The following is a 121,896-nucleotide window of genomic DNA, read 5'->3' on the forward strand; positions in this document are numbered from 1 at the left end:
ATAATACATATGCATATTACGTTATTATCATAATTAACATTAATCAGAATGGCATTATGAAATATTTACAAAGTGTACACAATACTAGTAATGAAGTCCCTTTAATATTAACTTTTGAGTTTAATTACTAAAATGATTAATTTGCCTCTAGTGACAACACAATGGACTCCAAAATGACTTTGTTAGATAATGAAATGCCGTTGCAGAGAAAAGCTGCCATGAACACAATTTTCTAAGCATTCGGCAGTAGAAAGGCCAAGCTCAAATATTTTTTTAACTAAAACTGATCCAATAGTAGCAAAATTGAGTCATTAGAATTATTTGGTGAGCTTGGCATCATTGTAAATAGGATGTACTTAGGAATAAAAAATAAAAACAAGTATTTAACTTACAATTTTAATTATACACGGTAGGTAAGTTAAAACACCTAAGTACTCCAGTAACTTGAAAAGCATGAAAATCTTCGAAAGCGAAAGCGTTCAACTGCCAACACTAGAAATATACATCATTTAGGGTGGGTTGCACCATCTTACTTTAACTTAGACAAACGTAAAAATCTGTCAAACTCCATACAAAATGCACTGGTTTAACTTTACAGGGTGTTAGGCAAATGGGTATATGAGCCGACACTAGCACATGTTAACATTATGCATATAAATGGTATGGTAAAGTCAGAAAATTAATTTATCATCATTTTAATCATTTTAATTTTCATACAAATCTGATTTTATTTATTTGGTATGAATATTTAAAAAATTAAAATGATGATATCAACTGACTCCACCATACCATTTATATGCATATGTTAACATGGGCTATTGTCGGCTCATATACCCATTTACCTAACACCCTGTATAGTTACGGTCAAAGTAAGGTGGTGCAACTCAGCCTTAAAGTCGTACAATGTTAGGCAAACTTTAAGAACTTGGCCCACATTTATCCCCGTGTTTTCGGTGGGTTATATTGTCCTGAGGCCCAAAAAAGGACCCCGAAACTTGGCAACTGCTAACAAACCAATTAAAGGAAAAATGACTGTACGTCAGAATTTTTCTCGTAAACGAAGTGCGGACAAAGGCCAAGATGGGCGTAATCTTTGGAAGCTCTTGCTCTTCCAAAAGAAGTCCCACAATTAAGAAAACGAACAATATGATTTTACGCTTTTTAGCAATACTAGGAAGTGCTCCAAAAATATGGGTAGGTAAATATGTCTGTCAAAACGATATTTTATGAGAAAACTCAATGAGATTTTGTTTAACATCCTATAACGTCACTTCAAGAAGTTCAGGTACTTATCAGGTACGTACTGATTTTCAATCAAAACAACAAAAATTCTAATGTTACGGTTTATTCCAGGGCTTAATTGGTTTTTCCGGCAAATACAGTTTCTTGGAATTTCTGTTAGGTACTTAACACTGATTCAGTTTTATTTTTTTGAAATTTAATGATTGATGGTATTTTGATATTGATGCCATAAAAAGTGATTTTGTGCTTGAAAATTAAAATGATAATACTCGCATATTTCCCTTGCAACTTTATTACTTACAAAACAAATAGTGTTCAGTTCACTTACCGCCTTGTTTATAGATTGGAAATAGTTTGAAAGAAAAATGTAAGGACTTTCAAACTTCAAAACTGTGTGAGGTGAAAAGATGTTCGAGCCAATGCAAAATTGTAACACAAAAAATGTTCCTAAGGCTGCCCTACAAATGAAGAAACAATAACATTGTGTTTTGTATTTTCAATCTACGTCGCATTTATTCGAAATAAAAACCAACTACGGACAAAGTATGGCTATGAATAATCCCAGTGCTCACAACAAACTGGGGGGACTCTGGGCGAAAATGAAGTAATTTCTTAGAAGTTCAATCCATTAATATTCAGAGCACAGTGTTACGACATCGCCCAAATAGAAGAGCCAGTACCTACGCTTAGCATGCACAACGGGCCTAATCCCACTTCTCGTTCCCAAATCCCATCGCTGCAACTCCTGTGTAGCCAGGATCTATAGCTTGACCGCCGATAAAAACCCAACCAGTGAAGGTCAAGTTTGTCTCGGGGGAAAGTTCAACAACGAAATGAATCAGAAGAACGTAGGAGTTCGAAGTTAAGGTTCAACTTCCCTCCATTGCAAACTGGATGACAGGTGACAAACAAAGGTTTAGTAACCTTTAAGAAAAGATATGCACCACCTTTACGATGTCGTCGGTCCACCTTGAGGGTGGACGTCCCACGCTGCGTTTTCCGGTACGCGGCCTCCACTCCAGAACCTTGCTGCCCCATCGGCCGTCAGTTCTGCGTACTACTGCTGGACGCAGGCCGCTACCAACCGGGCAACAAAAGCATTGGGGAAGGCCTATGTTCAGCATTGGACGTCCTATGGCTTAGATGATGATGATGATGATGCACCACGGACAATAAACATCATTTAAGAGGACCTATCCGAGAACAGCCAGTACGCTTAGCATGCACAGCGAGAATCGCTAATTACAAAGGGTGGGATTTGATTTGACACATCAAGCGGATTACAAAGACAATGGGATTAGATTAAACGTCACCCGCTCCCGTTGCCGAACCTTGCATTTCTGAATTTGGCATTGAATAGACTATTTAATTAATCACGTTACAAAGCATGTCTCCACTCGCAATTAAGGGTGAAATGATACATTTTACCATTGTGTAATTACATTGCGAATTACACTCATCGTAATAGAAGAAGAAAAGAACTTACGTTTTAATAACTCATTTAAATGTGATAAAAGAATAGCGCATTCGTTTTTAATTAACTGTTATAAAATATTTGGTGATTTATTAGCAAGCTTATGTAGGTATTCTATCTCGATCTATTAAGCACTTGTAAAAAGTCATAATTATTAATTCCTACCGTTAAAACCGTTTCTCTCGACGCCATTAATCAACACTTAGGAATATCCAAAAATCTTGGATATAAATGTGGCGGCCTGCATCCAGCGCCTTCCCGCTACCTACATATTATATGAGGCCGTCGGTCCGCCTTGTGGGTGGACGTCCTATGCTGCGCTTTCCGGTACGAGGGAGCCTATGTTCAGCAGTGGACGTCCTATGGCTGAAAATGATGATGATGATGATGTTAAGCAAGTCATCAAAAATACTGCTCGTCCGTGCTTTCTATACATTTTTGCCATAAAACTGTCTGTTTTTCATAGCTTGTGGAAACGTCAAACAACACAAGGTCAGCAGAAGTGATGGTTTCTTTCTATTGTTGCAGATGCTGTCTCAGACAATACTCTTGAAGAGCGGAAAGATATTGGTGATATTTTTATTACAAAATGTAAGTATTTTCCGCTTCGTAAATATTTCAACGCACGCATACTTGAAAACCCTAGAACGTGACTTTTATTGCACACTAGGATTTTATGGAATACCGAAGATATTAGAAAATTCAATACATTTAACTTTATAAAGCTAACACAGAATTGTGAGACCGTCGAGCTAACTTAACGAATAGCCCAACAGCATTTTGCAAATGCTAATAAGAATAGCTTTACAGACTGGTTTATAGCTATACATTTAGATTACACAAACACACCTAAACAGATTTTCTTAGAATTTAGAGTAAGTACGCTATAAGCATTATTCTTGTGACACCCAACCCATAGCAATGAGAATAAATACAGTTGCTTGGTTTCTCCCACCCGTGCGGCAGTCATTAGGCGGAATAAATTTACATAAAACTCAATTAGAGAGGTACTTAGCGGGCCGCTTAAGGAAGTTTCCACTGGGATCTTTAGTGTGTTAGGCTGTGGCCACACTGTGGAGGAGAGCGACGCAACACAAAATAATGTAGTCTTATTTCGTGTATCAAACAGACTAATAAAATGAAACAGAAAAAAGATCGATTGCAAAAGCTATAAGAATCATACGGGGAACAAAATTTTTCCTGAAAGTTTTTAAAAACTTAAATGTAAAAATAGGTACATTTTGATAGATGAAATAATTTCAATATAATGGTATAGTAGCACCCTTGAGATGCGTTTTTAGAAGCCAAGCTGAGTGATACGGATTAAAAAGTCACAACGGGGAAGCTTTCGGCCTGTATTTGACCTGATGGAAAGTGATGATCAGCCCGAAGGTGGAAATGAGTTCCACCCGGAATACTCAATCAATGCGAACAGCATAAACTGTATGATGACACTGCTCTGTCTACTCTGCCGTCGATGGAAACTCACCCTTAGAGATACAAAAACAAAACACCCTACATATTAATCAAGGTGGTGGCTTAAGAGTGTAAGTTTTTCTTAATTAAAACCTGCTTTCCTAGATAACTTAACAGGTATTTTATAATTAAAATCTGAAGTCTAAAACAGTCAAGATTTCAAGAATAAGTCAAAAAGCAATATAAATCCCAATTTGAGGCACTCTCTCTAAGTAAGTAGTAATAAGTAAACATAAGGATTCAAATCAAAGGTAAACAGAAAAATATTTTATGATTTGACGTCATATTATCGTGCCGTCTTAAGGCTTGGTATTTCTGCTAAAGTAGGTATTTCGCGCTGTCAAAATCTGCGCGCGCAATACTTCGCCGAAGACAGCGCGCCAAAGAGCTCTCGCGGCTACACAGTATAGAAATACCAGTTGGTTAGGTTAGGTCACGGTAATACTATCTATACAGTATTCCAACTCGGCCATATTTTTGAAATAAATGTCAACAGCCCCGCGGTACGTCACGGTATGACAACATGCGATAGGGCTGCCCACCTACAGTACCCATTCTAATTACATCTGTCTACTTAGAATTTCTATCTAGTTTTGTGATTGTAATTTTTTTTTATTTAGACAAACAAAATACTTTGTGAATGGAATAGGATAAAAATGCGTGTTGTTTTGTGTTAGTAGATTTAATTTAAAAAAATATACCTAAATAATTTTGAATCTACTAATCATAATGAGTACTTAATGACCTGTTACTTTAATTTCAGGCGGATGAAGTCGTGGGCAAAAGCTGGTTTAATACAATATAATTTTTATTTCAAATCAAACTGACTGAAAATGACCATTTTTGACTGTTAATAACTTGTTTTTGACAAATTTGACCGTAAATGACGGTAGTCAAATTCAATCACCTTAGTCATTTTCAACAATAGCTAGGCCATCGACGTCCGTTCGGCACATTCGCGACACCCCTAACCCTAACTTTTGGATTTCGACCGCGTCCCGAGATTTGAAATTCGAAGGAAAGCTCGCGTTTCGTCGGTTTATATGAAGTTATAATACTGTATGATATTATTACCGTGGTTAGGTTGACTTCCTTCCGTTCAAGCGTCACACTCACAGCACTTTCTAATACAAATCATATCCAAGTGATACAAATTAAAACAACTTTCAGAATTTTTGGGAATATATCAAATAAATATAAAATATAACTGCCAAAGTAAACACGGTTCAAAGAGGCGTGGCGTCACCCGACCTTCCGGAATTTTCAAGATTACGTCACCCGACCTATCGTTAGGTCCTCGGGAGCTTGAGCGATTGGAAAAACATTTTATGATCAGTTACTCTTAGTAGCGATTATTTAGAGCTTGGATAATAAATTATAGTCGTTGCAATTCACGAAACTTTGCATGTGGTTAATTACATTAATCAGTACACGCATCAATTTTGTTCAGTCTTTTTGTTTATTAATAAATAAAAATATCATACTAAAATTGCATTCATATTTTTTTGTATTGGTCTGGGTGTTTTCTTTCCATAATTTATGTATAACGTATGTACGGGGCTCTGTATTGAAAATCACTATGAGCATCACACGCGGTTACCTGCCGCAGGCACCCGCTCTGAGCACTCATGGAAGTTTATGCAGAGGTCGCTAGAGTTTGACTTTGAGCTTTGTTTATAGTCATTACGAAGCAGATTTTGATGGGAAACTGCACTGTCTTGAATTCGAAAGGGTAATTTGACGGTGTTAGGGGAATTCTAGGAATAAATGCAGAGCCTCCTCATTGAAATTGAGACATTTCAATTTGAGATTTCACTTGACATTGATTGCAATCTGACATGGAGTTTTCAAACACTTGTAAGAATAAAAAGTAATTAAATCAAAAGCAGTAAGACTCCCAAAATAACTTTCTACCCCTTTTACACGTTTGTCATAAATTATAATATTAAGGAATTGTTAAGCAAAATTTCAAGTAGATTGAACCAAATAATCACTGTCCCATACAAACTTTGCCCCCTTATTTCACCCCCTTCATTTCTTGACTCCATTTCGGAAAATCGGATGCCTACGTCATACAAAGAACACACCTTCCAACTTTCAGGTCTCTACGATATCCGTCAGTCATTTAGGACTAAGCATTTTTATTAGTTGTCCAATACTCTATCGTTCCAGGTATGTCATTGACAGGAGGGCGCTACTATCTTAATGGGTTATTTATTAGTCCCAACTTTATACCACTTGACATTTCAGAATCGTTTGACTTTAGATACCTAAGCGATTTGATATTCAGAGTCCCTTAATGAAATCAAGTTCTAAAATAACTTGAGGTGTTGTACCCGATCAAGCTTTTCATTGCAGGACAGTTAAATAGTTTTATTATTAGTTTCTTCTTTAAGTCTTGATTTGTCAGAGTAGGTAAAGGCTCCATGAGAGCAAAATTTAGCTTTATAATAGTTTTTAATTTTTTTCTTGAAATATTTGACGCCTTGTAATCTCTCGTTAATATAGGTCCACACAAATAAAGAATGTTTGACTTCGACTTTAATAATTATGCTCTTACATAATTAGAATAATATAAGAATAAGAATTTTTCGGTTTTTATATAAGGTGTTATTTTTTTAACTGATCATATTTTACCAACACATCCTATTACCCCCTATTGGGTTAGTAGTAGTTTCGCACGATTTTCCTTCGCACGAATATAAATAAATAATATAAATAATAAATAGTATTTATTTTCTCATCACAAACATTACAATGACACAAGTTTTTAAGCACATTAATTACAATTCAAAAACAAAGTTGTTTGTGTGAGACTGACGCCTGTGATAGGTATTTGCATACCTGTAGTACAGGTCATCAGGCTCCCACCACCCCAGATATTGGCACAATTTATAATTAATTAGAGAACCGATATTATATTATTAACTCAGACATGGTAGTGATGTATGGCAAGGATTACAAGGGCAGCGTATTAACTATTAATTAGACTAATTAACCTAATTATAAGAATATGCGAAACGTCCCCCCCTTTCAATAATAATTTTTTTTAGTAGGCGTTTCGCCCGGATATATTAGAAGTATTAAAATCGCGTGCGAATCGACTCTTTTTTGAACTAGTAGTATGCGATTACTAGTTCTCAAAGGGGTCGATTCGCACCCGTTCGATTGTGAAAACCAAACTAATATATTTACTGTAAGTAAATGCTAAATAGTAAATATTAGTTTGGATTGTGAATATCCTATCCTACTATAATATTATAAAGGCGAAAGTTCGGATGTCTGGATGTTTGTTACTCTTTTACGCAAAAACTACTGTACGGATTTTGTTGAAACTTTATAGTATTATTGTTTATAACCCAGATTAACATATAGGCTAACTTATGACGATATGTGACAAATAAATTTCAATAAATAAATAAGACGTGTCTAAAAAGTGAACTCTACCTATCGTCATTGGTTAAAATCTACAGCGCTGGACAAACTACTGTATGACGTTCGTAAACATTCATTCGGGGGAAGCCGTGAAACGCCATCTATCAACATGATATCTAACGGGGGTAAAACGAGGTCCACGCGAACGAAGTCGCGGGCGGCCGCTAGTTTATAATAGGTAGCTTTCCCTCCGCAACCTTATTGGTATTCCATGTATGTGTCTTTTAAGTACTGATTTCTGTTAAACATTTCATGTAAAATTTGTCCAGTTATAACTCCATTTACATCTGTATCTGTAAACAAGGGTTCATGTTCTCCAGCCCAGATGCCGAGTAAACAGAATCGTCTTTCAGTGACGTGCAGCTGCCCCTATATTTGACCCTCTGACCTAATTTTTTATTATTTATTTGTATCAGTGTGCTCTTCTAATAAGTGTAAGACGATTGTATGTAGGTACTATTAATATGTAATTTTAACTCATTGGTTTTGTCTCATATTTAAGGAATTTACTATGTATCATGAGTAGAGTATTCGTTTAAAAGGATGCGAACGATTTAAATTTCAATAGGTAGACAAAATTGATAATTCTTAGTTATCAAATATTTTAGCTTTCTCCAGTAACACTGATATTATTATACTGTGACTCATCAAAGTCATAATTGTCAAAAATATTGACAAATCGCGAACTGTCACGTCCAAAAAACTGACACGCGTCCGTCCTCCGTAAGCGCCACCGCGCGACTGATTGAGATTGTCCAAGCCGTCATGGACGATTTTTTCCACATTTTTTAACATAGTAACTAAATAAGACGCAATATAAAAATTCCATCCGTTAAAAGCCCTCAAGTTATTTCTGAACTTTAGTTTAGTAAAAGATTTAGAATCTCAAATCGCTTATTTTAAAAATAAAACCATAATTAGAAAACGAATAGAGGTAACTTTGGGAATTTATTCTATCGAGTCAACTTCATCAAATCGTGTTTCCATCCGTTAATAGCCCTAGAAAATATCCTCAACTATGCCCAATAAAAATCTTAGCCTTTAATTTTACTGTTTAGTACCTCAAAAATGAAAAATGAAAACCTCATTTTCGCCATTTTCTCTGCTACCCGGCCTATGGTAAGATTATTTCAAACCTGCAGTTGTGGCCCCATCTGTGAATCAAACCTAGGCTTCCAGACACAAAAGTCTCAGTATCTAACCACAAAACTACGGAATTGTCAAAGATGCATTTAAACGCTTGAAACATTCACGTGCCAGATATTCCGATATACATACAAATCATATTTGAAAACGGAGGTTTAGAGTACGGAAAAATACAGCGTTTTGATATAATTCCCGATAAGCTGCTTTATTTAAGTATATCGAGCCACTCTCCCCACTTTGTAATCCCTGAGTGCTCATTTGTACGGGAAAGCTTACCGTGAAGCTTCGGCAATAATTTGTTAGGACATCGAAAATTAACTAACAAAGAATATTTATTTTTCGTCTTTTAATTACTTAATTCGATGAGTTTGTAAGATCCACTTCTATTGAGCCAAATTATTAAACTGGCTGAGAGAAGCACTGACAGAAAATGCTATCGGTGAGCTATATCTGACTTACAAGTTCTGCTACTCTAAAATAATGCAAGTCTATCTATTAAATAATATTAGGTAGGTACAACCGTTTAAATGTAACCGATTTGTCGGAATACCTAGATAGGTAATAAAAATATGGAAAAGATCTTGCAAGACAGTTACAAAAGCGGTGTTATACGTCAAAAGAATTCCGAATTTAAAATATGACTCCAGAGGTTCTAAGGACACGTACTCGGGAGAGTTACGATGCAATCCGAAAAGCGCAACTGTGACAGCACGATCGGATCCGGAACGTGATGCTGAGCGTCCCCAAAGACATGCTGAGTCACGCTCAGTGACGCCAAAAGTGAAATCATTGTGATTCCTCTTCAAAGAGATGCTGCAGAGTAACTCTAAGTGACGCGATCGGTGAAATCACAGTGATTACTTTACTTATTCAGCAAATTCAAAAGTATAAATACCTACTAGCTCTTATAGTCAGCGTTCGATTTGATTATTCATCCTACGCTCGGATAATTAAATCGTTGGATCTTGGACGTTTGTCTCGAATTCGTGACTCTGTATCAAATTCAAAGCTCGTAGTTAGGTCGTACTAAACATTGCCACACTAACTATTATTTGAAACTTTTGTCATTCCGCTTCAGTTTTTTCGACAGTTTTCGTTTTGTATAAAGTTAGGTTTCATTGCAAATTGCGTTTATCTTACTATTCAGTTTTTTTTTTTTTCAGATTGTTGATAATAGAATGTATTTGTTTTTTATCTCGAGTGGTCACGAAATAAACACAGACATTCAATTTCGTAATCTGATGCTGGAAATAAAAAAGCTAACGTGTACACCAAAAAATAATAATCTTTTTGTAGCAAACTTTTAAGACAACTGTCCTTTAGAAAACAACGGATTTACCCTAAAGGAAAATTACTAATATAATAGGCTCTTATTCTGCGGTCATTTTACCAAAGTCAAGGGGATCTAATAGTTCTAGTAGCATATAATTGGCAACCAAGTTGGGAGTTACCGACGACTTAATTGAACATATCGCAGACCAAAGGATGGGGGGCTAGTTGAAATTGGAAATTCGAGCGTAGTTGATAAAGAGGAAGTTTTAACAAGCATGGCCGGGAAGGGTCGACCACCGTACTTTTACCTATACCTATGTAGATTGTAGATGATTATTAGTGATGGGAACACGCGTTAAAGATATTGAAATCTACGAGTGCAATAATTACTAGCTTTATTCAGTTGTTTATTTTTACTAATTTAACAAGAAGGGTTCGACCTTACTACTTCCTATACGTAGACGACTGGTGAGAAAACCACGCGTTAAAGATATTTATTCACATCTATAATGGTTAACTAGCTTGATTCACTAATGAGATAGTTTTGTTAGGCATATAGGTTAAATGTTTTTCCTTGTTTCTAATTCCTCTCAAGAAGATAATGTAGACGAAAAAGAACAGGACATAAACTGAAAATTTTCCAATATATTGCTATTACTACATACGTTTAAGTAAAGTTCCCTTAATTGAATACGAATTTATGTTTTTTTCGTATTTTATTATTTATTTAAGTCCTCCTCGTTCAATTTCCAAATGACACACACAACCTCTTACGAACATTTGCGAGCCATCAAAAACATTTTCGCAAATCATATTCCGAGGTGTTCCAACTGAAAAAGGCTGGTGAGAAGGCTTCAGGCTCGTCATTATCACACCAGCCCGAATATTTAGAAATAATGACTTGCAATTCCGAACAAAGGGAATTTCTTTGGTCATTATTCATTTTGTTTCGTGCCCTACCCAAACTCGAGAGGTCAACAGTTACAATTAATTCTTGAGAGATTTTTCATCTAAGCTTATTTTTCAGGGATAATGGTTAAGTAAATAATAAGCTACTGTAATTCAGATTTATTGTTTTTCATCTTTCATGCTGACAGTGACATGGTTTTCGTAAAATTACCATTGAATTTTGGTGTCGGAGCGAATGTTTATATTACTGTTGAACGCAAAACAAAGATGAGAAATCAAAAACATGAGGTGGAATTGTGTAAAGCAATCGTAATCATTTGACAGTTCATATTAACGTACGATTATTCTGTGAAACGCTTTGTTGAACTGACTTTATCGTACGTTATGAACTGTCAAATGATTACGATTGCTTTACTTACACAATTCCACCTCTGATCGCATTATTTTAAAACGGCGTTAAGCACTAAAGATAAGCATCGTTTGCTTTGCTATTCGAAACGGAGGAACGATCCAAATAATGTCAATTTAAGTAGGGTTCGATACGGTCATTGTCTCGATAACATCGTATCTTTTCGTTAGTAGAGCTTATTGAGGCACAATTTAGTAGGTAAATATAGCAATATAGTAGCGTTCGTTTACGCCTGAGACCAGTAGTAAACAGTGAATATACATAAACAACGTAACGATACGATCCTTCTTCTTCTATTGAGTGAATACAAGAGGTCACAATCGGACTATTGATGATCCGTCATTGTCAGTCAACCGCTTCCGAAACCAGAATCTGATTAGGAATAGGAGTAACTTAAGTAAGCAGTAATGTCGTTATGATATTGAATCAAAAAGTAATGTTACGATGACAAAAGGTTTAGGTTTAATAAAGACCATTTATTTAAAACCTTACAGTCACTTACATGAGAAATTAACAAATTTTATGTATGTAAGTAATTCACAAGTCGTCCAATAGCCAGAACAAGCAGATGTATGTACTTCTGCGGGAACTGAAAAACCGATTATCAAAGAGCTCGCTTCACATACAGTAAAATTCGTTGAGTCCCTTTAATTTCGTGTTTATAATGAAAATGAAAACGAAAACTTGTTGTAGCCATCGTATTCTGTAAATTAAAGTTAGTACATTCAGTTTCCAATTAACGGTCGCCCGCGGGCGCGGCGTGCTAGTGACAGCTCCTGCACTGGCGTTCACTTTGGTTGCTTCGCTTTTGAGTTTTGTTGGCACGTGTAACAATAGATATACGGTTACGGACATATTCCTAAAGACATCACTGTGACAAGGATATTGAGAGAAATCGGTGTCAGAGCCTCGAAGAAGAGCCGCATTAAGAGTCGATTGTTGTCAATCAATCGATTTTAATCTTAAGCAACATCTAATCGTCTTTATTGAAATTAGAATTAAGTATTTGACTGTTAATCATAATAGATGGAGCTGCACAGCCAGATACGATGAAAATATTTTGTGAAAATGCCAGTCTAAAGACCTGCCAGTTCCACTGTAACCGACACATCCAATTATCCGAAAACCCCACCTCGTAGGACATGGTTGTCAAATGCCGAACAATAGCTTAACCATCAAATTAGCAACCCAAAACCAACAGCGATCCGGTTGCAAGTGTGCACTCCTCTCCAGCGATAATGAAAATTCACTTGCTAACAATATTTTCAGCGCAAACCGAGCGCGGGCGTAGGGTTGCCAATCTCGCTGCTCGATTTTTGGGCACACGAAATCCGAAATATCGAATGTCGATGGATTTTTTGTGTCTGCCACAATTTGGGCGAAGTTTTAACCACAGAAAGAGTTGGTTATCGGATGCGGTTATGAAAATGTTTTTCACTCACGTTGGTTTTATCATGCACAATTTTTGAGGTGCTCGGTTGTTTTTGATGTACTGAATTATCCAAAATTCTGCGCATAGCCTACGTAATATTTATGTGTTCTTCAAAGCAGAGACGTGGGTGGGTAACTATTACATTTCCAGGAAAAAAATGTTATTACGCTCGAAAAGAAAAAACAAGAGAAAATATTGTCAGAACATGTCATCAGCTTCAAATACTTCATCAATTATGAGAATTTATTATGATTCCCGTCAATATTTCTTGGTACTGTTGTTTGTGATGGTACAATAAACAATATCTCTTTAATCACAATAATTCCGCTAACCCTGCCCAAAAATATCTGGTTAAATTCAAATTAAGGGAATTCCGGGCTGAAACGAAACAGCGATGAATTCAGAAAGGCATGCAGACATCATCCCGTTTCATAAATCCCGTCTATTTCACTTGGCATTTATTTAAATTGCCGTTTTCGGTATTCCCGTACAGTTATTAACTTCGTGCGATGGAAATATTTTCCGCATTGATGAATTGTGTAATTATTTTCTTTGGGTAGTTTGTGATGCAGACAAACGATTTAATAAAACGGTCTAGTAATCAAATAACTATACTACTTTTGAATATATTATTGTTCAAAGCTATCGATTTAGATAGTTAGTTGATATTTCACATCGTTGTATTTTTAGATAAATGTTTACGCCGATGCTCTACAGCATCTCATTAAACTCATTACAAGGAGACCGTTATAATGAGGTTCATTCAATAAATTAGCTCATCAACGTAGGCATCCTTAAAGTTAAGTCCCAGATCGTCACCCAAAGTGCAGTCTATTAGAAACACAATGTAACTTGGACTTTGCCATCTTATTCAATCAAAGAGCGACCCAAATGTTGGCCGAGACCGAAATTCATTAAAAACTTTGCCGGTCCCCATCAATCAAAAACCAATCTAAATTGAACAACATTCCCGGTTTACACAATTTTCCGAAAAACCCAAAGGATTTAACGGGCGTCTCTTAATGGACGCATTTTTGTAAAAGAACAAACCCGATTTAAGCCTGGCAAATTTTTAAAACGATATTTTATTCGCACAAAAGATTATACCTATGGCTGATTATATTATTATTTGAAATGTTACCAATAAAATTAGCTAGCTTAGGAAAATAACCTTCTTCGGGTGATTTCAGGAAAACGGGTTGAATAACTCAAAACTTCAACTTTGATTAAAACAATCAAATGAGACCTGTTTAAATTAATAGGAAAACAACATCGCAACGGAGAAACTCAAGAATTTATTGTGTTGTTACCTTTACCTTAGTTGTGGGTACCTCCTACTTCGCCTCAGTCTACAGCTTGAGAGCCCTTCAAATTAATTTGATAAGCAGCACACGAAATTAATGCATAATTTAATTGTAATAATGCAGTACTCGAAAATTTTACGGGATCCTCGATTGCGGGAAGTCTGATTATGTGAAACGTAATGCTCCTACCGCTAATTTATTAGCGTCATTAACGTAGAATAAGTGTTATGTTTACATTAGCTGGTTCTTATTTAACTGAATATTTTGTACAAGTACCGAAGGTAACATTACTGTCCAAAGCATAAGCATCTAGACTACTTTACAGCTTCTCGGAATCTTTTTATAGTTATCAATCTTTTATTTCGTAACTTTGAAACAATAGGTGCTCACTTCACTAAAACAATCTAAAATGTTAGAAGTATATTCAAAAGAAATTGGGATTGCTAGAAAGAGTCGGTTCCCAGTACCTCTAGCATGAACAACTTCCGTCTTCGACGAAATTCGATACCTACTCAACCTTCGAATTAAACGATAACCTGACAATTTTGATTCTCATAATAAATTACGTGCAACCATTTCACACACTGAGTTCACTTTACGACACGTTCACAAGGGCGCTGTTGTAGTTTTCAACCGACTTCAAAAAAAGGAGGAGGTTCTCAATTCGACCCGTATGTTTTTTTTTTCGTACTAAATCTTTTGATGGCGATTCGAATACGCAAACGATTCGAACTCGAAAGTTTTTCGTGCTAGCGGTACAGAAAGAGTACCTACTATAAAAGCTGGTCCACCACTCACGATATACATTTAATACATTATCCTACGTAAATATATTTGCTTAGGATGTGAGTGAGGCCCGGAGGTTGCTACTGTACCATTTTTTTCTTAATTCAAATCTTTTGAGTACTTACCTAAAATGATTGAGTTAGACCAAGTTCAGAGAGCGTTGTGTGCGCGATTCCTCATGATCATAATATTTATCAAAGTTATATTTTTTGGACAAAAATGTTTATAAGAAACATTTTGAAATAATTGGCTTTGAATATCTAACTAACTAGGTACCCACATATTTCCTGAAATTGAGTATACAATTAGAAATAAGTAAATGAAAACAAACAAGTTGAAGGAACGCAAGTGAATTAATAGATGTTAAAATTATGAGTAAGAAACCTATCAACTAAAAATTGCTCTAACTTTTGCCATACTATTTGGCATACGAATATGATTTTTCTGGAGAGGTGCATTTAATTTACAGTTTCAACACTAAATAATATAGTTTTGTTATTTAAAATATAAATTTTCACAAATACTTTATTGAAAACCTAATGATTGCCCACAAGTAGAAACCAAGCAAAAACTTTTGACTGCAACGCCATCTGCTTAAATTTTTCCGAACAACTCACTGAAAAAAGTGGTTGCAATTTTCCACTCCCTCGGGAGGGCTCGCACCCTCCGTACAGCGCCCCCTAGCGTATTTCACGAGAACTACGCATATGCAGGATAACAAAGTTCTCGAGCAATTTCGCGATGATGGTGGCGCTAGTGTACTAAAATCCTTTTAATTTGTGTGATTTCTTTGATGCCTATAGCTATGTTATATCTCCAAATATATAAAATTACTTTATCTTATTGCTATTTATGCAAACGTTATTTGGGATGTCACTTTAGAAATTACGCTATGCTAGAAAGTACAGATTAATGAAATAACTACACTACCCTACACTTGCATAATACCTAGGTGTTTTATTTTCAGCTGTTTGTGTTTGCCCCCCGAAGTCCGGCTTTATTTATTTTAAAAAATAATGTCGCAACTAGTTACAACCAATAATTAATTATTATGATGTGCAATTTTCAATGTATTAATTTTGCCATGTGTTATTATATTTTACGTTCAAAATAAGTGTTAATCCCAGTTTTTCATAAAAATATTTCGATTGCTTTGAGTAAAAAGTTTACTGGATGAAAAACTGGCGATAAGGGTCAAAGCTCGTACACTGGTAAAATGATAAACAGGCTTTTAGAAAAAACATCACATAGGTACCTAATTAGCTGATAACGTTTTTCAGTAGCCAGATAACTTTAACTTGCAGATTTGCATATTTTGTGTAATGTTAAACTTTCAGTTTTATACCTCTGATAAGAACAGTTTGGATGTTTTTTCTTAGTCATCTGTTTATCTCACTGGTTTGGACTACGAGAAGTTTACCAAAGCTGTGAGTTTATAATCGAATACTCGTAGCATCTTAATACATATTTAGTTAATAAGCCCGGCAAAAATAAGGGGTTTTTATAGAATATTTTAGTATAATGACTCATTGCAGCTCTTTTTTCGAATGCTGCATAGCAAAAAAAATATTATTCTTGTAATATCTGAAGTCAATATTTTAGTTTGATAACTAAACAGATTATGTACTATACTATACCTAGAATGGGAATGGGAAGTGCACATTTATAATCTTACAGCAAAAAGTATACTTCTGTAGTCCTTAACACTCTCACCGCCGAATAACCGATATAAAAGAAAACCAATGCGGAAAATGTATCGTGACATAGTGTAAACACGCACTTCAGTTACTTTCGCCGTGTGTCGCCCATACTTCGGAGTGCGTGCTCGCGCTTCTGTTCGATCTATTTCCCGTACAAGTACCGACAGAGTTACCTGCGCCATGCGTTTGATCTCGGTTTTCCACGGCATTGAGAGTGTTAAATTGACACTGCATGCATAATTCCGCGCCAAATCCAAAAGCTGCAAGAAATTACTAATGTTTACTGTTGTTTCAGATTTACAAAGTGTTTGATGTGATATAAATGTGGGACTTAGCCTCAGTTAGCGCCCTCAACCCCAATGACTCGGCTTACGACATGCCGCAATCCCCCTCACCTCGTCTTCGCCATTACAGGTCCCTGACTGCCAGCATGATAGCATGGTCCTCATCATACCTGCACCAGCTTTATACTTAGTCACAAAATGCACTCAACTGTCATCATCATAAGGTCGCTTCTTTCTTTAACCTAGATTTCCATTCCACCCATTCCTATATTCAAAAACAATTTTTGATGATAAGAAGCAAACAGTACCATAGATTAAAGAAAGTTGCGCAACTTTTATTTGATGCACTCTGTACACTTTACAGTCAGCGTCGAATAGTTCGTGACACCCAAAGTGACCAAAAAGTTGATAACACCACCTTATTCGGTGGTAATAAAGACGTGTTGCGAATTTTTTGGCTACTTTGGGTATCACGAACTTATTGACGCTGACTGTACCTACACCCAGATTCGCTGTTAGGTATGTGGTTCTTTATAATAATGTCTCAAATTCAAAAACCGTAACGGGTGCCTGGGTTACCTATGTGTGCAAAGTGCTATTAAGGTGCTTACTATGAGTTTACGTTACGTGTGCTCGCTAGCGACTGCGTAAAAAATGACATTAAATGTATGACAGATTGTAATGCGCCCCTAGCGGCTACTTTCAAGAACTAAAATTTATTTTTTTGACGTACTCGCTAGAGAGCACACCTAACGTAAACTCATGGTAAGCACACTGAATTGACGTCTCTAACTGCATTACAAGTTGTATCATTATTTAAAAACTGCATGACCTCGTTATCCTATAAAACCATTTTGCGTATGCTTCGCTTGCAAATGTTAGTAAAATCCACAAAATACCCTTCGCTACAAATCGTGTGTGGCTTATTTTACAACTGTTTATTTATTTTTAGAAGGTTATACCACCCACGCTTCCGCTTACTGAACTTGCATGTTCAAGGTTACCTACCTAATACTTCGAAATGAGACCTAACTTGGTTTTATACAAAGAAATAATAATAAGTAGTTTTTTTATAATAAAACAGATATATTTACTACTATTTAAGTACTGGTTTGTGTTTTTATGATTATTATTGACAGAAATAAAAAAAACACAAAAAATCGGTTAAGGGCTTCGTTCATCTCTGAGTAAAGTATCAAGTATGCTTCACGAGTAGCAACAAAACCATAACACTGAACACTTTAACTCACTAGTGACAATTTAGTATGTGAAATTGAAAACAAATATTTATGTCCTAATTTTACTTACTTGTTAAATAGTGATAATCCGGAAGTAACTGCTCACTTAGAACTTTACTCGGAGATCGTGAAAGAGGCCCTAAGATTATAAATACTTATTAAGTTATTAATGAACTACGGAACCCTAAAAAGGGTGTTACCGTAAAATAAGCTTAACACACACTATGCTAATTTTAGTAGTTTAGATCCGTACATACATCTCAGCTAAAACACTACACAAATTCACATTACATTGTAAGACACCGCAAAAGTAAAAAAAAATATTGCACTGTAGTTATAAAATTACGGTTAGTAGGTAGCCTTTATAGACTGACATTGTATTTAGAAAATCAATTTCCCCAGAAAGACGGTACCATCATAGGTATTTTAGCTAAAGGTTTGTATATAATTTCAAAATACTTTAAGACCACTTCACATAACATTTTATGTAGATAGTTACACCACAATCAACAATACTATTGAATATAATCTAATCGTAGTACCTAACTTACGCATTTAACTAACAGTAATATAAAACTGTAAGTAAGTACAAGCACAAGAGTTGAGATAAACTTATAATATAAAAAATATTATACTTACAAATGAGACAATGTAATTACAAATAATAAATGTCTACTGACCATAACTCTTTTGCTGCTACATCTTCCATAGTCACAATCCCATCGTTTGCTGAATAACGAATCGCGCAAGATTATTATGTAAGTAAAACATTCACGCGTTTCCTAATATCTGACACTCGTATGTGAATGAACACATTAACGGTTTCCACCCCACGAAATTATTAGTAGATAGCTTTGATCATACACGCATCACGCACTCATCCATCCGAACTACCGGGGAGATATCGTGCTCTTCGAACGCACAATAACACCCGATAATACCCACGAGCTTAATGTAGGCTCTATTAGTCATCGCACTAACCAATCGACATAAATACGTAACAGCTAATAAAGCCGTTAAAACTCGTTTAACTCATTTTATAGCGATAGAAGAGTCGACGAAGCTTATAACTTGTTGAGTGGGCGTTATGTTCTCAAGAACTATTCAAATTGTTAAAGATTGATGTCGAATTCATGATGATAGCTTTATAATTATAAAAGCAATAAGGTAACTTTTAAATATGAAAACCCAGTTGGGAAGTTAGAGTACCTAAGTAAAGTTTACAACTAAAAGCCTGTAATCAAAACGTAAAGGTCTTAATAGTCTTTCAGAACCACCCAACTGTCGAATATCGATGTTCGTTGATAAATGCTCACTTATTGACGACACTCAGACAAAACAATTTCCGAGTGAATAGCTTATAGATAATGTATGTGACAAGCATGGGAGCGGTTATTACTTAATATCGCATCGGTAGTTCGGTTATCAGATCGGCGATGCGAGCTAGTGCCCTTGTGCGATACGGCTTCACGGTTATTCACTGAGCCTCCGGAACCGTGAACTGCCGACATGTATCTCGCGACGCATTTTCAAAACAACAAAGCGTGAGTTTTAAAAAAGTGACACATCCATCAGAGTAATAACAGCCGCCATCAAGTTTATTACAACCATAACCCATTAACTAGCCATTAAGAAACTATGAACTTAAATTATCATTGAATATTAACATGACATATTATTTCCACAGGACAATGACCGCAATATGTTTCGTTTGCAATCTACCGATACTGTCTCACCAAGTGGGACTGGTGTGGGCGGGAGGCAACGGCTGGGACGAGCTGACGCGCTCAACCCTCGAGGAGAACACCTTGCGGCAGAGGCTTGGCAGCAGGAGGGACTCGGCTGCGCAGGTCTCTTGCCTGTCGCCGCCAGAGCCCGACGTTTCAGACCAGCCGCGTGGTAAGTTTTCTTACAACTTTTCGAAAGAAAATTCGTGATAATTTTGTGATGTTACTAAGGCTGATTATAATCTTAGGTGGACCTCGTCGCCGCCGATCATCACTGGCTCAGCTGACAGATATTCTTCGCGAGTGGGGCGGAGGTGGCAGCGCGCCACGACGCCAGCGAGCCCCGCTCTCCCGACGAGAGACCTTAGCAGATCTCGCCCGATCCTTGCCCTGGGCGCGACACGAGCCGCCACCCCGACGCAGGCGCGACTCCTCTGCAGACTCTGGAATAAAATCCATGGCCTCAAAGCGCAGAGATTCCAAAGCTGCTCCCCAAGATTTCCGCGCAGAGTTCCCAAACTACTGGGACCGTAAAGACTCCACCACAATCATGCCTTCCCGAGAACGACGCATAAAGAGGCGTGGCTCCGGTGATGATAATAAAGAGCGACGCGACTCAGTTGATGGTGGTCATCGTCATCGACGTGATTCCGTAGCTCAGCCGCCGCGAATAGTAGCGACGCACAGAAAACGACGAGCTTCACCACCTACACCAGCTCCCCCTTCATTCGTAGATGCCTCGTCTGATCCTGGGCCGTCTACTCAGCCACCGTGTGTAACCGTAGTAGCTATTCACGAACCGAGTCGTTCGGATGGAGAGTGTCAACCTACCATGACTATGCCGACTATAATAACATCCGCAGTCACTCCATCTCCTACGTCACCCACAATACCTAGTGCGACACAGACTTCACAGTCTACTCAAGCTACACAAGCTACTACGACTACCACGCAAGTTCAAGTTACACCTAGTGGTCGGACACCGCCAAGTCTCGGAGGACGACGTGATTCCACAACTCAATGTGGACGCGCGAGACGAGATTCGCGAGCAGCCGCTAGTCCGGAACGGAGGCTGGGAAGGTTACAACGTCAAGCTACAGCATTTGATGATCCAAATGGGCCACCTGGCCCGCGTCGTCGTGATTCAGGGCCATCATTGGGGCCCGATGATGAAGGAAGAGCTAGAAGAGATTCTTTAAGCCCGGATTCTGCCGCTCGCCCGAGACGCGACCGCTCGCAATTGAGCCCTGATAGAGCTGGAGGTGGTGAATTGAGTCCTTCAGCAGCTCGTCGTCGCGGTCGCTTGAGACGCCAAGCATCATGTGCCAGGGTAGGTCGAGCACGTAGCCCGGAGTCTAGTTCATGTTCGAGCCGCGACCCTAGCCCGTGTGCGCGACCTCCAGAGAGGACAATAATCCGGCGACAATCTACTACAGAAGAAATATTAATAGCACGAGGTTTCCGCCGGCAGTCTACTACGGAGGAAATGATCCGCTGCCGCAATTTCAGACGACAGAGCTCGCAAAGCGACGACGCTTGCATGCGCGCTCGGGGAAGGCGCGATTCTTCAACGCAGATTTTGGACGGCACCATTGGTACAATGACAGTAGAGACAACAAGTACATTTTTCGACTCCAGCACTCAAACTGGTAAGTAAAACTTTTTCATTTTCTTTGAGAAAAAGTAGAGTTTGAGTTATTCGTTGTAAGCAATATTTTAGTCACGATATTTTTCTTAAATCTATCTAAAGTGTAAAAATCTATCTAAAGAATTCAAGCGAGTAATGTTCATTTATTCTGAACAAGTAGGTACATTACCTATATCAAATAAGATACGAGTTTCAGAACAGCTGAAACCAAACTTGTCCCTAACTCCAGCACCAAACATTATAAACTCAGTATACATTATGAACTTCATAACTCTTCCCAATAACATTTCGCTGTAACATACTAAAAAGTTTGCGAGTCAGAGCAGCGCGGGAATGGGGCAAATGCATTAAAGTGTCCTTTCCCTGCAATCGCTTGCGCCAATATCGATGCTATCTAAAGTTGACGGCGACTTGGAACTTTCCGCTAAATACACGGAGAGCTTTCGCGGTACGTGAAACGCATTAACAACAATAAACTCATCCACTACACGGCCACTACTCACGGTGACAACAGATACAGCCACGTGCTCGGCCCCCGCCCCTTTTGAGCAGCCAATCGATTTACGCCAAGGTTTGGCGTCTCGCTCTCGCCTGAGCTGCTTTACCGACTGGAGGGAGAGGGCTCGTGGGTCAGATGCTTCTTTACTGAGGCACAGGAGAGAGAATGTTCAGTGGCGCCGTCGTCGGCCGGGGCCAGAGCCAGCCACTTTTCGCCGAGCTTTCGTATTTCGTACAGACCGCGAGATGAGATGAACGGAGTCGTCCGGCGCAGGCTCGCCCGCCCGCGCCCTGTCATCTGTTGCGATCGCTGCCATGTTTACTAGAACGAAAGTGACGTGCCGTACACAACGAATAACCTAAACCATTTATAAAATCGCAAAATCCGCGGAAAATCGCGCAAATAGTCCAACGTACAGCCACAACGAATTCTAATTCCAAAGCAATGTATGCCGTGAAGTTTGATAGAGCCAGTATTTATTGTGTTGTCCAAATTATTTGTAGTTCTCGCATTGTATAACAGAACAATATATTTTTATGATAAACAATATTTAATGTGAAGTGTGTATTTATGAAGAATTTTATCAAAATCTTTTGAACGGACGAAAGTAAAGTGTGAAGGAACAATAAATATTTACGTGAACGTTGCACATAACCTATGTAGTTTTGTTGCCTAATAAATTAACAAAACAAAACACCAAGAGTTGAACATTAGTGTGATTATATTTAGACAATAGAATTAATTTTGAGAAACACCAATAACTTTTTACTAAAATTTTTGATATTATTGTAAAGTGTATAGTTTTAGAAGAACCCGCGTCGTTATGGTAAGTTTTAAAACGTGAAATCTAATAAATGTTGACTGAAAAGACTAAAACCTTAATTTCTAATTTAACGTACATATGCGTTAATATAATTAGAAGTAGTTAATTAATTGCCTATACAGCAAAATATCTAATAATGATTATGTTCTCTTCGCACGCTATTCCGCTCTAATTAATAAGCCTTTATTAACAAATGTGCCCGGGCCCATTTCTTTGAAGTCAATAAGATCGACTAGAATTTATTAAACCAAATTTTATACGAGAACGATGTTATAGAACAAGCTGACACGTCGGTTAAGATATACAAAGCACAGAATGAGACCTAAAAGTCTATTAATTAATTGGTAACAGAGAATTTTTGATTGGTTCTTGATTATCTAACTCGAAATAATGAATGACCCACTTTCAAGAACACTATCCAGCTAGTAGGTACGAACCAGTTAGTCAAATAAAAGTTCTCTATTTTCCAATCCGTATTACTGACGTTCGTTAGCGATCTGATCCTACCCTGCAACTGGAAAGAGTGTGGAAATGAAACGCGTTTTTCATATCTTGCATTCGTAGATCAAATAAGCTTTAAACTAAGCTTTTGATTAATGAAGGTTGTTTACAAACACTTTAATGTGGTCTCTACTACCTACTACTGAAACAGTTCAAATTCTTTATTTGTATGTATTGTCAAAAACAAGGAAGCTTTGTGGCAAAGAAAATTGTTATTAGCTAAGCGAGTGTAAACATCTTACACGCTAAAAACAGTTTTCAGGCAACTAAACAAGTATTTAGTACATGCCCTTCCATTGTTATTGTGTTATAGCAAGGAATAAAGAGTCAATAGAAGCTCTGCAAGCTAACCTATGTTAAAAAATATTACGTCCAAATTGCTGTCTAAGCAACACGTTAGCATTATAATATGTATTCTGACTGTATATAAATTAACTATCAAATATAGTCACGCGATAAAATTTACGGAACACTTTGCATACGAATAAGACTCGCGCTTGACCGTTTCAGTAGTTTTTACACGGCCGTTCCAACAGTCAATATAACACTATCATCTGATTAAATCTTTCCGCAAGGCTAAGACCTTCACCTATTTAAAGAAGAAAGAACTTAACTAAAATACCATTTAATGTACTAGTAATATATTTAACACGTAACTTACATAACAGCTAGTTACAATTGATAGTTTAAAACACAATAAACAAACATTTTTCAATACATCCACTTTTCAGTAAAATAATTTCCTGAATATTACGTAAAAAATATCTTCCATGGAATTTCAGTTAACTTCGGAAAATATTTAATATAATCATTCGGATAATTTCATTGATGTACGCTTAATAATATAAAATAAACCTACCTGAAGCTTAATGAATTATTGCATAAGATAACTATCAGCATGTTAATATAATAATGAAATGTATTCATGATTAAATAGAATCTGAATAGAACTTTTACATTAAGCAATGAGAAGTAAACGTCTTCATTCAAGTATGATTCAAGCCAATCAAAAGCTTCTTAATAAGATAAAATGTCCCCTGACGTTGTGGATCTTCCAACTGCTGCAATGGTAGCACCATCTCTGTTAAATGTAGTGAGGAGAATTAGGTAATTAGTACTGTAGATGGGCTCTTCACACGTGTATACATATAGTTTGTAAATCCTTAATTTAAGTCCAACAAGCAATCAAAAGATACGCGTGGAGATACATAAAGTGTCTCCCAGCACTTAAAAGTACAAAGTACGTTACAGCCAGAGCATTCTGGGGCCTCGTAAAACTGCTCTCGGGAGATACGCCATAACTATGCTGTGCAGTTCTCTCTTTTACGACTATCGTATCCTCTGAAGCATTAGTGTACCTCACTGGGGGAAAACCCGTGCTATAACAAACTGGTAGCCGTACGGCCTATAAAGCACTTCGTGGTCATGCATAGAGCTTTTTTATCATCTTCGTCAGCAGAACTGAATTATTCTTTCTTCTTATCAGAAAGGCAGATGATGAAGGAAGGGACGTTACCCTTTTACTACCCCCGTAAAACAATGTGTATGCATTAGATAATTTAATTTATGGCAATTGAATGGTTCATGATGATTTTTGGTATCATCAATTAATTCAGACAGATGTTTTCACAACAATTAGCAATGTCTCCTATTCAGAAAATTGCGAAGATTGATAATAATTGAAACGGGAAAATTAGAGAAGTCGTGACTTTCCAACAGGAAAAGTAAGAAGATTTTAATTGTGCTTTACAACTGTTATTGTTCTTTTAGTTGAGTACAAACATAAAAACTTATTAACTTTGTAACTGGAAATTTAAATTGCACAAAAGGAAAGAAAACTGCGCTATATACAACGAAACTGTGTAATAAAGAAGAATTAACACTGTAAACTTAAGGAAGACCCGGCAATAAAAAGAAATTGCGTTTTCATAATACTTAATGAAAAAAAATTTTGGGGTTTATCAAATGTTTCTAAGATTTCGTGTTTTACCAATAGAAACAGCTCTAAATGTCTGATTCCGTTCAAAAACAAAACCTTTTAAAACAAATGCAGTTAACAATGCCATAACAATCTGTACTCTATTAACTATAAAACAAAACACCTTATTACGCAACTAAACCTGTAAGTCACTTGTATGCCTCGGGCGTAACAGCCGTCGTTGCGTCATTCAATTATACCTCCCATATAGCTGACGATGACGATAAAAGCGAGGAAGATTGTACCAATATTGTTACCAAGGCCCTTACATTAATATTATCGCAGGAAGTATACTCCCCTGGCTATAAAAATGATGAAAATACGCATTTACTACCACTTTAGTGGGTCTCCTACGACTACATTAATTATTCGAGTTTTCTATTGCTTTCCTCCAATATTTCTGTGTTCAGAGCAATATTATGTTTTACTACTTACAATAAGTACCAAGACTTTGAATTGGTGATTTTATGGCATTTAAAGTTTAACTCCCTAACTGTTTTAAAGACTTTGATTTATAATGTCGCCCCATTATTATCATTATTATAAATACACGGCAAACTTTGAATATTGAAATTCGAAATGAGATAAGAAGACTTCGTCGGTTTTAAACAGTAGGTGGAAACAAGTCTCGAAATCGAGTCCAAGTAAATATTTAAGAAACTTGCGACATTTATCTCGAGCAGAAATTATTAACATTCCAAAGAAAAATAACGAACGAGTTTTATTCGTTTGGCATTTTGACGGAGATAAACTTTGACCGTTAATAAAATATGTATTGGAAACCTTTATTATAGCTGTCAATTTTCGTAAAATATTCAGTAGCATTCCGTACGTGATGGAGTTTATTTTACAGAAGAGATACTTAAAAAAATAATTTAGAAAACTATAACATTTATGATTATTTATGCGTGATAAATAACTTTTAGCGGAGTAAATTACAAATTAATAATACCACAAATGTTTTTACGAAATATGTATGTAGTTAGAGGTTATTAGAGCTACAAAATATAACAATACAATTAATTAATCGCTTAATAAGTAAGCGAAAAAGAATGAAGAATACGATGCATTGTACTTTCCGTAGCGTTTGTTCTTTGAAGGTTAGTAGTCTCGTAGCACGTGTAGCGATAACGTATTCGTAGCGCATTCACATGTACTACATAGTACGATCATAAAAGTTATGTAATCATCAGCCGTAGCAATTAAGTTCTTGTACTTATAATAGAACTTTCACGTAACAAAAATCAAATAAGGATAGTGAAACTGTTGTTGAAATAAATAAATATAAATAAGTTTTACAGGGTGTCCCAAAAAGTAGTGTCAAGTACTGAAGCAGAGGTAGAGCATCCACTAGAGCTACCCAAATCATCGTGACTTTTGATAGGTTTTCGAGTAATGTTTTTTTACAACATAGAGGATTTTAGTTAACATTCGTATTATGGATGTAAAAAGTTCTGAATCAGCTAGGCCTAGTATTCATCTAATGATAATAAAAAAAGCAGGCATGTAACTTGACTATTCGCGCCATAGTGACCAAAAAAGTGCCTAAGCACAGAAATTAAAAACAATCATAACTCGAAAACTATCAAAAACCGCGGAAAATTCATGGGGGTGACTTAGATGTTCTACCTCTACACTACTTTTTGGGACACTCTGTATAATAAGCCTGCAGTAGAAGACAGGCTTTAGTCAGCCACGAGTAAGAACGCCGACCCTCAATATTGAACTTGGGAGTTAAAATTTCAAAAGTACAGCCTTCTGGCAACTTTCCCAAGTAGAGTTATGCCCCTTGGCACTTCGCCAAAGAAAGCTCGCTTTCACTTTGCAAGCACACACGTTTTCGATGTACGCATAGTAAGTTTACTATTTGAAAATCGTTACGACAGTCTATTTGAACTTTAAAGGCAGCGTAATCATTGTTTTATGTTCGTTAATTACTAAAAAGCAATCTAGATAGTACTCGTAAATGAGTGATTACCAAAGCGTTTGACCTTTAGATTTTTTAGGAGTTCTTTCTAATTGTTATATAAATTATTGCTCCTTGAGACTAAAGGTGCTGGAGTTAGGAAAAACTATTGAGATAAACGTAGGTAATTTCTCGCTTTCTTAGTTACAATTTTGTTTTAATCTTCGATTTATAGTTTTTACAGTTAATTTATTTGCCAAGTAGTTTTTTTACCTCACCAAAACATATTGTACCTTCTTTCGTATCCGTAACGATCACTAGAAATACAACCAACGACTTTAATGTTACTGCTTCTCTTTCTTCTTCGTCTTCTCTAGATCTAATACAGGGTGTCCCAAAAACATTGGATAACCTTACAACTATCGATAGGCCTGCTCAAGATCTCTATAATATCAAAATTTTGACTTAAGTAAAAAAAAATATATTAATATTTTTAGGAAATTGCCACCTGTGATTAGTTTCTCATGAAATTCAACAAACTAAGTAGTTCCAAAGTATTAAAAAAGATGAAAAAGAAGAAAAGGAAAATATCGCGATCGAAATCGCAGGTGTTAATTTTCTAAAAATACAAAAAATCTCGAAAACCGTGATATTTTTACCTGGTCAAAATTGTATATTAGATAGACCATAGTGAGGCTTATCCATTGTTACAAGGTTATTCATTGTTTTTGGGACATCCTGTATACTTCGTTTAGTTGCTAATATTTGTTTGTGTATTGCAGAGCCATCCCCACTGTACGACAACAACCACTACCATGAGGAATGTCTTCGCTGCAACTCCTGCGGGCTGAACCTCACGGGGCCGAATCAGGTTAGTACCTTTTACACCTTCTATATTAAAAAACGTACCGGAAAACGCAGCGTGTGACTTCCACCCACAAGGTGGACCAACGACATCATAAAGCGCTGTACGCAGGCCGCTACCAATCGATCAACATGGAAAGCATTGGGGGAGGCCTATATTCAGCAGTGGACGTCCTATGGCTGAAATGATGATGATGATGATATTAAAAGTTGTAAAAATATGTAAAATCTAAGACTAAATGTAGCAATAATAATTAACATATCTTTAAGAACAAGAACTTTTGCACGTCGCATGCGACAGAATATGCTGGAATTAACTAAATTAACACCAATCTGTAACCATGTTCTTGCAAATAAATGATTTTATTATTATTATTATAAAAAAAACAATAAATTAACAATTTATTCATAGCAACAAACAATTTACTATCAAGACTTTAACTTTCGCGTTCCATTTCTACTAAATAGAGAAACATGGGTCTCAATACGTAGCTGTGAGCCGCCAGTCTGTTGTGACCACGGCTGCAGCATAACAGCCGAAACATCAAGTAGCGTAGTTACATAATATGTAAATCATATAAAAAATGTCGCGTTGAGACCCGTGTTTCTCTATTTTAATATGCCTACTATCAAATTCGCTAGTGTAATATCTTAATTGCACAGATATTAATTTCATTTCAATCTGATTGTTAATTGTCCATATTTTGTGAAAAATTAACATAAAAAATTTTTTAAAAAAAAATAAAACCGACTCCAAAAAACCTACACTAAAAAAAGTAGAAAAATAATTACTAATTACCTACTTATTTATTAGGACGAATTATTAATATTTATGTAGGTATACCATGATTGATACTTCTGGAGTCGGTGCCAAGATTATGAAACATGTAAAGTTTGCCTGCACCGACTCCAAAAGTATCAATCATGGTATACCTACATAAATATTAATAATTCGTCCTAATAAATAAGTAGGTAATTAGTAATTATTTTTCTACTTTTTTTAGTGTAGGTTTTTTGGAGTCGGTTTTATTTTTTTTTATAAAATTTTACTTATTTTTATTTATTGCTTTTTAGTTAACTAATTATTACCTTGATGTTACCACTGAAGGTAGGCAGTACATTGAGACCATAATATTCTTAATGTCTAGTGTAAAATAATATTCCCTACAAAATACAGGTTACCATATAGGAAACCTAAAAAGACCTTAAACCGTCAGCCCACCTTAAAAACATGAAAGAATACAACTGTTGGTCTATTTGTACTTATAATATTTAAAGAATTATCCTACAACTCCTAAGCATTAAGGAGTTGTACCTACCATGACCAGTTTTTCTTCAAATTCGCATGAAACCACCCTTTTGATAATACCTATTCAACAAAAAAATAATCGTTCAAATTGGTTCATAATCGGCGGAGATACTGCGTATAAAAAAGTTCATCCCCAATTTTCCACCCTTGGGGGTGAAATATTTTCTTCAAATTCGCATGAAACCACCCTTTTGATAATACCTATTCAACAAAAAAATAATCGTTCAAATTGGTTTATAATCGGCGGAGATATTGCGTATAAAAAAGTTCATCCCCAATTTTCCACCCTTGGGGGTTGTTTTTTTTATTATTAAATTTAAATGGGACCACCCTTGAGGTATTACCTATACGCTGAAAAAAGATTTGTTCAAATCGGTTCATAATTGGCGGAGTTATCGCGTAACAAACATAGAAAAAAAAAAAACATACGGGTCGAATTGAGAACCTCCTCCTTTTTTTGAAGTCGGTTGAAAAGGGTCTTCATATTACTATGATTAATTACAAAGGTTGAATTTCTTCAGATCTTAACTCACAGCCAATCTAATTATTCAAAGATAAACGTGTTTTCACCAATTAAACGCTCTAAAAAATATAAATTGGCAAAATTTTCAATAAATTAAAACCAGTTTAATATACCTATTACAGCATCAATTCAAGACTGACATTAACGCCCACCTTTGAAGGGCAAAATAATACTCGTAGTCGTAGAATGATTGAAAATATGTTTTAAAATATTTAGATATCTACAGAAAATCCAGCCCCTCGCTCGCGTGATTACGGCTCTGTCTGCGTAACACAAAGTTAATGATGTATTTGGGGGTTCTGCTATTTCTTTCACGATACACATTTTTCGCGTGACTTTCACTACAATGTAAGGATACTTGGATATAATATAAAAGCCTCCACGTAATTTTGTTTTCTCACATAGTTAGTTGAGCTTTTATTGATGCGAAAACAATAACAATAATGATATGAGTAACAATGGTCTAAATAAATAGACTAGCATTGATTTCGTCAATATTTTAGCCACTATTTTCCCTGTTATAATAATATGTATAACATAAACATCCAAGTGTTATTTTTATGAGGGACTGGAAATTAAAACGCGCGTATTATTGGAGCAATTTTGATAAAATATTTTTTCACTAAATTCTCTTATACGAGTAGTTACTGGTACATGAAACTAATTTGTTTTTACAAAAATATGAAAGCTTTTATACCCACTTTAACGTAATAGTACAGATAAGGACCTATGTCTTGTCTGTGCCAATTTCTAAGTATTTTTACCTTCGATCTAATATTGTCAACCCTCGTTTACCTACCCATCTATCCCTGAGGCACTATTCTGTAGGAAACCTTATACTGTATTTGAATTTTGTAAGCCTTATTCTAAGAACTAGCAAGTTTCATTTTTTTTTCGTTTATTTCATTTTAACGTAGTTACGCAGGTGACGCATAAACCTATACTAGTAAAAATAAGAATTTTAAACTATTATGTTGCATTTTTACTATAAAATTATCACTTCACGGGATTTTGAAATAGATATTGTTGCAATAAATCCCGTGAAGTGATAATTTTAAAAATAAGAAACCATAATGTAAGTCTTTTTCTCGTTCTCTAATTACTGAATTAACTTTAATGAGTTTTGGTAAAAAGATAAGTTACACACAATTATTGTTGTTAAATTAAAAAAATCACTGATACTTAAATCCTTTTCTTTTTTAAATCCGTAAATTCTACCTTGAGATGCGTTTAAATTTGAAAAATCTTATCATCTAATAATAAAAATTTCTTCAAGATAATATAAAATGTCTTTGTAAAGTGACACAAAGGCTTTCCTTTGCGCCACGTATCCTCTTTCGGGATTCTGAAAGCTCTTAAGTTATTCACGTTGAGGTGATGTCTATAGAAAAAGTAACAAAAAATTTGAATATTATCACAGTGAGAGATTACAATGCTAAGTAGGTGCAGTTGCAAAGATTCCCATGAGTGACTAAATATGTTAGTGTGATATGAAAAACGACCGGTCCTGCGCTGCCCGCATCCAGGTGTTTCCCGCGATCGTCGATCGACCTAGTTATAGAAAGCCTTGGGGGAGGCCTTTGTCCAGCAGTGGACGCCATTTGGCTGAAACGAACGAATACAAAAAACAGTCGGACTAATGAACGCTTAGTACCTACTTATAAAATGTGTAAACTCAAATAAAAGCCAAATTAATGTGTCTCTTTAAATGTGTTTTTCCGTGTTTGGCTAAGACCAGTGGCGCTATAACTTTAAAACATATTATTCTACTTCAACTTTTTCTAAATTAATTTTTATCAACAAATTAGTAAGTAGACCTGAATTTTCCAAAGTTTTATTTTAATTTCATTAGTATCGGGCGATGTAAAAGTGGGCAATAAACGGTTTATTGCTTATTTAACGCTTTGCGAGACGTTAACTTTTCGATCTACTTGCGTGGGGTAGGCATTTTACTGCCCCAAATAATTATTACAATTACTTACACAAAATACGTTATCTCGTACAGTTTTTATGACCGCGTTCTAAAAAGACAAATTTATTGCGCCATATTCAATATCTTTAGGCCAATATTAGAATTAATTTAGGCATATTTATTTGAAGAAAGATGATACTCAAGTAATGACTGCACTCGTTATATTCGATTTTTAATTCGATGTATCCACAACTAGAAAATAGAACGAAAACTTAACGGGACATGACGCATTCGAGCAATATAAATTACTGAAATACTTAACAAAAGAATTGCCAAAATATGTGATTTTAAGCAACTGGAGATAAACATTTTGCTCAGTTTTTGTCGCAATCAAACTTCAAAATGATAATGCAATAATGATCCATTAAGTAATGGATTACACGACTCAAGCAGTATTTACGGTAATTTTTCTCTCTGACAAATTCTCGCTCTCCCCATTATGCGATTGACTTTGTATAGAAACCCCACGGTTTCGTTTTCAACCTAATTTTGCTAAATCCGTCTTTTGATGGTAATAGAATACTTAGGCCGTTTAATTTATCTGAATTGCTTTTAAAACTGTTTCAATTCGAATCGTCCACTTTAGTGGTGAATTGCTACATTTACGTTTCATGAATTCTTTATTATTTTAATGCGCACTTTTATTTTAACCATCAAAGCCATGTAAAACTTTTGGACTAAAATAATTAATGTGACATCATTACACAGTTCTGTAAAGGATTTTAAAGAGCATTAAACAAAAGCTTTAGCTTTTAGATGTCTGCTTACACAATTAACTTTATGGTGTCCCTCTTATTATCGGATAAAAGACTAAGCAATTAAGTGAACAGTATTGATCATTAATTAAAACCTTAAGCTCGTTACAATACCATTAATAACGTGCATTCATTTTGCCTTGTTACTTAGGGTTAATTAAAATAAAACTTGCATCATAATGAAGTCTATATCTATACAGTTTATTACTTCTTCACGGAAAAAGTAAGATTTTGATGAAACTTTACAATACAATCACATCAATCTGAATCACAGAAAAATGTATCATAAGCATGCAGAAAATTGCGGGTAGAAGCCAGTACTTAACATGACCATTGACCATCTATACCTTAGAAAAAGTTAGTAATATACTGGCACGAAATAAACCTATGTATAAAAGATTACGCATCAATTAACGATCGCCTTCTCAAAATCTATTTCGTGATCCAAATGAATAAATAAATCAAGGGCTGACCCATCAAGGGTTCAATTATCGGCCTTTTATGGCCTATTTTCACCAGACCGACCCACGTTCGCAGGGAACGGTGTAACAGTTGATGGATTGTTATGTTTTGGGGTAGAAAATTAGTTCTTAATTAATTTTAAGTAGTTTGCAGTTGGCCCTTTTTGAAATATGGCCTTTGTTTCATGAAAGTACCTATGAGCTCTGTAATACTTTGCGAACTCGTCAATCAATAGCTTAGTAAGTCACAAATGAAAATTGTTATGGGCGAAAATCATGAAAACTGAATGAAACAAAATCTAAAGATCGACTACCCTTCACTACAAAGCGGATGACAGATAAGAAACAAGGGTATAATTATACCTGTTAGAGAGGAACACCCGTAGTAGGCTGTTAACTACAGTAATATTTTTCGCAGAATCGCTAAAAGATCGGAAGATTTTCCTTGTCGCTAAATAATAAATAAACACCAAATTGATCGACGTAAGTGAATCCCTTTATTTGAAGAGTCCCCACTTCTTTGTCATTCCATTACTACTCGTATTTCTTCTTAAACAGCAGCCAGTAGTAAGTATGCGTGAAATGTCATGTTTTCAGGAGTCATTTATTCATAGCCCGCCTGCCAATCAGTAAACCCCAGGTTAACTTTGGGTTCTATCCAGTCATAATTACATTTTCTCAATGCAGATGCAACCTATAATATTACTCGTAATAGTTTCTAATTCTCAAATTTTCTAATTCATACAATTATGTATAGTAAAACCAAGTTCTTATTTATTCTATGATAGAACAAACTCCAGAAAAAGTTGAAAATGGGTCTTCTAATTTAAAAAATAACTCATCTTAGACCAAGATATTTTTCTCAGTCCGACTTTAGTCGTAAACCTCAGATTTGTCCCATTTTCTAAGCCAATGTCACTCTGACCGAATTGTGTCAAACAAATGTTGAAGTTGATGAAAAACAAAAACAGGGGTACGACAGGCCAGCGGGGCACTGAATTAATCAGCGCCGAATTACGGAAGCCGTCTTGGGGTTATTGAGGCGAATCAATCAAGACCGCCAGCCTTTCCATGGGGCCGTAATGTCATTGAATGATTCTAATTTTCAACTCTTCTGCGGCTTCGCACTTTAGATGGCGCTGTTCATCTATTGACATTCAATCTTGCAAGCTCAAGACGTGACAGTGGGCAGGCCATTGGTAGAGTAGGAAACAGATTTACAAATGGAATCAGCTGATAGCCATTGAATGCAAAATCAAGGTATTCATATGCTTATATTACATTCGATATTATAGCTAGGTACAAGCTGACATAATGATGATACGATGAAAAAAGTATCGCTTTATTGTTCGTTTTTCACCATTAATTTACGCAGTGTACGCTAAACAAGACAAAACGTTCGTCACAATCATTATGAAACAAGCAAAACAATAAGTATCATATTTATCCTTAACAATATAGGTACCTATAGCATAATTAATTATACTCATATTTCAATAGACACAAATTCCTGTCGGAATAGTTTGTTGCTCGGGTGACTTTGAAACTATCACACCAGTTGTATTGTTGCTAAATACGAAACATTCACTAATGAGACTACAAGTTTCAGCACACGCTTAAACTTTGCTTAGCAGCGAACAGGATTCTTGAAAGAGAACCGCGAACTTTCAGATAATTGTATATTTGAAACATAATTTTTCATTAAGAGTGTTGCGGGAAAATCCAAGTTTATAATGATTTAACGAAAGTGATAACGAATTTTCAAACGTAGTATTTTTACATACGGTTTAGATGTTTGTTAGAGTGAGAAGAGATTTTATAAATGAACATTGTAAATACACGCGAATGCTCTACACGGGGAAAAGCAGCATTTTAATCAATCATAATACATACACTTTGAATACAACTTGAAGGCAAAATTGAAGTGCTAGCGACTCGCCAGCGCGCACATATTCAAAAGGACAAAATATGAAAGTGTTGAATCGAACTTGACTCTATATGCTCGACAAGCGCTCACTAAACTAGCTCCCTTAGTACAGTCAACTGCACATTTTTGTAGAAAAGTAGCACCTATTCCAAACTACAATAAAACGTGTGTAGCTTAGCTTACATAAACATTGTTTTCCGCACCCACGAAGGAATTTCCCTATTTTTACCTAGCTTGCGGGACGAAAACCATTAGGTAAGCGTTTCGTTTTTCTAATCATCACTATACTTAATTCCCTCTTCCTTAAACGCTTTTAAAATAATGAGAAAAAATGACATTCTTAAATATTTTTGTGATCTTTAGATCTTTAAGATCTATAGGACTGATTTCATAGAGAGCATAATATGCACTAAATAACTACTACGTTTCTTACAAAAGTAAACACTATCCCGAGGGATAAGCTCACGAATTATTTTTGTAACCGACCAAAGTTTTCGCGTGCTGATATGCGGGAAGGGTATGGTAGTTCCCGCTCTGCCAACTTTATTGTTATTGGTTCAGCAGCCGAGAGTTTTAGTTGGAAGCAAAGTTATTTGTTGAAGGGCCAATCAATCACGTTCCCGTTGAAACAAACAAAATATAGAAATCGCCAAGGATTCGTTCATTTTAAAATACAACGAGTTCCAAAGGCTAGGAACCTGAACGCGCAAAATGAAACATTTTTATTTATTTTTAGAAATTTATTGAAATAATAACAATAAAATAGAATGTAAACTTTTTCAAAACCTAGGTTCTTAGTGCCTTGCGGGAAAATTATGAGATTGACACAAACGTAAAATTATTTGGTAAGATACAGTTAGATATCGAATGGTCTGAATCACTGACGTTATCTCATAGATTTCCTTTCATATTAAATATTACCTCTTTTATGGCAACAAAATATTATTATGTGTCCTTATATTATATTAACTTGACTCGAAGGAAATGTAAAAGCAAAACCATCAAACCGTGCCACATCTCATAGACCTTATAATCGTAATGTTTCCGGAAACATAATTCTAAATATTTGCAGTGAATAGAACACCTAATATCCGGAAAACGTCGACTTTTTCGTCGCTGAAAATTTCCTCGAGTCACATGAAAAGGTTCGATATAGAAAGAGTCCTCGATTCGTTTTGAGCGACACTTTTTGGTCTCCATGCCCAAAGGGCGCCAATGGAGCGAGATTTTATTTTTCTGACAGTCTGTATGCGCCGGAACTTTTGTAAGGCTGAGTTGCACCACCTAACTTTGACCCTAACTATAACGATAACCGGTGTTTTTTGTGTGGAGTTTGACAGATTTTTGACGTTTGTCAAAGTTAAAGTAAGATGGTGCAACCCAGCCTAACTGCATGAATTGTCATGCTCACAGTGATAAAGAACTGACGCATGTTTGCGGCTTATTCATTTTATAATTTTATTATACATAAACAAACGGACGTGAGGTGGATGTATATTGGCATATAAGGTCTACCACGTAAAACTGCTTATAGATGAAAATTAATGGATTAAAATTTTAAGGAATAAGTCCCATAACTAACACATATCATTATATTTATATGACAATATAAATAATGTAATTTTATATTATTAGACAAAATATAGTAACTTCTACGAAACATCTTATATCATAAGTAAACACACGCATAAAAACTTGTATGAAGAATCTCAATATCTTTACAAAAGTTCTGGCTCCCAATCATTCCATTTATCATTTTATCACTCATAAAACTGTAATAGGTATCAAATTTTCCTGCAGTCCAGATTTTAATCTTGATAAAATTATTCCGACGCTCGCCTTGTTATCTTCGATCTAAATTGAGTCTTGTCCCCCTAAAATTACGGCTACTTCAGCATTTAATGAACTAACTACCTGGAGGAGTCTTCTTCGTGAAATGCTGGCGAGGTCTGGGATAAAATCTGATACAGTCATACTCCCGGTTGAGCCTTTGAAGATCTAGGTATCTTTTAAACGCACGCTATTAAGGATGTCGGTATTCGCGACTTTAGGGCACTTAAGTTATTGATCGTTTAATATACATCTACAGAGGAGTACGTATATTTCTGTTTGCTTTTTTACTCGGTTATGTTACGAGCATAACGGTTTGATGAAATTTGATATTTGCGTTATAAGATTCGTTTTCACTTATTATTGCTATTGTTGGACTGTACATATATTTTCTTTCCCATAATATACAATTTTAATTTGTAATAAATACTGGTAGGAATGAAGTAAAAAAGTTAAACTTCAAGAAAAAAACTTTACTAAATAGATGAAGTAACTTTTCCAGTTCATCATCACAAATCAAATCATTTTCTATACTTTAAAATTGCTTTTTACATCGTCGGGTTTTATAAGCAGGCATTCCGTTCGACCGCAGCTCCGAAAATTTCTAAATTATTTTGTCACAAGCACAAGAATCTTAACCGAATTGACTTGAAGTTTCGAACAAATTTTCCAAGACAGTACCTACATAAAATGTAAGACAGGTACCAGGTATACAGTACAGTATACAGGTAAATGTATAAAGAAATTGCACATACTCAACCCTACGAGCGTGCCAGAGCAAGACATGCAATAAATTCTTTGCATAGAAAGTTCAAAGGATGCATTAAATTCATGTCGCAAACACCTTTAAAAGTTCTCCGTTCATCTACATTATTCGCAAGATAACTAAGATAAAAGAAAAACACAAAATAACATAAAGAGTCTTTTGAACTTCTTTCAAAATTTTACTTTGATAACCGAATCGAAGTCTGTTTTGTAACTTATTATCGGTAAAAACTCGAAGATAAAAGTTATCGATAAAAACCTTAAAGTATGTTTATTATAACGATTAGTTGATTAAGTATACCTATTCTTCAAGAAACAACAAAAACAAATTCCCTTAATAAATTTTAACTAGGTAACCCATCTCATTTAGAAAGACCTGTGAGAAAGACCTTTGCTAAGGAAATTATTTTAGAAGATTTCCTCACTGAAGAAAATATACCTATAGATTTTCCTCAAGAAGCATTCTTCAACTTTAATTAGGACTCAGATAACTCCATCTAAAACGTTACCTACTAGACAATAACTGGGTACTTACAGTAGAAAAATACTACGCAAATACGCTATTCATGCTTGTATACGAGTATTTCATTCCGATAAGCATATCGGCTGTAATCTTCTATATAACTTAGAGTAATGTACAATTCGAGCAATAGGTAAGGTCACGTACATGCAAGATTCCTGAATTTGCCCTTAGCTATGGAAAAGTCGTGTTCGCGAGTGTGGTGGAAATCAGGAGACTGGGCGATTTTACATTAATTTGTTATTTATTTAGCAGACAACTGGCACTACAGACTTTATTTTTGTTATGAAATCCACCTACTTCAACTACTCTTATGTAATCTACTTTATTGCACATAAAAAGCCGCAGTTTTTAGTTAGGTTAGTTTTTTTAGCTTGATCCAAACCTAATTTTAAATTGCATTGACGTTCCAAATAATTTTATTGCCCTTGGTGCAATGAAATCGCATAATTAGGGACTTATCATGCAATGTCCATGAAATTGCCTCGGTAAAAGTGTATCTGCAGATGGTGTGTTTTTTTTTTAATTTGAATTAAAAAGTATAAATAGCCACAAATTTTCGCTTATTCCTTCACCGTGCACCGCATCTCTATGGAAAAACCAACGGGACTGCTTCGCGTCACGCAACGCAATCACACGGTGATGCGGCTGTATTACGCTCCCCTCCAGCCCGGGACAGATTTACACAATGTAACTGACTTTCCGACCTTTTAACTCTACTATTCTCATGACTTTGCCTTTTTATTCTCGTAAAAAAACCGTTTGATTTGAGATATTTGCAAGGGCGGGGAACTCCGACGCGGGAAATCGGATTTTGTACAAGTACAACCTTAAAGTAAAGAATTTTCTAGATGTAGCTATAACGAAAATAAAATCTTGAGAATGTTCATGTTAGCTGCGAAACGGAGAATTCAAATCTGCTGCATCCCATTTTACATTGTACATACTTACAACACATATCTATTGCAAAATTACACCTAATACAAGTCCTTACCTATTCGTACCTCTACCACAGTGCTTGTACCTTGACGTGCCGTCGTCCGTTCAAGCGTGTTGGTATCTTTATTTGCGGGATTTTCGTGGTTTTAACCAATTGTTTTCGAGAGAAAATCGTCAGTTGAACCAAATTCATTATACGGGCTTTACATGCAATTATTTTCAAACAATACCAATCGAAGCAAAAAACAAAAGACGATCTAATATATCCAGATCCAGATCAATGTTTTTTTGTAAAAAAACGGAATTTGCATTAACCAGTAAGTATTCTTAAAATGCACGCATTTAGCACATTATTTAAGTGTATTTTACTAACCCTTCTTATCCGTAGGATTCACGATAATCACGTACATGGCATATACTTACGTAGGCCCTAATAAATCGATGTACCTTTGTATGGGAACAATGAGTCTTTGTTCTTTGAACTCATCTCGGTATTAACCTACTTGCGTAGGTGTTAGATAAAGGATTTATCTTTCCTCCGCTAGTAAAACTTTCTACGTTAGAGATAATACTTGATAAGTAAGTATACTTAGCAGGAATCTTCATAATAACGTTGTGAGAGATAAAATTAACCCTCCAATAGTTTATTATCTACACAGTGTGCAATAAAATCATATTGTCTAATGTGCTGTCGACTCTACAAATGTTTGCAATACCCTTCTTTGCTGTCAATGGAGGGATTCCTGACTTGACTGAACTTTTTTTCACGTCACCGTAATTTTTGGCGCCACATTGCCTTGGTGGTCGAGTACAATAATCCTTTATCTGTACGATAAAAGTTTTAAATAATACTAGCGGCCGCCCGCGACTTAGTACGCGTGGATCCCGTTTTTCCCGCTAATTCCCGATCCCGTGGGAATTTCGGGAATTCCTTTCTTAGTGCACCTCTACAGTACCTAAGCTACGTCCCTTCCAAATTTCAAGTGCCTACGTTTAGCCGTTTAGGCTGTGCGTTGATATGTCAGTCAGTCAGTTTCTCCTTTTATATATTTAGATTACTTTTAAGACGGCTCACTTAACTAAATGATATTTTTAAACCCTATTGTATTTAATCCCCGTGTAATTTATACGGAAAAGTTTTCTCATTATGATAAGACCGTAATAGTCCAAGTCGATTTGACCCTTTGAAATAATTCATGGTTAAATCCGCCCTTAACTTATTATGTAACTTTAGGATACTAATTATTATTAATCATTTAGAGCTCGAGCCAAGTTCGAACCTTAGTTGTGACTTTTCCACAAGTAACTCTATTTATTGTAGGGACTGCAAAATGGTTTAGAAAATGATTTCAAATTTAACAACAATTTAACAATTTAAGGGTTGTAACAACTGACGTCATAGCATTGGTGGCTTTTGTTTTACATTTTGTACTTTCTTAATTATTTTAGGGCTGATTTTTCAACCGTCGGTTTTATTTATCTCAATAATAAAACTGACATTTTCACATACAGAAACTCTCAATAGGCCATTTTTAGATAAAACTTATTTGGTGATTGAAAAAATGAGCCCATAAAGGTTTTTACTATCTGTGCAGCTTTATGTTTGTGTTTTATGGTAAGCTTTTGCATTCAGTTCTCACTTTTGTGCAAGTAATGAGTTCGGTTTATTTTTTATTTAGTCATTTGAAACTTAATGGGCTATCCATATAATCTATAAGCCTACTATATCAATACAAGTTCGACAATGCGCTAATACCTAGGGTATTAAGGCTCACGACGATTTGAGATTTGCATGATGGCCGTTTTTCGGGCGCCTCAATCGGAATCCCATTACAGATGCAATCAGATTGTAATCGTTACAATTAAGTCTGGATCAGAAATATAGTAGGTATTTGATTAGACTTAGAGTATCAAACAATATAACCATAATAATACAACTCTTTCTACCAAAATAAAATTGAAGGGATTTTTTTAATACATAAAACTACGGTATTCGTGAACTTTTTACATATTATACGTACGGAGTACCTACTATCAGTTATTATTCTGTGAAGTAGGTATGAATATTTTATGTCACAAATTCCTAACTAAACATAAAACTTACATATTTTTTATTTTATTTTTATAAAAAGGAAAGGTCTACGTAGAAAAAAGATAAAGCTATTTTACTGAAATAGATACCTACGTTAAAGAAACTGCCCTAAATAATTATAGCCGAATAAATAAAATGCCCCAGAAATAGAACCATTTAATAATTACGGATTTAGCTAAATGGTTTACTATTTTTAGATTGTTTTAAGTACAACTTTTGTATTCTTAAAGAATTTGTTTTGGAAATAATTTAGAGCACGGTTTCATTTTACTTATTTTTGTATTGATTAGTATTTCATTAAAGGCTTTGAAGAAAATTTGTACGAGTATTTATGCATCTATTTATCTAAAGCATTTAAAGTTACAGAAGCCTCAGCCAAAACCTTCTAAGCTCCAAACTAAAAACCTTTTTGTCAACAGAAACGCGCACGCCGCTTCAAGAATCAGATCCTGTGCGACCTGCATTTCGCGGACGTCGCGCTCATGGAGTGCAGTGACTTCATGCAGCAGCTGCGCAGTTTCAAACCCCAGTCGCTGGGCTGCGCCGTGGCCCGGCGCAAGTCCTCCACCACTTTGATATTCCCGCTCCCGCCTCAGGCTTGCTCAGGTAATTGAAGTAGCAACCGTAAGGAAAAACGAGACGTAGGCCAGTTGGCAGAGCGTCGATTGTTCAGTGTTTATGGAGTGCAGTGACTTCATGCAGCAGCTGCGCAGTTTCAAACCCCAGTCGCTATGCTGTGCCGTATTCCGGCGCAAGTCCTCCACCACTTTGATATTCCCGCTGCCGCCTCAGGCTTGCTCAGGTAATTGAAGTAGCAACCGTAAAGAAAAACGAGACGTAGGCCAGTTGGCAGAGCGTCGATTGTTCAGTGTTTATGGAGTGCAGTGACTTCATGCAGCAGCTGCGCAGTTTCAAACCCCAGTTGCTGGGCTGCGCCGTGGCCCGGCGCAAGTCCTCCACCACTTTGATATTCCCACTGCCGCCTCAGGCTTGCTCAGGTAATTGAAGTAGCAACCGTAAGGAAAAACGAGACGTAGGACAGTTGGCAGAGCGTCGATTGTTCAGTGTTCAAGGAGTGAAGTGACTTTAAGCAGTAGTTGCGCAGTTTTAAACTCCAGTCACTGGGCTGCGCCGTAGCCCGGTGCAAGTCCTCCTCCACTTTGATATTCCCGCGCCGCCTCAGGCTTGCTCAGGTAACTGAAGTAGCAACCATTATATAAAAACGAGACGTAGGCCAGTTGGCAGAGCGTCGATTGTTCAGTGTTTATGGAGTGCAGTGACGTTAAGCAGCAGTTGCGCAGTTTCAAACTTCAGTCACTGGGCTGTAGCCCGGTGCAGGTCCTCCTCCACTTTAATATTCCCGCTGCCGCCTCAGGCTTGCTCAGGTAACTTCTAATTGAAGAAATAAGACGTACATACGCTTGTTGGTAGAACGTCTAGTGTGGATGGAGTGCAGTGACTTCATGCAGCAGCTGCGCAATTTCAAACCCCAGACGCTGTAATGGGCTGTACCGTTCCCTCGGCACAAATTCTCCAACTTCTATGCTACGCTACATAGAAAATAGGCGTAGGCTAGTCGTAGGAGGAAAGACTAAATTTCAAACTCCTTACCACTTAAAGTAACAATATAGAAAAAAATAAAGTTCTCCTCGTTTTAAACAATACTGGTAAGCTTCATATTTCGTTGTTAAACAGAGAGGCACCCTTAACAATGCTTACAACATTCCGCCAAGCCTTTCAGTATCATTAGCGTTTCACACTAATTAAAATATAGGTTACCCTTTATTAGAAACGTTGAGACAAAAGCTTTCCTTATTAACGCAAAACCTAATTACCAATAAGGTTTTATCACAAATTAGTGCGTGAAAGTGAAACGCTCCGAATCCGCCGGGTTTCGGCACGATTCCGCTAACCGGCGAACAAACACCCCTCTGGTAAAAACGTAGTAATGTCGTGTCAGGGATTTAAAGAGGGTCTCCTTCCAATTTTCTGGATAATTGACGAGATTAAACGACTCAAACATTCGCTACTCTCCTTTTAACTGTTGCTAAACTCAAGGAATAATTACGCTCAGTTTTGCTTCAATTTCTTGAGTTTTCGCTGGAATTAGTGTTCGCTTTGTAGGCTTAATATTGATAGTAGTAGTATATAGCTTATGATGTAATTTTATGATAACATAAACAGTGCCGTATTATCCATAAGGCACTTTAGGCCAGTGCCTAGGGGCCCACTATGACCAGGGGCCCAACACTCCCGATTAAAAAATGTTAAAAAATATTTTTATGCAACAAACTCAAACCACCTCAAAACTTCGCCTTATTTTGTTTGGTTTACACATTCAATCGTCACATTTCGATATTGTGGAACCTAGTTCATTTTCGTAATGTTGGCATTAGTGCTTTGGTTTCGACAGTCGATGCCCTTTAGAGACTAAAAAGCCTCACTGCGGAGGCTAGGGAGAGGGGTGAGGGTGTGTTTATAGCCAACGCTTTCAATACCATCCCTCATTACACCATACTTGAGGCACTTCAACATCACAGAGTGCCTCAGTACCTTCGAGCGCTACTGGCCGATTACTTACGGGACCGCGAAGTTCTGTATGTTAACAGAGACGGCCAGCTCAAACGGCGCGGCGTAGCCAGCGGTGTTCCGCAGGGTTCGGTGCTTGGTCCACTCTTGTGGAACCTAGGCTTCAACTGGCTCCTCCGGGGCGCCCTTCTCGCGGACATGAGTGTCATATGCTATGCGGATGACACTCTGGTCACTGCCCGGGGGAAGACATTTGGGGCCGCGGCACTGCTGGCGTCGGCGAGCAGCACTTAGTCGCTCGCAAGATACGACGCCTCGGCTTGAAAGTCGCGCTGGAGAAGACTGAGGCCCTCTTCTTTCCGGGGCCTCGCCAGCGCGCCCCTCCCGACGCCCACGTTGTGGTTGAGGACGTTAGGATTGACGTCAAAGGCCAGATGAAATATCTGGGCCTCACGCTTGACGGGAGGTGGCATTTTAGCCCGCACCTGAACCAGCTAGCGCCACGCCTTCTCAAGGCAGCCGGCGCACTGAGTTGGCTCCTCCCGAATTTGGGAGGGCCACAAACCACAAACGAGGTGTCGTCGACTTTATGCCAGCGTTCTGGGGAGCATGGCGCTGTATGGCGCCCCAATCTGGGCGGACGCACTCAACAAGAGGGAGAATGCAGGCCCCAGCGGGCCATTGCGCAGAAAGTCGCAAGGATCTACCGCACGTCAGAGCACGCTGCGGCGTGCGTCCTCGCTGGTACTCCTCATTGGGAGCTAGAAGCTGGGGTCTTGTCTGTCATCTATCACCGGATGGCAGATCAGAAGGCGCGTGGAAAGCGCCCGGCCCCAGAGGGGCGCGGCGCCGTCAGACAGGAAGAGCGCGAGATCATGATCGACCGCTGGAAGGAAGACATGACTCGCGCGCAGTTTGGCCGCCGCACTTTGGACGCCGTTCTGGACCAATGGTTGGAACGACTGCACGGGTTCCTTACGTTCCGTCTAGCGCAGGTGCTGACCGGGCATGGCTGCTACGGTTCGTTCCTGCATAGGATCGGGCGAGAGCAATCCCCGCTGTGCCACAAATGCGGCGCGGCGGATGACACGGTGCAGCAAACCCTCGCGGTCTGCACAGGCTGGGAGGAGCAGCGCCGTGTCCTCACTGCGGTCGTGGGCCGGGATCTTTCGCTTCCGACCCTGGTCAACGCCATGTTGGGAAGTGGAGGATGCTGTATGGCGTTGGCCTCCTTTTGCGAAGAGGAGGATAAGGCAGCGGAGCGCGAGCGGGAGAACGATCCTCTCGCCTCATCACTCCGCAGGCGGAGAAGGGGGTGGAGAAGGCGGTTGTACGACCGTTCTACTCTGCCCCCAGGTGGCAGCCAGCAGGCCGGGGGTGCGGGGGCACCCTTGTCACCTCCGTCTGACGGGAACGGCTTGGCGTTTCGGGCCATTCCCGTCGGACCCCCACAAGGGGGGCGTGTAGGGTCCGCCGTGTAGGCGAGCTGTCACCGGTGGTGTCGCGGAAGTCTAAGGCTACGGCCGGATACTCGCGACACCCCCACTTGGGCAATGACAGAACGCCGCGGAGGTTTTAGTGGGTATACCCCGTTCTTTTCAGGACGGAGAGCAGCACCCTTTTTAGGGCGTCGGGAGTCCCACACACCACCCTGTCCCCCGGCAGTGGTGACGGTGCGCAAAGCATTTCCTCCGCGACAAAAAAGGGGGGCCCGAAACGAGCTGTGCCTAGGGGCCCCGAGATGGTTAATCCGGCCCTGAACATAAACATTAATCATGTTTATATTTCATGTTACGAGTATAAGCTTGATATAACATACTACAAATATTATTATGTGGCTTGGTGTGAATCAAATAATTTCTAGCAGAAAAATAATTCTATAAATAAATAATGTTATACAGGGTGTCCCAGAATGGGTGAATCAAACTGCTAGGGGAGGTAGCTCTACTAATGTACTATCCCTAAAAAATATGAAAAAAAATAAAACGCAGGACACAAAAAAAATTTTTTTTGAAAAGTGAAAATAAATCAGCTTTTCCCAAGTATCTGGCTATAATTGCTGTGTTTGGAGTTTATTTGTACTTTTTTCTTACTAATATTAATTGTACATGATCGCTTCGTTTATCGTTGAAAATAATGACTAGATTTCGAGTTTAGAGCACTAGTTAAAAAAAATCCGAACTCAATTTTTTTTTTCTTATTTTTTAAGGATAGTACATTAGTAGAGCTACCTCCCCTAGCAGTTTGATTCACCTATTCTGGGACGCCCTGTATACGTCTTATTTATAAATCTAGAGAAGTATTTTTGTGTCTGTGGAAGCCAACGACTTCCAAAGGAGTGTTAGGAATAGCTGACATAAAAACTTTTTGCCTTTTACGCAGAAACAACAGAAAAGTAATTTCTAGGTTATAAAACTTTCGGATCTGCCTACGCTACAATTTTTAGACATACTGGCCATAAATTAGTGAATAAATTATAGTTTTATATTTCTTACATAGACATTCTTAATTTGTACTAAAGTACGATTCTTGAACCATTAGTTATCCGTAGTAGTCTACGGTAGTAGTAGAAATACTTTTAGTTCAAAGTGGTTTGTATTTCTTAGGTAGGTAACTTGTCCACGCCGCACAGTGGTCGGCTTTATATGGGAGAGCGGAAATAATTACATTTTTCAGTGTTGTCATGTTTCTTTTCATAATATTGCTTTAAAATGATAAAAAAAAGTTATATAGTGCAATGTCTATATTTTAATACATAACAGAAATGACTAACAAATAATGTCACTTTTTTATCAGGTCTAAAACTTCTTGGTTTAGAACTAAACATTTTTTGCTGATTTTACTTCTAAATTTATTGATCAATGGATCAGACGAAGCCAGAAGAATGTTCATAATATCCTCATTTGCACCGAGAGTACCTACTCTCTCATCCCCGTCTCGTCATATCCAATCACTTAACCTCATTAGATAAATGAATCGTATGTCAAGGGTAGCAGATATTAGCAGCTAATTTATAATAAGCTAGTTACTAGAAGGACTAAGGAATCTTTTGATACATACATCTCCACTAGGATCGACAAGGCAAAAAAGTTATGGTTCAAGAAAAGCAATAATTTCGAATATAAAAGAGTGTCTTTTATATAGGTCAAGTAGGAGATGACGACAGCAGTTATTTGCAAAATATAGTTTAAATATAAATACATAATGCTTCCTAAAAGACAATTAGAAAGAAATATTGTTGATATCATCAATGTCTTAAGAAATACATTCGTAGACATCCGAGCGTAGAAACTACGCTTAAATAAATATTTCGTGTTTGATCAACTTATGACGCATAATTTTCCTTTTAAAATGACGTTTAATTGATTTTTTTTTTGTGATTATGATCCCATAACTATTCTACAATAAGGCTACTATGCTAATTTTAATGAATTAGAACCTTCCAATTTTGGACTTTTTTCCGCTTGCCGACTACTGTGCGCCGGTGCAGCTGTGACACAATTTTTATTTTGAACAACGTGCCTTTGTCATAAACTACTTACTCTTGAGTAAGGTATACAACACCTACTGCTGACTAGGTACTTCACTTAAATAAGATACCATTCAATAATCAATATTGGCACTGAGAGTTGTTGGGAGTTGCACTGTACCCTAGATAATATTTTTATGCCGATAAATACGAGTAAGTATTTTGAAAGTATCCATGGGTTCACTGAAGCTGTCAATCAACGTCACCGTTGACGGTGGCTCCTGGGACAATAGCCGGTCGTTCAACCGTGAAATGAAATGCAAGAGTAACCAATATAATTCCATTCTCATCTTCTGTCCCACTTCGAGGTTACCTGTTTACTGGAGCCGTCTTTAGATAGCCTTTGAATAAATAAAATACATTTTCACATAAATGCGTTTTCTGTTATTTTATTTGTGTCGTTACGCAAATCCAATGATTAAATTAAAAACATATTTATTTACAATAAACAGAAAAAAATAATAACTAACGCAAACTTAACTCTAAACAAAAAAAAAGTTATGAAACATAATATGAAAAAATATTTTCCCGTGCAATCATTAGTCTCAATATTTTTACCGCCAAAACGACGCCATCTTGTTTATTTTTTTTTAATTAATGAGTGTAACATTTAACGTAACAAGTCCCATTGCCATTACGCTGCTTAATATAGGCTGCATAGTTTACGGCCTTTGCCTGCGGAAGAAGAAAAAATCTGAAAATATCCCTAGACATACAGTGTGAGTCACGTTAAAGTGTACATATGAAAATAGATGAAACTAGATCTATTTTTATCGACAAAAAAGAGGTCAAAAAATTTTTGAGATTTTTTTTTAATTTTTTATAGAATTTTATTTCTTCCAATTACTTATTGAAAAGAAAACGTAATAACTTTTAAACTAAGCGGTATATCCCGATAAAATAAAAACGGTAATAATGCTAAATAACAGGCGATACTAAAAAAATACATAAAATACACAAAAAAAGAACAAAAATTAATAAAAATGATACTTTTTGAAAAAAAATTGCTTTTAAATTCGTGTTTTTTTGGTTATTTCATAAATTTCTCCAAAAAATGCCCCTATAACCGGTGGTTTTTATTATTTTGTATTATTCTCTATCGTATTACCCTCGTAAAACCAAAAATCACATGTTTCTATCCCTATCACAACGTTTGCAATGATCGTTTGAACTAAGCCTCTCCGGGCGCGCCATTCAACGCTTCGTTAATAACGAAACTGAAAATGGCTCTAGATTTTTAATTTTGATAAAGACAAGTTAGATTTCAAATAAAAACAAAAGATTTCGAAGTAAAATAAGCATTTTAGTTAAAATTAAAATTGTCTCTACCTGTAGCGGAGTATAATGTTGTGGCAGGCCTTTGTTCAAACGATCATAGCAAATGTTGTGATAGGGATAGAGACATGCGATTTTTGGTTTTACAAAGATAATACGATAGAGAATAATACAAAGTAATAAAAACCACCTGTTATAGGGGCATTTTTTGGAGAAATTTATCAAATAACCAAAAAAACACGAATTTTTTAAGCAGATTTTTTTCAAAAAGTATCGTTTTTTATTATTTGTTGGCATTTTTTGTGTATTTTATGTATTTTTTTAGCATCGCCTGTTATTTAGCATTATTACTGTTTTCATTTTATCAGGATATACCGCTTAGTTTAAAAGTTATTACGTTTTCTTTACAATAAGTAATTGGAAGAAAAAAATTCTATAAAAAATTAAAAAAAAAACCCAAAAATTTTTTGACCTCTTTTTTGTCGATAAAAATAGATCTAGTTTCATCTATTTTCATATGTACACTTTAACGTGACTCACACTGTATTTACACTGCGCCATATTGTTACTTACATTAAAAAGTAACTTTTAGGTCCCTATAATATGTTTTCTTTTACGTCTAATATATTATATGAGTTTTCAAATTATCATATTAATTAAATTAATACAAATTTTGATATAGCAAATTGAATTTAAATAGAAATTCTTGTAATTCTAACTCATCCCGAAGATAAACAAGTAATAAACTCAATAACGAAGTATCGACGTTTGTTTGCCGAACATTTCTTGTGTCAACTCGTAAGAACACCCAACAATATACCGGGAAAGTTAAACTTTGGTAAACTAATTCTACTCATTTGAATATCTACACCTTATGATGTGAAACTCTTAAAACATAGCATAACTAACAATACAACATAAAACAACAAAATTTTATTACAATAAAAGTAATACATATGTATCTCATCCCTCTGATGCTATTTTAAAATTAAAACCAAACAATACAAAAATTTACAACAAAAAGCATGTTCTTACATCAGTAAATATTTGAAGAATAATAATGATGCTCCAATTTATTAAATCAACTTGCTGTATTTAAAATTACAATAATATATTAGACAACAGATAGCTTTTTAATTGGTTTAAAACTCAAGGAGACGTCCTTCCTTTACATTCTGCTCCTAAGGCCATCACTGTAATGAATTTGCCTTACTAACTTAAAGAAATTGTTTCTTTACAGTGAAAACTATCTATAACACCTACTTAGGTACTTTAAGATGAAACGCTTCTTGGGTTACAGCAAATTTATTGTCTCTACTGTAAAATTGTTCCCCAATATTTTAACAAATGCATGTTATACGTAGCTTTAGTAATTAATTCTTCTTATAACTATTTATAAGTCTGTAAAAACAAAAATAAATATTCTTTAATCAATCAATGCGAAAAAAAACCACCTTCACAAATCACTGTTCTACTATCACAGCTTTTCACTACACCAATCCCTATACTACTACCAACACAACGTACTGTAACACTGTTTGTGTCGAATCTGCGGCCTAATATATTCGCCGAAACTTCGGCCGTGCCGTCCCCAGTCCCTACCTGCCTTATGAATACCGGGTCGAAATGACCCATATAGTATGTGGGATATTGACGACGCGCCCGCGGGATGCCATGCGAATAACTCGAATTGCTGCTGAAATACCAAAAGCATGAAAAGCTAGTTTAACATTAATCATGTGAGTCTTAAACATTTTTAAGGACGATTTTATGATTGCATAATGTAGTCAGCATATGCCATCGACTTAGGATTTTATGTAAAACTCATAGACAGTACATACCTACAAGTCGTCGACATGTTTTGTTTCAAATAAAGCCGCCGATACCAAGCCGACGCCGAGTTTAGTGTGCACGTGTGTAGAGTACCTAAGTCTGATTTATTTAAACTTGTCCTTTTCAAAGACTGCTTGTCAATATCAGCGTAAGAAGGCCTAAATGTTGTTTAATTTATATGTTACCATTATCTAGTCTCTACCGTGCATACTTTTGTAATAGTGAATTCCATTGCATAAATAACTCAAATTCCTGCCAAAATAATAATTGAAACAACTCCAAAATTATAGGGCACAATGGTAAACGTCGATGTAAAAAAAAATCTTGTGCCTCTTGTACTAAAGGTCAAAGTACCTAACCAATATGTACATATTGTGGTTTCAGTAATCCACGCGTTAATTAGCTTGTGTCTGAATGAGGGATATTGGCGTTCGAATATTGGAATATTCGGAGTACCTAAATTCAACAGCATCGAGTAATCTGATGCAGGTATCAGAACATACCTTTGTTATTGCCGTCCAAAAGATACGCGAAATATTGGGAAATGCACATTCAAAATTTCAAATTATACACTCGAAGGTTCGCATTGGGCGTGAAGCTAGTTGCTACTGCCCGCGTAGACTTCACAAAATTCTATCTACTTATCAGTTTAAAGTTTCACCAACGTTCGCCTGGACTTTGGTCCAACACCGCGGTGGGCAACCCTCTAGTTGGGTTCGCCACTGATCGGGCGCTTATGCGCTCGATTCGGCCCGATCGCGAACTTCGGTCTGCGTCTAGAGTACCTTCTGTACTCGCCACTCTGCCCGGTGAAGCTGGAAAAGCTCCTCAAGCTACCAGCGCGCGTCTCTTCAAAAAAAAAAACCAACGTTCGTCCAGCAAGGAGTTTTTTACTGAATAAAAAATACTTTTGCGCTTATTATACACATTCATTGCGGGGGGTTGAGAGATCACGGTCCGTGTCTCATACAAATATCGTATGCCAATAGCAATGTCAACACCTATACCTACGGAGTTTTCCTCGGCGTTTTCTCGACAGTTTATCTTGCTGATGTTTTAGCTCTCAAACGTAATCTTGAAAATTGAAACACTTTTAAATGAAGACCAATATAAGAATAATATTTGCCTGCCGTCAATATAATAATGGAATGTTATTTCACTTGCGCGTTTCCAAATTAGTATAAAACCACACCGCAAAAGTTGCTCGCCTGGGATTTTGAAGTTTCGGAGCGGACTGGCCCGTCGTGGAAAGTTATTTATTGGAAAATATACTCAATCCCCGCGGTCCGGGAACACGGAGTGAGCTCATTCTGATAAAGATTGCTTTACTTAGTATGAATTGATAAAGAACTACGCCAACACGATGTGCTCCTTGAAGTACTGTACTTGAAGCAGTAAAAGTACTTCACACTAAATAGCTTCAAGTATAAAAACTAATTGGTATGTAATTAACAAGTGGTAGGTATGTCAAAAACAGTGGACGTCCTATGGCTGAGATAATGATGTCAAAATTTCATGATAATATTGATAATAATCTACAAAATACAAGACCGGCTATAAGGCATAAATTCCAAAGTATTTTTCTTACAAAGTCAAAAACTGTGTAACCATGCCACAACAAAGCTCGCTAGTCTAGAAATAAAGCTAAATCGTCCAAAGCCGTGAAGGGTGGAAATTATAGGCTCCTGATATGTAGCTTTCTTGGAATAATACAATAATATTACCTAGAAACTGGCAAAAATTCGCTTCAATCAAAGCATTGCTATTTGCCCTTAGGAAAAATACCTACGTCTAGACGGGAGTATGATTGCCCTTGAAATAAGATATCCTTTAGCCTGCGGAAAAACCGAAGTCGATTTCTAGAAACAAAGCTAGGTAGAAATCTAGGTATGTTTTGTTCACCTCGATAAGTTTTTACTGTCGCAGCAACGTCTGGGTAGTTATTGAGCTATAACATTTGATTGGCTGCAAAAAGCTTATATTTTCTGAGAAAATAATCGAAGTGAGCTGTTGACAAGATTTTTGTGGAGGATTTTGTTCGACCAATTCCAGGCTCTTTCTTTTTTTATTCGGCCAAATTTTGAGTGTTTAATAGAATTATGTTTATGTTAAGGCAACAACATAATCAGACTGTACACTTTTGTAGCAAAATAGAAGTTTAAAATACCTAAATGAACAACCACGTACGTACAGAAGTTACATCCATACATACTTTTGAAGTTTAAGGCTGAGTTGCACCACCTAAGTTTAACTGTGACTATCACGATAACCGGTATATTTTGTATGGAGTTTGACAGATTTTTGACGTTTGTTAAAGTCAAAGTAAGATGATGCAACCCAGCCCGGCCTAAAGGATAAAATTAAATATCAAAAAGTTTTAGGAATATGAAAATGATGTAAAACTGCGGTACTTAGCAGAAAAGGGCGTGACTAAACGTTTTGTTAGAATATGGTAATTAACCGGTATAAAACATGTAAGGTAAAGAATGCACATGTTTCCACACACGTGCAAAATGCAAATTTATTTATTTATTTATTTATTTGGAAACTCAACAGCTTGGTCGACAATTTACATGTTACAGAGTAGTACATTATATAACTCTAGCCAATTACAGAGTCTCACAGCTAATTTAAGTGTGTAGGAACAACAGAATAAATAATGTAATTTGTTATTTTAGGTTACAAAAATAACCAATAATGCAAATAAAAAAAAAGCAAAAATAAAACAAGATGTGCTGGCTGGCGCATGGCGAGGATAGAAAGCTCCTAGACAACAGGAAATACAAAGACGAAGGTGTGATGTTTGGATTTCAGAATAAAAGGATAAAAGAAAAAAAAAAAAAATCTGTTCAATTGTGTCATAATTATGTCATATCCAACTCATACAATGGTAATGATTAGGTTTCATCCATATCCATGTATGCCTGAACTATTTGCTGTTTTAATGAGCCCTTTGAGAGATTAAATAAATCTATTTCACTATGATTATTGTTATAGGTACTAAGCAAACGAGACATAACACAGTTCTTGGCATAGTTAGTGCGGTGCAAAGGCACATTGAACAAAGGGGTCTTGGCCGTGCGATACTTGGGGGTACGGAACTGAATTTGTTCAAGTAAAATAGGGTTATTAATATTACTATTTACAATATCATGTAGTAAAGACATGTCTAGTAACTCACGCCGAGATTTAAGAGGCATGAGTGAGTAGTGACGACAGTCGTCCTCGTAAGATACGCTATGCCTGTGGGTCTTGTAGTTAAGGTGCTTTACAAAAAGTTTTTGGATTCTCTCAATTCTGTCTATGTATTTATTGTATTGAGGAGACCATATGGCACTTGCGTATTCAAGGATACTTCGACAGTAAGCGTAGTAAACCACTTTCAAACTATGGACGTTTCTAAATGGCTTGCAAGATCTCATTAGAAAGCCTAAGTTGCGGTAAGCCTGCTTTGTGATGTGGTCAATATGTTCGGACAAGAGCATTTTAGAGTCCAACCAGACTCCCAGGTCTCTCACTATCTTGGTCCTCTCAATGATCGTGTTGTTAAAATTATACGGATAATTAATTATTGTGTTTTTACGACTAAAGCTTAAACATTGACATTTTTTTATGTTTACCTTAATATTATTCATCTTGTAATACGTATAAAGAGAGTTAAGATCATGTTGAATAAGTTCACAGTCTAGAGTAGAATTAATTTTCATATATATTTTCTTATCGTCAGCATATAACAAATGTTTAGAGTATTTAAAACATCTGTGGATGTCGTATATATAAGCACAATAAAAGAGAGGACCAAGGTGAGATCCCTGAGGAACCCCGGATGGAATATTTATGAAGTCTGATTTGTATCCCCCCACGACCACTGCTTGAGAACGGTTAGTTAGGTAGGACTCAACCCATCTCAACAGATTCCCTCGTATACCGAGTGTATATAGTTTGTTGATCAGGATGACGTGATCGACACGATCGAAAGCTTTTTCAAAATCGGTGTAGATCACGTCAACCTGCCCTCCCCCTTCCATTTCACATAGAACGTAATTTGTAAACTCAGTTAGGTTAGTGACAGTGGATTTTTTCTTTAAAAAGCCATGTTGATGAGTGGATATGGAGTTGCTGATGATGGGGTAAATACTTTCAAATACAGCTTTTTCAAGTAATTTACTAAGAGTGTTAAGGATAGAGATCGGCCTATAGTTTTGTATTTGTAATTTAGACCCCTTCTTATGCACTGGAATTACGAAGGCTTTTTTCCAGATAGTGGGACAAATACACTCCCTTATTGATCGGTTAAATAACAGGGTTATAGGAAAAGCCAATGATTCAGCACAGTTTCTTAAGAAGATAGGTGGTACATCATCACAACCTGGCCCCTTGGAAGCGTCTAGACTTTCCAACAGCCCCACCACTCTTTCATGCTGAATGTCGATATTAGTTATAATATCTCCTGTAATCTCATCGCCATTATCTAAATTATTAAGGATGACATTATCTTGGGGATTAGAGAACATGTTATGAAAGTAGTTATTAAAGGCATCACAAATAACATTGCCATCGGTCAAGGTCTCCCCGTCATGAATAAAATGGTTAGGGTGTTGCGAGCCTCCTCTCTTTGATTTTATATAAGACCAAAACGCTTTAGGACCTTTACACATTCCATTCTCTATAGTAGCAATGTACTTCCTGAAGCAGGCATCTTGCAACAATCGTACACGTTGTCTGAGTATCGCAAATTCATTATAATCGCGAGGGTTATTAAACCGTTTCCATTTCTTGTGAATTTTGCTTTTTTCTTTGATAATTTTCTTCAATGGATTACTATACCAAATTGGATATCTATTGCTATTAGTACTCACTTCAGAAACAGGAATATACTTGTCAAAACACTCGCCCAAAACTGAGTAGAACCTGTCAATAGCTTCATCCACGGACCCATGCGAGAGGGTATCATGCCAATCTATTTTGCTTAAATAATCATTTATCAGCCTGTAATCAGAGCAATGAAATTTTCGACGTTTGATAATAGTTTTGGAGAGCGGCCTATTAAACAAATCCATAATACTGATAGTCAGAGCTGGATGATGAGAGCTTACGTTTAACAGAGGAAGAATACATTGATCGCAGGTGCTGTGTATATTGCAGAATACCAAATCAAGACAGCGGTCATTGTTATTACGGATATAATTATATTGAGTCATGCCCAAGTAAGTTAAATCCTCAACAAAAGAGAATGCTGCTGCCTGTTGTTATAATTATGTGCCTATTTAAGCGTTTTAACCTACATTTTCACTCTTTGGCTTTAAAACGTGACGCAAACCAGCTTTGGAAGACAATCAAAGGAGCTTGAATCAAGCGCTGATTGCTTTCAACATGTGTGAATTGCTTATTAATTTCATTTTAGCGGCAAATATTAATTCAGTAAAAAACCTCGTAGCTTGGAACTGGCTATTTAGCCTTTATTACACTGAGCTAGTCAATGTTGTCTATTCACTTTATAATTATTTTGATGAACTAGATAAAGTTGAAGTTTATAAGTAATTTGGTTTAAGTACATTATTTGTGACATTTGAACCCAAATTAAATCTTACTACATTCTAATAATAAAAAGAGCTAAAAAAATTATTCCCACCGACATTGAAAATAGGCTATTAATTTAATTAAAACCACGATAAAAAGATAGTGGCCCATTTTTCAGCTTTCTCTGTCAGAAGGCTGCAAAGGAAATATTCATTTCCTCTTCATGGAAGGGTTCTTCTGAGGACAAAAGAAAGCAAAGCCTTATTACGAGTACTCGACTCGTTTTTTAAGAGTAAAATCTTATGAGTTTCTTAGACAGTGTTTATTAGAAACTGCTAGTACGCAACGTAGTGTTTATTTGCTGTGTTTGTTGAAAATGTCATCTTAGGCTGGACTTAACTTTAACCGTAACTATAACGATAACCGGTGTTTTTTGTATGGAGTTTGATAGATTTTTGACGTTTGTCAAAGTTAAAGTAAGATGGTGCAACTTAGCCTTGTTGTATTCTTCTTTAATTTAATGTAAGACTATAGATATAGTAAGTAAATGATAGTACTTAGTAAGTTCCTGTATCCCATTTCATCTATACTTATAATAAATCTGTAGAGAGGTCAATTCTGTACATGAAATATATTTCCAAAATAACTATCAGGGGGTGATTAGTGATCGATACTGATGCCAAAAATGCAATCAGTAAAATTTTTGTCTGTCTGTCTGTCTGTCTGTCTGTCTGTCTGTCTGTCTGTCTGTCTGTATGTTCCTTATAGAAACAAAAACTACTCGACGGATTTTAACGAAACTTGGTACAATTATTCTTCATACTCCTGGGCAGGTTATAGGATACTTAGGAACTCCCACGGGAACGGGAATTAGCGGGAAAATCCTTTTGTATGAAAAATCTAAACCGCTTAAGTTAGACGCTTGAAATTTGGCATGCAGGTACCTTAGTAAACTTAAAGCTTAGTTACAACAGGATATTTCAAAATTCCCACGGGAACGGGAGTTAGCGGGAAAAAACATTTGTATGAAAAATCTAAACCGCTTAAGTTAGACGCTTGAAATTTGGCATGCAGGTACCTTAGTAAACTTAAAGCTTAGTTACAACAGGATATTGCAAAATTCCCACGGGAACGGGAGTTAGCGGGAAAAAACATTTGTATGAAAAAATCTGAACCGCGTAAGATATGTAGATGAAGGGGGGGTGAAACGAGATCCACGCGTACGAAGTCGCGGGCGGCCGCTAGTGCCAAATAAAATTACTTACATAAATAGAAATTGTAGCTAATAAATAAATAAATAATAGCTAATAAAGCTTAACAGAGCTGCAGACAGATGTTTAATCCTTGTTCAACAAAATACCTAATATGTTACCATTTTCATTTTATTCGTTCGTTATATTAATTACTTTCTTTGATCTCTCACAAGTTGTTGAAAAATATGGCTTGTTAAAATTGTTTTAAAATCGCATAATATAAACTCTTTCGGAGGTTTATTATTTCCTACATTTTCGGTTCAGTTTATTTATGCTCTGTTAACTGATTCCATCGCTTCAATACGAACATTTTATTACGTAAAAACAATTGAAAGCAAAGAGATTGTATGAGTATTTTTTATCATATTATTTTTGAAAGATAAAAACAAATATTTTTCAGGTTGAAAAATATTTGTTTTTTCTTTCTTTTTATTATGTAACTATTTGGTTTGATATTTCAATGAAATTTAATAAAACTCTGTTCTGATTCCATCGCTTCAATAAAACATCAATTATTTATTACATAAAAACAATTGAAAGCAAAGAGTTCGTAAGAGCTTTTATCATTTATTTTTTATAAGATAAAAACAAATATTTTTCAGGTTCCACCTTTGAAAAATATTTGTTTTCTGTTCCATTTTATTCGAAGTAGAAAATAGTAATTAGTTATTGTTTTGTTTCGATGAATTGTAATGTTCTATTCACTGTTCAAAATAAAGATTTTTTCTATTAATACTTGGTTATAAGCCGTTCTAAATTTGAATTGAAATTAACAGTGAAAAGGGCAGTTAACACTAGTTTACACAGTGTACGTTTATTATGCAAAAAAAATGTATCACAGTGAAACCATGTTTATATGGCCAGTGCAAGCTTGCACGTCTTTTATGTACCCTAAGTTGACTGAAACTTTACCGCATCTGTGGTTCCGGTTATGCGCTTCAGTTCTGCTGACATAGTGTGTACACACCTTTGAATTTTAAACTTGGGGCGGGTGAAAACTTGCTGTCAGTTTAGAGCTTGCTTAGGTACACTCTTTGTTCTTTACTTTGGGTTTTATGGACTAGTAAGATAAGTTTTTCGGTTGTGTTGGGAATGGAGTTGTACGTATTTTGTAGCGTGAATATGGTTTAAGAAAAGATTAACTTAGAAATGTATCAACATCATTTTTATCTGTCGGTTTCTAAAAGATGACTAAACTAAGTTTATTATAACGCTAGCTTGTGCAATTACTACATCTTATAAACATTTTTCATACATAATATAAAGTTGTTATTGTACATGTTGATGATATTGTACTCGTAGAACTGTAAGAACATAAAATAATGTAAACCTTGAAAATTATTTTTATAGTTTTTGTATATCATAAACATGTGGAATAAACTTTCACCGTCCCATTAGCTGTCAGAAGATGGCCGAAGAAACAAAAAAAAATAATTGAAGGCTCAAGAAAGAACACAACCGAGTTGTTTGCTTCACTCTAAGTATGAACGCCAAGCATATTGCATAGTTTGGTGTTCTACCTTACAGTGAAGTAAGCCTCGGACATTCATCAAAAAGAAGGAAGATCAGATTACAAGAAAAAAAGAAAAAAGAAGATCTTAGCAAGAAAAGAAGAATTTTAATCTGGCATTTGATAAGGCCAATAATAATAATAAAACTCTTAATAAAATTTTGCATCACAATAAGAACAAGAACAAAAAAAAGAAACACACGGACAAGTAGAATTGTAATTTCGACATTATGCTTGTACCTACTTATGATTTAAACTGTTTAGTTATTTTTACTTGTATTGAATTGTTTCATATATTGTATGTTACGATATTATTTGAAATATCATAAGGTATATTGAATAACGCCTTAACGTTGATTTCACACTCCGTTCCACGTCTGAAATATTCACCGGGGGGTCGTCATCTTGGAATATTTTATTGAAGCCAGCTCGAGTGGTGACTACAACTTGTCATAGTGTGAATACGGGTCAGTACGACTAGTAGAAGTAGTTGCTTTATTTTTTGCAAAATCGTGAATATGAATCTCATTTTACAACCTAGATCTAGAATAAGATGATACGTAGGTTTGTATACAAACGTTCATTAAGATATGAGGTAAACGTATTTAATTATTTATTATCTAAACCATCCAACAACCATTGCGGCTACTTATTTTTCAAACATTCATTAAAGTACAAAGGACGACCTTTTGAAGAGAAGAAAAAAAAATCCAAAAAAAACTTTATCCACACAGCCAAAGCCGTGGATAAAAAGTAGGAAAAAAAAAAACAAAAATACAGATAGGGTAAGTCCAGGATAGATGCCCCACTTTTTGATACAGCTCTATAACTCCGTCAGTAAGTTTTTATCAACAATTTGACCTTAGTATCTGTAAACTTTGGTCTTTCGTCTATGATATTACTATAATTATTTTAGTTTAAGTTATACCGATTCTGAGTAAATACCATTTTAATTGACCTCTAAAAAGTGGGATAGACGCCTAATGTGGGGGATAGAAGACTCACTGTATGATTGCTTCAAAGGATAGATGCCTGATGCAGGAATAGATTACTCGTTAATACAGTTTTTGAATTCTGAGGATCAAAATGCATTTTGAAATCAAACAAGCCAAGTATTATTATTTAAGATTGTTTGTTATTAAATGAATTAAAAATGCAATTTAATATTTTTATTAAAAATAATCCATAGTAGGTACATCCACCCGAAAAACATAACCCTCCTTCTAGCGCAGTCGGGTAAAAAGGTAATTTGATCAGAAGGGCACCCTATTTACCTATTACTTTCCTAAGGTTACTACATTCTTTTTTTCTTCTTACTTGCTACCTGTGACAAAAAGAGCAGGTTAGGATAGATGCCCCTAGGTGCATGGGACATGGTCCTAAGGGCAACTATACCCAAAAAAAAATAGGCAACTATCCTTTCAGCATAGAATAGGTGCCTTTTTTAATAAAAAATATAATTACACTAAAAATCGAATTAAACATAGCTATCCCGTATAATTTATAAGATAGTCTATCAAATTATATAAAAATCAGCTTCATTTTACAGCTGACAAAAAAATTATCCATTAAAAGATACTTACCAATATTATTTCGACGCTCGCTAAGGTCTGGCTGCGGAAGATTTTTGCTCTCACTGGCTAAACGAACGCACTCTTTGATGGTTTGCGAGGCGAAAAGTGGTACGGGGAGGTCCCTTTCTGATATACGTACTATAACTTTAGACTAAGTTGCTTGTAACATAGTGTACTTAAAATCGCGGCACCTATCCCACTGGGGCATGTATCCTGGAATTACCCTAACTTTTGTAATTTCTTGCAATTAAAACTGAAGACAACAAATCCCTTACTTTGACTGCAAAGAACTCAGCAACACAGAAAGTTGTGACAAAGTCAAAACACGTTCTTTAACGTATGCAAAAAGGTTTAAGTGCTACGAAGTTAAATTTTAAATGCTCCGTTTATTCGCAACATCGCAACCCCGTTAAGGTTAAAATGTTTAGACTGTGTATCTTTCCCGCGCACTCCCGTGATGGCCGCCGAGTTTGCACCTATGTAAATATTTTATTTTTATCTCTCAGACCCACGGCAACTCACAAACGCCAGATTCTTTCTCAAGCACAGCTACAATATTCATAAAAACAAAACAAGATTTTCATTCGTTAAACAGATGGTTATCTTGATATTTGAGAATATTTATGTAGGTAAAATACAAAATTAAGCTAAAAATAGAAGCTACACTGAAGTATAGGCACATCAAGCTTTAAACTGTGGATAAAAATGTAGTCTTAGGTACTATTTTGAAACAAAAATGTATAGTTTAAGGTGCTGTCGACTGAATAATCGCTTATGTACAGACTGCCGTACGCTGATAATGATGATGCTAGGATTAATAGTGTCAATATTGATTATGACTCGGTCAGGACTTTGTCACACAATCTTAAGAGCTTTACTTGACGCTTGAAAGCTACTCTGTGGGTTACTGGGTTCGGTAGGGCTGCCAATAGACTGTCATAACTAATAAATTAGATACCACACTGAGGTTTGATGTCACGTCGTATATCGTTATAACTAAAATCTGCAGAACATTCCGTATTTCCGTAGTTATAACCAACTTTGACCAATTTAAGGTTATTAAATTCATTTTGTTCCTATTGTCAAATATCCAGGTAAAGGAAAATAGAGCAAAAAAGTTACCAAAAGAATGGTAATCGTCGCTAACGAAACTCACCGCCACCTCGGAAGAAAGTTAAACAATAGATTGTGTTTGCTGTAATTAATGAAATTTTCAGTCTATTGTAAAAAAATGTAGCAAAAGGATTTTACACGATTGCTTATTTTTAGGAAATATACACATTGAAGATCTAAGGTGTAGATACTAATGTGAAGTCTAAAATAGTTTTTTTTTAATGTTTTTGTTTGTTTATAATTTTTTGATGCCGCGCCATTGCAAACCTCCTCTTTAGACTCTAATTTTTAATATTGAAATAAACTGAAAGTTTCAATATTTACGGTTGCTTTAATCTTCAATTTAATTCCAGATGAGTTCTGCGAGGAGTACCCCCACAACCTGATCCCGACTCCAGGCTACTGGATCGAGTGCTCGCGCCAGAAGATCACCACCGACACCATCTGGGATGAGTCGGAGTCGGAGCACGACAGCGGGCCAGACAGGGAAGACAATGGTAAGTGATAAATTTATTTTAAAAGTCGTATGGCTCCAGCAGGATAGAAGAGGGAACCACTCTTCCCATAGAAGTCGTCCCATCGAACTGGCTTCCCCAACCTTTCTGGCGCAAGCGTGGGGAGTGTAGGCCAAATATTCAATTTGCCTTTGATAAATAAATAACTCATGCAAGTGAAGTGAAGACTCGATGCTGATGATAACGTTGATGGTGATTGAAAAAGCCTTGCATTGATGATCAGGTATTTTATGTCCAAGAGCAATTATTGTTTATGGCTATACTATTATGCTTCTTGCCAGCGCCAGTTAAAAACGGGGAAACATATCTATTTTTAAGCGTAATAACATTGTAAAAATGTTATAGATACAGAAAAAACTTCCAATCTTTGAACTAAACAACATCAAACGACTCTCGCCTTCTGCATTACAAAGTTACACCACAGTTACACTTTTTACGGCTTGATTTAACCATTGCGTCATTGGCGCCAACAAATATTTCTTGTTCTGTTTGTTTCAAACTCGATGTAATTTCCCGTGACTCGGAGCGTCCAATTTAAATCGTCTTCCAGCCTTTGAAATTGCGGTCCTGATATCTTCACATTCCCTGACAGCCGAACAAAGAGATGTGACATAAAAATAATCGCCTCCCCCAAGTCAAGGAATAAAAGCGTCGCTTGGGACAGTCGACAAAATTACATAAGCCTATTAAAAGAGAACACTGAATTAGGGACCGCGAAGAAGGCCAGACATCTACCATCCCTTTTGAACTGAAACCTCGTGTCGACCTTTGACTTTGCTCGAATATTTTGTGTTTTCTTTTAATTTACTTTCATTTTGTCAGGAATACATAATTTTATCTTTTACATAACTTTAGCACTAAATATTTTCGTAACATCGAAAACCTTTTAGGGTGTTCCCCGAAATGAGTTTATAAAGTAATAAAAACTATAAAATCTCATAAATTTTGAAACTGCACGCGAGACGGTGAAAGAGGTCGCTGATCTCTAAACCTTTCGTAGTAATCTATCTCAGTTACTAAAATGTCCAGAGAAAAGTTTAGCGTCTTTTATGTTCAAACGTCAGAAAGGGTGCCTAAGGGTAAATAAAGATTTAAGACCGTCTAAAACTGCAAAAAATGAAGAGAAAGAATTCCACACCAACTCAACATTTCTTATACTAACGAGTGTTTTTTTATGCATTTAATTGCAACATATTGTTAGATGGCTGAATATGTGAAATTAACAGAATGATGTAAGTACTAAGATCTTGAATCTACCATAATCAATGCAAAAAATAATCTTGATTCTTCCGAAAATATTACCGCATAATAAGCCACATAGAAAAAAATAATTGCCACCCTGTATTACTTCTAATAATTTCCATTCAGTCCCTGCTGACAATAAAGTGATATAAATAATGTGGCGGCCACAGCTGGTCCCCTTAAAGACGGGATTTCCCCGCCGAGGTGCAAATGAAACTCGTTCACCTTCATAGAGCTTACGGTTGTCGAGCTTCGCTGAATTAAATCTTAATACACTTTGCACCCAAGACGAAGATTAAGTTAAAATGAAAAACCAGGAGTTTTAACTTAACTTTCCATCTCGCTTTTGGTACTTGATAATCTTTGAAAGTGAAAGATTTTTGGAATTAAATTATGCATAGTACATAATTTAGGAAGGTATAAGTTTTAATTTCAGACACTATTCCCACTTGTTTCTTATCACTATTTCTTCAGTGTAGCCAGAGTCTGTGTGTAGCTCACCGATTTTTGTAATGTTATTAAATGAGCAAGTGGATTATACCAGCTTACTAATTTTAGAGCTATTATATCATAGAATATTCAAATTAACTTTATTTTGATACGTACTTAAATTTACACTAGCCAAAGCACATTCAAAAAGGATAATTGAACACGATTTGTGTTAGTAGGGCCTAAGAAAACATTAAAATGCTAAATATGTTAGCTTTCAATCCAATCTGCACAAAATTGTTTTGCAGATATATTGATACTGTCACTCTATATGATAGATACGGCGTGGAGCGGGGTGATTCATCAAAGCCAACTTGTACAAAATTATGGATGTAGGAATAGGAAGCTGGGGGAACGGGCAGATAATGTATCTTGTATTCCAACTATGATATCATTTTTATTATTCTGAGAAAAATCGGTATTTCGGCTCTGGTATTGAAGAAAAGGCTGCGAAAGATATTTAATGTCTCTCATATTTCAAGCATTTATAATTGGCGAAAATTTAATTTTAGGTATTTTATTATCATACGAGTATGAAAGTACCGTCACGTCGTTCATTATTATCTAATAGTTAGTTGAACCAAATATATCTAATAGTTAAACCAAATATGAATATAAAAATGATTGTAAAAAGTCAAACTTACACAATAACCAAATAATAAGCCAATATTGCAAAATTTTCACTGAACAAAATCCGCGAAGAGACGGCCACATATCGTGTGAGTTAAATTATAGCCTTGTTGGCTTTAAAAGGTAATACGGAGCAATTCAATTGGACGTGGAAATAATTTTATCAGGACACAATTTATTCGTCATAAATAAATCCGCTTTTAAAACAATCGAATAAATTGCGCGGATAAACCAATAAAGTGGATAAAGTTTGTCCCTTAAAATACTGCTCCCAAACGGGAATATTTTATGCAGGATACCTTCCGAATCAATTTACCTACATGTTGTCTCGGCTCCTGTCTTGCGGAATTTGTTAAAGTTGTTACAAACTTTTCCATTCTCTGGATTACAACAAGAAATACAAAGAAGCAGAATTAGTATAGTCGTCACTTTGTAATTAATGATGGCTTAGAAACGTATATTCTTAGTACAATGCGTTGCATTAACTATCGCCTGTATTCACAAACAATACTATGACGTCTGACAGTGCGCGTGGACGCACAGAGTGACACACGTACCAATACTACCAATCACAGAGCTCTATTCAACGCTGTGCGTTCAATTACGAGTAAAAGCATCGTTTGTGAATACGGGCGTTAGTAGGTAGTCGTCACTTTGCAATTTGTTTAGAATCGTATATTCTTAGTACAGTGCGTTGCATTCACTATATCCTGTCAATAAAAAAAAGCCCAAACGTAACAAGATGCTTCCGTAATTTGCAGATAATACAAGTTGTTCTTTACAATTTAAAATAATACGTCGATATTTGCAACCCATTTAAATTTAATTTTGACGATGTATTTCGCACGTTAGTCTATTTTCATCAAGAAACAATCTACCTAATTGATATACCTAATCATTGAGCCATCATGAATATTGACAAGTCAGTTAGTTCCAAACCTCAGGCCTTTTTCCAGTCTAAAATATAACTCGATTTCGCTTTTTCTGGTAATTTACATAGTTGTCTAACTTTGAAAGTAGGTATACCCACTATTAGACGTAGTGGCGTAGACGCCAATTCGGCAAAAAGGAATCAGCTGAAAATTATTAATGCCTTGATTTTGAAAGTTACTTGTTTGTTTTTGTTTTAGCCTTTAGGCGATTGGTATTCGTCTTGTAAATTGTATTTTGCGAACACTACTTTGTTGAGTCGAATTCCTTACTGCTAATGTTAGTGAGTTTTTTTGTAATATTATATTTTTAGGTGTCAGTATTATTTTTACATCCTTTTTTAAGCAGAACAAGCCAGCCAGGCCATCATACTAAAATTTTGTCGCGAGTTTCTGAGAATGAATAGATCTTTGTTACTTTTCACGCAAAAAGTACATTTTATGTATTTTATGTAGGCTACTTATCGAAATTCACGCAGACGTATTCGCTGGAAAAAGCTAGTAGTGCAAACGGAAGTAGAGTATTGGTAGCTCGTGAATATTGATTTGACTCAACGTCACGTTGAGTAACGAAAGTCATCCATCAGCTGTGAAGCTGACCAGGTTACGTATGGCTACTGTATGATGACGTCACGTTTGCTCAGATCAACAGCATGTAAAATGAAATTTTTTTTTTTGTTTTATATTGAAAACAAAACGTGTTAAAACGATCATATTTGTAGGACTAGTATGGAAATCTGACAATAGGCTATGGGCGGGGCACAGCTCGTAGAGCTGATGGCCGCTGGGGCAGGAAGGTTCTTAGTGGCGACCACGAACCGGAAGACGTAGCGTGGGCAGGCCTACCACTAGGTGGACCGACGATCAGGTGAAGGTCGCGGAGGTGCCTGGATGCGCCGGCGCAGGACCGGTCTTTGTGGAAATCCTTGGAGGAGGCCTCTGTCCAGCAGTGGACGTCTTTCGGCTGAAACGAACGAACGAACGTATAGCCTCTGACTTAACTTATGTCCATTGCTCAAATAATGTGACTTGCGTTGTGAACTGTTATTGACATTAACAAATCCGGCAACAGACATAACCTATTAGAAGTATTTTTCTTTCTAAAGCATTTTTCCTCTTAAATACTAAATGAGTTTCGTCAGTTTGTAAATAACAAAATAGTTTTCATATTTATTTTATTGAGTGTTACTAATATTCCAAATCTCTATTCTTCACATCAATCACATTTTGAATATTAAATTATTATTACGCTGAAACTATTTTCGAAACGTTGATCATTGCTGAAAACTGTTTTGCATCGGCCAAGCGTGGAAAAATAATTCAATAAAGCCATAGCAAAAGCCAGCCTAATGAGCAGTCTACACACGTCTCCAATTTATCGGCCAGCGAGTCTGCGCCAGGGTCGCCAGATTCTAGGAAAAAGATAATTAAATAAGTTTAAAGCTGTGCGAGTTGTTTCCAACAAGAGCACGCGGATGGTCAAGCGCTGAATATGGAAGATGTAGCGCTTTGTTGTTTAATGCCCAGCGTTTTGATTAGAAGTGCGTAACGTCTGTTGACTGAGCTGAAAAAGCAGGAATTTTAATTATAAGGGTTTTCTTCATAAATCTAAATTAACGTTTAGGCTTCAAAGTTTTAAGCTCCTTTTATAAGACTGATAACTTTACTTAAATTCTGAAAAATCATTATGTATTCGGACAATCAAGTTGGATAAAATTTTAAATAGCCTTCCGAAGGAAACTAAAATAAACTTAAGTTATGGAGGTAAACGTAATTCTCTAATACGTATTTATGAAACATTACATAAGCTTACATGCAGGCGTTAAGAATTTAAATAAAATCATATCGTATGTCAGAAACAATTTTCTGGGCATTACGTCACGCATATTTTGTCTCTTATCTCAATAAAAAAGGCACAGCACATATTTTTCCCACCAATTCCAAATATTCCTCAAAAACCGGTCACCATAAAATATCTCCCCATCCTCCCGTCTCATGTGTCCCCCCATTGTCAACTACGACAGCCCTAGAGTGGCGCCGTGCGTTATCTGCCATACCATTCAAAAGTCACGTTCCGTTCCGATGTGCGATACAGTTCCGCTAGTGACCCGGTCATCTCCCCACTCTACCCTATAACTAGGGTGTCACATTGAATAAATAGTACAGATACGTAACTGAAAAGTGTCATAACAGGTAGTTTTGTTATTTTTATTTATTTTATACTAGCTTTTGCCCGCGGCTTCACTCGCGTGAAATTTAGTTTGTCACAGATCGTCATAAATTAAATCCTCTATGTTATTCTGGGCTTTAAACAAGAATACTATAAATAATAATGTAACTCATTAATAAACGTAGCGTTAAGACCCGTGTCTTACTATTTTAATTGAAATGGAACGCGAAAGTTTAAAATCTTATAATACTGTAAAGTTTCATCAAAATCCGTTCAGTAGTTTTTGCGTGAAAGAGTAACAAACATGTTGATATCCAGACATCCATACAAACTTTCGCATTTATATTATTAGTAGGATTATACGAGTTCTTTATAAGGAAAATTGGTTATAAGGCCAACGTCTTTCCAATACCGGCAGATGAGATTGTAGTTATTTGACTATAAATAGGAAAAAATTCCCTACTGCCTGCCTATATTGAATTGCAGAGCAATGGAGAGGCACTCCATTAAAAGTGCCTTGAAAGTTATTGTTTGTTTCATTGCATTTCTTAGCAATAAAGACTCGGGCTGTTCGAAGCACCTTTATCGACTTACTTTTATTATGATTACAGTAATTTTTAACTTCATAGCTAAGTAGGTACGTTTCGTAAAAGACAACAGGTATCTAGGTATATGTAGATTGAGAAATACCCAAGAAAATCCATTTTCCTTAGCTATACAGAGTGTTAGGTAAATGGGTATATGAGCCGACACTAGCCCATGTTAACATATGCATATAAATGGTATGAAGTCAGAAAATTTATATCATGATTTTAATTATTTTAATTTTCATACAAATCTAAATTTTATTTTGTATGAACATGTAAAAAATTAAAATGATGATATCAAATTTCTGACTTCACCATACCATTTATATGCATAAATGTTAACATGGGCTAGTGTCGGCTCATATACCCATTTACCTAACACCCTGTAGATATGTGAAATTACAGTGTTTCCTATTTTGTCACAACATTGTATGATGTAACCGAATACAGAACAGGCAATTTCTCAAAATAGGACGGGTTATCGTCCATGATATAATCGCTTAAGATAATGTTAGCAATTTAACATTCACTTATCATGCTATAAAATGTTATAGTGGTCAAACCGGACAATCTGTATGCTACCCTCCCAGGGTTGATAGTTATTGCGGTGACTGTGGGCGCCGCCCGCCCTGTCGTTACTTGAAAGGTGACACCCACGCATAGCGTATTGATACAATATTTTAGGTGAAAAGTAAAACTGTACACTGTACAGAACAAATATTCGTCTGATATTGCTGCCCACTGTGCAGTGTACGTACAGTCGTCAGACGAATATTTTTACTGAAAAATCATACCTAATTAAAACTACATAAGACTCTACTGCGCTATTATTTGCTATTAGTATTTTCTTATCTTCCATATTTAATCGACTGTGCTTTACAGCTGAACAGCGTGCCTGGCGTAACGTTTTCATACGATTTGAAAATCTCAATCAAATATTTATATGGATACGTTAAGGTAACAATCGCGTAGCAGTGACATCGCGTACCTAATAGTCACGCCACGCAGCTGGTTTATATGCCGCAATCAAATTTTTGACAATAGGCTCTTCTTTTGAACTTTGACGCACTTTATCTCTTTCAGTTTTTATTTGTATGAAAAAGTGAAAAATACGTGTCGAGTATTTTTTGATAAGTTAACCGACGGACTAATTCAAACTCTTGCTTTTTTACCCAGGAAACATCGCTATTGAACAATTCAAGTCCGCCTTTAATTGGCAGTCAGTAAAGTTGTTACCAGATCAATTTCGATCAACGTTTTCCATTATCATGATAGTTCACAGCCAAACGCTGCGCCAAGAAATAAAATATCGCAGATTGTCCCATTGCTTACAATCAATCATACTCGTTCATGATCAAGAGACGTTGTTTTTGTGTCAACACGAATGCTCACTCCAGTGTTGCACCGAGTGTGGTTGAGTATTAGGTCTCATTTTTGTTATGTGGACATTGAAGGTGATTTTACTTTCCCTACCATACAAAGTTCTAAGAAGACTAAAATGATGGGCTAGTGTAAAAAGGAAGTATATAACAAGACTTCTATAATAAATAAGCCTATGCATGACTTTGCAAAGGACAATCATTAGGTACACAAAAATGCATTATACTCGCCAGTTTTAAGTACTGAAGTAGAATTGTCAGTAGGTACTTTAAATTCTCACACATTCCAAAGCATGAATAAAATTCAAATACCTACATATTCATTCGCCAGCTCTTCATACGTCACCGTGCGATCGTTTCGCAACTGCCATTGTCCACTTACATAAGTTGCACGTCCAACTTGTTGATCCTAAATACGTCATTTATACCCAGGCTATGTGACTCATGCGAGCGTTAGCATTATTACAGCATTATGAGAGGGTCCGTCATAGTTATGTCTACGCTTTCGCGTGGGCAGTCTGTTGCCTTATCGTTAACGGCATTATTAGTGTTGCCATTTTCGTGTCAATCTTAATGTGCCATTTTGACATGACACTTAACAATTTACTTAAGTAAACAGTGTTAAGCAGAGAACTGCACGACTGTTTAGTAAAGTTAATTGAATATCAATCTGTTTTACTGATTTGTAGATAAAATACCGGATGTTAAGGTAAGCCTAAACACTGAAGCAGTCTTATACCCTGTTAGATTAATTGCGACCTATTTTATTGCGTTATGAAATGTTATAAGAAAAACCATCCAGCAATTAAGTATTTTTCATATACCTACTTACCTATGTAGTAAGCAATTAAAACATTATGAAAAGCAATCAATTGTTGCTAACAATAACAACGAGCTCGTCCAACTTTCCAGACATATCCCGAAAGTCCAGCAAAATCGACCCTATAACAACTTTCACTCACACCTATATTCTTTCATGAACACACATCGGTGTTAATACTCGTAAAACAAACTTTTCAAAACAAGAAAACACACTTATTGGACTCTTACTTTCTGAATCGTTACATCATACTTTGTTGACCGACACATCAAAAGTGTATTAGATCATTTACCCACATACAATACCTCAGATAGCACAGATACTGTAACAAGGTCCAATAGGACTGATGGCTCATGCGTCTTATGTTGTAAGAATTTTTTTTGGCAACATTTACATATTTGTTTACACTTGAAACACGCATCTACGATAATTATTTATATTTACAGGATTCCACCTATTCAAATTCAAATTGTTTATTACATGAAACACCTACAAAATATCTAAAAGAAAATGAAAACGGTTACCTATTTATTCGTCAAAAATCAGTACATAATAATATATTTTAATTATTATTAAGGCCGGGTAACAGAGAAAATGGCGAAAATGAGGTTTTCATTTTTCATTTTTGAGGTACTAAACAGTAAAATAAAAGGCTAAGATTTTTTTTGGGCATAGTTGAGGATATTTTCTAGGGCTATTAACGGATGGAAACACGATTTGATGAAGTTGACTCGATAGAATAAATTCCCAAAGTTACCTCTATTCGTTTTCTAATAATGGTTTTATTTTTAAAATAAGCGATTTGAGATTCTGAATCTTTTACTAAACTAAAGTTCAGAAATAACTTGAGGGCTTTTAACGGATGAAATTTTTATATTGCGTCTTATTTAGTTACTATGTTAAAAAATGTGGAAAAAATCGCCCATGACGGCTTGGACAATCTCAATCAGTCGCGCGGTGGCGCTTACGGAGGACGGACGCGTGCCAGTTTTTTGGCCGTGACAGTTCTCGATTTGTCAATATTTTTGACAATGATGACTTTGATGAGTCACAGTATAATAATACCAGTGTTACTGGAGAAAGCTAAAATTTTTGATAATTAAGAATTCTGAATTTTGTCTACCTATTGAAATTTAAATCGTTGGCATCCTTTTAAACTAAGACTCTACTCATGATACATTCCTCAAATATGAGACAAAACCAATGAGTTAAAATTACATTTTAATAGTACCTACATACAATCGTCTTCACTCTTTAGAAGAGCACACTGACACAAATAAATAAATAAAAATTAGGTCAGTGGGTCAAATATAGGGGCAGCTGCACGTCACTGAAAGACGATTCTGTTTACTCGGCATCTGGGCTGGAGAACATGAATCCTTGCTTACAGATGCAGATGTAAATAGAGTTATAATTGAACAAATTTTACATGAAATGTTTAACAGAACTCAGTTAAAAGACACATACATGGAATACCTATAAGGTTGCGGAGGGAAAGCTACCTATTATAAACTAGCGGCCGCCCGCGACTTCGTTCGCGTGGACCTCGTTTTACCTTTACCCCCGTTAGATATGATGTTTTACCTCATTTTACCCATGTTGATAGATGGCGTTTCACGGTTTCCCCCGAATGAATATTTACGAACGTCATACCGTAGTTTGTCCAGTGCTGTAGATTTTAACCAATGACGATAGATGGCGCTTTTAGACACGTCTTATTTATTTATTGAAATTTATTTGCCACATATCGTCATAATATTAATCTGGGTTATAAACAATTATACTGTAAAGTTTCAACAAAATCCGTTCAGTAGTTTTTGCGTGAAAGAGTAACAAACATCCAGACATCATGACATCCAGACATCCAAACTTTCGCCTTTATAATATTAGTAGGATATTTCACAATCCAAACTAATATTTACTATTTAGCATTTACTTACAGTAAATATTAGTAAAAAATAAAAAAAAGAATAAAACAAAATAGGGTTTCAAATTACCTATCTATAATCTAATATTATAAAGAGGTAAAGTGTGTGTTTGTATATTTGTTAAATTGTAAGGGGTAATCTCGGGATCTACTGAACTGATTTTAAAAAATCTTTCACCAATAGAAAGCCACATTATATCTGAGTGTAATAAGTTATATAAAAACCAAAAAATTCCACGCGGGCGAAGCGGCGGGCGGAAAGCTAGTTTATTTATAATTATGTAAGAGCATAATTATTAAAGTCGAAGTCAAACATTCTTTATTTGTGTGGACCTATATTAACGAGAGATTACAAGAGATTACAAGGCGTCAAATATTTCAAGAAAAAATTAAAAACTATTATAAAGCTAAATTTTGCTCTCATGGAGCCTTTACCTACTCTGACAAATTAAGACTTAGAGAAGAAACTAATAATAAAACTATTTAACTGTCCTGCAATGAAAAGCTTGATCGGGTACAACACCTCAAGTTATTTCAGAACTTGATTTCATTAAAAGACTCCGAATATCAAATCGCTTAGGTATCTAAAGTCAAACGATTCTGAAATGTCAAGTGGACTAATGAATAACCCATTAAGATAGTAGCGCCCTCCTGTCAATGACATACCTGGAACGATAGAGTTTTGAACAACTAATAAAAATGCTTTGTCCTAAATGACTGACGGATATATCGTAGAGACCTGAAAGTTGGAAGGTGTGTTCTTTTTATGACGTAGGCATCTCATAAGAAAAGATTTTCCGAAATGGGGTCATGAAATGAAGGGGGTGAAAAAAGGGGGCAAAGTTTGTATGGGACAAAGTGATTCCTTGGTTCAATCTACTTGAAATTTAGTTTAACAATACCTTAATATAATTTATGAAAGACGTGTGGAACGGGTAGAAAGTAATTTTGGCAGTCATTTTCTTCGAAGTTGATATCAATACTACTTAGTGCCTTTGATTTAATTACTTTTTATTTTTACAAGTGTTTGAAAACTCCATTTCAGATTGTGTTCAATGTCAAGTGAAATCTCAAATTGAAATGTCTCAATCTCAATGAGGAGACTCTGTATTTATTCCTAGAATTCCCCAAACACCGTCAAATTACCCTTTCGAATTCAAGACAGTGCAGTTTCCCATCAGTCTGCTTCGTAATGACTATAAACAAAGCTCAAAGTCAAACTCTAGGGACCTCTGCTTAAACTCCCATGAGTGCACAAAGGTACGCAGGTAACCGTGTGTGATGCTTATAGCAATTTTCGATAGGTACAGAACCCCGTACATACGTCATACATATTATAGAAAGAAAACACCCAGACCAATACAAACAAATATGTTTCTGCAATTTTAGTATGATATTTTTATTTATTAATAAACAAAGAGACTGAACAAAATTGATGCGTACCTATACTGATTAATGTTATTAACCACATGCAAAGCTTCGTGAATTGCAACAACTATAATTAAAATTATCCAAGCTCTAAATAATCGCTACTAAGAGTAACTTATCATAAAAAAAATTCCAATCGCTCAAGCTCCCAAGGGCCTACCGATAGGTCGGGTGACGTAATCTTGAAATTCTTTAAGCCGGCGCAGAACTTCCAGAAGGTCGGGCGACGCCACGGCCACTTTGAACAGTGTTTACTTCTGCAGTTATATTTTATATTTATTCGATTCTAGAATATATTCCCAAAAAGTCTAAAAGGTGTTTTAATTTGTATCACTTGGATATGATTTCTATTAGAAAGTGTTGTGAGTGTGACGCTTGAAGGGAAGGAAGTCAACCTAACCTAACCAACTGCGTATTTCTATACTGTGTAGCTGGAAATTGTGGCGGGAGCTCTTTGACGCGCTGTTTTCGGCGAAGAATTGCGCGCGCAGATTTTGACAGCGCGAAATACCTACTTTAGAAGAAATACCAAGCCTTAATGCGTAAATAACTGCACAATGTGCAGAATATGTGGGGCACAGGCATTGGCTATAACTCCATACGTCATTCTAACGTGTCATTAACTACATCAATGTAATTAATTTGTCAGTATAATGTTCGTTACACGCACGTTCTTTAATACTCTTGGGAGTAATTTCAAAGATCAGGAATATTAAAGTGCCTAATAAAATGTATTTATGAATTTAAATGATTACGAAAGTAATGTATACAGGATGTCAATAATGACGGCATTTAAAAACCAATTGCATACAACAAAAACGTTATGTTGTTTAATGAGGAATGAAAAAATTAAAATGATGAAAAAAAATCCTAAATATATTATCTTGCATTTAAATAAAGTAAAAAACTGTGATTTGAATTAACCTTTCAAATTGTTTACCTGTAATTTATGAAAACTAACATTTATTATTTTTAATAGCCCTCAAACCGAGTATAGTTACACGTAGAGTGATAACTGACACTGTCCGAGGTAGAACGTTACGACTACATAATAACAACGAGGCAATAACCCGTCACTGGGCATCTGAAACTTTAATTCCCCTGTATATGAGTTACAGGGCAATTTTGTTCGCGCCGTTATACGATGCCCATGATTTATAATATGTGATTTTAACATACGTTGGGGAAGAACATGTTAAGTGTCATTTCATAAAGTTATCTTGGGATTTGAAATTATTTCTTGCTTATGGTTTAGCTTTGGTTCACCTTTTATATAAAAAAGATTCGTTAAAAAACTTGCTAGTTGCCAGACATGTGATTGTTTATGCTTTTAGCGGATTTTTTGTAGTTTATGAGCAAACAATCTGTAATTTAATAGATACTCATATACGTACACAAACCAATTTCGTTAAAATTGGAACTTTTTCAAGTTCCTACCTACTAGTTCCATTATTTCACTGTTTTTTCACGTCACGATAGTATCGATTGTTCTCAGTCCCCAGCACTATACATTCCCGAACTGGATAATCCAATCCATTCTCGGCGGACCCAAAGGTATTCCACGGGCCGTGGATCATCAATCACCGCATACTTCTGTTTTTGCACTATTACACAGATTAGTCGCAATCTAATACAGCACACAAAAAACTTTGATTATCCAGTTTTCCTCAATTACAGAGCAGAGGTAGGTTAATTGGGGAGAGTTTAAGCAATTAACGTACTGTTCATTCGTCAACAGACAGAAGAGTATTGTGGCGCTACAAATGGATTGTTTTCAGTTACAGTGCGCGCAAATAGAATTGGCAATCTTGGTAATCACATCAGTAAATCGCGTAATTGCGTCTTCTAAATTTTCTGTTTAAACTCATGTTTTCAATGTCACGAAACTAAGGATGATTCTGTGACTTTAATAATAATAAACGGTGACAGACCGCAATTTACGTGGGCGAAGCTGCGGGCAAAGGCTACTTCGATAAAAGCTAACACAGTGCTTAATTTGATAATTATGAGCAGCGTTTATTATGAAGTGTTTGCAAAATTTTACTCTCGTCATTTCATTTTACTAAATGTTTGAAGAGCTTAACTCTAATCTACATTGGGATTTGCAGCTCCTGGATTGTAGTGGCGTAAGCATTTAGAATATGAATTCCCACCTGATATAGCGCTTGTGGTTTCTCCACGAGGGACGAAATAAATTAGGATTGAGGTCAGAGCTCTTGAATAATAATGAATTCAGCTGTTTTTAATATAACAAACATCCAAAGATGGATTATTTTGTTTGTACGCTGTCAGTTTGAGTTTGACAATTTTAAAGTCACCTTCAATCCAGTAAATAATTTTCGGGAAACCAAACTGTCACAATCCCAAAATGAGACAGCGGCAGTGGTGACAGTTTATCAGAATAAATTATCAAAAACTTTGAAGAGGCGACGGGAAAACAATTTTCACTCAGTATAATTTTTCTTGTCAATTATCTCAGTGTTCGTAAAACCAAAGTTTACTGAAAGTATGAATTTGGAAGTTGTCAACTTCCAAAACACTCAAGTATTAAAACTGTTCTACATTTTCTGCGTGTCGTCGCACACTAATCATTCTAGAATAATTTTGTATTCGTTATAGTATATATATATTTTATCAACAATACGCTCTCGAACTCTACAGACCTTAAGTAGGTATACTCTTTACTCAAGATATAAAGGAAGCTAGTATTTTTAAGCCTTGATTCGCAACCAATAACTCTTGTTGCCTGCTAATTAGCAGTCTGGAACTACAGGTACCTATAATATAGGTTCCTATAGTTCCAAACTGAGACATCTCCGAAACGAGCACTCACTATTGTGCATTATTCACGAGTCCCAGCCTAAGCAGATTAGCGAGATCTGAATGAAGGGGATCAGCGAAGATTAGACACAGCTCATGTGCTGTACGTCTTGTGATAAGTCTTGACGAGTCTTAAGGCAACTGTGTTGGTGCGGTGTTAACATTGTTTAAGTTGGCAATGGTTTTGTGATTTCAAGGTTGATTAAAATTAAGGAAAAACAAAAGAGAACAGTGTACCTACCATGAGTTTACGTTATGTGTGCTCGCTAGCGAGTACGTCAAAAATCTCTATGAAGATTTTGTTTCTTGAAAGTAGCCGCTAGGGGCGCTGCACAATGTGTCATACAATTAATGTCATTTTTTTACGCAGTCGCTAGCGAGCAAACCTAACGTGAACTCATGGTAAGCACACAGCTCTAACTTCAGGTGTCGACAAGTATCAGAGTTGTTTATCTAAAAAAATCATATTTGTAATTCAATCGACTCTTACCTACAATTGCTTAATCTGGGGGCACGGCAGTGCCCCCACCAAGTCGAGTAAAAAAGCGGCACGGCCGTACCATCCTTTTCTCGAAGCAATTCAGGCCATTTTCGACTGCCTGTAACTTCGTTGTGGATAAAACTAGAAGGCTGAATTTTCATTAGCTATGCAGGCATTGTAAAGACACGGTATATTTTAAATTTCATTCAATTTGAACCAGTAGTTTAAGAATTATAACGGGTCAAAGTTACTTAATTTTGTCACTCACTGACTCACTGACTGACTCACCGATCATCAAAATTCTAAGGCACTTCTAGCAGACCTAGAAGCTTCAAATTTGGAATATAAGTAGTGTTTGGTGTATGAATCAAGGAAAAACTAAAATATTTGGGGGCACGGTAGTGCAACCGCCAAGTCGAGTAAAATTTTTCAATTTCGGTCCAGTTTTCTAGATACATAACTGCTGTCTACAAAATACAAAAAAAAAGAGATTTGGGGGCACGGTAGTGCAACCGCCAAGTCGAGTAAAATTTTTCAATTTCGGTCCAGTTTTCTAGATACATAACTGCTGTCTACAAAATACAAAAAGAAATGAGATCCCATCAAAAACAATACTTGTCAAAAAAACCAAGTCTCGCAACTCAGTTGTTCTACGGTAAAAAGTTGTGAGATCCATGTAATACCAAGTCCAGGCCAGGAAATCTTTAACGTTTTACATAAATATATTGACTTGGCCATCGCATGAAAACACGTGTAAATTAAATTATTTAGTGCGATGGCCAAGTCAATAATTTATGTAAAACGTTAAAGATTTCCTGGCCTGGACTTGGTATTACATGGATCTCACAACTTTTTACCGTAGAACAACTGAGTTGCGAGACTTGGTTTTTTTGACAAGTATTGTTTTTGATGGGATGGTTACTTACCTGTTCAGATCTATACGAATTTTCTTTCAATTTGTCAAAAAGTGTGATGAATCGATACGGGAAATTCATAACAGAACAGATTCACAGCAGAAGCTAGTTATGCATCCGTCAGCTCCCTCTGCTCTAGACTAAACAAGATAAGTCATCACTTTCCGCTCTACAGTGTAAGCATTCGTAGAATTGTTATTCACATAAGAGATGTGTCAGCAGAACTAAATTGTAAACACCGTACTGGACGACTGCGATCGGCCACAATATTAAATCATTATTAAATCGCCTCCAACTCGGCGAGGACGTGATCACTTAGTTTAATTAAATATAATCCTTTTTAAAAAGCTTCCACCCCGCTCCCGAAATCTGACTGGCGCAGCCGTTCGGATTTATTACTGCAAGTTTTCCTAAACGTTTACGCGATTGGTGTCAAAATCCGCCGTTTAAATTCGTGATACTACGGGAAACTAATAAATCCGCCGAACCAAATAAATTTGTCATCGAAGTACGGGTGGAACGAGTATGCAGAGAACGGTCGGTTGGTGAGTAGAACTTTTCGCCAATCCTTCCACTCCTTATCCTCTGTGTATTTTTCATGCTTTTTAAATCGTAGGGAAATATTGCTACTCCGGGATAGAACTTCTCCCAGGGTATCGCATTTTGTGTTTTCGTCATAAAACTTTATCGTTAACACTTTTCGTTTAGATTTAAGTGAATTAAATATTGAAACAAAGTAAAGAAAATTAATTGAAATAAAGTAAATAAATTGTATTGAATTAAATAAGTTTATTGTGTAAAGTAAAAATTATTAAAGTTGTTAAGTTAATTGTCTCTCGAAATTGAACAATTAAATTAAGAACCACTCTTATTTTTACTGTGTATTTTTATTGTGTATTTTATTGTGTATTTTATTGTGTGTTTTACACGGTAATCACTACGTGTATTTTAATTGTGAATATTGTGTAAAGTACTGTTACAAATTCTGACTGGCGCATATCAATTAAATACATTTAAATTCAGTAAAATGGCTTCACCACAAATCGAATCCGTACAAATCACGCCAATACCCAACGAAATGCTCAGATTAATTCCATTTTTTAATGGTGACAAAAAACATCTAAATTTGTTCCCTAAAAAATGTGAGTATGTTATATCGAGATATAGAGGTGGGGTTGAGCAAGATTTATACGTGTACCACGCTATCACTAGCCGCCTTACAGAAAATGCAGCAGCACTGTTATCAGAACAAGAAAATTTAACAAACTGGTCGGAACTTAAGGAAATTCTGACACAACATTTTGGAGACCCGCGTAGTGAGGCATGTATTAATATCGAATTAGAATCACTAAAAATCAGATCGAATGAATCGTACACAGACTTTTGCAACCGCGTGCAATCAACCAGGTCAATGCTTATATCTAAAGTAAACACCATAGCAGACGAGTCAATCCGTCACGCCAAAATCACCATATACAACAACACCGCGTTAAACGTGTTTCTCTATAATTTACCAGAAAACCTTGTGCGCATTGTGAGACTAAAGGCACCGTCCACTTTGGAAGCCGCCCTCTCGATTGTGCTCGAGGAAGTAAACTTTATGGACCAATATAACATGCGAAGCAAAATGCATTCGCAACCCAAACCTAACAATTCGTTTACGCCAACTCAACAGAAATTTTCAGGCAATCAGCCTCATTTTGTCAGCTCTAATGCTTTCAAACCGATAATTCCTCCACAATTTAAATTTGGCCTTCCGCCTAATCAAGGCTACAAACCCTTCCAGCAATATGGAAATAAACCTTTACAACAATTCGGCTATTTCAAGCCTCCGCATCAACCAGGTTTCAGGCCGCCGCAGCAGTTCGGCTACAGGCCTCCACAGCAGTTCGGATATAGACCGCCCCAACAGTTTGGCTATAGACATCCTCCTCAGCAATTCGGTTACAAACCGCCTCAATTCGGCTATAAGCCACAGTTTGGTGCTCAGCAAGCCCAACAAGTCCAGCCGCCACGTATGCAGCTGACCGACGTGTCTATGCGTACGGCTACAAAACCAAACAATGTAAATGAAACAAACTTAAATGATCTGAACTACGACGAAGCAGAACAGTCGTATTACGATCAATATTATTGTGAATACCCTATAGACGAATATAATAACATGTACAGCGAACAGTATTACCCTGATTTCGAGGAAACTCCCGAGGAAACCCAGGAAACTAAATTCCAACAGGATTTTCACGAAACAGCCTCCATCAAAGAACAGAACAGATAAACATTAATTGCGATCCGGAATTAACATTACCATATATTTACCTACCGGAACTGGATGCTCGCATGATGATCGACACTGGCAGCATGCGTTCGTTCTTCAGTCCGCGTATTGGCTATCAGTATTTCAGTGAATTCATAAGAAATGAACCGTTCCAAGTTGTGAGTACACATTCGTCGAGTATTCACGATGAAACTATGGAAATCCCCCTTTTACCAACATTTAACAGTGACAAACACCACAAATTTTATTTGTATGATGTAGACAAAAGATACGATGGTCTTATTGGAAATGATTTGTTAGAACAATTAGAAGCACTAATTGATTTGAAAAACAGGGTACTTAGGACTAAAACAGCATGTATTCCGATAATTAATAACAACCTTAATTACGTTATTAATTTACCTCCACGTTCAGAAAAACGCGTAAAGTTACCTGTTGACCAATATTCAGGTGACGCTATTCTAAATTACAGAGAATTTACAGACGGCGTTAGAATGCCTAGTGCAATCGTTAACTGTCGCAACGGATACGCATCCACGATTATTCAAAACACTTTAGACAGACCAATCAGTTATAAAATCACTTGCCCATTTAAAGTTAATAAATTCGAATTGACTGACATTCAAGTTAACACGACACAAAACATGAATGACATCGAAATTGACAATTTGCTTGAAGAGAATTTGGTAAAGTTACGATTAGACCACACAAACGACGAAGAGCGTGAAAAAATTTACAGCCTTTGTCATAAATATAAAGACATATTTTATTGCGATCAACTTCCATTAACATTCACAAACAAAATTAAACATCAGATAAGGACAAAAAATGAGGATCCAATCCACGTAAAGCCATACAGACAGGCCCCAGCCCAGCAAGCTGAAATTACTAAACAAGTAGAAAAAATGTTAAAAGACAATGTAATCCAGGAATCCCACTCTCCTTGGAGTGCACCAGTTCACCTAGTGCCCAAAAAAATGGACGCATCTGGTGAAACAAAATACAGAATGGTTATCGACTACAGACGTTTGAACGACATAACGATCGACGACAAATACCCATTACCAAACATTAATGACTTATTTGATAAATTAGGAAAAAGCGTTTACTTCAGTACGATTGATTTAGCTAGCGGATATCATCAGATTGAGGTAGAAAAATCTGACAGACAAAAAACTGCCTTCAGCACACAAAACGGTCATTATGAGTTTCTCAGAATGCCCTTTGGCCTTAAAACAGCTCCGGCAACATTCCAAAGAACTATGGATAATATACTTAGAGGTCTACAAGGACTCCATTGCATGGTTTACCTTGATGACATAATTGTGTATTCCAGCAGCTTAGATCAACACCTGGAACATCTAAAATCAATTTTCGACAGACTTAGAGCCACTAACCTTAAAATTCAACTTGATAAATCCGAGTTCCTTCGTAAGGAAGTGCTTTACCTAGGACACACCATCACGAAAAACGGTCTTAAACCTAATGATGATAAAATTGACGCTGTATTAAATTACCCAATTCCGAAAACGACCACAGAAATAAAGAGCTTTTTAGGACTTGTAGGATATTACAGGCGCTTTATTAAAGAATTTGCTAAAATTACAAAACCATTAACGTCATGTTTAAAGAAACGAAATAAAATCGTAATAAATCAGGAATATACAGACGCATTTAACAAATGTAAGGAATTACTTACACATGCCCCATTATTACAATACCCAGACTATGACAAGCAATTCATATTAACAACAGACGCATCGAATGTAGCATTGGGCGCAGTACTCTCACAAGGACAAGTAGGCAAAGATAAACCCATAGCGTATGCTAGCCGCACACTCAGTGATACTGAAGCTCGATACAGTACAATCGAACGCGAATTACTTGCTATTGTATGGGCTGTAAAACACTTCAGACCTTATCTCTATGGTCGTAAATTTGTCATTTACACAGATCACAGACCTTTGGCATGGCTTAACTCGCTAAAGGATCCAAACAGCAAATTAACTCGATGGCGTTTACGCTTACAGGATTACGATTTCGATATCGTGTACAAAAACGGGAAACAAAACACAAACGCAGACGCGTTATCCCGCATAAAAGTAAATGCTCTTGATTCAGATAATCAGTCCATGAAAGTAAATGTTAGCAAAAAGGAAAAACGTATTCAAAAACATGTTGATAAAGTAGTAAAGAAAATAGAAAAATTATCATCAGGAAGTACAATAGTAATTTCCGACTCTACATCCTCAGAAGGAAGTAGACAATTAGGTTCAGAATATCCGATTCCGTCGTCAAATAATTCAGACTGTGTCGATGAACAATCAAATAACTCACAAACTATTCATTCCGCAAAAGATACCGAATCACAAGGCATCCCAATCTTAAACGAAGCAATCGATAACAAACCTAATCAAATATTAGTCTTTGAACGATTCGATAATGAACTTTCAGTCAAAAACCTTTCGCGCGATAAACAAAAGGTTCTTGAAGTACATTTACCTGATAATAATGCAGAATTAGTAAAACAGTTTTTAAAAGAATATATCAAACCTAAAACAAAGTATTTCATTTATTTTGAATCAGATCAACTTAGACGAATTTTCACAGACGTAATTATTAAACTTTTTAAGAAAGATGTAGTTCAGTTTTACGAGTGTACAGAACGGGTAAATTACATAGAAGACGAGGGTGAACAAAAAGCAATAGTTATCCAATACCATGAAGGAAAAACATGCCACCGTGGTATTAAGGAAACATTGATTAGAATTCGTAGAAATCATTTTTGGCCTAACATGCAACAAACAGTTTCCGCAATCATTAACGCTTGCGAAGCCTGCCGTAAAATGAAATACGATAGGAAACCCATAAAACCATTTTTACAATTAACTAAAACTCAAGATTCCCCATTTCAGGAAATTTTCATTGATCTCTTCAGTATTGAAGGAATCACATATTTAACCCTAATTGACGCCTTCAGCAAATTAGGACAAGCAATAGAGATACCTAGCAAATCAACATCAGACGTTACTAGAGCACTTATGAAATATTTCTCATTCTACGGAATTCCAAAACGTATAAGCTCAGATCCAGGAACCGAATTTAATAACGAACTCATGAAAGAATTTCTAAATTTACATAAAGTTGAACTTCACATCGGAACCCCAAATAACCCTAATTCTATGGGACTTATCGAACGCTTTCACTCGACAATTATAGAGATCTATAGATTGGCTAAATACGAAAAACGATGTACAGATGCCGCATCAGTTATGACATATTCAGTAATGGCATATAACCACACCATCCACTCTGTAACTGAGTTAACACCATTTGAGGTAGTTTTTGGTCATACAGATTCAGACAGTCCATTTAGAATCAATTTCGAAAAGCAATATTATCAGCAATTAGTTCAAGATCATGCGAAACGTACAAAGCACTTATATAAATACATAGCTCAGAAAACGACAGCCAAAAAGGAAACCATTAGGGAAAAGAAAGGTGGTGAAACAGATATAGAGTTTTCCGAAGGAAACATAATATTTGCAAAAGACGTAAATAAGCGTAAAAGCAAAGACAAACCACGTTATGTAAAAGCAAAGGTTGTAGGCAAAGCCAAGCGAAACATCTTACCAATTAAAGTAGGTGATAGGACTACCAAAGTGCCTATTAAAAACATAAAACGCCCTCCGCAGGTGGTGCCTTCTGCTAATGATAGGGACGCAGGCGCTGGCCCTTCAACTAAAGATAATATTCTAAGAAAATTACCCTGGTCTCAAAAATGTTCGACAGTTTCATAAATATTTCAGAGCAAATAAACAACAACTCTATTATTATTGATGAACGCTTGAAACGAGTTGAAAGCCTATTGCAAAACATAACGTCCACACAAAACGATTGGACTTTTTCTACATACATACTAGGAGTGTATAACATATTCATAAGTAGTTTCCGTACAATATTTATAAGATTAAGTGAAATAGAAACAGCATTAGCATTAAGTAGAGTATCCATTTTACACCAAGCAATTGTAAACTCTACAGAATTATTGTATCATTTAAAGTTAATTTCAAACTCTGCCAATTTAGTTTACCAGCCTACGGAAAGTAATTTGTTAAATTTAGAAGAAACTATTTGTGTAAAATCTTATATGAAACAGGATCAGATAACATTTATTTTAGAAATACCATTGATAGATAATTATACTTACAATTATTATAAGATATACTCACTTCCTATATTCCAAGAATCCCAAAACGTTACGCTTTCCATTTTCCCCAAATTTCCTTACCTTTTGGCGAAGGGTTTGAAATACTTACCGATCGTAACACCGTGTCGCCCGCTTGCCGCCGGCGATCGCTTCCTGTGCTCTACGGACAACCAGGCTCTACATAACGAGCCTACCTGCGTGGAACAGCTGATGAGGTTCAGTAAGGACCTTACCTCCTGCAAGCAGCACCAGATCCAGCTGGAAGAAGTAAAACTCCAGCAGCTCAACGCGAACAACTGGATTCTGTACAGCAGACTGAAAGGCACGCTGACCAAACATTGCGACAGCGAAGTCAGTAAGCAGTCAGTCTTCGGCACGTACATCATCACCATCGATGAGCCCTGTGACCTGGAAATCCATGGCCTGCAGATCCACCATCGACTCTACATTTCATCAGACGCCGTAGAACACGTACCGGTGATTCACCTACCTGAGCTACCTGTAAACGCAACGCTATCCGGTGCACGCGCACTCAATATGCATGGAATCAATTTGGATGAAATCAAATACATGTCATACGCCCTGAAACACAGTGCAGCAATCAGTGCTAGTGAAAATGAAACAGACACTTCTTATTTTACATACTTTACATTTGTATTAGTTTTGATTCTTTTTATGTTAATTGTGTTAATTGCCTTCCGCAAACATGTAGAAATTTTATGTAAACGAAATTATCGGAATACTCATAAAAATGAAACTTCCGATAATTTCTCACTTAGGGAGGGAGGAGTTATGCATCCGTCAGCTCCCTCTGCTCTAGACTAAACAAGATAAGTCATCACTTTCCGCTCTACAGTGTAAGCATTCGTAGAATTGTTATTCACATAAGAGATGTGTCAGCAGAACTAAATTGTAAACACCGTACTGGACGACTGCGATCGGCCACAATATTAAATCATTATTAAATCGCCTCCAACTCGGCGAGGACGTGATCACTTAGTTTAATTAAATATAATCCTTTTTAAAAAGCTTCCACCCCGCTCCCGAAATCTGACTAGCTATAGCAAGGTAAAAAGGAATTAATTAACTTGATACTCATATACCTACGAGTACTTAATGCTTTCAATGAGACTGAATTCCATCATATATTTTGAGAAAAAAAAACAGTAATACGCTTTTTGAATATTAAAACAAAAATAATGTACATCCAAACTCACAATGACGTAAGGAAGGAACGTTTCCCAACTCCAAATGAAATTAAATTCGGCTGCGTGTAGTGGAGTGTAAGCGACGAGGTAAGCCGATGTCAGGCGCCGACAGCCGACACGGGACTGCGCAGGAGATAACGCCCCTGTATCCTGTATGACTTGTGTCGTGTTTATTCGATTATACGATGAATATTGTATTCCGTCATCGCGTCTCCCTTTTTATGCGAGCAGCCGTTTTTTGTTTTGATAGCCGACGAGACTTATATTCCCAGGCGGAAACTTTGTTCTTAGACAGAACAGAATATGGGTTCAATTCTTACTAGATGCTTGGAAGGCGAGAGTGATATTACCATCCTAGACTGCATTCCACTTAACACCAGGTGAGATTGTGGTCAAATTCCTGCCTATCGTTTAAATTACATAATCAAGTCTGTAAGAATTTCCTCTGTATGTTTTCTCTCTCGCTATCTATACATAGGTAGGTAAGATATCTTTTGCTCAGTTATTGTGCAGTGCCCTTTTATCCCATGGAGAATGACTAAACTGTTTGAGAAAAGTTTCGCGATCCCATTATAGAGATTAACAGGAATAAGGTAATTAAAAACCTGATATACAAAATTATTATTCTCAATCTAACTCGTGGCAAAAGCTGAGAACAGCGGCTTATTGTTTACAATATCGCCGCATTATCCCACCCTGCATAGTCTGGTAATCGGATTAGGCTCCGGGGCGCGAATTAAAAATTATTATTATTCTGCCATCGCATGAAATAACGCCGGTATTCCCGTCTCGTCAGGGCCGCAGACGACCCACTGTTTTATGACGCGAACTTCTTTATTTATAAGTTCACGCGAAACTCCGAGGACTTTCAGGTCACGTATAAGGGGAGAGAAGTTATTTGATTATGTACGGTGATCAAATGCAGCGTGCATCTGGTGTAATGCAACTTTGAGTGTACGTTGGTATTACACTGTTACTTGCACAAGAAGCACTCGGGATGTACATTTTTAACATCTAAGGAAATTCTGAGTCACGTACACAATTTTGACCACTCCACTTTGATTGAGAAGGCATTTGACTTGATCACATTTTTGCTGGTTACTTCATTTTTATATCGTGTGTGTAGTAATTTAATCTGGCTGGTGTAACTAATTAAAAACATGCTACCAAAACAAAGTCTCTGTCGGGACAAAAACTTAATACGGCATCATAATACTTGTGGTCTTTCCTCTCCTAAAACACAGGCATTAACCTAGTTCAGGCTTAAAAAGACTATGAGGACCTCTGTAAACTCTAGCATTTAAAAGTTCTTAGAACAAATCGGTTAAATTTTTTCCCTTGTCTGCAGACCGTCATCGCAGATCAGGATCTCTGGACGAAGCAGCTGAAGACAGCAGCGACAACGGCGGCAGCACGCCCAAGAAGAAGACCGCGATAGAAGAGCAATGGGAGCGCTCGGGCGGCTTCGAGCTCACCTCCGTGGAGCAAGAGACATACGAAAAGTACTTCTACGGCACAGAACATTGGAATTACTTTACCAACGACGAGGATCTCGGGCCTGTGATCCTGTCCATCAAACAAGAAACGCTCAATGCTAGAGATCAATTCAGGTATGTAACCATAACTAATGCTTCAAATTTTTCCTTGATTCCGTTGTTCTTGAGTAAACAAAATCTCCTTTTTCCTCAACGTGGTATTCATTAGCTAATCAAGTAGGACAAACATGGCACAAAACCTGTCTGCGTGTAATTGAGCTACCACTAGCGTAAGTTGGGAAGTCGGAACCCCTAGGTAAGTAAAACCATACGAGTTACCACTCATTCCCAATTAGCCATACGTAATAAATACCCGAGGCTCTTGAAACTATGACAATAGCTAGTAATGAATACTACTTTCCCGCTATAGAGATTTACATAGCAAGTGCACTAATGAATTAATTGACTCAATTTACAGACAATCACCAAATTGTAGTTTGAATTCCGTGGATTTACCACAACATTAATTAAAGTGGAGGTAACGCTCCCGTCTCAAACCGATACAGCGTCGAGACCGGTAACTAAATTAATGAGACGTTCAAGCATTTGACTATTGACTGCTGGAATGTACCGAATCTCATCTCGGAAACAGTCTGGAGCGGAATTTAATTGAGAGAATTTAATTAAATAGAATATTAAACGTGCATTATTCTGACGTTCAGCGAATAAGCGCCGGGCAAAATATGAAATTCCTGAAGGTAAGTCGCCAATACTGAGAGCACTTTGACTCAGTTACCAAACGGTCCGCCGTCAATAACGGCGTATTATGGAAGCACTTCATAAGCTGCGTTCTAGAAATCGTTTATCAAAGCAATCTATGTAAAAAATATTAATCTCGCTCAATGAATTCTTACAAGTCTGAAAAATACTGTTGCCTTTGATTTTGCTAATATTATTGAGAACAATAAAAAATATAAAAATCGGGGATAATGCCGTCATTCGGAAAGGACTTTGTGGCCAATCTTGCAATCGATTGAGGGTGTGACAAATAAATAGGAACTATGATTTGATCATTTCTGCAAGCGATAGCAAAATAGAGCGTTGAAAGAATGAAAATAGGAAAAGTTAAATAGCTTGGAAGATTTCTTTTGAAATGAACTAAAAAATCTATCATGAATTTTGACTATGATGTTAGAGTAAGGGAATGTAAACTTAGCTCTAGGAACATGAGATTTTCACAGTGAAAAATGTTTGGGTGGGATATACATACATTATGACAATCAATGAATTTGAGCTTTTGTCCGATAGGTTAAAATACTTTTTATTGGCTCTGAAATGGCTTCAAAATATTATCGCGTAACAAACATAGAAAAAAAAAACATACGGGTCGAATTGAGAACCTCCTCCTTTTTTTGAAGTCGGTTGAAAATTCAAATCGTTTTAACAATCATTCTAACCGTTTCATCTAGGTACTCGTACCTAGTAAATGTAAAAAAATCATCTACGCCTCTCAGTTAATCCCCTTTGTAATTTGCTTATTCAAGCAGACTTGCTTATGCAACGCTCTCAGTCAAGGGGTGCAGTTTAATTAAAAATAGCAAGGTATTGTAAAACGGAATGGCCTGTGTAAAATGTTTGCCGGTGCCATAATTACCTGGCCAGTGGGTGTGACCTCAGCCCGTTTGCCGGCCGACCCGAGTGACCAGGGCCGTATCGGGACAGTGGCTTGATCCTTGAGCTCAATAGAAAGTTGCAATGCTTTGATCGCTTGCTAGCTTTATAACAACGACAGCGGAGGTGGCTAACTATCTAACAGAAAGGAAATTGATTGTTCAGCCAGTTAGTTTTAAAAACTCTTAGCCTAGTCGCAGACTACCGACTTTTAGTTGGCTTATAGTTGAATAGGTTAATTAGTATGGACATGTATGAGAGTGCGCACACTACACCGATTTAGTTTCGGCCGATTCTTCATACAAATTAAAATCGGGCCCAACTATCGGCCAACTAAAAGTCGAAGGTCTGCGCATAGGCTTACCAATGGCTCTCGATTTCCATGTTAATACACTCGACATCAAATAAATCGCACCTCCCGCGATAAGCATTTTCAAACGTATGCTTCCCCACTTCCCACCGATATTGGCACCATTTAAAAGCCTAATTCTTACCTTCATTTCATTAAAGGAAAGGTTTTTACCCCAAAAATGTGTCTTTAGAAGGATCCAGAGTCACTGCTTCAAAAAATAGGTAGTTACGCTAGAGCCAACTTTTATGGCTATAAAACTGTTAAGTTGGGATTAATCGCTATCCATCTGTTAAAGAGGACACGTGAGATCATTATTTGGTTTTATAACCATAAAAATTGGTCTAATTGATCCCATAGGTGGGCCCAAAGTGAGGTATTTTTTCAAGTCACATTTATGGTATATGTTAATCATTTATTAAGAAATTGAATGTGTTTTTCTTTAAGGATATTTATTGGGCTTTCAAATAACACCAATATTGTTGGGGAACCATGATTGTGTCAGAAGAAAATTGTTAAAGTTCGCGTCGCGGAAGGTGCGGTTTATTTGATGTTAAGTATATTTATGCAGTCTATTTATGGGTTCTTACCAACACTGCGCTAAAGGACGTTTCATATTCGCATTGAAAATATTACCCTTTTCCCAAACACCATTTCATTTTTATTTTACGCAAAGTTTAAAAACCCCAATCCCTAGCTACGGCCCTGTGCTATCGTAAACTCTAGAATTCAATTAGTGTAATGTACTACAAGGTGTGAGACTCCCGAAAGCCTTCCACCATTTTTTTCGGATTTGCCCTGTGATGTCCCTCAGTTTAGTAACTATTTTAGTTTATGCCCAAGTATTATTTAGGACCAAAGTACTCGGGAAGACGAATCCAACGAACTCAAACTCGATAAGTTTCTGCCGTTTCTTTTAGGAGTTCCTATGGCCACCTCCTGACTTCATCATCAGGACCCTGAACATCATCTAGCACTTAAGTGCTCGAAAAAATAAATCCAACAAACCCAAACTCGATGAGTTTCCGATTAAGTTTGAATTTTTGGGGTAAAAAAACCGAATTTCAAAGTCAAAATCCGGATTTTTTTATAGCCTCAAAATCCGATTTTTCAGATATTTTCGAATTTCGAATAATCCGGATTGCAAACTCTAGTAATGTGTCACAACTTTCTATAATACCTCTTCAGTTTAAAGATCTTTATTTTACTTATTAAGACAAAATACATGTCGCTTACATGAACTTACTTACTTACTTAGCTACTGAAAACTGGAAAGGAGAACTGTGTGACTTTTAAGAGCTCCTAAACACGTGTTCTTTTCTTTTGTATATCTGCGCCGATTTTAACACACACAACAAAAACTCCTGTCATGTGTAGTGCTTTAGCAACTCCACAACTTTTATGAGATTTCCATGTTGTTTTTGAGCACAGTTTCACCTTATTTAGATCAAATCGAACAAGGCTTTCTATAAAGTACTGTTCAGTAGCATATCGTGTCCCACCGCAGTTTCATGCCAGTTTTTCCAGTCCATAATCTAAATAGGTTTTCATCTCATATACTTACTGCGTAGGTGCTCCAGCCGTCCCCAGTTATAAATCATTTTCGTGAACGCACAACAATTCTTACTCCAACCCTCGGAGCAAGGTATCGTGGAACCAGGTATATCTAAAAGATTTACAACGACATTCCCCTTCCTAACAATGTTACCACGCGGACGAAGCATGACTCCAGATTTTTGTCTCATAAAAAAGAACTATCTCCACGCCGTTTTCGGAACTAATGGCGTGCTTGTAATATTTTTCAATTTATCAGGTTTCTGACCTTTCGCGTTGGTTACAGGTCTGAGATTAAAATTATCCTTACGTTTCGCACTTTATTGGATAGATTTTAGGTATAAAATGCCCACGGACTATTTTAGACATACGCATCATTCTAATTTAGATATTTTGAACAACGCACTAGCTACTCATATTAACGCGTGGGCAGCCAGTTGGAAATAAGAGACCAAAGACTTTTAAGTGAAGTGTCAATAAAATGTAACCTTTGACGGCATTTACTTAGCCTGCTAGATTTACTGGGCAGTGAAAGGATTACGTGCTTCAAATAACAAAGTCGTAATACCATTCGAATCAGATGGAAGAAGGCCAATGGATTTCAATTAATTAAAATACCTTTGAAGACTGCCAAGCAAATAGGTCCAAAAAACGGGTAGCGCTCGCCAAATGCGAAAACTGAAGAGTAGGTACTCTTCCTACCTAAGCTTCATTATTGTGTGGATCCTAATGCCACGAAATTATTGTTCTAGCTGTAAAGGGGCAGACAAAAACACGTCAAACTATCTTAGTTTTTGTTGCAAAACCACTATTACAATTATACATTGTCATGTTCTCACAGTGCTTAGGTTCATCTAACATCATCTTTTTCGGTATTTTTGTTTGATTTAGATCTTGTCACATAAAATATTGATTCATACATAATATTATGTCCTACTTATATCAGTAGCTGATTACAAGTTTTCAAGGAAATAAAAACTTTCTTAGCCACTCGAGTACAGTAAAATACCGGGTAAAACCCAAAAAAATGCCGCAAAAGTTCCTCCACACGTACAATACTTGGTATTTCCTCTACTTTAACAAATCAAAAGGGTGACTTTCCATGTAGCGTGACCGCGCCACATTAACCTTATGCTCGCAGATTCACGACGAATTCGCCATCGATTTCTTTGTGCGACTCGATATGCCCATTCATAACCGATAATGGAATTTCGTTTCTCGGGAATGTCTGTTAGTTAATCTTAATACACTTTTTCTTGTATGAAAATATTTGTGACAACTACTGGAAGACACAAAGACATTCTACTTGAGTACTTCTTTCACATTTGGGTACAGATTGCTGTACTTGAGTTAATAAATATAGTTACATGATACACTTATACAATTGGGGTATACAATTTTTATTACATTTCCTAAGAGCACTCAGTCTTTAGCACTTTACTAAGCACTTAAGGATATTAATTTGAAAATCATAACACAAAGTCTCTTTTAATTAAATAATTCGCTTTATTATTATGTTGGATTGGGCTGTAGGTATACTTACATACATATTATTCGTCCACCGCACTAATTTCGTGGCCACGTTGTAATCCCTGAACCGCCTTTATTTGCCCAGACAGGTTTATAAACCACTTGAAATTACCACTTTCGCATAATGAGCCCCAATTAGAGGGCTAACATTACATAGGTACACCTCTACACACAGACGTTCAAACTACACACGTATGATACGAACATCCCAACCAAATGTTTACCATCTCCATATCGCGCTCACTCGTTAAACTCCCAACTCCTCTCTCACAGAAGTGGTTTCATCTAAATTAACAAGAAATATATCTATCTGGAAGGGATCCCTACTATTGTCCCCTGTCCTGTCCCTAAACCCGTAAATCTGTAACCCCAGTGAGCCTTACGATGAATTTCCAGAAACTTCGAACGTTTGGAACACGAAGTGAACACGTATGTAATGTAAATCAATGGCTTGATTAAATCTGGTGTAAGTCTAAAAAAAACACAGCGTTAAACCCTTAGCTGATGTAGGTACTATAAACGTTTAATATTTGACTAGATATTGTAACATGAGACTTAACAATCGTAGAATTGACCTTTTCGTTTCCATAATAACTATTCAAATAGACATTCCTTGACCATAATATTTAATATAATTAAGCTCAGGTAGATAGCTACCTATTGCAAAATATATTAAGAATAGAATAAGCTTTATTGATGTAAATATTCAAAACATTAATCTAATTAGAAATAAACCCTCGAATCCCACCCAAAAAATTGTCATTTCAGAGACCTCACGCTACACTAGAGCCTCTAGGGGTGAATCCACACGCAACAACTCCTTTTAGTGCACAGTAACAGTATGTGACATGGGTTCCCGCACGTTTCCACCCCACAGTTGGTTAAAAAAGACAGCATCAAGTGCATATTCTATTTAATCATAACGCGTGCTCAAACACTCCTCGCGGGCATGATGGCTACCGTCGAGTGTTGTCAGCGCCATTACTATTCGCACGATAAAATAAAAATCGCACGAACCCTTATTTTCTCCGCGAAATCATCGCCGCCGAAACATCCCTTTCTCAAACATACTTTATTCAAATACCCGCTAAAGCCATTCCAAGCAAACGTTCCGTGTATTCCCAAAAAGTAAGATCCCGGGCCACGCGTGTTTTATATTAATGTGGCTTATAAACCGCCCTGCGCCTCACTTTCTTCACATTAGACATAATGAATAAATAACGGGACGTCGCCCTCGTACAATAGGATTTTAAGTCGCACCTAAAATTTGTAAGAGAAGTTTCAATTCGTACTACCATCGATCCCGTTCAAGTCCAAATAATTGGAATCATGAAGCTATATCTGCCGGAACTCTGGGAAAATTAAGAGCAAATACCCTTTTACTATTCGTATTAACAGATGGTAGAGTTGGTTAGTTTGGTAGTGTAATCAATAGAAAGATAGCTTGATAATTTAAGTGGACCTTGTTCCGGTTGCTTTATTGATTGCGGTAGAAGCAACACTATAATTTCTTCAGGACCCTTTTTGCAATCTTAAATCTACATGGACTTTCTTTTTACATGAAGGTGCTTTTTAAGGTAAATTTTCACTGAAAATACATCTGTAAAAACCAAAAAGTGGTACTTTTTAATTTTATGGGCACCACGTTTTAGCTTCAATATGCCATTAACAATAAAAGGTAGATAGCAAAAATGTTTCCTTAAAAAGCCATCAGAGGTCGCCCTCTTTGCTGCGCCCTCAAGTATCTGTCTTTGTAATTACGTCCACGTTGAGCAACTGGCCGATAAAGGAGGTAATGGCGCCGTATAAAATCGAAACATGCCTTTAAAATGGCCCTTTTTTACATGGAAATAAGATTTTCGCGTCTCACCTTAAACGCCGAACGGTATTTTCATGTTTCGTCATAGAATTTAATTAAAATCACCATCCAAGTGTACTTAGTCAGAAATATGCCATAAGACACTAAGGAATTAAGTTTGCAAGGGTTGAATTAACTTACAGAAACTTCGTAGTTCGTGCCTATATTTTTAAGGAAGGTCTACTAACTTTAATCATGTATACGTTTCACACCACACATAATCACAAAAACCTCCGAAAGCCCGTTTCGCCCTTAGGGACCAACCCAACACCTCCCTAAAATCTATTTCGTGGCAAAAGTAGGGGTCGATTTAAGCCAAACTTATATTGAAATTGCTTGTGTGTTTATCTATCAGGATTTTTGAACTTATAATACTAATTATAACTAAGAGCAAATATTTTCTTTTATGTAAATCACATATTACATACATTCCTCTTCTCCTCACTTCTCGTATGTGTTATGAATATGTGTTTTCTCTGCAGTTTAAGTGGAAGACAAACATACGTACATGAACTAAAACAACATTACTCTAACTTAGCTGAATTTAACACAAATTTGTATGTGATTATCATTAGGAAGTCTACAATCTATAATAATAACATTTCTTAATAATATCCGAGTAGAAAAAATAATATTTAGTTAAGAAGGAATTCCGAAATTCTGCGAGGGTCTTCTAAAACAACAAACTTCGAGCTCTCGTGTCCAGAACTATCAGTTTCTAATTAAAATTTTGCTAACTCCATTAACTTTAGTCAACTATCCATTCTATAGTGATTATTGTTCGGACACCTGGTGCCTTTTAGGCTAATTTCATTGCCAACATTGCCAACGCTTGGGTCAGCGAAATTTCTTTACTCTAGGGTTTGTTGACATTCCGACCGCGCTATTGTATACCAACAGGCCCTTTCATCCTAAACGCTTAACAAACTCGATATTCTAAAGTAAATGTAAACCAAAACTCGTTTCGGTGGGATATTATTTTCATTAGGCTTATTTTAATCACAAATTTAACCAATCGTCTTATATCAACGTAACCGCAAATGAAAGCTCTATGAATAATACATTTGGGGAATCCATTTTCATTGTCTCCCGACCAGCAAAACATCAATCACCATAAGTCAAGGAAAATCTGGGTTAGACTTTTCAATATGGCCCTCAAGAAATTGTAGGTGCATTGACCTTCGCTATATTTTGTCTTGTGATTCTGTCACATTTCTTAATAATATTTAATTATTTTCATTTTCGGTGCCTGCTTTAGTAAATTCAATGTATGATTTAATGAGTGAAAAAATAACGATGTATGATTACAGCAACTGTCTAAAAATGAAAATATTTTTACAAAGGTTGACAAGATAATCTGACAAAATCCTAGTCTTACCGTCCTAATGTGAAACGTAATTATGAACTTTACTGACTCCTTAACCTCTTTACAGGATCCTCGTCCGCGCGATAAGCTACACGGTCCACGGTTTGATTCCCGCGTCGTGCGTGTTCGCCGACCGGTACAACCGGGAGGAGGTGGTGCGCTCCCTGGGCAAGGAGGTCAACATCAACCCGCCTCTGATGCTGGGCCAGCTGCCTGACACGCCTGAGGAGCTGCTTAAGTTAGACCAGGTACAAAAAATCGTCTTCTACATTATTCCTGCACATATTATGGAAGCAATAAAGTTTTAAGTATTGAGAACTGATGGTCGTTCGGGCAGAAAAGTCCTCGAATGGCGACCACGCGGCCACCGAAAAACATGTAATGTAGGCAGCCAAGTGAAAAGTCGTTCTAAGGAAGGTCGAGGGTTTGTGGACACCCTTTGTACAGCAGTGGAGGTCCTTTGGTTAATCTCTGTTCCTATGAGGTGACCACAGATCTCCCTCATGTATAGGTCCCGCCATGTTGGGCGGGATGACCGCGGAAGACATTTTGGTCACATCTAGTTACGTAGCAGTAGAACGTTCACCCCAAAAAGGAAAGAAAGAAAAGGTCATTCTCCCTAATGAAAAAGAGTTATAACAGCATATTACATGTATGTACGTACGTACATTGTGTGAGCTTCTAAAAGGATAAGTATGGGCGTAGATTTTAGTAGGAACAAAATAGGGAATGTCTCAAATGACCCTCTCTGCCCTTGCGGCTTGCAGGCATTCTCAAAGAATTTTCATGTAACAAAGATAATTTTAATTACTCTTGCCAAGGATAATACGAATTAGAAGCCGGCTAATTTTATAATCTCCTCAGCTGTCATTATAAATGAAAATACATTATCCTAAATTCTACGACATTGGAGCCACCACCCCGCGCAATTGGTGCCTACTTATTCAAGAATTCTACGACACAACCATCCAAATCCAAATACCTTATTTCAACAATAAAACAAACAGGGCAAAAAGAAGCGAAACTCGTCTTACTTCATTTAGCATTCTGCCGGGAGTTAACTAAGGCTGAGTGCACACTGGCGGTTCAAACGCGACCGTAATACGCTCAGGATACTATCCTATTCATATTATAAAATGTGAAAATTTGTGAGGATGGATGGATGACTGTTTTTCACGCAAAAAGTATTGAACGTTTTTTGATGTATTTTTACTGAAATATTTTAAGACCCAGCGAGAAAAGCCGTGGCAAAAGCTAGTCGGTTATGCCGCTGATATCGAGTGCATGAAGTTCACGAGTTATACCCCTCATTATTACACCAACGTATTTGGCACTCATATCACGTGGGCAGCGTCCACGCACGCGTCGGATACTTTCAGTGCAAAACAAATCATTGCGTTCCTTTGTTTTACAATAATTTACACATGAGCTACATGCATAATACTTACGCTCGGAATATTCTGTGGATGCTGTCTGCAACCTCAAATTCCATTTGCATACCTAAATAATTGACTTTTTGAAATCGAACTACACACTGCCTTAAGTTTACGATAACATTGATAAAAACGTGTCGCTAATAATTTAATAATATGTTTTATGTATGAAAAACTTTTAAACAAGGTCATCCGGGGCGAAAGCAACTATGAGGCTAAAGTGACTAATTGGTTTTATTCTTAATCAAATTTTTTGAACAAAGTGTCATCTGTTGAAGTATAAAAAGCAATGATTGCTCTATGCTCAACTGCTCAAGTCTCTAACAACCTACTCATCGTCACCAAGACGACCAATGAGCGCCCGCCCTAAGTTTGCAGGTAAATTAGCAGCAAAACCTTTTCCCGGGTTCGTGATTGTTTTTTCAGTTCCCAATTACGAATAAACGATGCCACCGCTTACGGACGTGCAACATTGATGAGTTAGTACTTTAGCAGGCAGCCTCCCGAGGGGAGGGGGCTTGTCTCTCGCTAGTGAGTAATCAGGGTAATGGACTAATGACAAGTTAGACGGCGACCCTGTACGAAACTTACTTCTTCACGTCTCCGTGATGGGAGTGTATTAAAATATTAGCTGGCATCGTGTTTGGTGCTGAGAATACTGTGATCAAGCGTCTTTGATACTTGGGCGAACTTCTATTGCTTTTACTATAAATTTACTAAGCTTCCAACAAAATTGCATATGAACAACAAAATTACCAACACGTTGTGATTACTGAAGTTGGCTATAACCACTTGCAAGAGTGTGCTTTAATACTGGAAATACAATTAGCCTTTTGAATAAATAATAATCCACGAATAAGGCAGACAGTCAGCTATTCTCACATCGTCTGGAAATCCACGAATACGTTAACTTAGCTGAAATTTCCACGGTTAAAATGATCAACAAACGTAGACGAGACGTTTATAAGCCTGTTCGAAATTCTGAATACATTTTCTTCGCTCTGCGCCTATAAAATTAGCTCCAATGCAACGAAACACTCTGCGAGCTCAAAATACGACTCAGTTTCCAGTGTAGTGGATACGGCCAAGTTTGTTCGATCCAGTGAACTGCCTATTTTCATTAGGCAGCCGTCGGAGGTACGTTTATAAGCTACGATGTAAGTCGCAACTTTGTTCGAGCCCTGTCCGTCCTTTACATTGCGGATTCAGTGAAACGTCGGATTTCATACAGCCCGCGAGTGGCTCACACATACACATATTAATCCCTGGAAATGGAATGGAAGTTAAAATTGTTTTCAACGCAAACAAAACGTATTTTCAAGCACGTACCTCGGATATTACGTTTGGTGTTGCTGTTATTTACGCAGCCCGAATATTTTTGATAGCATTATGAAATCATAGCCGCTGGCTTCGAATGTGAATGATACCGAATTATTATTTTATTGCTTGTTTTACACAAATTGTACACATTTATTTGAGTACGTTAATGGATATATCGTTCTGAAATTTTAAATGGCTAATTAAACATTGTATTTTATCGAAAACAGCATTTAACCAAATTGTTTTGTAATCGAGTGATATTATATGTGTTTTTATGCACTTTAATATCTGAAAAGACAATGCCGGAAATTGGCGTCTTTTTTTTTCGCGCGGCCACCGACCAAACCTTGTTTTTTGATTACAAAATAGTGTAATAAACCAAACTTACCACGACATGTATACCTCTAAACTCAGTCTGAACTGAGTTACGAGCATTAGAAGTTTGATGATTTTACATACTAGATTTGCTTTTTGCACGCAAGTTTTGTATGAAATTGCAACAAAATAGTGACACTGTATGTGTAAACAAACAATACCATCCATTAAAGGCTCCAGACATCAGTGTGGAGTAGAATCAGCACAAAAAAAAATAGCGGAATATTTTGTTGCAATTTCTTACAAAACTTGCGCGCAAAAAGTAAATCTAGTATGTAAATCATCAAACTTCTAACGCTCGTAACTCAGTTCAGACTGAGTTTAGAGGTATACATGTCATAGTAAGTTTGGTTTATTACACTATTTTGTAATCAAAAAACAAAGTTTGGTCGATGGCCGCGCGAAAAAAAAAAGACGCCACCTTCCATACAAAATCTGGCATTGCCATTACAACTGTAAGGTTAGTAGATAGTTTTTATTCTCTAGCATAGTAATATAGATGGATGGATATGGAAATAAAACTGAAAAAACGCTAGACTCATGCTAGTGTGAAAAATCCCAATGAAAATGACGTTGATACAAGCACCTTATTACTTGTAAATGTGGTATTTTGCAACCAAAATCTTTAAATAGCAGGTACTTTGATGTCGGCTCTACCACAGAATAATAATAAGTACCTACTTCGTACAGAAGTTTTACTTCGCGAAGGTATTTAAAATTTTTTATGCTCAATGTCATTAACAATATGGTGTAATTTAGCCTGTCTCAAGAGTCAAGCACCATTTTGTTGACAAACGTCAGTGATCGGCACTGCGCCGAAGCTATAGGGCTGACTTCGGTAAAATGATGTGACGTGAGGTGCCAAACTGCGGAAAATGGCGGAGGAAAAACATGATTTAGCATGAATTATCATGAATAATATTAACTACTTATTTACCTCTCAGTGTCTTGAGGCAACTTAAAAAATTACATTCTGTGTTTTTATTGTTCGCTCGTATGTGAGGCCTTGTCGAATAGTATCCTGTAGGTGGGCCATCGTGCGTGTTTTGTTTTCGATGTAAACTCGCGGAGATGAACAGGCCTGGCTCTACCTAATTCTGTGATAACAGACTAAATGGACCATTAGTACCATATCGTAAACTTTCCACTGTTGTTCATTAACAAATTACCTCACTATACTGAATTTGTAGCATTGTACAAATTCAGGATAGTAAGGTAAGTTTCCAGTTTTGTAACCTACCCCTTAATACCGTGTCTCATTATACGAGTATTTACCATAAGCGAGCGTTAAAAATGTGTTTTTTCATTTTACCGGACCATCATAAAGGGACCAAGTAAAGTCCTGGCCACATAAAGGGCCCCTAAATAAATACGCGGGCGCTGCATTATTTAAACCCACCGCCACCGGTAGTGGACGGGACGGTTAATTTTGCACGGCATCCCACCCTGGTGTTATTCTTTTAGACGCATCTTTATCAGAATAAATATGGCATAGACTTTATTTTGGTTTAGTACTGGAACATTCGCCAGTAAAAATAAACAACACTAACCACTCTGGAAAATAGACGAAAAAGCGACTGAGAATTACGAATAAGACAATTTTATTTTTATAGTCATCAATCATTCTATTCTAATCTGCCTTCAGCACTATTTTTTAGATGTTTATTTAAATATATTGCTGTACTCTGAAGTAATTTTTATTTATTTATTTATTTTATTATTACATTATTAAGCCGTTACATCTTTGATTTAAATAGTGTCTTAAATCCTCTTGAGGTTTGTCTAGATACTATTGTTCTCTATACAAATAAAATCTATTATGTAAGTATTATAATGATCGTTAATATAAAAATATGTTCGACACGTCACAGCCAGCTTTATAACCTTTTAAAAATAATGATGCTATTTCACTCTTTACTTCAGGCTTTAGGTATTTGGATTGATAAGTATTCTGAACTTTAGTAAACATACAGCTAAAGAAGTCTCAACTTTGTTGCTTAACAAAACAGTAGGAGGACAACCCTCTCTGTCAGTAGCTGGTTTACGACCCTCCGATCTAATAAAGAGGTACAAACTACAACAATATACCTACTGTCTGGCCCGGTACATTTTTAATGACAGTATTTCTTTTTAATAACGCAGTTATCTTTTTATGAAAGTGATAAAGATACCACCTATTTAACGAATTATTGCTCGCCAAAACCAAATACCTAATACGACTAATAACTATACGACTTTCAGTTAAGTATTGCTATAGGTACCTGATACATTTATTCTGGAAAGATTTTATTAAATCTGCGAATCGACTTGTTAGAAACTGTGATGAGCGAAATGTTATACTTAGTCGCAAAGAATATTACATTTGGAATCTATTTTTATTTTATAGATAATATTACCTACACTTACACCCACCCGTCCTAGTATAAACATATGATATTCAGCGCCTGACGAAAAATCCATAGTTCATTTACGCCGATGGGCTACATCAGGCACCGTCCCATCACGTGAGGATCAGGCTCATACATTTATATTATTATGATTACGGTCCTCGACATATTTCTTGTATTATTTCGCGATGTTCGGGAAAAAGAGCTACGAATTCAATCGCAGTTACTTGTGGAATCACCTGACTCGGACTCTGTTAGTTAAATGCTAGAATACCTAACGATATGCACTGTAAGTTATCGCATGTCATTGTCGCATAATGGCAGCATGAAATACCATGATGGATTATACTATAGTTCCCTCACCTGCTTAAAAGAACCTCAGTGCGAAAAAGCTGTGACTTTTGCTGCCAAGGTGTTAAATAATTAGTTGTTGAGAATCGTAATAGATCGATCGATCGAAATCGAAATCGACTCGAAACAAACCAAGTACTATTAACACTAGTATTGTTTCAGTATTTAACCTCTAAAACTCTAAACAATAAACTTAGTACTAATTTTGTTAGTTTGTTACTCAATCTAAAATGTTCAACAATAACTCGGCAAAGTCTAAGAAATAGGTACCACCTATGTGTGTGTAAAAGTCCGTATTTTCCTTTGTGACGATTTTTTGACACAAGAAAAATATTTTTTACGACGGGTAACGATAAGTGACAGTTTTCCACCCCGAAACCAAAGTTGAACTGACTCGGGAACAACGTCCTGATTTTTTGTGAGACATCTCTTTGTTGTGTTATATTTAAATTATTTTGCAAAATCATACACGAGTATGAATAAGTAACGAATACTTATAAGTATTCGAAATAATAATCACATTTAAAAAATATGATTATGATTATTTGCTTAATTTCAAAATATTCCAGTAGGGTAATTCAAGTGCAATCTGTCATTTCAATCTATTCTATTTGTCATTTAGCTTGTTTAATCTGTGCTCAATAAAGTGCACAATATTTAAGCAGGATATGGTTGCACGCGGATTTTTAGAGAGTTAAATCTTTTGGCCAATAGAAAACGTCATAATAGTTATTATATGAACTGGGATTGGTCAAAGACTTTTGAAATTAAAATCCGATGGCCTGAAAAAATCGGTTTTCCAACAAACGTCAGTTACGCGCAAGGAGGTTTAGCTATTTATCCATCGAAGTTAATAAGGGAGAAGACATAAGACTAATTTTATTATTTGCCTGCCGCGACCCGGTTTTTACGAACAATGACGATGACGAACGATGAACCAGTAACGAGGAGCACACTTAGCAATGCTTCCAGGTTGCGCCTCGGTATCAATTAAGTAACATTTTTCGTTAAGTTTACTTTATGGCCAACTAAAGGACTTTTGCCGTCTCCATGGACAAACTCGAAGTATGATAACTACAGTCATTGTCAAAATTTTGCACTGCCATTGCCGCTGGATACCATATATCGCTACTATATTCATAGATAATAGACTTTCAGTTAATCGTCAAAATTGACATTGTTTTTTAAATAACAACAAATGGTATGAATTTTTAAATGTGATATTTTTATAAAGGTAAGTCCCCAAAACAACATTTGATAGCCTATTTTCTTTCGTTGGCATCTAAGTTCCTGTTTTCTACATATATGTTACTACTACCTATTTGATAAGTAACTAAAAACTTTGACATTTTTTCCGTGTGAACAAAAGCCCTACAATAAATCACCTATTTTTACCTAGTAGGTATACCCTACATATTTATGCTAGACGTGTTGCAAAGACAATAATAATTATTATTAGCATAGCATGCCATAGGTACTACTCGTACCTATGTACACGTGTGGAATGGCTCACATACTACCCGTTCGCGCTAAGTTTGCCGCCCTTCTGACCGACCGCACCAACAAACCACACTACCAGTAGTGTCGTGGGGAATATTTTTTCCCTTCTACACTACCAAGCCAGTAGTGTCCTGGGTAATGGGTTATTTATAAGGACCATACATCTTCATTCCCATCGACACTACTCCATAACTAAACGCGCGTCCCCTCCCCCAACCGCGATTCAAGGCAATCGGTTAGTGACTAAACGCAATTAATGTGTCTTATTTTATGCAAATACACAATTCTTATCAATATTAATAAATAAAAAACATTCTAAATATAGTTTGTTATAGTTATAGACGTTTCCCTTCGAGTGACGTCATATCGCCAGCGGCAAACTTAAAGCGAATGGATAGTAATTAAGCTGTAAATACCTATACCCTTGAGCCATGTGCGTGTGGACTAGAGATGGGTAGTGGGTAAAAACCCATTTCACCCGATTGGGTTAAAACTGGGTGATTTGGGTAAAAACCCGGTTTTTACCCATTATCACCCATTCTGGTGGGTGAAAACAAAAATAGCGTTTTTTTAAAGTGAGAAGTGGTATTTGTTGCTAAGGGGGCGTTCTAGTGTTACGTAATGCAATCTGGGGGGAGAGGAGGTCTTGAAAAACGTTACAATGCGTTGCAGTGGAGGAAGGGCGGTTCGATTTCAAGTTTTTAAGCAGAAGTACTTTGTAGTTGGTGTTGTTATTTGTAACTTTATACCGTAATGTCATCAAAGAGAGATTTTGGCATCTTTGGCATCCCCCCCCCCCCCCCCCCCCCTCCATGTCCTTGCCATGATCACAAATTATTGTGTTCCTACTAAATTTCTTCTAAATCGGTTCAACGATTCTTGAAATAACACCATTTTATAAAATAATTGGTCACATCATCATAACGTGATCAATTTTACGTTTTTGCAACGATATAAATGCATATTAGTGTTAAATTTGACTTATTACTTATTAATCAATAAACTTAAATGAGAAAAATTCAATAAAAATAAAGAAAAGATACCAATTGAAATAATTATAAAATTATTTGTTTTCACCCGGTGTAAACACCCACGGGTGGAATGAAACGGGTTTTTATTGGGTTTTTACCCTCATGTGGGTTTTTACCCGGGTGGAAACCCATCTCTAGTGTGGACTGAGTTACTTAGGGCTGTTATGGATATTATGTAGTTTCGGTTATGGATACGGTTACGGATATAGGAATAATATTATACCGGTTTCGGTTACGGATATTTTTTTCGGTTCATTCATGGCCGCACACTTTACATCGAATAAATAATATAAAGGACATTGTCAGAAACGGCCTCAGATTCCTGGGCACAGCAGTAAAGTATCAAAATTGATCTCTTACTTTTTGAATACATAAATATTAATTAGATTGTAATGGACACTTGAGGATTAGAAAATGAAATAATAAAAGTATTTTATATGTATTCCATAATACTATGACGACATCCGGACATTTTAGGGCGTGGCCTGCTCCATATCCTATGAAGTTCCATAATTTGTGTCGATAAAATCTATGTAAAATCGGCACAAGGCAATGCCGTACTTCATTGTTAGGAATCCACGTAATAGTGATGTTGATTGCGGTCATCATAGACAATAAGATACCGATCTTGTAAATAAAATAAATCGTCCAAATTGCTACAGTATGACTAGATTTTAATTAAAAGTTAAAAATATATTGCACGATACTACAAGAAGCTATCTAATGTGTCCAACTGGTCTAAAAGGTCATGAATAAAATAAAAAGAATTGTGATCATAATACTGATATTGACAATGACATAAATATGGGATCATCTATATATATAAAAATGAAACCCGTTTTCCGTTGTCACGACATAACATGAAAACGGCTTGACCGATTTGGCTGATTTTTTTTTGTAGTTTTCTAATACTCTGTACAAGGTTTTTACGGAAAAAAATATAAAGAAAATCTCTACGCTGAGGCGGTACGAAGTTCGCCGGGTCAGCTATCTTTAATATATCTGTAACAGTTTCAAAATCCGATGAAAAATCCAATGCCGCTTAAAGTGAGAGAAATGTCTAAAGTTCTAATAGAATTGAAAGTTTTATTCACTCAAAATGCTTATAACAATAATTGGTAATACATTTCAAATATTAAGTACCTTTATAATGTATCGATAGAACCAAAATGATGTCCTCTCAGCTTGGAAAGGGAAAACCCAGGATTGGGGGAGCGCTCCAGGCAATTTTCAGAACATTTCATAGGTGGTAGTAAATAATATTTATTTTATTATTAAAATTGAATATTTTGATATTGATAAAATTGAATATACCTTTCGATTCAAATACCGAATATTTTTCAATCGATAAAAATTATCGAGAATTGATAATAATATTCAATTAAAAGTTGTTCAATCCCTAGTCATGCATAGACTAAGACGGTAACCATGGAGATAGTTAGTTTGGTAAGTCACGTGTTAAATGTCAAGAGTGGAAAGTAAACATAGGATTCATGTTATTTATTTACGTGCAAAATGTAAGTAAGTAAATCATAAAAGTGGAACGCCGAGCTATTTCCAAAACCCGTCCAATATTATAATACAATTTGGCTGCGACAACTACAATATAGAACATCTCCCAAATCGATGTGCATACAATATTATAATACAATACTAGTAAGTAAGAGGTTATGATAACAATATTGCTATCAATAAGTTTATAGAATTGGTCCGCCAGGAATAATTGTTCTTACATAAAGATTTGTGTCATTTAGAACCTAGAAAGTATTTTTTCGGCACTGTTGATCTAACGGCGAACAATGTATGGAGAAAGAACATTGTCCTTTATACTAGATGGCATTATAAAGGTAAATCAGACTGTTTTGCCTTTACATATAATGCTATACAAAAACAATTAAAACTGCCTACATCCGAAACTTTTAAATCGGTTACGGTTTCGGATAACCGAAAGTTTCGGTTACGGATATCCCTGGACAGAGTGATCTTTTCAAAAAACTCATCCAACACAACCAAATTTTGAGAGGATTTAGGATATAACTGTGAAAACTTCATAGTAAGGTATTCAATTTGTGAAACCTAAACATCGAAAGCTATAACTAATTTAATAAATCTACTGTCTGGGCAGCGCAGTTCTTTCACAATTATTCAAGTTTTATTTATTCATTCATTCATTTAATTTAAAGCAAGAAGTTATGAAGAAACAAATTTTATGGCTTAACTGCTCTAACTTGCTCAAAACTAAACAAATGTACATTATAGATCTGCTTCAATAAAACAAGGAGGTATGAATTTTTTAATATTTTTATTTTTTTTTGGCAGCCTTTACTAGGCAGATTCAGTGGAGAACCTTCTGTTCTCTATTAAACAAAATCTTTTAATTAATATTATACACACTGATTGCTTCCCTTCTTGCCAGTCTGGTGAATGCATGCGCATTAAGTAAATCAAATAAATTGTTAAAATGCTCCAGAAAAGTGGCTGTTGCAACAGATCCTGCAGGCAGCTCATCTTAAACAATATTACAAGTTTTAGTTAAGTAATCAGATATTTTGACAGCATTTCTTAAAATAAAGAAAAGGGAGAAGAAACTAAGAAGATAATAATTTGATAGATAATTTATCCAAACAATATATTGGGCACTAGCGGCCGCCCGCGACTTTGTATGCGTGGATCCTGTTTTACCCCTATAGCCTATAATGTTATTCTGTGTTATAAAAAATAATACTGTATGGTTTCATTAAAATCCGTTCAGTAGTTTTTGCGTGAAAGAGTAACAAACTCAAACATCCATACGGACATCCAGACATCCAAACTTTCGCATTTATAATATTAGTAGGATGTTATTATGACGTTTATACAATAATACTATAAAGTTTCAACAAAATCCCTTCAGTAGTTTTTGCGTGAAAGAGTAACATTCATAATACTCTTTTAATTTAATTTTAATTTGTACACCGCAAAGGTAAGACATGTTGATACCATTTTAAATGCTGACTTAACACCTTATGTAGGTACCTACACATGTTTGAACAAATAAATGTATCTTTATCTTTATACTCGCATAAACATACATTCACACACACTTTCGCATTTAAATAATATTAAGTAAGATATTAAACCTTGGATTCCAGAGAAATTATTGTATTTCCCCGCAAAGAGGTTTCCTGTTTCAATATATGACAAAGCTCCTGAAATTGGCCTTTGTTAAGCCTGTAACGTTGCCTGAACAGAAGCTCTGGCATGTCTTCAAAATTTTCTTCATATATTCTGGCTAATTCTCGCATTTTCCGCCTTCTCCGCAATTCTTCCCTGTGGGCAGCCCACAAGAAATGTAAAGTATTCATTTCGTTAGATTTTGTATCAAATAGTAGGTTAAGGCTATTTGAAAAATAGCATCTGACAGTTTTGGTGGTAAAAAAAATATGATAGAAATAAAACCTTGACATTGGCAGCGGGGCGCCACCGTCAATACCGGATCGCTGGTTCCGATTTTTTGCCATGTTGGAAACTATATAGTTGAACGACGGTAGCGCCCCCTTATCAATGAGTTTGGTGGGACAGTTCAGTTTAGGCATAGAGTTTAGGTCATCTTTAAGATGTTTTTATATGTCATTGGATTGGAGGGAGGAATGATTGATGAAAGTTTACATTAGAGCTATAAAATAATAATTTAGTTATGTAAAGACAGCCTAATATAAGTCCCTCTGTTAAAATTACATAATATATTTACTTTAATGAAGACATTTATAATATACTAATATTATAAAGCTGAAGAGTTTGTTTGTTTGTTTGTTTGGTTGAACGCGCTAATCTCAGGAACTACTGGACCGATTTGAAAAATTCTTTTTGTGTTGGATAGCCCTGAAGGCTTTAGGCTATTTATCATCACGCTAAGACCAATAGGAGCGGAGCACCAATCAAGAATATTTCAAATCAATGAATTTTTACCTTTTGAGAGCTGATGCTGCGTAAACGGTTAAAGTTTCGCAAAAATCATGTATGACAGGATTGTTCCCCTTTAAAAGCTCTTTAAAAAAGTCCGCGGTAGCATATGTCTATCTTTTAAGGTTGGCTCATAGTAACCATTTTTATGCAAAAAAAATCTGTTTTAAAATAATGCATTATTTGCGAAGGTGTTTTTATAAACATGATATTAATCCTTATCCAAATAAATAAATTATTCACCACAAGTATTTAATTTTAAACATTCTTGCCCTTTACACCATTCGATTTCAATAAATATCTTAGGAGATATCCCAGTTTTAAAATCACATCGCAGCAAAATAATGATCAAGTAGGTACTACGCGCGCTACTGATGGATCAATGCACAGCCTAAACCGCTGATCGTAAAGACCTGAAACTTGGACGGTGTGTTCTTTGTATGACGTAAGCATCTGATAAGAAAGGATTTTCCAAAATTCTACCCCTAAGGAGGTAAAAAGGAGGGGCAAAGTTTGTATGAAATAACGAGATTCCTTCGTCCAATCTACTTAAAATTTTGCATAAGCATTCTATAACAGAATTAATGGAAGACGTGTTTCGTATTTTAGTGAAATGCACCCCCTAACTATGTTAAAAAGGGGTAGAAAGTTATTTTAGTGGTGATTTGCTTCAAAGTTGATATTAATTACTCATTAGTGCATTTTTTTACAATCATGACGTCATGTTAACGACTACCATACTCTAGGGGCCTCCACTTAACCTCGGAGTGGGTGCCCGCTGCGTGCGCTCGCCCAACAATGCATAGTAATGCATGAAAGTCATGCCGCGGGCACCTGCTTGCGCTGTATGTATACATAAACTCATTTTCGCGCGAGAGTTTTGGCGGAGGCCCTTGAGGTAGTGGGAGTAGTCTTGAGGAAAAGCTCCTTCTCCCACGGCCAGTGGCATGCTGGAAGCTTGGTGATTCTAGCACCCGTAGGAAAATATAAAAAAAAAGTTTACCAATAATACTGCGGTAGGTGTAGTTTTCGATTTCGTTGTAAAAAAATAATACCACCGAGTAACTTTCACCGGATCAAAGGCCGAGCTGCATATTCATAAAATATAAGAAAAAAATATTTTCATGTTTATTTAACCTGATTTTTATATTTTAAAAGTATTTAAACATTTACCCCCTTACTAATAAAAAGTTACACAGTTGTTGATCACTGTTTTAAAATGACATTTCCATACTAAAAGTCACTTTAAAACACTGATCACCGAGCGTGTAAGTTTTAAAACATTTAAAAATAATCGTATGAGAACGTTTTCGACTTCTCCACGGACGAAGTCGCGGGCAAAAACTATTTGTAAAATAATTAGACTAAATTATTAAAAGTGCCTACCCAAAGTCATTATTCCACGCGGACGAAGTCGCGGGCACAGCTAGTTTAATAAATAACACTGTGATTAAATCTGGATTTATCTGTAATTTACTATAAAGTGAATTTTAAAAACAAACTAATACAAAAACCATAAAGAAAATCGTATCATTTTCGGTCTTATTTAAAACATTACACTAATTGTCAAAAATGACAAATAAAAAAAACTATACGAATTCGAGCTAATCACTAGTTTACAAGGTTTTTTACCCAGAGATGAAACTGATGTGTATCGGTAGAGTTATTAACCCTTACTTAAAAACTGAACTTAGAAAAAATTTAGGACGTCAAATTTTGTAAATATTGATTATATTAATTTTTATCATTTTTATAAATGTATCTCTAAAAACAATCAAAAATGAGTCGTGTTACTCTTTCTTTTATACTGATTAGTATCAGTTTCCCTTATTATAGACCAGCAGCAATCCGCTAACATATTTTTATCCCAAATTCCTTGATATCTTTCCTCAAAAACCTTCAAATCCTGGTGAAAACTTTCGCAATGCTTAACACTCACGCTTCCCAGGTTCTCAGGAAAAAAATCCAGGTGATAATGTAAAAAATGAATTTTTAACGACTTATTCACACCCATTCTTTGGTAATTCCTCAATAATTTGGAAATAATTTCTGCATAATTCTCAGATAAAATAGTTTCCCAGGAAACTTTTCACTACTGCTTTAAATTAATACCAATCATCTTTCCCTTACTGGAATTGCTGGGTAATGACGGATAAAGAACTCCTTCAGATTGTAGCACAGGTTTTGTGACTGATGCAACATCAGGATATTGTATGTTCTTGGTTTTTGTTGCTAAAACCTGTAGTTTTAGTGAGGCAGAAGTAACAGTCATTAGTTTGATTTGTTGGTTCTCTCCATGACATTGGAGTGCCGAATCGTATATGTTTTCTTTTTCCTGCAGCCTAGTGCAATAATATACTTCTCAAATTTTCGCACACTACACCAGGAACTCATTTTTTATCAGGTTTGTTACCGAGATTTGAAAGTAATAGAAATAGGCCCGTTTTACGGCCTTAGTGATTGTTCTTTTCTTTTTGACAATATAACTTGACCACAAACTCAGTAAAAGTTATTTGGGCTTAATTTACACTGCCTTGGTGATATTTTAAAACAAGTAAAAATGTTAAAATAATACTTAAACGCAATTAAAATAAAGTAGAAACTCCGACACGGCTAACAAGACAGCTTACTTAGGTTAATGTGGATATCTCAAACACGTGACGTGATAAAAATATGAGACATATATTTTTGTAATAAGGGGACTGGTAGAAAACACATCCAATATGAATTATCTTTGGGTAAAAGAAAAACTTTTTTTTTGTAAACTAGTGTTATTTTCATTGTAAATGGTTAAATCTTTAAAGTTTTCAGATTATGCACCAAATCAAATGAACACAGTAAATAATGACAATAATTTAATCTAGGTGGAGAGATGTGGGTGTGCGAGGGAAGGGGTCAATCTTAATGTTAGATTTTATCAAATACTCAATACTCAATACGTTTATTGCTTCCATAATAGTAATATAGGTGTTACAATGTGATAATACAGTTAAAAACTGTTGTAAAGCCTTTGAAAATTACGAAAAGAGATATTAGCCCAGACCAACATTTATCGTGCCTTTCTAAGCATGGGTTATAATACTTATACTAGCTTTCCGCCCGCGGCTTCGCCCGCGTGGAATTTTGTCTGTCACCGAAATACATTACCGTGCGCGTCCCTGTTTCAAAAACCGGGATAAAAACTATCTATGTCCTTTCCCGGGAGTTAAAATCGGTTGAAAGCAAGACAGACAGATTCCTTTTGCATTTATAATATTGGTATGGGTAGTATAAATTTATAGCAGTAAAACTAAGACACAAATCATTTTAGGCACTCTTACACAATTACGACAGCTTCTAGCTGCAACTGCATACTGACAACTGTTTTCTACATACACACATACACGGTACTGCTCGAGCAGTTGTGACTACTTCGGCACGGTGAAATTTCAGTTGCCAGGTATATTTTATACTGACTGCTCGAGCAAATATTACAAAGTAGCAGTGGTTCCTCTTCCTCAAAATCAATGTTGCTACTGATTTGAATGAAAATGAAATTGTGACCTGTTGAGCAGTTTCACTACCAACTACTCCAGCAGTTACCTATCAATGGTAGATTCAAGCTGTTGACTGGCTGCAAAAGCGGTCCGTGCCTTTATGTTGACCACTGGCTAATTGCTCGAACTGTCCGTGTATGGCGGGCCCAGACTAATTTTTGCGCATGATAATTTATTATATGAAAGTTCTGTAGCTCTACCATAAGTTTAACCTTACCAAGTGCGTACAAAATGTATGGCAGATTGCACAGCGCCCCTAGCGGTGAACGGCAGAAGTTTGTGTAAGTTACAGTTAGTAGCAGCTAGTGGTAAAGTTTTTTTGCAGTTTTACAAAACACGCCATCCACTATGTCATCCACTCCATCCAGTAGGTACCTATCCATATTTCTGCTTACAAATCCAGACATAAGTGTAATAAGTTATATTATGGTAAATGTATGTTCAAATTTAAGCAAAAAGCATTCTGTGTTTATAAAATATGTTTATTTGCACCTAGTTTATCAATCACCATGTTATTTCCATGCTTTCTATCCAGTCGACTGCTCTAACGACAAGGGTGGGCAGTCGTTGAGATGACAGCGCGAAAATCGTCGGCATCCACTAATTATGACCCTTATGTACCACTATATTGACAAAGTTCTCCGTCTTCGTACGCGATATTGGAAATTTGGCATCTACCATCGGCTGATCTGACATTAGGCGTAGTCTGGCTTTGATATTCAATTTTCAACTGTATTACCTTGACAATCAGTTCAAAATTGATTACTAGAAAATTATTTGACAGACGATTTCTACTCTCGACAAATGCATTTGAATTAGCCCGCAGTATTTTTTTTATAATAATTGTAGGTAAAAAGTTCTTAAGTGCTAGAGATAGAAGTTACATTTCTATCTTTTGGTAGTATTTCGTAAAAGTGGTTATTTTTCTTATTCGAACAGTCAAGTTAATAAAGCTCTATAACATCATTAATCCATCATTATCATTGATATACTCGTACATTATATTTATCGTAAAAATGCCAAATTACCAACGCTACGAAATATTCGTAGCATTTATGCCATTATTCCACACCAAAGCTACGAAACAAATTGTTCACTTCATCGCTACGACTGCAGCCGTAGACATCGTCGTAGCGCTCATTAAAATTTTTAAATTACTAAAAACCGATGGATATTAAACGAGTATCTACGTCAATATCAATTAACGAACTACTTATTTAGAAGTTTCTCGATCCTATATTTGAACGGGTTATATTCTCTTTCGCTAACAGAATCGAGGCTGGAATAGCTTTGTCTGAATTCGGTAAAACTGAGTGGATTCCCGTGTAGGTCCAATTTCGTTTGACATTTTGTCTCTATGAATCGGGTTTCAATAGACTCCGGCGGCAGTCTGGATCGCATTGAAATATTAATTGAACGTTTATAGTGGATTGGAAACGTAGTTGAGTGAAGGAATTAAATATTTTAGAAGCTTTTACATTTACGAGGCTTACATACTAATTGAACGTTTGAAATTCGTCAGTCAGACTACGAAGTGAATTGGATTCGTAGTTGAGTCATTAAAGTAATTAGGTACATAATAACTCAATGAGTTGAGTGGAGGATTGATATATTTATAAAGTTTTTCATTTTATATAAACATTTAAGGCTCCAAATTAAATTAAAATGTTTTCCCTAAGTTCTGAAAAATAAGGTCCAAAAATTCCACTTTTTGGCAGCTCTATCTAAAAAGCTCAATATTTTCAGTTTTTTGTTTGTATTGAATAATCAAATTTATTAAATGGCTTTTAATATTAATCTAAAAGACACATACCGCAATTAGGTCAGAAATAAACTTAGCACATCTCATTAATGCGGTTACTATTATCAGCGGAGTGGTCATTATTTTTATTATCCGCTCCGCTAGAGCCCTGTAGCGGAGATGGGATAGATAATGAGTGCCTGTCCCCGAGCTTATACCCCACTTACGGAGATCCTGAATAGATTGGGTCCCTATAGAAAACTGATAGATTGTTCCCGGTGTTGAGTACGCAAATTGGTTATTAAGTTCGTTTCCTTTATCTGATATGATTATGTATTCTTTCTTATTGTTTATGAACAATAACATCAGTTAAGTATAGTATTAATATTCTTTTGATTATAGCAATTAAAAAATGTAGAGTGATTTTTACGTTTATTTTCTTCTTCTTGTCGCGTCGACAACAAACCTACACAGCGTCGGCCTAAAACTCCGCCACAAGAATGGCGAAAGAAGAACATACATAAACGCACCTTTGTCAACTTCATACGATGTCATGATTAAGCTTGATGCATTTTTCTAATAATACCTTAGTGACTTACTTATTAATAATATTTTAATTGATTTTAATAAAATACGTATAATACACTTTTTCTTTATGGAGACATTTTTATTAATATGTAGACCCTTCTCAGGGCACTGAAAGCCAATGAAAGCCGTCTGTCATCGTACTCTTAATCACGAAAATTATGAAGATTTTTCTTATAGGCAGAATAGGTAGCCATTTCCATTAAGAAAATGTGTACAACCATGATGATATTACTAAGCTAACCTGGCAATCCGAGACTTCCTAAGAATGCTTTTAACCCTTGGAAGGCGCAAACAGTCGTTTTGTGAAACCTGACCTGACAGAGGGGTGGATCATTATTTAGTTACCGAACGGAATTTAAATCGAAAATTCGTTCAACGTTTCCAAATTAAATGTACTTCAAACGTCTTGCGTTGCATAAAACGTATTGTCGGTAAGAATTCAATGCGATATTTCAAGGATTTATCGAGTCATGTTGAATATGAAATGTAGCGTGCAAAGGAAATTCACTTGCTCTACTTGTATACTTAGACACAGATCAATTTATTGCATTGTTACACATATCAATTTGTTGTCTCAATAGTCATGTTTTTATTTCTGAGGGTCGCGATCGTTAAATTTAATGATGATGTGAATTGATGTTTGCACTAGAATAGTGGCTGAAGGATCTGCGAAAATGAATAATGGTTTTCAATTTTGAATTCGCCCTCCTGCCTTTATAATAGCAGGAGGCATCTTAATATCTACATACGAACTTATTTGATCCAAAAATGTTCGTGTAAGGAGGATTTAAAACAATATGCTTTAATTCTAAGATGACAATAATTATTTTCAGGTGTTCATAAAATCGGAGTTGAAGGTGGGCGTGATCTACGTAAAGGAGAACCAGTACACGGAGGAAGAGATTCTGGACAATAATGAAAATTCGCCGATGTTTGACGAGTTCCTTCAGGTCTTAGGGGAGAAGGTCCGGCTTAAAGGTAAGTAACGAATGAGCTATAGCTAGTTTTTAAATACAGTAAATTCTTTCTGACAACATACCTAAATAATTGTAACTAAGAACACTTTTTTTCGATAATAACTTAGTAAGTAAAAAAATATTAATTTAGCCAATCTGGAACTCCCTGGAAGAGGTCTATGTTCAGCAGTGGACGTCCTGTGGTTGAAACTTTGATTAAATATTTGATAAAAAAAAAACAATAGAAAATCAAATTACCAAACTTATTACAGGCTTCGACAAGTACAAAGGCGGCTTGGACACCGTCCACGACCTGACCGGCTTGTACTCGGTCTACACCAACTGGCGCGGCATCGAGATCATGTTCCACGTGTCCACCCTCCTGCCGTACGAGAGGCACGACCCTCAGAAGCTGCAGAGGAAACGGCACATAGGCAACGATATCGTATGCGTTGTGTTCTTGGAGGCGGACAACACGGCGTTCTCGCCTGCGTGCATCAAGAGTCACTTTTTGCACACCTTTATATTAGGTAAGTCTTTAATTTGGTTGCAATTATGTCTATATGAATATTACTGTCATATTCTTATATCATTCTTTAGTTAATCTTTCCAGATAAGCTAATTATATGGGGTGATCCAGCAGACAACGGATATAGAACTGACGTCCTTTCGAATCGGCATTCCGATGCCTAAATTATTTGTGTTATTTTTTTTCTCATTTATTTCCTTATAGAAACAAGTTTTATATAAATAGGTCGTATCGATAAAAGTTTTTACTGGGCTTTAACTTATGTACTTATATTTTGATGTCTGTTAGTTTCAAACTACAAAATCCATACTTTTATATCAAGCTCATTAATTCTTACGTACCACATTATATTCAAGTAGTTCAAAAAATTCCAGTACGAGTATCAGCGAAGATCAAAAGGAGGCCGACCAGGTATGAGGTGTCGGTAGTGACAAGGGACGAAGTCGGCGCCTACAAGCCGTACCTTTGGGAACAGAGTGTGTTTGACAAAGGCCCCATGTTCAGGTAACTACGGATAACTTGCGCCTTTCTGTCAGTTCATTACGAAGGTGCTGTGTGGTTGAAGAATTTGACCTAATTTTTGATTTAGGTATTGGAAATATTAATCGAAACAAAACTTTTAACTTCTTAGCTTTGGCTTTGCTGTTAACATGTCTCAAATATTTACGTAATAGAATCAATTAAAATTATAATGTGTGATTATACATTGTAATGTGACATTCAATAAACGTTTTGAATTTGAATTAGGCACTATAAAAGCATTTAACCCAAAACATTTCACAAAGGGCCAAGTATTCACGAAGTTTGCATCAACTATGCACAAGTTATGAAACTTAGATTAAGTGCAGCGAGCTCACCTTTAAGAAGATTAGTGAAGCGCGGAAAACATCTAATATACTCAACATCAAATAAATCGCACCTTCCGCGACGCGAACTTTAAAGATTTTCTTCTGACACAATCATGGTACCCCAACAATATTGGTATTATTTGAAAGCCCAATAAATATCCCTAAAGAAAAATACATTCAATTTCATAATAAATGATTAACATATACCATAAATGTGACTTGAAAAAAGACCTCACTTTGGGCTCACCTCTGGGATCAATTAGACCAATTTTTATGGTAATAAAACCAAATAATGATCTCACGTGTCCTCTTTAACCGATGGATAGCGATTAATCCCAACTTAACAGTTTTATAGCCATAAAAGTTGGCTCAAGCGTAACTACCTATTTTTTGAAGAAGTGACTCTGGATCCTTCTAAAGACACATTTTTGGGGTAAAAACCTTTCCTTTAATGAAATCAAGTTTAGAACTAGGCTTTTAAGTAGTGTCAATATTGGTGGGAAGTGGGGATGCATACGTTTAAAAGTGCTTGTCGCGGGAGGTGCGATTTATTTGACGACGAGTGTAGTCAAAGTTAAATGACAAAGAAGAACGGTCATCTGTGACCCAGGCCCGACAGAAACGAGACTTACCTCATTTTTTTTGTCATGTCTTAATTAGTTAAATTATATATTTTTTATATTCGAAATCTATGTATAACACCAAAATATTAACCTTTGTTTTTGTTCAGGCCTTATACAAAAACTAATACAAAATGCCTATTTATCACCAAAATTGGTAAATGTATGTACCTAAATGTCTATTACAGCTGCTATGGAATGTATCTAGGTGACCTGGAGATACAGCCGGATTATACAGGGTGGAAACAAGAAGTTACAAAATCCAAAAATTCTATGTTACCAGCTTCCATAATCTGTAACCTATTATTGGTACCATTTGAAAGAGCTCGTGAAGCACTTTCAGAATCAGTAATTAGTTTTTCGATATCTTGTATAGGTTAGAAATAATCGAGTGAGATCACTTATCGTTCTATATGTATAACCACCCTGTATAATCCGGCTGTATCTCCAGGTCACCTAGATACATTCCATAGCTGCTGTAATAGACATTTAGGTACATACATTTACCAATTTTGGTGATAAATAGGCATTTTGTATTAGTTTTTGTATAACGCCTGAACAAAAACAAAGGGTAATATTTTGGTGATATACATAGATTTCGAATATAAAAAATATATAATTTAACTAATTAAGACATGACAAAAAAACTAAGGTATGTCTCGTTTCTGTCGGGTCTGGGTTTTTTTTGTATGGGGCGTGACCGTTCTTCTTTGACACAATGCATAATAATGCCTTTAGAGTGAGGCAAACTTTGACAAGCGGAGTGAAGTGAAAGGAGTTATCGGATAGACAGTTTTGAGTGAACTTTGAAGCACCTTTTAGTCACCAGAAACAAATTACTATAATTTCAGAGAATGGCTCCTCACAAAAATTGTGAATGGCGAAAGAGCGTCATATTCGGCGCCAAAATTCGCAAGAATGCAAGAAAGAACGCGAAGCCAGATGCTTGAAGACATCGTGGCTAACTTGCAGAACCATGCCGAAACTGGGCAGATACCCAAACCTTACAGGAGAGGTAAAGTATTCTGTTTGAATTTCTGTTTGTTTTTGAAAATTCTAGAAATGATGTTTCTTATTCATCATCAGGTCATTATTTTAGTCGCCATTGCAGGAGCACGACCCAGATTCAAATTTTGAATTTGTCCTGCGCTGGGCAGGCGATGGGTCGGGGAGGCCCATTAATGTGCCCTTATTTGTTGACGATATACTTATTTGGCTTATTTTTACAGGTTCCTGGCGTCCAATAGGCCACATGCGGCCGTCTTCGCCTCTCCTCGACTCAGTCCGGGACCAGTTCGAAGACTACGATCAACTTGCGAAAGACTTTACCCGCGTGTTCTTAAACAATGAACTGAATATAGCCCAAAACGCGCAGTTATTTGATGTCGTTTTTCTCGTTGGGCAATCCAAGCAGAAGACTAAGTTTATTGGCGTCAGAGCAATATTAGGAGTTAGAAGCAGGTAAGACCTTCTAAGATCATCTTCTTTAATGATCGTAGCGGCAATGAAGAAAACAGTGTTTTTCATTTTTTTATCCAACTTTTTCAGGGTCTTCCAAGAGATGCTGTATGGCATCCAAACTGGATTTGGGTCCCCTCAAGTGCCAGTAGCAGAGTTGCTAGCAAGACCTGCACCAACGTTATTATCACCCACTCCAGCACGACAGAAGAGCAGTAATTTCCTTCAAGTTCCAGACATAGAATCTCCAAGGTAAGTTTCACTTTCGACATTTGACTTCCTAAGTATTTATTACTCAAAAATCTTTTCAATTTCTTTTTTTTTTTACCCAGAAGTCTCTTCTATTTACTGTTTTTATTCAATTAGATAAAGTTCTTCCCTGATTTTTTCTTCCAGTATGACTAATTCATTTCGTTCCCCATGCCTAAATATTACGGACATTGATGGACATACTATCGTTTATTCCTCCCATGCCATAAAAGATCACGAGTTACAATAAAAAAATATAACTTCCCAGGCCAAAAAGCGTCCCAAGCTCCCCGATGGTAAAGCGCGCGTTCTCACGCCTCGGCACCATCACAGCAGGCTGGGGGCGCTCCATCCGCAAGCAGCACTCGCAGCTCAACGCCGAGGACAAGAAGAAGTGGGCCAGCTCACAGGACTGTTCGAGTAAGTAACTTTAAGGTTTCATTGAGGATCCCTGTAGAACTACATTAGCGTCCCAAGCTTCCAGATGGTGAAGCGAGCGTTCTCTCGCCTAGGCACCATCACGGCGGGCTGGGGCCGCTCCATCCGCAAGCAGCACTCGCAGCTCAACGCCGAGGACTAGAAGAAGTGGGCCAGCTCACAGGACTGTTCGAGTGAGTACCCATTTACAACGATTTTGACGACCAAACTGCAGATCAGAAACGAGAGGCGGGATCTGCCCCATGAAGTACCGAGGTAATGTTATTCGTCAAAATGACGAATGGAAAGGCATTTCAAATGAGGAAAATCAGCATAATTTCAGACTATACATTTTGTTTGCATATACTCGTAATATTATTGACAGGTAGTTGCTAATTGCTCATAAGATAGGCCCCCTTATTTGATATTTACTGTCAGTGGTGCATAATATTTTTTTAAAGGTTATTAAACCTTTGTTTGTCACCTGTCATCCGCTTTGCAATGGAGGGAAGTCGAACCTTAATTTCGAACTCCTCCTATGTTCTTCTGATTAATTTATTGCGGGTCCAATGACAGCTTAACTTTCCCCGGGACAAACTTGACCTTCATTGGTTGGGTTTTATGGCGGTCAAGCTGTAGATCTTGGCTACACAGGAATTGCAGTGGTGGGAACGAGAGGTGGGAGTCCCGTTATACATTTTGTTGCAAAATGGCTCCTCTAAGTACAGTTTTACAAAGTTGGTCCTCAATTCAAATCCCGGTAGTCAAATTTTTTTGTTACATTCTTTACCTATATTAGTTGGTACTTAGGTATTAATACCAAGTAATACTTTCTTTTCCAGATAAAGAGGGCAAAGATAAAGAAAAAGACAAGAACGCGGCACTTGCAGTACCAAGACTGTCGGTATGCGCAGACGCGCAAAAAGTGGACCGCGCCAAACTAGCGCAGACCGAGGTAATTGTATGGCACGCTATCTTCTAAACTTCGAACAATACCTGCAGTAACTGTGACTGATATGACACATATTTGTTACATTGTGGGAATGCAAGTTATTGGCAACGACACAAATTCTTGATCCAGGAATGGAACAGCACCAAAAAATTTTGTTACCGTTTTCAAGATTCACTAATATGAATTTGAATTTTTTGTTTACCTACTTAACATAACATGAACTTTAGGTACGCGTACAGTAGCTAAAGGAATCCTATTAGTTTTTCATAATTTTATTTTATTGATAAAGGTACACCAACAGCAAAACACATAAGCTTTCTGAAAGATATTTTTTCTAAAAGATTGTCCTGCACAGTCGTAAACTGAACGCTTTTAAGATCCTACTAATCCTACTATAATATTATAAATGCGAAAGTTTGTGTGGATGTCTGGATGTATGGATGTCTGGATGTTTGTTACTCTTTCACGCAAAAACTACTGAACGGATTTTATTGAAACTTTACAGTATTATTGTTTATAACCCAGATTAACATATAGGCTATAATTTATGACGATATTTGACAAACTAAATTTCAATAAATAAATAAGACGTGGGTAAAAAGCGCCATTTATCGTCATTGGTAATTAAACGAGGTCCACGCGTACGAAGTCGCGGGCGGCCGCTAGTACTTAATAAAATACGATCAGCAGCAGTACGATCATCAGGATCAACAAAATTGGATACCTATGTTCAAAGATATTTCACGTTTGTATCCTGTTTTTCCAGTTCTCCATCATCGAGTTCGACCCTGAAACGTTCCGCATCCTCCTGGACTACCTGCACACGGGCAGCTGCCCGCTGACCTGTGCCTCCATCCCGGGGCTGATATGCGCCGCGGAGCACTACGACCTGCCCGAGTTACTGCAAGCCTGCTTCCACCACGCCAAGCAGTTTCTTAGGATAGAAGTTGTAAGTTCCAACATTAAGTTTTTTCTTGTATTCATTGATTTATGATAAACTACTGATAGTCGTTGTGGAAAACCTTGGGGAGATCTTAGTGTAATCATCATCATCATCATCATTTCAGCCATAGGACGTCCACTGCTGAACATAGGCCTCCCCCAATAACTTCCACATCGCACAGTTGTCCAGGACGTCTTTCGGCTGAAACGAACGAATGAACGAACGAACATTATCCTCTGCGCTATCTAGTCCCAAACTAAGCCAGATAAATTTTCTTTTTTTGTGATCATGTTTTCTTATTGGATTCATTTATATTGATGACATCTTTATTTTTTCAGGTGTGCACCATGCTCATATCTTTAGAAAACTACTACTGGCGATACACGTCAGCATCGGAACTGGTGAATATGATCCTGGCCTTCATCGAGCAGCGAGCGTACGCGCTATTCCAGACGCCAGAGTTCCTCAACCTCTCGGAGTCCATGGTTCAGATGATCATGTGCCGAAACCTGGAAGTTCCCGAGGTGAGGAAGTTCGAAGCCATGCTCAGCTGGGCCCGGAACAAAATCAAAGCCAAATCCGCTAATAAGACTGATGCCAAAAATGAATTTAAATGCATTATGGAGAGGTTAGCCAGAGACCTCAAACTGTATAGGATCTCACCGCAGGAATTGATCAAAGTTGTCCTCCCGTCGAAGGCGATCAAGAACGAGCGCATCTTAGAGACGTTGATGTACCAAGCGAACTCAGGAATGTACAGGATCCAGGACAGCTACCTGGAGGCCTGCCAGCAACGCTTACAGAAACAAGACTCGAGGTTCTCAGAATTCGAAAGTTTTGACTACGGTATTTAAACGAGGAGCTGTGAGGAATATCAGTGTATTAGATAGATTATGAAGAGTGTTTGGACTGGGTCCTTCTTAAATTGTGGTATGTTGACGCCTTCTAAAAGTATTATTGTTATAGATGTACTAAGTAGAGGTGCGAGAAATATTTGTACACTTCTCGGATACCTATTCCTTGTTGTTGTTCATTGATACCTATATTTTTTACATCTAGCTAGATGTGTTCAGTATAATCGTCTCTATTTTTGGTACCAAAGAGTTGCGAAATCATACTTAGTTTGGCAACAGTTAGTTTTACACCAGGTACAAAAATGCCCCCTTCTGTGATCCATCAGTGATAATGTAATCTCAAATTTATTTTGTTAAATTGACAATCGGAATAAATGTATTTTTAATTCAGAGTTTCCAATCACTGTAGTGCGTGTATGTAATTAAATGTTCACTCACTAAACACTGTAAGGATTTCTTATTTGTTGTACTTCCCAAAAGAAATGAATAAATGTTGTAAAGATTAAAAATCACCCTGAACTTCATCATCATCATCATTAAATAGGATGTTCAGCCCCATTATGACTATTCCACAACTTCTTATAAAAACGACTGATTCGTAATTCATTTAGTGGGATTATTCTAAAAATGATAGAATATAAATCTTCAGTAATAACTAAATGTTGATCTAGTAACTATACAAAACTTAAAATAATTAAAAATATACAGGATGTCATAGATAGGTTGGCAAAAACTAACACAGTGACCTCAAATC

General features: G+C 36.5%; 1 protein-coding gene and 1 long non-coding RNA gene across 2 annotated transcripts; one reads left to right on the forward strand and one right to left on the reverse strand.

The window, feature by feature from the left end:
* Nucleotides 1-3,243: 3,243 nt before the first annotated feature.
* LOC135078307 (uncharacterized) lies at nt 3,244-121,664 on the forward strand. The gene is made up of 19 exons (XM_063972906.1): nt 3,244-3,307; nt 16,881-16,999; nt 19,795-20,006; nt 20,083-21,483; nt 27,972-28,060; nt 41,566-41,752; nt 61,636-61,779; nt 86,658-86,919; nt 95,180-95,360; nt 114,150-114,294; nt 114,545-114,802; nt 115,176-115,305; nt 117,121-117,284; nt 117,499-117,730; nt 117,818-117,979; nt 118,245-118,396; nt 119,236-119,348; nt 120,112-120,294; nt 120,627-121,664. Exons 2-19 carry the CDS (start codon nt 16,908-16,910, stop codon nt 121,140-121,142), a joined length of 4,623 nt encoding a protein of 1,540 aa, XP_063828976.1. The 5' UTR covers nt 3,244-3,307; nt 16,881-16,907; the 3' UTR covers nt 121,143-121,664.
* Nucleotides 105,793-106,863, reverse strand: LOC135077831 (uncharacterized). Its single transcript, XR_010258521.1, has 2 exons — nt 106,629-106,863; nt 105,793-106,017 (listed from the first exon to the last, which is right to left on the reverse strand). It is a non-coding gene; the product is annotated as an uncharacterized LOC135077831 (long non-coding RNA).
* Nucleotides 121,665-121,896: the final 232 nt, after the last annotated feature.

Source organism: Ostrinia nubilalis, chromosome 14 (assembly GCF_963855985.1).
Source record: "Ostrinia nubilalis chromosome 14, ilOstNubi1.1, whole genome shotgun sequence".
In the NCBI taxonomy this organism is placed as follows: domain Eukaryota; kingdom Metazoa; phylum Arthropoda; class Insecta; order Lepidoptera; family Crambidae; genus Ostrinia; species Ostrinia nubilalis.

What these genes read in the sequence shown, in the direction of transcription:
- LOC135078307 (XM_063972906.1), top strand. Translation starts at nt 16,908, where the DNA reads ATGTGGGACTTAGCCTCAGTTAGCGCCCTCAACCCCAATGACTCGGCT. An exon ending in ACCTCACGGGGCCGAATCAG is followed by an intron (nt 28,061 to 41,565) that starts GTTAGTACCTTT and finishes TTTTGTCAACAG; the next exon opens with AAACGCGCACGCCGCTTCAA. An exon ending in AATGCTAGAGATCAATTCAG is followed by an intron (nt 86,920 to 95,179) that starts GTATGTAACCAT and finishes ACCTCTTTACAG; the next exon opens with GATCCTCGTCCGCGCGATAA.